Below are 138,460 nucleotides of genomic sequence, written 5' to 3'. Positions count from 1 at the left end.
AAAGCACAGTTCTTGTGGTTGCTGCACGAACATACAAAAGCAAAAAAGTTTGCTTCAAAAGTATTTTGAAGATTTTGTATCTTTATTTTAATTTAAACCATACATGTTTGTATTAAATATCAAAGTGGTAGTTTGGATGTTTTTTATCAAAAATGGGTACAAAAGTTATCCTAGATTCATGTAGGTTCACTCGTACGTCTTTTGAAGATAAATGCTAATGTGTAAACTTTTAAACAACCTAGCACAACAGAAGCCATCAGCAGTTTTTTTTAGCCATTGATGTATGTTGACAGTAATCAGTGTACTCTGGTATAGGGGAATCGTACTGTATTATCATACAGGCTATTCCATTGTTTGAGTCTCATAAAAGATAAAAGAAACATCAGTAATAGAATATAGAAAGAAAAATTTGGAAACAAAACAATTCAGCTGGTATCACATTTTTGTAGTCGGATCATCTAAGAAAATATTACTTGTTTATGAGGAGAGAGAGCTCAAAATAGTATATTTAAAATGGTCTTGCTCAAAACTAAGAACAATGTAATTTGACCTTAGATATTAACAATGAGACCTAGAGCCTTTGATCATTTGGCTCCCGTTCTGTAGAACAAAATTGTCAAATTTCCTTTTTTTGTGCTATTCACCAACAGAAATTATACTGTAAGTAACACATCTATATATGACTCTCAAAACCTGCCTGAACCACAATAAACTTATACCCATTTGTTGTAAGCAAATAATGTACATCAGTTATATGCCTGTATGTTTTATAGTGCCAATTAAACGTGAGCATCAGTTTACTTTTCTCTCTTTTTCTGTTCATTTTCCTGGTACTAGCATATTACAGAAAAATCATTCTAAAACATTTATGGATCTGTTTCAATAAATTTTCTCTCTCTGCTCCCCCTTCTCTCTCTCTCATATATATAAAATATAGAACCCAAACAACTACTGTGCAAGTTGTCAAAATCATTTGCATTTAACATTAGACATTTTTATGTACATTACAACTATGGCAACAGCTTAAGCATTTTAGTTAGCCTCATTCTTCACACCAAGTCCAAAAGATGTTCCTGCTAATTTTACTTTATCAATCCTTGATATGTCAACATCATAGGCAGTGTTTAGAATTAAAATATTAAAAATGGACTGGTTATAAATCTACATGTACACAAAATGAAGTCTTGAAAAGTTTGTAAGTGGTAAGAAAAGTAATATACCAACATTATAACATCATAGAGGAAAACTAAAGAAATCTTATGACAGTGTGCACAAAATCATGGTCTCATGCTTGGAAGTCAAATGTGTGTGTGTACAAGTCTTTCCATTTATCTATTCAGCCACAGTAACTGCAGAAACAGAAACATGCCAAATACTATTAAAAGAAATTATGGTTTATTTTTTTCTGATTCACATTTCAGTGTAATTTGTTGTTTTCTATTTGGTTTTGTTTTTAAACATAAGCAGTTGTCATTTGTAATTTAATTGTCCATATACGAGAAATACTTTTGTAACAGTAGGATAAATTTTATGCTGTTTAACATAAGCTAAGGAGGTGTACCTCTCATCCATTCGGTGCATAAGTTCAGATTTATTTGAATATAGTTAAAGCGTAAAATTATTGCAAATGTCTATCAACCTTTTTTTAAATAAACATGTACTGAGTAGACAAGACTTCTGAAGTAAATCTTTATTGTCCAAATAGGATTAAAAGAAAGATTATGTAGCAATATAAGTATCTGATTGTCAATCACTCTTGACATCCATCATTCTGTTGGCTGTTCTAATGTAAATCTATTGGCTGTTCTAATGTCAATCCGTCATTCTATTGGCTGTTCTAATATCAATCAGTATTGTCAACCAGCCCCTCCACAGTGGAGTTACCAGCATGCCTGACAAGGTGCAGTGGTGATTTGTAGGTATTTATCCCCTCCACTGCAGAGCACATATCTGAACAAACATTGGAGGGGATTAAGTCCCCCACCTTGAAGCATGGGTAGTAGGAAATTGCCTGAGCTATACTGTATATGCCAGACATGCCCAGTAGTAAAAACAGGCTAAAAACTATTCTAGTTTTCTGGTATTTAACTTTACATCTGTAAAATCAAACTACTTCAAACCCCTTATCTGACTAAATGGGTATTGGATGAGAAATATTTATGATCGGTGTCCAACTGCCTTGACCATTGGTCATAACTGCTCTCTAATCAGGGTTCGAACATTGATCAGCAAAGCAGATTAAGGTATGCACTGCAATGCCCCCAGATGCCCTCTATGCTGCACTGCCATGCCCTCTGATCCCCTCCATACTGCACTGACACACCCAGTGATCCCATCAGTACCGCACTGCCATGCCCACTGATACCCTCTATACTGCACTGCCATGCCCATTGATCTCCTGTATATGCACTGTCATAACCACTAATCCCCTGTGTATGCACTGCCATGTCCACTGATTCCTTCTATACTGCACTGCCATACCCACTGATCCCATCTTTACTGTGTTGCCATGCTTTTACTGATCCTTTCTATACTGTACTGCCAAGCCCACTGATCCCCTGTGTGTGTGTGTGTGTATATATATATATATATATATATATATATATATACACATATATGTATATATACATATATATGTATGTATATGCACTGCCATGCACACTGATCCCATCTATACTGTGTTGCCATGCTTACTGATCCCCTCTATACTGTACTGCCATGCCCACTGATCCCCTGTATATGCACTGCCATGCCCACTGATCTTCTGTATATGTACTGCCATGTCCACTGATCTCCTGTATATGCACTGCCATGCCCCCTGATCTCCTGTATATGCATTGCCATGCCCACTGATCCCACCTATACTGTGTTGCCATGTTTACTGATCCCATCTATATTGTACTGCCATGCCCACTGATCTCCTGTATATGCACTGCCATGCCATTTGATCCCATGTATACTGCTATGTACAAGTCAATCATTTAATAGAATATCCACTTTATTGTACTGCCATGCCCACTGATATCCTGTATATGCACTGCCATGCCCACTGATCCCCTGTATATGCACTGCCATGCCCACTGACCCCATATATATGCACTGCCATGCCCACTGATCCCCTGTATATGCACTGCCATGCCCATTGATCCCCTGTATCTATATGCACTGTCATGCCCATTGATCCCATGTATATGCACTGACATGCCCATTGATCCCCAGTATCTATATGCACTGACATGCCCATTGATCCCATGTATATGCACTGACATGCCCATTGATCCCATGTATATGAACTGCCATGCCCACTGATCCCATGTATATGCACTGCCATGCCCATTGATCTCCTGTATATGCACTGCCATGCCCACTGATCTCCTGTATATGCACTGCCATGCCCACTGATCTCCTGTATATGCACTGGCATGCCCACTGATCCCTTGTATATGCACTGCCATGCCCACTGATCTCCTGTATATGCACTGCCATACCCACTGATCCCCTGTATATGCACTGCCATGCCCACTGATTCCTTGTATATGCACTGCCATGCCCATTGATCCCCTGTATCTATATTTCACTGACATGCCCATTGATCCCATGTATATGCACTGCCATGCCATTTGATCCCATGTATACTGCTATGTACAAGTCAATCATTTAATAGAATATCCACTTTAAATTGTCAAAATTGTTATAACAATGAAGTTGTTGCTTTGTTTCTAATAAAAATAATAACACAGGGAACAATAGTATTGTCAAGATCAATCAAGCACAGTTTTGTTAATTGGTTGTTCAGCAATAAAGATAACCTGTCAGATTAAGTTTGAAATTACTTTGATAAGAATTTAACAATAAGCATAGGAAAGACACAGTACTCTTATTTTTCTGAGTTATCATAGATCTTAAAAAGACAGAACTAAGCATTATTCATAATGAATAGTTACAAGAAAGAGACATGAGTGGGATGAAAATCCAAAGTCCAAAAGTTTCAACAGCAAATGCTCGAACCATTTCCCTTTTCTGAGATGCAATAAAACATTGAATGCAAAGTTAAGCAAGTTCTGTGAAAAGTTCCAGCAGAGGCCGACTTTTATCAATTCATGTGTTTCAAATTTTCTGAAGGCAAACTTTGTTGACCATATAGGATTTTTAATAAACATATACATTCCATAAAACAGTGAAACTAGTGCAAAAAGCAAAACTCTTGTTTGTATGTTTGACACCATGTCTGACAAAATGTGAAGCTATATTTCAAAATGCCTACAAATTCATGTGTCTTCTTGGCATCATGCTAGCATCACGATCTCTTGAACATCTCACCTCTGTCCAAGAAGGTGCTCGCCTTGACAGATCACAATCTCTCACACATCTCACTTCTGTCCTTGCAAGTTTTGCCTCAGCATAACCAGCGTGTATATGAAACAGCTTGCCAGTAGCTTCCCTAAGGTCAGTTTTTCTTTCTGGGATCATCTCGGGTTCTTCCTTCACCAGATATGCTGGCCACCATGGATAACCAGATCATGTGCAGACACATAGTGTTAAAACCCACAAAGTAAAAAAAATGTGACGTGGCTAAACCATGAATGGCATACTGTCAGATTTGGCACTGATGTTAAAAGGGAAGGTAAAAGCACCTCTAGCAATGATGTGGTCAAAAATTCAAGGTCATGGAGGTTTTAAAACAGTAATGAAAGTGCTCTGACCTTTACACCACTCCAGTGCCATTAACTTTTTCATATCCCTTCCGTAAAGTTGACAATACCCTAAAGTTTCCAGAAATTGTTGAATTTATCTTAATCAAAATAATTAAAACCATGAAAACAGGAGCAAATCCTATCCATTTCGACCAAGTGGTGATTAAATAATTGAAAGTTTGGGACAAATAAAAAGTCATTCTAAGTCTGGTACAGCAAGAGGGGTTCCATTAAACACTTGTTTTTCATAGAGCAGAACTAGCCCAGTATGCATTTCTTTGCATTTTTGGAGCAAAAGATTCAAGCAAGCTTCATTTCATTGTTCCAAGGCTTTAACAGTCAAATATTTCAATTAGAATTGAGGTAGATTTTTCCAACTCGTGCCTCTCTACTAGACTACCAGATTTTGATGACATAGGTGAAGTCTAAGTTTCACATCTGCCTTTGGCATTTGGAGATTCAGTTTGTTGCACAAAATGTTGGGAGAATATGAGACTGTCAGGTCAGGGAAATTTGGAACAGGTGCTTGTAGTACTTGATTTGCAAGCAATGTTTGGTCATATCAAAAGCATAGATTGAGATCAGAATCTTTCTTGGGCACTTTTGTTTTATATTTTAACCAAAGGACTGGACCATACTGACACAATATTACGCTGCTAATCTTGTAGTATGGTCAGATATAGGAATACTGTTGAGTAAAAATGTCTTGTATGACATGTATCAGATGTCTGCTTCATACAACCTTCCATGTGCAGTGGAGTATAGTAATTAATGTTAATCGTCAAATGAGTTTACAAGGATACAATTTTGATGAATTGCTGCAATGAGCTGACAATTGGTAAGCTTAAATTTCTAATTTTATACTCCTGTGATAAGGTGGGCTATATCATATGTTGACCTTGTCCATCTGTCTGATTTGCATAGAAAAGGTCAAGGCTGATATTTATGTGGTTGTCCACCTACTTCAACCAAACACTGTGGATGTAGCCACAACTTTTCTATAGTTGACCTTTTAAACAGTCTAATGAAGCTATTAATTTTAAGGTGGAAAAGTTAAAGGTTAAGGTCACAGTACCTTAAAGAGGAAAGATGGCTTATGCATAATTAGTTCTAGGCCACAAGAAACAAAATTTACAGACAAAACAGAAACTGCTCTGGTGGCGTAGTGGTTAGAACATCTGTCTCAGATGTGGGAGGTTATGGGTTCGATCCCTGGCTGAGTCATACCAAAGACTTACAAAAATGATACTAACAGCTGCCTCACTTGGCGCTAACCATTAGAAGTTAGTGTTAGGACTGGTTGGCCTGGTGTCAGGATAATGTGACTGGGTGGGACATCATGCTACATGTCTGCGGCATGTTTGCCCCAGTGCTATAAACTGCCACACTGCAGACATCGTAGTGATATGACTGAAAAATTGTTAAAGCTACATTCAAAATCTAAGAAACACACACACACAACACAGATGCCAGTAAATTTTGAAGATTTGCACAAATTTTGCTTCAGGCACAAATATAAAAATGAATGACCTTAAAATATGTCAACAATGATATCCCATGATGTCAGCAAATATTGTGCATCATAAAAATATAACTGGATCAGAAAGAAATGGAGATCTTTACTGAAAACTGAACAAGAAACAAAGTGCTTATTGTTTAAAGAAATAAACTTGACCATCATAATGTTAGTTCTATACCATCTACTTTGTGTGTGTGTGTGATTTGGATTCTGAATGTAGTCTTTGGCATAACTCGGCTGGGGTTTGAACGTGCAACCTCCCACATCTAAGGTGGATGCTCTAACCACTTAATTAGGCTATCAGTGCAGTACACCATCTGTATTGACCCAAATGAGTGCAAAAACAAAATCTCGTAGGCTCAACAGAAGCTGGTAGTATAATGGTCAATGTTGGAGCAACCCAAAGAATGAGAAATAGTCATATGTGATATCTGATGCTGTTCACAATATCATTGTTGCAAACATCATAAATTAATTTCTCTTGAGGCAAGAAAATGGTTATATTTGTTGTGATTACAAGGTCAAGGTCAAATGACCAGTCAGTTGATGCTGTCTAGATGCAATTCAAAGTGCTGTTATTAATTTTATACCATTTTTTCATGCATATTTGTATTTTTGTAAATTCTTTATATTACCACCTATTCAAAAGACTTTGCCAATGTATGGTAATTGTTGGCTATGCTGATGTAGATGGCATCTAAACGAGGTAAAAACTCACAAATATTTATTACATGAGGTTAATTACTATATCATAATTGTAACATGTTTTGTATTGATGTTGATAAAATGGTTTAAAATGTATCAATTGCTTAGGGGTGAAAATTACCTACTGACCTTTAGTCAAAAGGTCCAAGAGCAAGGATACTCCTAGTCAAGGAAAAGATTTTTTTCGTAAGTGAACTATATTTCTAGATGACCTACCGGGACCAAACTGAAGTGAAGGCAAGAATACTCTTGATTTTTAGGATCACAAATAAATAACATGGGCCATTTCTTTATCAAGATTTCTGAAACTCTTTTTGTGAAGCTAAGGTTCGTTGCTGCTAACAGCTTTCGGGAAATCTTGTTTCAGATTATAATCTTAGGAACTTGAAGAGAATTTTGATGAATGCATATTATGTAAATATATTGACATAATGAACAAGATTTTGTATCTTGGCAGGCTTATTATGGTATTTCCATGCATTTTGTGTAGAGTCTTACATGTGTTGTCTTTGCACATTGCTCTTTTGGAATTCTCCTCATAAACCACTAGGCCAGTTCTAATTATACCTAGTTGAAATGAGAGATTATTTTACCCCCGTTTTCATTAGAATAGTTCCCCTAGCATTGAGCAACCAAATTTAAAAGCCTATTTTTGATTTCTTGTCCAGATGGCTCATCCAGTTTTGATCAAACTTGGTAGAGTGAAGAGTCTATAAAAATTATATCCAGGATGGCTTCTTTTGCAATAAATGTCATTTCCTTAGCAACTAGTTTGAAAACTTAGGTTTGCACTTCTTTTCTAGAATGGTTGATTGAGTTTTGATCAAACCTGATTGGAATGTTTTAGGATATGATTTATTAACATTTTCTCAGGGGTGGCTCCCCCAGCATTAATATGGATTTCACAGTAACCATATGGAAAAACTAATTTCAACTTCTCTATAAGAATAGCTGAGTTGGGTTTGATCAGAATTGGCAGAAATTTTCGTTTGAACATGCTTGTTCAAAATTGAGTCTGGGATGGCTGCCCTAGCAACCAGGTCACTTGCTTGGCAGCAAGGTGCAAAACTTATTTTAGAGTTCTCTTGAACAGCTGAACCAGGTTTATGGAAAAACTCTATTTTCATCTTCTTCTCCACAACACCACACTTATGGAAAACTCTATTTTCAACTTCTTCTCCACAATACTTGAGCCACACTTAAGGAAAACTCTATTTTCATATTCATCTCCACAACACATGAGCCACACTTATGGAAAACTCTATTTTCAACTTCTCCACAACACCTGAGCCACACTTATCGAAAACTCTGTTTTTTAACTTCTTCTCCAGAACAGCGGAGCCAGGCTTATGGAAACTTCTATTTTCAACTTCTCCTCCACAACACCTGAGCCAGGCTTATGGAAACCTCTATTTTCAACTTCTCCTCCACAACACCTGAGCCAGGCTTATGTAAACCTCTATTTTCAACTTCTCCAGGACAGCTGAGCTAGTTTTGATCAAACTTGTTTAATTGTTCATTATTTCATGCTTTGCCAAAACTATATTTGCAATTAATCCCCAAGCAACAGTGTGACTTGACAACCATATGGAAAACCTATTTTTTATGACTGAACTAACTGCAATCCAACATGGATGGAATGTTTATTTATGACATAATGATTCAGATTTATATTGAGATGTCTCCCCTGGTAATCTTATGGTTTCAATAGCAACTAAACAAGAAACATTTCTTGAGCTTCTCCACAAATGCTGAGCCATTCGCAATCAAAATTGATAAGAGTTATTTTAGGAAATACTGTCAAACATGTTTGGGGTAACTATTAGCAATGATGCATGCTTCCTAAGCAAATTTGTGGAAAACTTATTTCAGTCTCTTCTTTCGAGTATCTGAACTAATTCTGAACAGTCTTGGCAGGGTACGCACAACAACTTGGGCCCTAAGTGGCCGAGTGATCCAAAGCACTCACCGTTACGGATCATTCTGTCTGCGTAGGTTCGAGTCTCAGGTTCGGCCAATGTGGGTATGTGAGAAAGCTTGCCAGTAGCTTCTTGTGGGTGGGTGGTTCTTTTAGAGGTTTCTCCAGGTTCTTCCTCCACCATTGATACTGGCTGCATTGTATAGCCTATCTTCTGCTGAAAAATGGTGTTAAACCCTACAACAACAAAAACATCAGTCTTGGCAGGAATTTTTGCTATGGTATGCTCTGTCAAAATTCAATCCTTGGCGACTCCCCTTGGTGAGTGGTTTCCATATGAGCTACAAAGAAAACTTTTACGTCTTCAGAATAACTGTGCCATTTTGTTTTTCAGGCTTGGTTGAAATGTGTCTTGGGACATGCTCTATCAAAATTATACTGGGGTGACTGCCCTAGCAAGAGTAAATGATTATTTATTTATCAGGCTAGATGTAATAAGTAGAATACTAACATGAATACCTTTCACAAGCTGACAGTGCATTGTCTAGTCCAGCTGACATTATTCAAACTAGAAGAATGACTGAATAGGTCAAATACCATCAATTTCTATCTAATAACTTTAAATGATGTTGGCATGAGTGTCTTTTAACCCAATGAACCTGCCTTGCTACCTCGTTTGAATTTTAGAGCAATGTTTGCTACACAAGTTGTACCATGAGCTTGTTATGGAATAAGAATATTTTCATTACTGTTTTTTATAAATGATGTAAAATTGGTTTAAATCCTATTTCAAAGAAAGAAAAAGTTGCTTTGAACAGTGTCCTCTCTAGAAATTGTATTATGGAATACCTCAAGGTGTTGTATTAGGGCCATTGTTGTTTCTTATGTTTATAAATGATCTAAACAGCGTTTAAATCCTATTTGAAGAAAGAAAAAGTTGCCCTGAACAGTGTCCTATTTGTAAAAAATTGTGATGTGGAATACCTCAAGGAGCTGTATTAGGGCCATTGCTGTTTCTTATATTTATAAATGATGTACATTAGTGTAAAGAAAATATTGATTCTGATCTCCATGCTGATGACACTTATAAGGTTGTTGTTGTTGTTGTTGTTGTGGGGTTTAACGCCATTTTTCAGCACGATAGGCTATACATGGCGGCCAGTATTAATGGTGGAGGAAGAACCCGGAAAACTCCGGAAAGAACCACCGACCCACGAGAAGCTACTGGCAGGCTTTCTCACATGCCCACATTGGCTGAATCTTAGACTCGAACCGCCGCAGACAGAGGTGCACTTATAAGGTAATAACTCTTCTAATAATACCATTGCAAGGAATTGACATAATGCACTAGCTGAGCTCACCAAACGGTGTGAACATAATGGAATGGTCATTAATTGAAATGATGCTGATATCTATACTTCTGAGACATAATAAATTTAATATTGTACTCATAAATACTAATGATGTAAAACTAAAATATATCATAAAAGATAAACTTTTAGGAGTTAATGTTGATAACAATATCTGATCATATCAGTAATGTTAAGAATATCTGCATTTAACTGTTAAGTACAGGATAATGTTTTATTAGTGTTGTATTCAGCCTCATCTGGACTACTTCAAAATCACATGGAGTAATGTAGAAGCATTACCTCAAATAAATGTGTTAAAAGTGGAAAGAGCCATCAATACAACACTTAAGGTGTCTACCAGATTATGAATGAATTGAAGTTCGTACCTGTTTATAACAGGATATGTTTAAGACAAGCTAAACTTGTGTTTAAAGTTTCTAAGGATTTTATGTTTAACTATATAAATGATACACAGTGACAGAACATATAATACTAATGCAAGTACTAGTAGCACACCAATACACATAGTGATCGGACATATAATACTAATGCAAGTACTAGTAGCACACCAATACACATAGTGATAGGACATATAATACTAATGTAAGTACTAGTAGCACACCAATACACATAGTGATAGGACACATAATACTAATGTAAGTACTAGTAGTACACCAATACACATAGTGATAGGACATGTAATACTAATTCAAGTACTAGTAGCACACCAATACACATAGTGATAGGACATATATTACTAATTCAAGTACTAGTAGCACACCAATACACATAGTGATAGGACATATAATACTAATGCAAGTACTAGTAGCACACCAATACACATAGTGATAGGACATATAATACTAATGCAAGTACTAGTAGCACACCAATACACATAGTGATAAGACATATATTACTAATTCAAGTACTAGTAGCACACCAATACACATAGTGATAGGACATATAATACTAATGCAAGTACTAGTAGCACACCAATACACATAGTGATAGGACATATATTACTAATTCAAGTACTAGTAGCACACCAATACACATAGTGATAGGACATATAATACTAATGCAAGTACTAGTAGCACACCAATACACATAGTGATAGGACATATATTACTAATTCAAGTACTAGTAGCACACCAATACACATAGTGATAGGACATATAATACTAATGCAAGTACTAGTAGTACACCAATACACATAGTGATAGGACATATAATACTAATTCAAGTACTAGTAGCACACCAATACTGGGACCCATCATCTAATACCATACATATTTCATTATAAATTAAGTCAAACTGCAAAAGTGTGCACTGATGATTTTAATTTAGTAAGATCAGCCAATTTGCCAGTAGACATATGAAAATTAACTACTGGTTTTGGTTGCATCTACAGTGATGTTGGCAGCAGATTTGAATAATAGATGGAAGGTATCAGCCATCAGTTAAGTTCAAAATTTGTCAATTTTAATTGTGTGCTTGTCTATTTTTTGCAGAGCCCACATTAGTCAGAAGTAAGACATGGCAGTCACTTTTCTGTCAGTGGCAGCAGCAAAGTGAACAGTTTGAGGTTTTGCTTAAACCTTTTGATTTGTATTTATTTCTTAAACCACATGATACTATCATCATAATTGGCATGAGTCATTATTAAGCTAAGGCAGTTCATTCGACAACGTGATAACTCGCCCCTTTTACCTTTTATCTTGAGGTCAAGGTCCCTGTCAGAGAAGATTTGTGGTAAGATTTTGCTTACATTTTTTTCTTTTTTTGTGCTTATATTTTCTTCATATTTGGGATAAGACAATTCATTTTGTGATATGCTTTCACAACCTTTTGACCTTGGAGTCAAGGTCACACATTTTACAGCAATATTTGAACATGGACTCGACATGCAGGCCTTTACTGTGTTAAATTCTTTTTGTATGTTTTGTTTGTACAGAGTTCTCGCTCTTATAGGGGCATTAGATTATTATGCTGTGCTGTTAAAAACAACATTACATTATTATGCTGTGCTCTAATCAGAGCATTAGATTACTGTACTTTGCTCTGATAGGAACATTGATTAGATTATTATGCAGTGCTTTGAATGGGAACATTACATTATTATGCTATGCTCTGAATGGGAGCATAGATTATTATGCTATGCTCTGAATGGAAGCATTATATTGTTATGCTATGCTCTGAATGGGAGCATTAAATTATTATACTATGCTCTGAATGGTTGCATTAGATTATTATACTATGCTCTCAATGGGAGCATTAGATTATTATACTATGCTCTAAATGGAAGCATTAGATTATTATACTATGCTCTCAATGGGAGCATTAGAATATTATGCTATGCTCTGAATGGGATCATTAGATTATTATACTATGCTCTGAATGGGAGCATTATAATATTATGCTATGCTCTGAATGGGATCATTAGAATATTATGCTATGCTCTGAATGGGATCATTAGATTATTATACTATGCTCTGAATGGGAGCATTAGAATATTATGCTATGCTCTGAATGGGAGCATTAGATTATTATACTATGCTCTGAATGGGAGTATTAGATTATACTATGCTCTGAATGGGAGCATTAGATTATTATACTATGCTCTCAATGGGATCATTAGAATATTATGCTATGCTCTGAATGGGAGCATTATTTTATTATACTATGCTCTTGCTATGGAACTGATAGAGCTCACTTCAGTGCCAGCAAGATTAATCTCTAGTAAAATTTATCAGGCCATTGCAAAAGTCTATTTACAAAGTGTATCACCATAATTGTGTACATTTCTTTTATCTCACCAAGTTGTATTACTTTTCACTGGATTGTTTGCATATTGTATGCAGTTGTTCGATGTAGCAACCTTTGCTTCAATAAAATATTTGTAACTGGGTGCCAAAATGATTTTCTTTTGAAAGTGTGAGGTTGTGAAATAAATACTGGATGCCATTTCTTTGGTGACATAATAAAAGATAAGCAGAATACTCACTCTAAAGTCAAGTCTAACTGCAAACAACAAAGACCCTGATTTGCATTATGTAATGTACCAATAGATTAGGGTCTATTTTGTTTTTTAAACTGATTATCCTAACACAATGCATAAACCCAGATCTGCCAGGGCATTATATGTTGATGGTTCTAGGTCACTATAGTTTGCAGTTGGATCTGACATACCTGTGAGTATACATGATAGTTTTATTAATGTGCTCTGTCCTTTATTGGAATCCCATAATACAAACCAAAAGGTTAATCTGCTTTTCATTTTTATCACCTGCAACACCTTAAACAAAGATTATCTCACATGACTTGTGAATTTACTATTATTAAACCCATTTCAAAGACACTTATTTCACAGGTATGAATTATGGAAACATATCCTTTGTTAGACTGTTTTGTCAGCTCACTTAGCCATAAATTCAAGTTGAGCATGAGGTATGGTGATATATATGTTGCACATCTTGTGTCAACACTTTGCTCCTTGCAACTACTGTATTATGAAAAAACAATGGGCCAATTTTTCAACCCCTCCAAGAAGCTGGTCTGATTTCAACCAAAATTTGGCAGAGAGCATCAGGACATAAAGACCTTTCAAATTACTTACAAATGATGTCGGTCAATGCCATCAGATAAGGTCACCATTACTAAACATGTAAAAATCTTCAAGCCAATTTTCAAAAAATGGCTCAACAGAAATTTACCAAGTTTTGAGAAAAAGCATCCTGGCATCGTTGCCTTTCAGTTTTATGTAAATGTTGCTCTTAAAAAAATTTGAACAGAAAAAGCATCTTAAGTAGAATTAAACAGAACAGGACCAAATTTGACTGACAATGCCAAAAGTATCAAGGCTTTCAAGTTGTTCCTACAAATTATGCTAATCCAGTGCTGCACACAGGTCCCAAAAAAGAAACTATAGTTGACCAAATGATGGCAAATCTGACTGGAAAAAGCAGGCATGTAATCTCTGAAATCTGTAACAATGATGCACACACACATATTATTTTTAGAGAATAAGATGAGAACAATAAATCATATGTGGATCAGAGGTTAAATGTTGATTTTTGGTGGTGGGTGTACAGTAGCTACAGTAGAGTAACCATATGAAAGTTTCCAGCAACTGTCCAGTTGTATATTCTTGCAAAATCATTTTAATCCACAACGAAACTAACTTTTACTAAAATAAACCTGTAAACAACTATGTGTTATATATTTTAACTGGAAAAGCTTTAAGCTGAGATTACTGCATACACAGGAGATGGGCACTGCAAAATATTTTGTCATAACTTCATATGCCATGTCTAACATTTTGCATAACATTTGTATAACATAGTAAGAAGACTGTTGCTTTATGCCACAGTATAACTTTTTGAAGAATTTATATATTTATTACATCCCACATTCTTGACAAGTCTTATTTTCACAAGTTTGAAGTACCTGGAATGACAGAATTGTTTTTCTTCTTGCGCTTTTGACATAGCACAAAAATTCACATTCAATAATAACATGTTCAGATTATTTGTTGTTGAAACTTTTTCAGTTCACATTTTCATCTTTCTCTTATTCATGATCGGTAATGCATGGTACATGTGTACTTAAGTTCTATGATAACTGCAGCAAAAATAACAGCTCTGTGTTTTTCGTCTGATCATATTAATTATTAAAAAGTTGATCAGTGATGATTTGTGCTAATGGCAAACATACAGAAAGGTGTACAGGGAATAGGTTTCACAAATACATAAGAGACAAAAAGACTACAATGTCCAGACATTATTATGGCAATATATGGAAAATGTTTTGATTGGAACAAAGGAAGGGGTATATCTCTTTTGCCCTAAAGGTAAAGAACAGCTACTAGAGAATGGACCAATTACAGTGTGACCCTGCTATAGCATACTCTGTTATAACAAATTTGGATATACCAACTGCTGATTGTTTTGCGACAACATAGTTGGCTGCTTAAACCTAGTATATACAGTCTTGGGTATGGAGTGGAGAAATTCAAAGGCACATGAAAGGAAGTCACAAACATTGATATAAAATACACTGGAACCTATCTATTGTTACATAAACAAATCCATTGTTCGTATTGACAAACCATCTTAATAGTGCATTGTTACATCATTATCCTCTTGACATCTGTTGAGAACTTTATGCTGTAATGCACTTAAAAAGTACAGTAAAAAAAAATTAAATTGCCCACTGTGAGTGAAGTTTTTGATGATGTTAATGATGATGTTCAAGAACAGGCTAATTAAACAAATTCATTTGGGTATTAATGTAAGAATGATATCTGAATTGAACACCAATCAACAATATTTGTTTTACAAGCAATATAACATGATGCAAAAGTGAGGCAGTGCAAATACGAGAAAATTAGTAAATGTTAATCATTGAATATTGGCCACCCAAAAGTACTAGAGACATTTACATTTGACATTACAACAGTCTTACAAAATTCATGTTAGTGTACTCAATGATGGGCCATTTGAGATTATTGATGCAGTCTTTTTTCTGAAAGATGTTTTCTCTAAGTGCTGCAATGGAATTTTGCAATGTGCATCCTGAAATAGGCATACTTAATTATTTGACAAGGGCTGATTTACAGCTCTGTGTTAACGGGTTTTTATTAAAAAAATACCAATCGAGGCTTATAAAAATAAAACAAGGACTGTTTCCACCATGCATATAATTCTTGACACTGGGAGGTAATAAATCTGCCTTGGAAAATATGAACTCTGTGGCAAAACATGTCCTTAACAATACTGTAAAACACATTATGGTATTAACACCATGTTCCAGGTGCTCAGCCTACATCTTAAATGTGGCATCGGAATCAGTCACATAATCAACTTTGTTGACCCTGTTGATCTGCTCATGAGTACTATTAGGTACCAAAAACATTAAACTGACAGCACAAACACCTGTGGCCACACAAATACCTGTGGCCACACAGACACATGTGGCCACACAGACACATGTGGCTGCCCAGACAAATACAATGAAAAACAATAAAACATAATGGAATGAAATAATAATTAGGACTGAAGTGATTGCGTTTTCTGATCCTGATAAAACACAAAAATTAAAGCAAGTCATTGATGCAATTCTTAATTAGAGATAACTCCCCCCCCCTTGTATCAGCATGGCTACTGTATCTCAGCTCAAACTCAGTTTTTATAACCTAATTCATCTACTTGTATTAACCTAACCTGTTTATAAACATGAAAATAGGTTTTACAAAATGAAAATAGATTACTCACGAGTCTGGAGAGTGATGAATCTGCCGAAATCACTTTCAATCAGTTCATAACAGAATCAGATCTAAGAGTGATATTAGAGCTTTAGATCTTTACTTTGAATACTGAATACTGAACTTCGATTCTGAATACATATGTCCATTTAGATGATATATAAGACCGCTCCGATGGCCTAGTGGTTATAGCGTCTACCTCAGATGTAGGGGGTCGTGTGTTTGGTCCCCGGCCAAATCATACCAAAGATTTACAAAAATGGTACTAACAGTTGCCTCACTTGGCGCTCAGCATTAAGAGGTTAGTTATAGGACTGGTTGGCCTTGTGTCAAGATAATGTGACTTGGTGGGACATCAGGCAATAAACATGTAATCATATATTTTTTTTTTACAAATCTATTATAAGTAAACAAGAATCAACAAAATACATCAAACAAGTGAACCAAAATGTTATTGCAAATTTATTTTGAAATGGACAATTTCATAAAATTTACAATAATAACTGCTTTTCAGAGCATTAGCTTTATTAAAAGATTTAAATATCTCCTCTTCAGACTGAACTAGTCCTGCAATGGCTGCGGTATGAAGATAATTAGAAAACAAAATCAAAGATGCATTTTAATCTCATTATATTTTGCATATCTCCAAACTACTGTGAAATCTCCTAATAAAGTCTCTAAGGACATTTCAGCTGAGCTGGAAGAATTTAGTCTGAGACTGGAACATGGTTTCATGTAACCCCCTTGACTAAATGTTTCTTCATAGACCAATTTGTATAGCTGGCATGTGATAAAAACCTTTGCAAACAGGGTCAAACATTAACTGCAGGAACCACAATGAACATTTCTTGTTACTTGCCATTTCTATTATCTCATCCAGATTCTGGAAAGTTCTAAACCTATTCAGGTGTTTCAGTTAAAATGGAAGTAATCTGTGCCCTCTAACAGCTTGAGGGATTCAATGTTCTTTTCAAAGTTTCCAGAGGTAAGGTCCTGAAAGATAACCAGATGTTTTAATGAGCAAATCCATGAAGAACAGACACACAAACTCAACTCAACTGTCATTGTTATATATATATATATATATATATATATATATATATATATATATATATATATATATATATATATATATATATATGAACCTTATTAATACGGACATTCATTTATCCAGAAACCTTGCATCTGGTCATAGTCTAACCCTTTACATCATGGAAACGCTTTTTGACGCCTCTAATCCATTTGCATGGAAGCGCTTTTTGACACCTGTTGTAAACTTCAGCCATTTTAAGTGGGTTTTCGTAGCGCCACCTTCGAGGAAAACTCCCTATTAAATACTACATTCATTTCTGCAAATGACCATTACATCAGATCACATGGTCACTGTTTATGCTCTGGTCAAAATCTGCTATTTAAAGTAACTGGGTCGTATTCTCCACTCTCCAAAATGGAGGTCGCGGATTTCATTCAGTACTTACGAAGTTTTCACGATAAGAATCACAACTATGAAAGATTCAATAACTTAGGTAAAGGCTCTGATATTGATGTAGGCAGCAATTAGTTTTTATAAATTATCAAATTCAGATGACTCAGTGATGTAGACGCAGACGAAAAACTTGTAAATTTCGAGTCTGAGAAATGGCAGCTACAGTTGGTCACGTGGCTTCACTGACTTGATGGTGAATGCATTCCTCAAGATTTTAAAGCACATACAAAATTATTCCGTGAAAAATAATTACACAGCTATAACGATCGGACTTTACTCTTATATATTTCCATACATAATAGATGTGTACCAAAAATGTAAAATGGTTAAAATTGCTGTTAAACGTAACATACACTACATTGCTTAACAGTTAACAGGCAGGCCTAAGTGTATGGAGTCGAATAGGTAACAGGTGTTCTATTTATAACACACTGCACTGAGTAATTTTGCTCTATGAGGTAAAGGGTTAATGGGAAAAAAATTCCTTAATGTTAATTTGCTGTGATAATCCAGAAATCTGCATTCCACTTCTGGAGATCAAAATTGGGGACCAAAGTTAATATTCTTTTAAAACTTGCCTTGTTAATCCAGAAATAATTTGTCCACAAGTAAGAAAATTCAAAGACTCACATATGAAAATACAGTCAGTCGGACAATACAGACTTAGCTATATAAATTTGGAGGTGTGTCAATTATCAGTCTCTTACTGGTAAAAATCTAGTGGCAAGTTAAAATTATAAATTGATCATATAACCATGTATGTGGAAAAACTTAAAGTAGTGTAACCATATTGTAACCAGCGATTGTATAAACAATATCTGTTTTTGCTACTAGTCGACAGGGGTGTTAATAATTCAATAAACACTAGGGTGAAATCATCCACACTTATTATATAACACATGGTTAATAAATTAAGTGTGTCATCAAGTCTCTTTGCAGTTTACCGACTGTATGTAACAATCACAGTTTGTTGATGGCTGATAACCATGACATGAAATGTTGCATTTTTCTTTAGCAATTTCTGAGAAGTTGTTTGCAGTATTGTTTAGGTAACAGCAGCTATATTTTATTACCGGTATGCATCATTAGTATAAAAAAAATTAAAGTTTAATACCAATATGCTTCCTAATTTGCTCAAATGCTGTATTTAAAAGGAAATTTCTTTAAGGGATTCTTACTTTTGAAAATGGGCTAATAGTAGCCATATTGAATGGTGGATAAGCCTTTTCTTGTATGACTTTTAAAGATCTCGATAACAAAAACTCTCTGCAAAATTGGTCAAAAATAGTTCTTGAAAGAAGTTAAAAACAGCAAATGTTAACAAACAACACAAGTTGCACAAAATATGACAGATTTAGGTACAGCATAAGCCCATCTGTGCTAAACACTCATTCAAGTTCTGGTTTAATGCTTAATATTTTAAGTTTACGTTGTTAACAAATGTATCAAACACTTTCTGAAAGACAGCAATTAGAGATGAATATGAAATCAAACATAAAGTTAGAAAACTACTCGAGAGTTTAACATTATTTAAGCGCTTGTCTAGTGTTCCTCAACCTTACCAATTTGACGCATAAGATAAAAGGTGGTGCTGCTTCTCTGAAGTCTATTACAGGGATCTTGGGTTTGGACCTCTCCTGTAACATTAAGAGAAAAAAATCTACATGCCAATAAACAGATCAATGACAACTCCAGGGGCACTTTGTTCAGAATCCTCATCCTTTCAGCACAATACATTTTCTAAGTGCAGAAATACCACAAGTAAAATTTGCATCCTGATGATGTCATGACACTCCTTGTGACATGTTCACCCATGACATATACCTGTATCAGGCAAGTACTTTATTTTGCATGATATGGGGTAGTATCAGTCACATGACTTTTGTCGACTGATAGGAAGTCTGTATTTTGGGGGGCCTGAGGCCAAATGTTAAATGTTATTTTATTTCAGTATTGATGCAAATGTTAAAATACTGAACAAAGATTATACAGTACAACAATTCCTATCCTAGTAGCCCAAAATGCACAGTAAATTTTGAATACATCTTAGTACAATAAAAAGACAACAAGGAAGGAAAGGGCAAAAAGCTCATCCTATCAAGCTATCATCAACATTATCATTAATAATCCCTTATCAAACATTTACTACCATTAAGCCTTACTCTGAGATTTCAAGGTATGCAAACATCATATTCTTCTGCTTTCAAAAAAGTACCAATATTACACCTTTAAAAAACTCTTCTTTCAGTAATACTTAAACTGTACCCAAGCACCTAAAACGAATACCATTAGTGTAAATTGTAAGCTTCAGACAACAGAAACATATAACTCAATAATGCATGTACCTATTTGCAAATGTATTTTTATTTTTTATTTACCTCTGACAAACCTCTAGTGTACCTCAAAACAACCTTCTTAAAAAGAAATTTAAAATAAACATTAATATTCCTCTTTGTGGATTTCTGTTTACTTAAAATTTTACCTTTTGTGTACCATAGTTGTATACTTTAGCACATTGCTAAAATTAAAAGTACTTAAATTATGCCTTTATCATATAACTTTATCACAGCATTTGTGTCCATAATAATGTTTAATATGCAAAGTTTAAGATGATAAATTTAAGAAATGAATGCCTTTACTTTTTTTAAATAACTGAGATGTATTATATTTCCAATGATTCCTCTTAATTTGTTATTCATACATGCAGCTACATCTTCACAATCTTAATTGTGTTCGGACCACTCCAGTGGCCCAGTGGTTAGAGTGTCTGCCTCAGATTCGGGAAAGTCTGATACCAGTTAATCTTGTGTACCTTAGACTCCTCATAAATATAGAACTTCTTTGCTATCTTCTTTTTATCAACATCACAAAAGGCAGAAACCTGAAAAATGGACAAAAGAAACCAAATTTCACAATTATCCTAACTTATACTATTTTAATTCTATCAATGTTTTAAAAATTATTTATAACCATAACTGTGCATTAGATATTGTGAAATTTGCACTGCTTCATACTCTTTTTGAGTACTCCCTTCCTTGCCATACTAGTATTGTATTGTTAGTACTCCCTTCCTTGCCATACCAGTGTTGTATTGTGAGTACTCCCTTTCTTGCCATATGAGTGTTTCATACCAGTGTTGTGTTGTGAGTACTTCTTCCCTGCCATATGAATGTTGTATTGCAAGTATTCCCTTTCTTGCCATATGAGTGTTTCATACCAGTTTTGTGTTGTGAGTACTCCTTCCCTGCCATATGAATGTTGTATTGCAAGTACTCCCTTTCTTGCCAGATGAGTGTTTCATTGCAAGTACTCTCTTCCTTGCCATACCAGTTATATTGTGAGTACTCCCTTTCTTGCCATACAAGTGTTGTTTTGTGAGTATGCTCTTTCTTGTCATACCAGAGTTGTATTCTGAGTACTCCCTTCCTTGCCATATCAGTGTTGTATTGTGAGTACTCCCTTCCCTGCCATACTAGTGTTGTATTGTGAGTACTCCCTTTCTTGCCATACCAGTGTTGTATTGTGGGTACTATCTTCCTTGCCATATGAGTGTTGTATTGTGAGTACTCCCTTCCTTGTCATACCAGTGTTGTATTGTGAGCACTCCCTTCCTTGCCATACCAGTGTTGTAGTGTGAGTACTCCCTTCCTAACTCAAGGCAAAGAAACACATAAAACATTTCATGAAAGAAAAATCAAAATAACGACCTAGCGTGATTTAAACCTGTTACTCCTGTGTGACAGTTGGTCTTGCTTACCACTATACTAAGCAAGTGACAAAAGGGGTCAATGTACAAGAAGGTGACATTGTACAACTGAGAATAAGTTATCTACTCATATGTGCCAAATTCTGGAAATCCAAATGTAAACAAACAAAACAACATATCTGTTTCCTTTAAAACATTTGATACACTTAAGAATTAAAAAAAATACTTGGTAGACCTAGCATTGTAAATACCATCACCAAACATGCCCATACTCCAATCACCACAACCACACAGACAATAACTAAAAAATAAAATAACATGACATCACTCCTGCTATTGTCAGTAAATTTAGTAATCTGTGAAATGGTTGTTGTTTACCTCTGACCATCTTACTTTAAATTGCCTTTTTAACAATCAGCTGTATAAACTAATCAGAGAATAGATTTACTGACAATCATGTTTCTCAGTAAAACTTCATGTTGTGGGGTTTTTATTTTAAAAAATCAAGTTTTCAGCATGACACATCATGTTATGGCAGGTATGGTAATAACCTTCATAGAGGAAAATGCATGTTACTTTGCAACGAACTATGAATTTCTTCAAACTGTTTGCTTTGACTCTTTATTTACCTAAAAGTTAATTTCTCTGACACAAAGCAATAATTCTTAAAAGTGGAGTTCACCGTACTTCACTAGCAGCAGTGTTTGATGTTGACAGCTTGAGTGGTCAATATACCTATTAGCAGAATGAACAAATGCATGACTAAGGAACATGAGTATCAAAGATAATTAAATACATGTTCACACCACTACTGTGAAGATAGGATTTTAAATAAACAGAATGTCACAAACACTTGCTGTTGTTACCTTTTTTTGGTTTTGAGGTGTCAGATATCTAAATAGTTTGCGTCCCTGTTTCCCGGCATTCCAAATGGTGAAAGTCTCCCATTTGTCAAGAACACGTCTCTGTATAAAATCCACACGCAATCTCCAGATGGTTTCTCTGTAATACAGCCCAATCACCCACTTAATGTCTTGCAGGTATGAAAATATTCTCTGATATACAGTTCTCCCCCATTTTAACATAGAAGGGGCACACAACCACCAACTGCATTATGTAATGAACTACAGAATATTGAGAACCGTGATCAATGGCATACTAAGGGTAAATAGCATGAAGTGTGATGATGATAGCCCTGCCAATGATTTTTTGCAATTTAATTTTTATCACTCCAAGACCTCTGGCACCCAGGATAAATGCCTCCCACATTAGTACACAACAGATCATGATGTATTATGGAACCATGATATACTGAGTACAGCATGATACGCCAAACTGTTCTCTAGCAGGCACTATTAAAGCTTTTAAAAAAATGGTGTTTAGAAAAGGAAATGAAGATATAAGACTAAGTTTCACCTTATTTTCATCTGTGGCATGATGCCCCAGTGCCAGACACCACTATAAGCTGCCACACTGCAGACATCCTAGCAATATGACTCGAAACGTTTTAAAGCTTCATTCAAACTCCAAATCTCTCTCACACGCAAAAACACACACACACACACACACACACAAAAACAAACACACACACACACACACACACACACACACACTTTTTCTCAGAACCTGTATTGTTATTGTTATGTATATTTAATTTGTACTGTTTGTTGGGTTTTTTCAATGATTATATGTATATCTGTATTTTGTACTTGACCTTCTCCAAAATCATGTTAATGGTGTACCTGACAAGTGACATTTATTTTGTAAACAACATAATACATAGCGAATATTTTTCTAAGATTATATATTAAATATTCAGATCATTAATAATGGAGGTAAACAAGTTTATTTGAATCTGAGTCTAGGACATCAGTGTTTTCCACTTGAAAATCACTAAACTTGATGACAACTTTAAATCTGAGACTTACCTACATCCTGGCTCTATTACTGTGTCATATATTTTCATATAAACACTCTTTTACTTGAAAAATTACTCAATCCTACCTAAACATCTGAAATGGAATTAGTCTTATAGTTGTGTTCAGTTTCTAATTTAGGCTGAATTATTTATTAAAATTTATTAAAATTATTATTCACTGGAATTACAAATGGCTAAATAATATTCTTGGACTATGACATCAATTTGGAATTATAGTGAATTCACAAGGACATTTTAGATTATGTTATTATCATATATCAAAAGAACTGTCAACACATCACCACATTCTAGACCATCGGCACATTAGCACATTCAATATTTGAGGCACATCAACACATTCAATATCAGAATTTATTTGGAATACCACTGAAATTCAACTGGAACTTCATACATTTCAATTTCTGAAAGAACTTTTAGGACTATTTGGGATTCACTTTATATTAGTTACTTAGTTTAAGACCATAGGGTCATAACAGTTATAACTTGGTATGATTTTGGTCATGATGTCCACAGCAGTACTGGCATTATATTCAGAACTGTGTTATGAGAATGTATTATAATGGGGGAGTGCTGTAGATTGGCATGAATATTTCCTTTTTTTTTTCTTTCCTTAAAATTGGTTAAATAATGGTATTTTAAAAAGGAACTGAAAATATAAGACTAAATTTCACCTTCTTTTTCTCAACCCTTATTGTTATACATTGGTATACTTTTGTTCATGGGGTCCACAGGAGTACAGAGTTATATCAGGAATTACATTATGACATGATGTTTTATAATGAGGGGAAGCTGTAGATTTGTGTGAATATTTCCTTTTTTCTTGATAAGTATTATGCAGGTGAAGTTCCTGTTACAAACTCGGACTAATCACCTTAAGAAATATGACAGAAAAAATGAACAGTAATTTTCCATACATAATAATTATAAATCTTTACATACATTGTTGCAATTTGGACATTAACAAATTGATCTTTACTACAAGGACTCTGGAGATGAATTATCAAGGCTGTAGCAAACTGCATGCCAAATCTTTGTTCTCATTTACACATCTGTCTACCTGCATTAGGCCCCAAAAGCTGGTATAACAATCCTATATATTAAAGTACTAGCCAAGCATGGAAATCATGCATTTTGGACCTCAAAAGGTGCAGGCATTGGGATAAAATAATAAACCCTGATGAAAATAACTTACCAGTATTATAACTTTTTAGCGATATATGCTTAAATTATTTGGCACTTAAATGTTACTAATACTTTGCATACATACCTTCATCAGTTGAGCATACATGTACAGAAAGTTCATGGCCATTTTCTGCTAAAGTCTTGTTCACGGTTTACTACAATTTATAACAAGTCCAACCAAGGTGGTACTACATATTTTTTTTTTAAATTCACAATTCCCAATCAATTATCAAATTGAATGAGAGCCATATGGCAGTGTTTCATGTATTGTTCTTCCCAGCATTATGTGATATACATAAATATCATAGGATTCACACACTGACAATTGATACTTGAGTCAGCCTAAGTAGAATGGCCAGTGAATTCCAAAAGAAAACTACACTGCCAACGGCAAGTTAAACCTTCTTGCAGATTCTGTTATATGGGCGTACATGAAAATTGATTTTACATAAGACATATATTTGAAAGAAATTTTTTATTTATAACATAGGGAATAAATTATCTTTATGTTTTTTTACATTTCGTTTTATTTCAGCTAAAGATTTTATAGTGAGAAAGCCATTTCAAATGTGTCTAATATGTTAAAATCATTTCATTAATTGTCATTTAAATGAAAGCATTTATAGCATTCTGTCAAACTTATAACTTGTATTTCAGTTTGTAGACATGATTTCCTGTTAAGGTGAGAAGGAAGAGGTTTTCTTAAAAAATAAATTCATGAAATTTAGGGGGGATTCACTCACATCATGTACAGGCATAACAAGGTAATGACTTAAACATTACTTAAAAGTAAAGTATGCTCCATTTATAAGTGACAATGCCTAATTTGTATCTATAATCCTAACCATTACCTATATATGACAATTATAAACCCTTTATAAGTGATGAACATAAGTGTCATATATAAGATTTTTTCTAAAGGCAGTCATCTAATTCCATTGAAAATGACCTATCTTTAACCCTACCAATATGAATGCTATAATTCTAATAGATCTGCCATATACCAGACTCCTCTTGATAACTTACTAAATTATTTCTCCCATCTATACGTGAGGATTGTTTTACTTAAAATAAAAATTCTGTATGGACCTAACATTGTTATGCTGACATTGTGTATGTCTAGGGATTAATCTTTCTATCATTCAGTACAAATTGACCTGATGAACTGTTCACTCAGTGTTGGGTAAAAAGAAAATGTCCTGAGTTGGATACTCATGTGAGCAGGATGCCCTAGCCAGACTTACTCTGTGATGGAGCAGGTGGCAGACCCTGGATGGTGTCTGTACATAAGAAGATCCTGTTCAACGCGGTACAATTTTCCACACAGCTCCAGGTGTTTGTAGAAGAAGATCAAATCCTCTGGCACTCCCTGAAAATTAAATGAAAAATAAATTCTGTACTATAATATTCCACAGTAACACATGCCACTTTCAGAGAAAACAATTATGTCCCATTTGTCGACTAGTCTACTAGCTTAAAGAATTTCTAAATATTCTTCTTTATGTATAAATAGTAACAGAGATCATGCAATATTTGCTATGTTAAAACAATGCCTGACTTTAAACCCAAAAGTTAATTCTGGGATTCAAATTCTGTACAAATTATTTATCTTTTGTTTGTCTGTATGTCTGTCTGCATGTCTGTATCTATGATATGTAATGATTTTTGTTGCATTATAGAAATTACTTTCAGTTAAGTTTCACAACTCATTCTAGTCCATCTTTATCTACTTGTCAGAAAGTGATTGAAATTGTTCTTTATTTGTGAGTCAATACGATAACAGGGTTTCTCTCCAATTATTTTCTGCCATTAGTTTGGCTTCAACCAATCAAAAGCTAACCTTCATTCCCATACAGAAATTTCTTGTAGATTCTGTATGGAATACTTCAGGAATCCGTATGGAAGAGATATGAACTGGAAAGCTTTTGGAATCAGACAATTTATTCCATATCAATTCCATAAGTACTTCACAGCATGTGAAAATTCCATATGGAATAAAGTTGCAACTTTAATCCATAAGCACTTTTTTCCATATGGAAAGCAGGCTCATGTATTATAGCATCCTGGAAAATGCTCTCTGATGAATTAATAACCTAAACTATCTGATTCAAATAGAAATATTGGTGGGAATTAGAGTACATGTATATGTCAGTGTAGCTGATGTGGAAGGATGAATATAAATTTGAAGAAACAAATGCATGTCAGTTTTTGTAAATTTATTTCCACAGATGTTTAAAAACAAAGCCATGACCAAAAAAGTAGAGAAAATGTAACATGATCAGAAAATTAATATCTGGTAGTACAAGCATAGATGTATCTTTGGACTTAGAAAATTTGGTGCAAGGTGGATTTTGGGCTTGATCTGATGTTTACTCTGAAAAATATGTTTTTTGGCTTCCTATTAAAAAATATGTTCTACAAAAATCATACCCTAGTGAAAATGTGACTGAAATTTCAGCAAAATCACAGTGAACATTTTTTGTCATTCACTCAAATGTCCTTTTTCACTAAAATTATGGTATTTTAGGAGATTTTACCAAAATTTCTGAAAATATCAGTGAAAGTTTGTCATTGAAATTTCACTGACACTGCCAACATTTCTAAAAATATCAGTGGGAATTTGTGATTAAAATTTCACAGAGAGTTTGTCAAAAATTCTGAAAATATAGTGATATTTTGTGATTGCAATATCAAACATTTCAATAAAAAATATCAATAAGATATAATAAAATTTATTTTGTTTCTTGTACAATTTGAATGATTTTCAGCAGCATTTATATTTCCTGTTTCTGATGGCTGTAATTTTATTGTTTATTTTGGGCACAATAACCTCTTTCCATATCTTTCCTTGTTACATTTCTTTTTGAAATTTTGTTGTTGTTATATTCTTGTTTAACTTAAACTGGATTAACTGCCCTCAAACAAGTTTTCTTGTTTTCCATTTTAAATCAGAATTTCACTTTTTTCTGTCCTGAATCTGATTTTCCTTGATACGGACCCTTTTTAAATATTGTCTCTGAAACTTTTTTTAAAATAATGATTTATCTGATCCCATTCTGCAATGAGCTTTCTAATAAGTAATTGTTCCATTTATTATTTTAAAGATGATCGCTGTAAAGAGCTTTGTGATTGGTCAAAATTTTGTACTTGCCTAATGAATTGTTGCATAACAGAAACTGATGGGAATGAGCATGCTTGCTAAACATGGCGATTCAAAGTTTTGAGTGGGATACGAGATTGAATAACCATTTGAAAAATGTGTGGCAATGAGAATAGCTTGAATGCAAAGTCGATGGGAATGTAATTGGTCAATCTGTACGAAAACTGAATGCCAGGACTAGTATTTTGCTTTTTGTGCCATAAAGAGCTTTACAGTAGCAGCTAACATGCTAAATAGGACAAGGAATTGAACCAGGATGATTTCGAAGTTATATAACTCCAAACTGATTAACATTCAGACTGAATTTAAGGAGGGACAATGTATAGATCACTGGTGGGAATTGTTGCCAAATACCCATGTTTATCAAAGATAGTCATATCTTTGTGGAATTTTCTTGGCCACACATAGAATCATCTTTCAATACTGTAAGGCATTATTGTGTATATTATCAAAATATTCTAGGTGTGTTAGAATTTAATGTAAAATATGAGTAATTATATCATGATAAACGTTTGTCACGGCTGCTTATGGAACAAGAACTAATTCAAGAGACCACAACAGCATCATAGTTTGTACATGATCAAAAATCAAGTCTGCAGTACAAGTGACATAAGGCAGGCTAATAGCTTTTCTTCTTTTCATAATCAATGTCTCAAATGGATGCTTTTCTGTAATTTTGCATTATTTTCACAGTTGAATTTTTCAATGCAGATTAACATTTTATATATGTTTATGTGTTCACAGATGCCTGTGCTATGTTCCAGGCTTGATACTTTGATTTTTAAAATCAACTATTTAGTGTCAAGTCAGATTCTTAATATCATGTTGTATATACTGTAAATATTGTACATAACAGATAGAATGCCTCAAGGTAGATTAGTTCTGTAACTAAATGAATTACCTTCTCTAAATAAAGTCATTATTATTATTATTTTTATTTTTATTAACTCCCATATCTCTTGCCTTGGATGTCATATAATTACATCTGTTTAGTTGTTTTCATACACACTTAATATCACCTTGGTTGATAAAGTCCTAGTTAATTCATGTCCATTATTAATTTGAAACCTTCTAAAATGTCTGAAAAACTACTGAAACTTCAGTAAAATACTATATAATGATCAAAATTTTAGTGAAATCTCACAAAGGTTTTAGTCAAAATTTTTGCGAAACCTCACAAATATTTCAGTGAAATTTTAGTGACATTTCACCACAATTTCAATGAAAGTTTTCGTTGAAATATTTGTGAAATCTCACCAAACTTTTCAGTGAAATGAAAAAGACTTATGTGATGCCATCATGGATTAGGTTTTTGCATGCAAGAAAGAAAATAAGGACAAAAAAAACCTAAATCTCTCAAAACAATCCATTTTAAAAATTATTGTGAATATTTATCATTGATTCCCAATAATGTCTAAGAATCATTAGGCAGTTTAATAGAAATCTGAAGCAGATTTGTTATGGTTTAGGCAGAAAGCATTTAAAAAACCTGTCTAAAATACGCCTGGAAAATTTCGTACAGGATGGACTGTCACCAAATTTCAGATGAGCTATTTACAAATTCTATATGGACCATTTACAAATTCCATATGGTATATTTCCCAATTCCATATGTACTATTCACAAATTCCATATGGACTATTGCCAAATTCCATATGGAATTTTAATTTTATTCCATATGGACAACCTACAGATTTCATGGACTAATTTGCATATTCCATGGGATTTTCCGTATGGAGTACGTAAGGAATCCATAACATTTCCATATGGATAAGCTGAAATCTGTAAGAGTGGTTCAGCTATAGAATAAAAATGTCCATATGGATATTTCTGTAAAAGTATGTATGAATTCCATATCAAACTATGTGGAAAATATCGTACAGGTTAGCAAAACGAATTTGTGCTGTTAGATATGTAAGAGTGTGATTTGGGCATTTTTGTTCTTTGAAACTTAGCTATAAAGATGCAGTGAACAGAGAGAGAGACACAGAGACAGATTAGTTTGGAATCATGACCATTTTCCCACATTATTATTCATTTCAGCAATAAACTGAATTAAGTTCAATTATGGATAATCATCAAACTTTTGCTGTTAAATACTGAGCTATAACTGGAGCTGTTAAATGTGACATACAAAGTCTGATGGCTTCACGTCATACAAATGACACCATTCTCTAGAAACTGACAGCCTCTTTGAAGCTAATTTTTGTCAACATTTTATAAGCGTGGTGACAATGACTACTGCCTTGATTTCTGTAGAACATCAACATTACTGGTAGTCAGGGTTCTGACTCAAAATAAACAGCCTAATAAACATGTGTAGTACCGTATATACCTGCTATAAGTCAAACTGCAAACAACATAAATCCTGATCTACTGTTGTTTGTTCTACTGATTACTCCTAACAAACTGGTACAGAGCTATTTCTGCTGGCGCATTATGCAACGATAGATGTGTGTCTGTGCAGTTTGCAGCTGTACTTGTCTAATAAGCAAGGATATGTGGAAGTTGTTGGAGACAATATGTACAGCCATTACTGCTAAATGACAAAGCATGTGGTTCACATTTCAGCCATTGACACATTCCCTGTTCGTGAATATTTTCACCTTGGGATTACAATTTTTGGAAAGAAAACATACAAGCTGACGTGGCATCTTATATGTGTATGAAGCTCTTATGAAAATTGTCCATTTCCATGTGACTTTACTGATATAAAATATACACTGGAGTAGGTTGTAATTCAATACTGAATAAACCCCATGTAACACACACAGACACTCTGTCCAGATTAACTTGAAAGTCAAATTTTCTATTAACAAAAGTACATGCCACAGTAATACACCAACCCATAATGCAACAGTATCATTTTGGTATTTTGATTGTACCAACTGATGATACCAATATCATTAGATGTTATTAAGTATACAGTCCTAATTAAATTGCAAGAAGAATTCTGTACAGACCTTTCCTCCTTCATCCAATCCTCCGACTTTGTCGAACACCTGTCTCTCAAAAAACCAGGTGGGCATGATTAGGGTGGGACCATGGGAAGTGTATACCTATGAAGCAATAAGAAACTAATAATGGACCTTTGGTTATGTATGTTTAAAAAGCAGAAATAAAACAAAACAGAATCTGATATTTTGTTTAGCAAGAACGAGAATTTTAAATTAGCTGCTGTGGTGGCCATATGGGGATGAAAGATTGACACCACATTCATTGAGGACCAAACAGACATCATTATAAATCCTTTGATGAAAATTCTAAGTGAATATGACCATCAATTCAGGAGTAGTAATAATAAGAATTTCAAGATGGCCAATGTTGTAGCCCTACTGAATTTCAGATTTGCATCATTTTCATTCTGGATGAACTAAACACCGTAAGAAGTCTCTTGTTCAAAACCCCATGCTGATAAGTCTTTCCATCTAGATTATAATGATAACTAGATTTTCAAGATGGCTGATATGGTGGCCATACTAGATGTCAGATTAGCACCATTCATAAAGAACATCATATGAAGTCTTCTCATGGAAATCCCATGTTGATATGACTTTAATGATAACAAGATTTTCATGATAGCAGCCACAGCGGTCACTGGAGCAACATTATAATTTAGGACCAACCTGATATCACAATAAGTCTTTTGGTGAAACACCAATATCAATATGACTATCATATCAATATGACTATCAACCATGTAGGAGAAGCAGCCATAATATGATTTTCAAGATGGCCATTGTGGTGGCCATGTTGAAGGTCAGATGGCACCATTTTCATTTATTACCAAAAACTAGGTAGGTATACTCTAGTGGCATTGCTTGGAAGCATGTTCATTCTACACAAAGTGACAAGGTAGGTATACTCTAGTGGCACTGCTTGGAAGCATGTTCATTCCACAAAAAGTGACAAGGTAGGTATACTCTAGTGGCATTGCTTGGAAGCATGTTCATTCCACACAAAGTGACAAGGTAGGTATACTCTAGTGGCATTGCTTGGAAGCATGTTCATTCCACAAAAAGTGACAAGGTAGGTATACTCTAGTGGCATTGCTTGGAAGCATGTTCCTTCTACACACACTGACAAGGTAAGTATAACCTGGTGGCATTGATTGGAAGCATGTTCCTTCTACACACACTGACAAGGTAAGTATAACCTGGTGGCATTGATTGGAAGCATGTTCCTTCTACACACACTGACAAGGTAAGTATAACCTGGTGGCATTGCTTGGAAGCATGTTCCTTCTACACACACTGACAAGGTAAGTATAACCTGGTGGCATTGATTGGAAGCATGTTCCTTCTACACACACTGACAAGGTAAGTATACCCTAGTGGGATTACTTGGAAGCATGTTCATTAAACACACAGTGACAAGGTAAGTATACCCTAGTGGGATTACTTGGAAGCATGTTCATTAAACACACAGTGACAAGGTAAGTATACCCTAGTGGGATTACTTGGAAGCATGTTCATTAAACACACAGTGACAAGGTAAGTATACCCTAGTGGGATTACTTGGAAGCATGTTCATTAAACACACAGTGACAAGGTAAGTATACACTAATGGTATTACTTGGAAGCATGTTCATTAAACACACAGTGACAAGGTAAGTATACACTAATGGTATTACTTGGGAGCATGTTCATTCTACACACAGTGACAAGGTAGGTATACCCTAGTGGTATTACTTTGAAGTGTGTTCATATTGCACATAGTGGCAAGGAGGTATACCCTAGCGGTATTACTTGGATGCTTGAGAATATGCAATGGTGTGCTACTGACCCAATCCTTGTGAAAACGGTGTGGTGGCAAATGTTGATGATGTTTCATCTTTTAACTGGCACAAAAAAGTACCAATTATCACTACATTAAGAATGCATCAATGCCAATAAAATACTTCAAAACTCGGTAAAGTACAATAATAACTGCTCTTTACAAATTAGTACCTGAAGGTAAGTTTCATGGTGTGATGAAAAATATGGATAAATGGATGGACATCAACTGTGAGTGACAACAGATTATTTTAACATTTTGTTGATTGGTATCTGACTCACCACTTGATGTCCCCTCAGATATTTTATGGTGTCTGTTTCACCCACAGGGTGGGTATGTATGTATGTATGTGTATGTGTGTGTGTGTGTGTGTGTATGTATGTATGTATGTATGTATGTATGTATGTATGTATGTATGTATGTATATTTATACACACACACACCACTCCCTTGATAACTCATGCCCTGATAACTTGCAAACCTACTGGCCTCCTTTGTATTATCAAGTTAATTATATCTTTTGAATCAAATAAAGGAGGTGGAATAAAAGAAAAGTTAAAAGGCATACAAATCCTACAAACTTAAAATCTAGCGGCCCTGGTCATATGTCGGGTGAACTCACTTCATGGATCAATCAAACACCGTTAAAAATGTTACTGTGTATGTAAGATAAACTACCTTAAATTAAATGACTCTTTCATAACTGTGATTAAAGATAGCTAGGTAACCAAGCTAAAAGAATGAATACTTCATAAAATAAAGAGCTTGGTTTCACAGATACAGACCATTGTGGGCAAGTGAGTTTCAGAGAATTCCTGAACTGGCACTATGAGATATCCTCAAGGATGATAAGAAGTTTCACTGTTACTTCCAATGAAATCACGACATCAATAATGTACTCACTGAACCAATCAAAAATTGAGTTTTGACGTAGATGATTGTCTCACGAAATAAACATTGCTTGTTTTTGAAAAAGAAGTAATCTTGTTTGGTGTTGTCTCAACAGTCAGTCTTGTTCCCTGCTAACAGACTCCCGATTTGGCAGGATACTATTAAATACCACCCCAGGAACCAGACTTATCAACAAAACAAAAAGCAGTGATGTAATACACAGATCTTTCCATGTACACGTGATGGTTGTTTAAACCAGTTGGAATGATCTTTCATGTGTTGGACATTTTGAAAATAAATGTTATTTATACAGAATAATGAACAACTTCATTAGAAAAAGCATGTTATTAACAATTATTATCGACATGATTGTAAAACAAGGATTCAGTTATTAAACACCCCAGTCCCCTAACTCCCCCCCTTGCGGTTATCTCGATGTTTAAGATGATTTTTTCAATTTTTGGAGGTACCTCAGTATCTCATGCCATTGCTTATAGTGCAGTGAATGTTTGTGGATGCTGTTGTGCGTGAGTTATTGAGGGAGAGGTGTATTTTGTAAAAATTTAAGCACATTACTAACATCAAATATTGCAATATTTATGAATTACATTTACTTGTGTTTATGTCCTTTACCAGCTGTATTGTCACCAGTACCATAAAATTTACTTCTGACTCAGCATGCCATGTCACAATTAAATGTTACCTGCAAAATTTACAGGTCTTTGTGGCATTTACAGACTCCAAGTAGTAAGGTTACTCCAGCTTGATTCCCAAATGAAGGCTATGTTGCCAGTATTACTTTTAGTATTTATCTGCATTAGTGTACAAATAAGCCAAGTGTTCAACTATATTTAATAAAAACAATGTTTATTTAGTTATTATGGAGTGACTGGACAACCTGTGTATACAGCTGGTCATGTGACAATGTGTTGGCCCATTTGGTGTATCTCTCTGTTGAACCTTCAGGCATCCGGTGGAACCTACAGCCAATTATCTGAAAAGAACACGAGTTCTGTTTTTTATCCGAGTGGCCATGCAATCAAATGTAGTAGTTATTACAGTTTATTATAGTTTACTGGACATCATTTTACTATAAAAGTCTGACAGTACCTTACAGAAATGACCTAAAAATAGATTTAGAGAGAACTTGTTAAATATGAACATAATTTTCTTTGTGAAAACAACAGTACCTATTGGACAATTATATCTGTTCCAAGAAAAAACAGCTGAAAAGAGGTGTAACTTTTATATGCTATAGAAACCAAATAACTGCTAAGGCAGACAGTTAAAGTAAACCAGTTGAGAATATTCCAGATCCTTACAAAGGTTGCAGACAAATGGTCCATAAAGCCTGAAGCAGAAATTAGTTTATATGCCAGGTAGTTAAAGAATGAAGCATACAGTTTACAAAGGTTATTATAAGCATACAGTTTAAAATGATTATTATAGGCAATTCATCAGAAAATTATTATGAATACATAAAATATGATTCACATCTTTATACCATAGATGCAAAAAAAATGATTCTTCTAACTCTGATCAAAGATGTGCTTTCAGCTTTAAAAAAATATTTTAAGAAGTATTTGGGTGGGGGGTTAAAACTAATTTGAAGATTGTAAATGAACAAAAATATCCAAAAAGATGTCCCCTGTTTTTTGTTAGTATCAATGCATAGTTTTGTAAAGAAAAAGGGTAGGTGATGATGGGACACTAATGATGACGGAGAAAGCAGACAACCAAACTCTAGTCAGGAATCCAAAATAAAGCTGCATGCAAATTTGCTTGAAATAAAAACAAGATCAAGAGAGCTCTCCACTGAAGCAAAAGCAGATGGGTCTAACAATCCAAGGAAATAACTCATGATGTGGCAAACCGATAGCCAAATTGCAATGATAATTTAGAGATGTGTATTCAACTTTCTTGAAATCCCATAATAATTAAGAGAATTATATTGTCAAAATAAAAGTGAGTGAGTCCAAGAATCAGAAGCATCAACCTTTAACTATTCCAAATGTGATGCAGAACAAATGCTGAAAAAACTAACTCAGCTATGGTATCACGAAGATAATGTTGATAAGAGTGGATGAATCTGGCAATCACAGGCCATATCTCGGTCTGAAGACACGTTGTATGATGGACATGTAACTCAGCAACACTAACAATCAATCTTAGCCAAGGTCTCATTAATATCTAGTGCATACTAAATTTGTTTGAAATGCAATAATGAGGTTATCATCCAGAAACAAAAGTTGGTGGGTGTGATAATCAGGGGAAGTAACTCTGCTGTGATGTAGAATGCTGACAATTGACCTTACGCAAGGCCTCATCAATATCAACTGCCATACCAAATATGATTTGAAATTTGTTGATAATTAATCGTCATTATGCATAAATGAAAACAGAGGCACACTGCCTCAGTAGCAGGTATAAAAGGTCCAGGTCTGAATCCTACCATTGGATCAGCTTGGACTGGCTACTCTGGTGTGTCCTAGGGCAAGATGAAAGTGAATGTATCTGACAACCAGGGGTTTTAACTTTGACAAGAATCCCCTGAAGGGACTGACACTCTTCTGGGCAAATAGAATTTCCAGCAATCTAGATAAGACCATTCTTCTTTTTAACTGGTGAGTCATGAAACCAGCTGTGGTATTAATGAGTAATAACTAGAATTTGAAGAAAGTCACCATTATGGCCATACTACATGTCAGATTGGCACCATTTTCATTTAGGACCAACATGACATCATAAGAAGTCTTTTATTGAAATCCACATTTTGATATGACCATCTCTTCAGGAGGAGTAGATATAACAAGATGTCAGTTCAATTCTATTTTATTTAAGACCAATTTGACCCTGCTAGAAATTCAAAAATAATATAGGAAGTTGTTTTTCAGAAACAAATGTGAGCAATTCTGAAAATCAGGGGCTATAAATCCACTAGGCCACAGCTGATAATCAACTTCCCCTGATCTCATCAGTATCAAGTTGCATCCCATATTAGGTTGAAACACAAAAATAATTTCAAGGAACTAATCTGCTGAAATAAAAGTTGGTGTGTTTGACCAAACAGGCCTTAACTCAAATAAACAATGATGCAAAATGCTGACTATAACGTCACTGTAAATCAAACTCAGTCAAGATCTCACCACTATCAAGCTAAATACCAAACTGGTTGCAATGCAAGAATAATGAAGGAAGTTATCATGTAGGATATAAAGTGGATGGGTCTAAAAATCATATTGTTGATGGCATCCGTTAGTCTTGAGAGATGATGGAAGTGCGCCCATAAGAGATGTCCTGGTTGGTGGTTGTGCAGCATCTGCTGTGGCTATGTAGTCCAACACGGCAGTGGCAGTCCTTGCTGCACTTGAAGGTTGCATCTGGTGTTGGTTGCTTCTTCCTTATAACCAGTAGACTGCTGCTTCCCGTGTTGTGTCGACGCTGCGGAGCGAAGCTGGAGTGTCCTCTCCACAGCTCAAGCCTGGGCAGGGTGATATGGAGAATCAATTGTTGCCCATGCAGTTGATCCCCCTCTCCACACAGCTGGTGGATTCAAGGGAAAGGACAAGCCTATATGTCATGGTACCAGCTGCATCACAGGAGTTGCCGAGATGACACTGAAAGCAATGCCAAGTTGCCTTAGGAACTCCGTCTCCAGATTTTCTGTTGGGGTTTACTCCCTTAGCCTTTCCCATGAGAGGGTATAGTTGCAAGGCAGCGAAGGTTTGAAATCGGAGTTTACCTTCTCCTAGATGGGCGACCACGCAAGGTTAACGAGCCCCATCTGCCCGAAGCATCTAGTTTTGAGGCGCCAGAAATTCGCCTGTCATCCCTTCTCCAGTCAGTTTAAACATGTTCCGCCACTTGTGAAGGCCTGAAGCTGGATTTGGTTGTCAGAGGCTCTATCAGACACAAGCCATTGGGAGATTTCCAAGGAAAGTGGGTGCTTATCTCCCACATCCACCCCTGGCGATGACATATTATAACTTCACTAAATGATAATGTAGAACAATGGCAATCAAACTAGGTCAATATCAAGCTGTACACCAAATCTGGTTGAAAAGAAAAATAATTAAGAAATAATTAAGAGAGTTACTGTACAGAAATGATGGTGGCATGGGCAGATGGCTGGACAGACAGACAGATAGAAAGACATAAATAGACAAACAGACCCAATTTAACATCCAGTTTTCTGTTTTGTCTCCAAGTGAATGGAGATTATTCAGTGTTGTTTGTGATAATTTTACATGATTACACATTCAATTAACATAATGTTTGTTTTAAATGAATGTGCTCTATTAACAACCTGCCTTACAATGTAAAATGCTGGTTAGAATATCTCCCAACTGAAAAGAAAGTATTATACTCTTGTGTCGGAATTCTCGGGTTTACAAAATTGCATTGTTGGCAAGACATTTTATATACTGTATTAATCATATCTGCCATATTCCCAGACAGTGTTAGGGGTTTTGGAGACTTCAAAAGTATGTTTTGAGGTAGGTCCCAAAACGAATCAATGCACATTACCTACAAAAGTAATGTTGTCCAATTGAGAACAAGCTATAGTTTCATGATGATTCATGTAAAGTATGAACACAATCCATCAGCAGTTTTGGAAATATAACCCTTTACCTAACAGAGTGTATGGCTTTTTAGCCCTTCGATATACATATAGCAAAGTTACCCAGTGCAGTGCACTATAAATAAAACACCTGTTACCTATTCAACTCCATACACATAGGCCTGCCTGTTAACTGTTAATCAGCGTAGTATATGTTACGTTTAACAGCAATTTTAACCATTTTACATTTTCGTACACATATGTATCGAAAGATTTAAGAGTAAAATCCAATCATTATAGCTGTTTAATTATTTTTAACAGAAGAATTTTTTATGTGCTTTAAAATCTCGAGAGAACTCATTCACCATCAAGTCAGTGAAGCCGCGTGACTACATCACTAAATCAGCTGAATTTGATATTTTATAAAACTAATTGCTGCCTACATCAATATCAGAGCCTTTACCTAAATTATTGAAGCTTTCATAGTTGTGATTCTAATCATAAAAATTCAAGTAAATACTGAACGAAATCTGCAAACTCCTATTTGGAGAGTGGATAATATGACCCAGTTACTTTAAATAGCAGATTTCACCCAGAGCATAAACAGTGACCATGTGATATGACATAATGGTCATTCACACCAATGAATGTAGTATCTAATAGAGGGTTTCACCGAAGGTGGCACTACGAAAACCCACTCAAAATGGCTGCTGTTTACATTGGGCATCCATGAGAATGGTGTAGAGGCATCAAAAGGCGCTTTTATGTGAATCGGGTATAGGTGCCCAAAGGTGCTTCCATGCGAATGGAGTAGAGGCTTGCATGAGATAAAGTGATAAACAAAAGAAATGAATTCAACCCAAAAATTAATACAAATATGTTATGACTGACGTAGACCCAGGGTATATGGGGTGACCGATTGTTTTGCAGAATGAATGACCTCAGTGTCCTAATAATTCATCCCAAGTATGAAAACAAACTATCAAAGGATTAAGGAAATATAAGCAAATCACCATATTTTAACCATTACTTTCATGCAAATCTTCTGAAAGTATGACCTTGTCTCCAAGATTAACAAAGCAAGTGAGCATGTCACAGAATGAAATGGCTTATCTTCATCATGATTCATGAACAGTATGAGAATCTATCATATGGCTTATGAAAAGGAAATGCAAAATTTAACCATGACCCTTATGAACTGTTGATTCTGCCAAAGTGATTGCTATGTCTAGTTGTCATAAATCATCAAATAAATAGCAAATTATTCCTCAAATGCCTCAAATTAAATTCTTACACAAGGATTTTTTTTCCAATTATTGTTCAGATTTTTTTTTTTACATTAAGACAATTTCATGTATATCAAACCTTTTGCCACAATTCTGATTTTCCCCCCATTGCTTCAACACTATCCATGTGATCATCAACTTGAATATATGACATGAATCAGAATGATATCTGAAATGCCAACTAAATAGCAAATGGCAACTATATAGCAAATGGCAACTAAATAGCAAATGGCACATATAAATTATCACTAACCAAAATTTATTTGTAAAAATTTAAACACAGATCTACAGTGGATGGCACTATTTCTTTCAGTCATCCACAAACATTATGGCAACCTTGACTGCACATAAACAAAGACTACCAACAGTGGGAATCAAAAACTGAGCTGCAAGTTCCTAGTAATTTGACTTACTAAAGGTTTTGACATTTAAAAGTATCTAGTCAGTATATTGGAAGTTTATTATACATGTTGTGCAATTAGCTTAAGAATTTATTTCATATAGAGGCTACAATGTTACATACAAAAATTTGGTAATGTGAATTATGCTTTAATAACCAACTTGAATTACTTTTGTATGAATTAGAGAACTACAAATAATCTAATATTGACATGTTTAACAAAGAAACTGCTGAGAAGAGCAGCTAAAATAATGTTGGCTATTAATAGAAAGTAAACAGTTAGAACTCTGTTAAATACAAAGGTTGACAAGGTTGATTAACCCTTACCAAATCAATATTAACATACAAAATTTAAAAAATTGCAGTATTTTTCAAGGTATATTTTCAAATCAAAATGATCACAAGAAGTTCAACTGCAATCAATTACAAATGCTGACTGGATAAAAACATGGTCTAACACACACAGAGAAAACATCAAACATCACTTACTTACTCTAATGGTGCTATTTTGTGTAATGAAGTCCCATAAATATAGGTGTAAGAGAAATGTATATATAATCTCAAAACTAAATTATTCAAACATTACAAGCAAATTCTGGCATCACTATAATTTGTGAACATTTTATAGATTGTGTAGATCTGTGTCTTCAATATTTTTCTAATTGTGTGTGTGTGTGCAGAATAAGATAATATTAATATATTAAAGTTGTTGAATTCAAGATTTTTGTTAAATTTTGCTTTATGTTGCCATTTCTGTCAAGTACATGTTCTATATATAATACATTTATGAAGCTTTTTCCAACCGATGTCCCCAAGGAATAAAACTGGGTGACATTCATAAAATAAAGTTTATTATTATTATTACCTACTTGTAATCACCAAAAGAATACATGGAAGTGATTGCATGTGAGTTAGAGTTAGAACTGGACTCATATTTAGTTTGAGAATATGTAATCAGGATGTGATTATGGTCTGAATGCCTACCCATTGTAGGGGCCCCAAGAAGCCGAGTGGTCTAAAGCGCTCTCCATTACAGATCACTGCCATCTCACCTCTGTCTGCGTGGGTTCGAGTCTCGGAATCAGCCAATGTGGGTATGTGAGAAAGCTTGCCAGTAGCTTCTCGTGGGTTGGTGGTTCTTTCTGGGGTTTTCCCGGGTTCTTCCTCCACCATTAATACTGGCTGCCATGTATAGCCTATCGTGTGCTGAAAAATGGCGTTAAACCCTACAACAACAACAACAACCTACCCATTGTATATGTATGTATCAAAGAGCTCATCTTACACTGTTTGCCTGGGACTTTGCTGAATGCCTACCCATTGTATATGTATGTATCAAAGAGCTCATCTTACACTGTTTGATTCTGACTTTGCTGAATGCCTACCCATTGTATATGTATGTACCAAAGAGCTCATCTTACACTGTTTGGTTGGGACTTTGCTGCTGCAAGCTGCTGAGCCACTCTGTTATTGCACATCACATCATCCTGTGGAGAAAACAGATCGTTACAGTCTGCAGAATGTAGGTCACAGTAATCTATCATACCAGTATAAGGTTATGATGAGAATAGGAACTCAGTTTTGACTTTTGTGACCCGTTAGTTAAAAGATGCTAGTATTCTGTTTGGATAAAAATTGTGTTTACAAAACATATATGCATAAACTGCAGCCTTGTTTGATGGTCAAGGTCACCATGACCGAATTTTGATCAGTCTGCTGTGGTGATGGACAATCTGATCTAAAAGCACTTTTTATTTTAAAAAATTACAAAACTTTTTTATGACAGCTGAGATGTAAAAGTGTTTATTGAAAATGAATTATTTCTTGACAATTTCTTCATAAAGAGATTTTGAATTTTTTTTTATCAGTGTCATGTGACTATTCCAATGACAGGATGCATGGGCACAGGTATCTCCGGTACCAATGTCACTGATAAACAAGTCATGCACTTTCAACTTTTATTATCGAATTCAAATGCAAACAAATAGCACATTAAAATACAAGGCTTAACAAATCTACAAGGCTATATTCCAGGATAAAATAACAGAAAAATTTTTATATTGCAGTGCAGTGCTCAGTGTTTAGGGATCTGCTTGATCATGAGTTGTGGGTCATGTCAGTTGTGGGTCATGTCAGCGGTTTTTATTGCTGTCTACTGACAACACCATCAGTTAATCCACATCATACTCAGGGTAATCAAAAGCAGTTTAATAGCTAAATGGCTGACTACTCAATCACTAGTTCTTGAGTACTGGTAAAACATTCCTAAGTCTACATTCCAGCTGTATAAAAAAAAACCTGCTTGGTGTATGGAAGTATTTGATCCTATTTAGAATTATTACAAATTCAAAAAATACAATGTCTGTAAAATTGGAGGGTCTAGTTATTTAGGTGACTTACAGTAATCTAAAAAACAAGTTGAATAATGATCTTAGTTGAGGTGTGAAAAGACATATGGACATACAGACCGATGTACTGAAATGCACATGAATGCCAAAGTGATCATCGTGTTGAGCTTCTAACAAGGAAGACTCAACAAAAAACTGCTCCACAAAATTTTATGACAGAAAGCATTCTTGAATAAAGATCTTTTAAATCAATACAAACAATGGTGATCCACCTTCAAATTTTGGAGTAATTACAAACAAGGGTCCCTCAAAAGTCCTGATGCTCTACTGCTCAAAAAGACTTTCCAAAAATTAAAGACCATTGCTTTGTTTTTTATTGTTCAGTGTTCGCAACCATCTCTGATACTGTCAAAGTGCCATGTTCTTGATGTAGTTTAATCAATTTATGACAGTTATGTGAGCATACTTAATATCTTTATAAATATTCATTAAACATGAGTCTTTTCATAAAGATTATATGACTTTGTAGGTTTGCTTATGTCACTGAAAAGCATAAATCTTGAGCACGTCAAGCAAAGTAAATAAACACCTGTGGATGTAAAATGTGATCTGGATGAATGAGATTCGGTAAAAACAATTAATAAGGGGTGGTCCATTTAGTATGTAAGCATGAAGGGGAGGGGAGGTAATCCAAATGCATCCGCTTGCGTATGGAGGGAAACCTTGATAATAATTTCTCTAATACATAACCTGTTTGACTGTTCAGTTGGCATTTGAATTTTAGTGGATGCTAGACAAACTGTTTAAAGTCACACAGCTTATTTCTCTGATGCAGCCAGACATTCAGTGTCGATGGACTATCTGTTTTATTAAACACTTTAATATTATTAATCCTTCATGGTTTCTGAGTGGATTAAATATAGGTCGTTCTATGGAATTTGGGTGGGGTGGGGTGCATCAAGCGTACATACACAGGTAGGGTGTGTGTAAAAAACTATGCATGTGTACGGGGGTGGGGGTCAAGGTTTGCCAGATTTTTGTATATGTACTAAATGGATGGCCCCATAAGCAAAATATGCATCTAAATTTTTTTAAATAAATAAAGATATAAGTGATACTAAGCCTGATATGCACTGTGTAAGTTGTTGTTGTTGTTGTTGTTATAGGGTTTAACGCCATTTTTCAGCACAAGATAGGCTATACATGGCGGCCAGTATTAATGGTGGAGGAAGAACCGGGAAAACCCCGGAAAGAACCACCGACCCACGAGAAGCTACCGGCAAGCTTTCTCACATATCCACATTTGCCGAGCCTTGGACTCGAACTCACGCAGACAGAGGTGAGATGGCAGTGATCCGTGACGGACAGCGCTTTAGACCACTCGGCCACTTTATTTTATTTCATGTTAGAGAAATCAGAAAATATGCACATGCAGAATAAATAACTAAAAAAAATCATAGGAGTTTATAAGAGTTTACTGATATGCTATTTGAACAAGATCTCATCACCGCTTTATGACAGATCACAATCTTGCCAATTTCCTCTTGGCAATTTTTGTTTAATAAATGTTATCATTTTATGTGCATTTATGTCTTTGGACACAAAAAATAATCCCAAGATTTACCATCATTAAAGTACTGAGAAAATGTCATATAAAGAGTTTTCTATTTTTGGTAACCATGGTCAAATCGAATGGCAAATTGGTATCATTTGTACAAAATTTAAAACCTTAATGCAAGAATACTTTGTGTCAAATTTGTTTAAATGGTTTTTCTACTTTTCATAATGGTGGCTATAGCTGATGGTGTATTGGCATCTTTTGTTGAACTTGAGAGACATACACACATATGAAATTTGGTTTAAGTCTGTTAAGCAGTGTTGGAAAAGATGAAAATGCTGAGAGAGAGGATACACAATGCATGCATAAATGACAGCAAATGAACCATGAGATCACTGATGGACCATGAGATCACAGATAGAATATGAGATAACAGATGGACCATGTGATCACAGATGGACCATGAGATCACAGATGGAACATGAGATCACAGATGGACCATGAGATCACAGATGGACCACGAGATCACAGATGGACCACGAGATCACAGATGGGCCATGAGATCACAGATGGACCACGAGATCACAGATGGACCATGAGATCACAGATGGACCACGAGATCACAGATGGACTATGATATCACAGATGGACCATGAGATCACATGGCCTAATGTTCTGCTGAGTTAGAAAAAAGTATTTAATAAAATTTGACCAGATTTGGCAGAAAGCCTCTGTGAATGAAGACCATTCCATCTGGCAAAAATCATGCTGATCTGTTATTTAAAATGACCATCATCAAGTATGGTGGACATTACTATAAAAAGAAATTAAACAACTTTAAAATTAAAATGCAAACAGAATTGGATAAAATCTAACAGAAAGTAACAGTAACAAATTCTCTTAAATTCTGTTCAGCAGTTCACGACAAGCATGATCTCTTTCCTAGAAAATTGAATAAATGACAGAGCCTTAAAAAAATGTTAATACATGAAACAAAATATGTCATTTTACAATCACGTCGATAATAAATTTGAATAACATGCCTTTTCTAATGAAGTTGTTCGTTATTCTGTTTAAATAACATTTATTTTCAAAATGTTCAACATGTGAAAGATCATTCCTGCTGGTTTCAACAACCATCATGTGTATGCAAAAATCTGTGTATTATGTCACTGCCTTTTGTTTTCTTGATGAGTCTGGTTCCTGTAGGTGTTTAATAGTTTTAATAGTATCCTACCAAATCAAGAGTCCATAGAGCAGGGAACTAGATTAACTGTTGATACACCACCAAACAAAATTCCTTTTTTTCAAAAACACGCAACATTTTTTTCGTGACACAATCGTCTACGTCAAAACTCAATTTTGTATTGTTTAATTAGTATAATAATGATGTTGTGATTTCATTGAAAAAAAAATGAAACTTCTTATCATCCTTGAGGATATCTCTAAGTGTCAGTTCAAGAATTCTCTGAAACTCGCTTGCCCACAATGGTCCGTATCTGTAAAATCAAGCTCTTTATTTTACGAAGTTTTCATTTCACTTGGCAGCCTTGCTATCTTTGCTCAGTTATGAAAGAGTCGGTTAATTTAAGGTAGTTTATGTTACATACATACTGACATTTATAACAGTATTTGACTGATCAAATGAAGTGAGTTCACCCGACATACGACTGGAGCTGCTAGATTTTAAGTTTGTATGATTTTTGTGCCTTTTAACTTTTCTTTTATTCCAACTCCTTTTTTTTTATTCAAAAGACTTAATTAACGTGATAATACAAAGAAGCCCAGCTTTTAATTCAGTGCAACAACACAACAAATACTTTGGCAAGTCAGTTATCAAAACACAGTTGGCACTTAATTAGGTTCTGAGAGAAATGCTTGCAGATATAGCTGTTACAGTAGATTGACACATTTTATGTTTAATTACAAGAGGACACATTGCATTTATGACGAATACACTTACAAGAAACTAAAATTTCAATTGGTAAAAAAGTTATTTAATTTTTATTATTTATTAAAGTACTGCCTCCACTTGGCGTAAGTGACATTTTCACTGATTGAAATTTCCTTACATCTCGTTAATTGTAGTGTACTAGGAATGTCATTTGGAAAGAAAATGTAAAAAATTGTATGACCTATTTTTAAATTTGATACTTCATAGTGTTAATTGAAATTTCCAGTCCTATCTACCATTTCTGATGATAAAACGAGCAATATATCAAAGTTTTCGTTACCAATTTTGATTGCGATTTTCTCCAAATTCAACAAATAGGGATAAATTTTGGGGGTATTTTCTGGTTTAAAAAATGAGATCCGTGCCTGACCCTGCGTTATAAGCAGGTTCGCGAGTTATCAGGGTACAAGTTACCAAGGGAGTGGTGTTGTGTGTTGGACTCATGGGTCAGATGCAACAAAAACAACAAGGGTTGCCGTAAAACCCACTTTAGCTGCAGTAAAATATTTGAAAGAGTTCCATTAGATTGAATGGATGTCAACTGGGTTTAGTGGATATCCTCCAGACATACTTTACATAAACCATTTGATGTGAACAACTAATTCCTTTCCCCCAAGGTATCTACATCAATAATATTTTGCGATCAATCTGAAATCTGAATACATGTACTCTGTATATTTGTGTAATTCTTTTCCATGTTATTCCTGTCTTGTCAAAATGAGAAGCTAAAGAAATCTGCAAGACAGCAGCTGATACACTGATATATTGTGCCCAGACCACTACAAGACTCATTATGCAGGCCCTCCTCATCCCACACTCTGGCCATTAAACAAAAAAATCCACAAATCTGACATTCTGTAAACAGAAACAGTCCAATTTTTAGTTTGAGGTTGATCTTCTTTTCATATTCAAAGAAGTTTTGGCGCCAAATATGTTGTCTCAGCTATGCTTACCGCATCCAGGAAGCACAAGTATTTCCCACTACTTTGCATCACAGCTCTGTTCCTGGAAAAACCAGCTGAAAAAGAATGGGCAATTCATAAGCAGTTGGATATACTATTTTATTGCAGGAAATACTGATTTACTAAGTTATGTAAATTATTTAAGAAATACTTGTCAGTGGATAACAGTGCAAGGATAGTTGTAATGTATTTCCTCTCCATGGAAATTTAGTGAGGAAAGTTGGCAACATACATCATTTCAAAGCCAAGACATGTAAAAGGTCAATGATCAATCTAAATTCGTATTGATTTCAATGCTATCTTAGTGGCATCTGCAGATGTGAACAAAATCAAACCATTCTGGACATTTGATTTTTCAAGAAAGTAATATCACTATCTAAGAAAAATATACTCAAAGTAAAACTTTAACATAAACATTTAGCTAAAAGTGCAATAATTCTAAAACAAGATTCCTTCAAATAGACAAAATTTCATAAATGCAAGAAAAGACGAATTTTTCTTCCTTTCAACTGCTGAGTGTTGAAACCATCTATAATATTCTTGAGCAATAATACAATTTTCAAATCTGCTGCTGTGATGGACAAATACGATGTCAGACTGGTACCATTTTCATTTACAACCTAGTCTATATCATTCAAAATATTTTGGTGAAAACTCCATGCCAATATCACCATCCGTTCAGGGGAGTAGTGACAACAAAATTTTCAATAAGGCCATTGTGGCAGTCCAAGATGGTCAGTTTTATTTAGGACCAACAAGACAAGAGGTCTTATGATGAAACCTTATGCTGGTAGTCTTTCCATTTTGGAGGAGTAATGATAACATTTTCAAGACAGCTGCCATGGTGGCCATATTGGATAAAAGATTGGCACCATTTACATTTAGGACATTTAGGACCAACAAGACATCATAATCAGTCTTTTGGCAAAAGTACAATGTTGATATGACCAGTCATCTAGGAGAAATAAACTATAAGGTTTTTACAATGGCAACTGTGGTAGCTAAATAGTAGGTCAGATTGGCACTATTTTCACTGATAAGAAGTAGCAATAACAAGATTTTCAAGATGGCCACTGTGGCAGCCATATTAGATGTCTGAACAGTACCTGTCTGATTTAGGACCATGTAGATATCATAAGAAGTCTATCAATAAAAACCATATGTTGATAAGACCATCCACTGAGGAGGAGAAGCAATAAGATTTTCAAGATGGCCAATAAGGCAGTCATATTGAATGTGCAAGTGGCATGATTTAGGATGAACTAGACATCATAAGAAGTCTTTTGGTGAAAACCCTATGTCAGTACAACCTTTTGTTTAGGAAAAGCAGCAATAAGTAAGATTTTCAACCTGGCTGCTGTAGGATCAACAAAAACCCCATGCTGACATGACCATCCATTCAGAAAGAGTAGTGACAAGATTTCAAGATGGCTTCTGTGGTGGCCATATTGGACATCAGATGCACCATGTACATTTAGCACCAACTAGACATACTACGAAGTCTTCTGGTGAAAAGCTCATGTCAATATGACTTTCTATTCAGGACGGCCGTTGTGGAAGCCATACTGGTAGTCCAATCAGTACCATTTGTGAGAAACCCAAGATTGATATGATTTCTACTCAGAAGGAATAGCAAAATTTTCAAGACTGCTACTTTGCTGATCATGCAGTGGCCAAACTGGATGTTCATGCAGCACCATTTTCATTTTGGAGCAACAAGACAAAGGAATGAATGTGTGTGTGTGTGTAAAGTTTCATAACAATACTGCATATAATTTAGGAGTAGCAATAACAAATATGTGTTAATGGATGGATGGATGATAGATGATAACTGAACATCCAATCCCATAAGCTCTAGAGTTAAAATGGGGAAAAATTCTAACCCTATGGGATAAACCATGAAACCAGGATGATACAAGATAAAAATAAGTGCATACTAAAGTTATTTTCCAAAATCTAGTGTTTTATTGCCAAGAATTTAAACCATTTCAGATATACTTTTAAAAAACACTCCATTTGATCAAATATGGTAAAAAAAGTAGTTTCTTATATGCTTTACTTAAAAGGATAGTGATGTTTAAAATTGAATATGTCAAAAATTAAAGAGAACAACTTGATAAAAATGACAATGATGGATTTGTCAAAATCAGTAAGGGACTTTCTCAGATATTTAAGTTTAAAAGTTTCAAGTGATGTAACTTCCCCCATTCATATTAATATTCAGTAGTTCTCATAATCTCATACTAATTAATATTCATAAGTTCACATGACGTCATACTAGATATTAAATATTTTTTAAAAGCTATAAATATTCAACAGCTCAAATTCAAATAAAAATGTATGTCAAATGGCAATACTCATATTAAAATAGTTTCAGCAACAAAAAAAAGAATTTGAATGATTAATTCTGAACCTTAAATCAAACAGATGATTTTCATATCTTTGAGTGTCATACTTAAACTAAATTTACTCAAAAAGATAAATTTAAACTTTAAATTCTCAATTTAAATCTTTTTTTTGTGTCTTTTAAATCTCAATGACATTGATTAACATGTAGATATTTACATAGAACTTGTATCAGAATCAAAATAAATAATTTCCTTTTATTTATTCTTAAAATATATTTTTAATCAAATTTGTTTTCCTCATAAAAATCAAGAGATTGTTACTCTGCCCTGAGTTACCTCCCCTTTAAAATACTCGAATGTTTCAAGTATTATAACAATTTGCCCTTTTTCGACCAAAACTTCTTTGTTTTGCAGATCTGTGCCTGTTATCAATAAGTCACATACAATTTTCAACTTCACTGTCACTTTCACATTTTGACAAAATAAGTTCAATAAAAATGTTTGTCATGGCCTTTGACCTTGAATATAATATCACTGAGAAAAGATCATTGACATTGTCTCTTATATTATCAAGATATATCCACATGTTAAATTTGGCAAAATCTATAAATTTGTTGGTAACACCAACTGATGAAGTAAATTTTGATTCTTTGATAATGCTCACCTGATAAAAATAAGAAACCCCTTGGACAGAGAGAGGCCCAATCTGCTCAGTTACTACAGTGTTGAGGACTTGTGAAGGAGTGCTTGCATTATGATCAAGAAAGTATTAGCTAAGAAAGATATTTTACTTCAAAAATTGGTTACTTCTTCAAAGATATAATCTGATCATAACATAGAAGGAGAATATGTGACAGGAGGAGGGAGTTACATCCCCTTACCCAAGAACTGACGCTGGTTGTCTCCTATGTATGAGAACCAGCTATGAGTCTCTGTATGCCATGGGCAAACCAACAAAAAATCTATCTTAAAGTTTTTAAAAAATCACTATCACAAGTCCAGTAGAAGTATAATAACCAACATCATTACATACAATTAGCATGGCTCTACAAAAGATGTAACTAGAAGAACTGAACTGGATAAATCTGTATGTAACTAGATGTATGTAACTAGATGTAACTAGAAGAGCTAGATGTAACTAGAAGAACTGAACTGGATAATTCTGCTTCATAAATGCACATGACTAATTCTCACGACCATTTTTCTTACAGATTGATATTCTTCTTCTAAACACTGGAAATCAGTAAGTTCAAGACGTGACAGAGACTGCATATAGACCTAGACTGATCAACTCTTCTGATGCCATGCGCATACTTAACAGGAAAACCAAAAATGCTTACAGGACATACTACATGATAGTCACTGGTGATTCTAATTCAAACGTTACATCCATTCCAGGCTGCTCCATGTCACTGGATACAAGATTTATCTTGGTCACCACACCATTTATTCTACAGTATGTGAATGCATGACAAATGATGTAGTGGTAACTAGGATTAATTAGTAACTATTAATTATATTGCAATTACATCTACAATTCAATGTTGTCCAAACATCGAACAAACTGGTAGCTGAATGATGTGATCACTCACTGGTGCAGTAAATAATTGAGTACCTGTATGCACAGCAGATGCCAGGTACAAGTCGATATGATGAATACAGATATTTGACTCTGACTTTGGTACCCTCACCAGAACATCAGTCAATCACATGGAGAAAAAAAATATTGCTTTTTTTAATAATAAAAACTTTAGAATTTTTTGTATTGAAAATCTATTGCCATTTTTATGTCTTTGATTAAGTTTGAAAGGCATTATATCATTGTCTTATTAAAAAAAACCAAGAAATAATGCAATTTCCTCATCAAAGGGAAGTCTTAGCTACAAGAGATCCATATGCAGAAAAAGGAGATGCCTAAAACTGAATTCTCCACAATGTACTTCCAGCAAATGCTAAATAAGTACTTACGGCTCACTCTGTTCAAATCTCAGTTTAAAGAATAAAGAGATCAGTGACTAGTAATTATTCATGGCCACTGAAGAATAAAGTAAGTTTCCTTTTGTACTGAATCTCTGCATTTTATGCAGATGTGTGTATCAAAACAGCTAAATGTTTCAATACATTATTGCATCAGAGGAAACAAGATCATATTATGTTCATGTAATGTATTTAAAGAAGTAGAACTTTACGGAATTTTTCAGGCTGAGTTTGATCAAAATCCATTCACACATTTTTTATTATTCTCATAACTCATTATAGACAAATTAAGAAGTCCCTCAAATGGACCAGGGTTCTCAATAGGTTTAAAAACTAAAATGTAATTTAACCCTTGATCCCATAATCTCTTGAGTCAAAATGAAAATCTCAAGAGTCAAACTGAAATCTTAATAGTTATTAGTTTTTGACAGAGCTCATAGCTGTGATTGTTGTTTTTTTATGGCAATAACTGATGTTTAAGATTTCTTGTCTCATAGATAGATACAGCATGGTGGACATTGTTTACAGTGGGTGTGTGTGTGTGATTTGGATTTTTAATGTAGCTTTAACAATTTTTCAGTCATATCGCTATGATGTCTGCATTGTGGCAGTTTATAGTGACGTCTAGCACTGGGGCATCATGCCGCAGAAACGTATCATGATGTCCCACCCAGTCACATTACCCTGACACCAGGTCGACCAGTCCTAACACTAACCTCTTAATGCTGAGCGCTAGGCGAGGCAGCTGTTAGCACCATTTTTTGTAAGTCTTTGGTATGACTTGGCCAGGGATCGAACCTACGACCTCCCGCATCCAAGGCAAACGCTCTAACCACTAGGTCGCCAGAGTGGTCATTTACAGTGGGAATTAAATTGATTTATTATTGGTGATATCATCATTAATTCAACATTTTTGTGACAGAAAATGCATGTGGGTAAATGTATATTTATATTAGATTCAATCCCTATCAGAAAATCTATTGTCCCTAATGATATTTATTATCTATTAACAAGCAAAGTGTACATCTATCAGCCACTAAATGCAACACTAAGCACACTCATTTAATCAAATGCTATGTACTGTTAATATATCTAAAGCATATGTAGTAAATACCATCCATCCCAATTTCAGGACAAGACAAATCTCAGACAAAGATTTGATGCAAAGAAATGTGGTTTCATTGCGCTATAAGATGATACTTAATCTACAAAATTCCAATTTTGCAATATATGCACATCTAAGTGTGACATCAGCAATCTGTTAGCTCTGCTCTTCTGTTGATCATTGGTACATACAGCAAATTTCTGATGGAGTGCATGTGTTCAGTTGGATATTATGCACCAGGCAAATCAAGGATAACTAAGACTGATGTTAAGGTTGAAATCAATGTGCATCAAAAAAATGCACAGGATGGAATTTCCAGGCATTAAGAATGGGTCACATTTAAATACCAAGCATCACAACCCACATGTGTGTGTGTCAAATGAGAACCCTATACTCTATTGTTGGTGAAAACACAATGCCAATATGACCATCCATAGAGTAGTGATAACAATGTCTGCCATATTTGATGTAAGATCAGCATCATTTTCATTCAGGACCAACTAGATATATTATCACAGTATTCTGGAAAAAAACAAGATTTTCAAGATGCCTGCTGTGGTGGCCATATTGGATGTGTAAGTGAAACATTTTCATTTAGTGCCCAACAAGACATGATAAATCTTATGGTGGAAACCCCATGATGGTATGATTTTCCATTTAGGAGCACTAACCATGGCATTTTCAAGATTACTGCCATGTTGGCCATATTGGACATCAGATTGGCACATTTTTCATTTAGGTCCAACTCTTCTAGTGAAAACTTAATGTCTATGTGACCATCCATTTAAGAGAAAGTAGCAATACTGTAGCAAGATTGTCAAGTTGGTTGCTGTGATTGCCCTTATTGGACAGCAAAGTGGCATCATTTTCACTAAGGACCAACTATACTAGACATCATAAGAAGTCATTTGCAGAAAATCCTATGTTGATACATGTATGACTTTCTGTTCAGGAGGAAAAGAGGCATTAAGTATAAAATGGTTGCCATTGTGGCCATATTGGAAATCATATCAGCACTATTTTCATCTGGGACCAACAAGACACCATAAAGCGTCTTCTGGTGAAAACTGCATGTTGAAAGGACCAGCCATTCAGAGGAGTGTAACAAGAAAGAAACAAGATTTTCAAAATGGCCACAGTGACTAGCCATATTTTATGTCCAAGTAAATTCAGAACCACCTTGACATTATAAAATGTTTTTGGTGAAAATTCCATGTCAATATGATCATCCAGTCAGAAGAAGCAGCATTTTGTTTTAAATGGCCACTGTGATTGCCATCTCAGATGTCCAAGCAGTACCAATTTCATTTAGGACTAACTAGACATCATAAGAATTCTGGTGAAAAATTGGATGTCAGTAGGACTTTCCATTCATGAGAAGTAGTGACAAGAAAATTTTCAAGATGATTGCCATAGAGGCCATATTGAACATCAGATCAGCATCATTTTCATTTAGGACCAACTTGACAATTTTACCATGAAATTGTGTTAAATAATTGCCAGAGCAGAGATAATCATGCATTTAATTTAGCATAAAACATCATACAAAATCAATTTTTTTTTAAATTTGAAAATTACATCAATATGAATCTGTATGGAAACTAAATAAATAAATAACATTTCAAAATTATTGGTTACAAAAACGATAAATTTATGTACATTTGAATTGATATGCCATGTAATGCCAGTCAGCAATGTGACAAACATTAGACCAGGATGTCTGTCAAGTTTACCATTGTGCCTGTTATAATGTCATGCATATTCTAGCTACAGTATTAGTCAAAGACTCATGAATATCTGCAGGTACTTGTTAATGACTGACATTTGGCAATAGGTTAATCTGGAAATACACTGAAGTATTTTACAGGAATGACAGATATTAGATTTTCAGGTACTAAAAATTCAAACATAACTTAAAAGAGAAACCTCTGTATTTGATTTTAAAATGCTTACTTATGCCCAGGAGAGATCTGGTCTATGTGGGCAAGTACAGCAGTTACCGAGGATTCACCTCAGCATAATTCATTAAGTTATACCCTCTATATTCTTTCACAATAGGGTACTCATATGTCAGTTTTTGATTTACTTTGTAAACTACACTATTAATTCCCTTGACTGCATGGAAATGAAATCTGACTCGCCCTGCCTAAGCTGACATTTATCCAGCATAACTCCAACTATTACAATATGCAACTGTGTAAGAAATTACCTCCCCTTGGACAACTGTCCTGATGACCACTAATTATAATTGTTATGTCCTTTTCTGCCAGCTTGTCTTTCCAACACTGAACGATACTCTCTGAGGAATCCTGAAAATGAGTAATACTATCTATGTTTACAGCATCAATGAATGTTAGTATCTAGGTTTACAGCATCAATGAATATTAGTACATAGGTTTACAGCATCAATGAATATTAGTATCTAGGTTCATATCATCAATGAATATTAGTATCTAGGTTTACAGCATCAATGAATATTAGTACATAGGTTTACAGCATCAATGAATATTAGTATCTAGGTTTACAGCATCAATGAATACTAGTATCTAGGTTTATAGCATCAATGAATATTAGTATCTAGGTTTATAGCATCAATGAATATTAGTATCTAGGTTTAAAGCATCAATGAATATTTGTATCTAGGTTTAAAGCATCAACGAATATTAGTATCTAGGTTTCTAGCATCAATGAATATTAGTATCTAGGTTTATAGCATCAATGAATACTACTAGTACATGTATCTAAGTTTACAGAATTAATGAATCCAAGTATCTAGGTTACTGAACATTGAAACCAAGTGATCTAAACCAAGAAGACTAGAAAAAGACAACCATGCACAAATAAAATTATCTTTTGCAGCCAACATATTTTATTTTAAATAATTCTCTAAATTTGCTTAATAGCCTATGGCTACTATAACAATGAAATATCCAGGATATAATCTGCGCTTACATAAATTTACATAAAATAATAGATGTCATTATGCCTCATCAATTTTTAGGTCATTACAAATATTTTCCAGTATCAGCAACAAGCTGAAATAAACTAGTTGACGCATAATAAAGTTAAAGGGTTGAATTCCTGTAGAAACAGCAATGTAAAGTTTCGCAAACATAACCATTTTTCTGTTTTATTTGTTTGTCTTGTCTATGCTTTGTATCTGCCTTTGAAAAAGACTCAATAAAGAGTCGAAAGCGCTCAGGCTAGCTAGAGACTAGTTTCGCACTGTTTGTTGTAAGTTTATTGCATTTATCACAATCAATCCCTGACACACATGATCCCTTGCTTGATCCAGTGCACTTGAAAGGATTGTTATTCGCCATATGATTTGTATTCTTTATACATGTGTGTGTGTATATATATATATATATATATATATATATATATATATATATATATTTTTATATATATATATACACATACAGTGGAGCCTCGTTAATCCGCACTCCATTTATCTGGAAACCTCGCTATCTGGACATAATTCAATGGGAACGGAATTCCTAAAGGTTAATTTGCTCCGTTAATCAAGAAATCCGTGTTCCGGATCCGGAAATCAAAATCGGGGACCAAAGTGTAAAATTACATTAAAACTTGTCTCAATAATCCGGAAATAATCTGTCCAAAAATAAGAAAATTCGAAAAATCATATGTGAAAATACAATCAGAAGAATAATACATAAAACACAGTAGTGAAGCCCTTGAGAATCTATGGCCACTATCAATAACTAAGTAGCGTGACCATATTGTAACCAGCGATTGTATAAACAATGTCTGTTTTAGCTAGTCGCCAACGGGAGTGTTAATAATTAAATAAACACACTGGGATCAAATCATCCACGCTTTTTGACATAACATATGGTAAATAAATTAAAAGTGTCATTAAGCCTCTTTGTTGTTTACCAACTGAATGTAACAATCACAGTTTATTGTTTGCTGTGCAAATACAGTTGACATTTTTAAGCTGTGGACAGTATAGGGCTTCATTTTCAAATAAAATGGGGACATCAATCATTAGCAACTGTAAAATACGACTTATAAAAATGACTGCATTTTATTAGTTTACCATTATGCATTTAACTGGGAGATAACAGTTTGTATTTGTTGTACTTTTTACATATATTATGGTGACACCATCAAGCAAGCGCAGACGAGTAGAGATACCGGCCAGCATAAAAAAGAAGATTTGTCAGCACAAAGAAGATCACCCAAAAGCTACAATTCAAGATATACGCCAGCATATTATAGCTTACTATTCCTTAGACACTGGCAAGTCGACAGTTGCAGACATTATAAAAAACAAGGACAAATGGTTGTCCGTACCTGCCGACTCAGCAGACCTAACCCGCGCTCGCCATGCCAAATATCAACAAGTCGATGATGCCTTATTCGTGTGGTTCTCAGACGTGTCGGCCCACCATGCTGCCATCAACGATGAAATGCTCATTGCCAAGGCAAAGATACTCGGAGACCAACTCGGCACCGCTGACTTTGCCTATTCTCGTGGATGGCTACAACGCTTCAAGAATCGGCGGGGCATCAAACGCAAATTGTATGAGGGAGAAGCAGGGAGTGCCGACATGAACAAAGTGCAGGCCGGCAGAGAAGAACTAAAGCGACTACTGCAAGACTACGACCCACAAGACATATTCAACCTGGACGAAACTGGATTGTTTTTCCGACTGGGGCCAAACTACAGTTTAGCAACCCACAACATTAAAGGCCAGAAAAAGTCAAAGGATAGGATCACCGTGACACTCACTGCGAACGCAACAGGGACCATAAAATTGAAACCATTTGTCATAACTAAAGTCAACAGACCTAGGTGTTTTGGCAAAATATATAATCCAGACACAAATGTGAGATAAAGACACAACCGCAAAGCTTGGATGACGGCAGAACTTTTCATCGACTGGTTGAATGAATTCAACAGACAGATGAGGGTAGCCAAACGCAACGTCATCTTACTTGTAGACAACGCTGCAAGCCACACACAAGGGGACGTTCGATTAAGCAACGTAAAACTACACTTCCTTCCGGCAAATACAACGGCACACATTCAGCCAATGGACGCTGACATAATACGTGCATTCAAGGCCCACTACAGGAAACAACTGGTCAGACATTACATTGACTGTGCTGACCAAGGCAAGGTTCAAACTGTGGACATTAGGCAGGCAGTACACATGGTAATGACAGCGTGGGGTTCAGTAACACCAACAACAATCTCAAACTGCTTTAGACATGTACAGATCATACCGACAATAACCACTAATGTCGAAGATAGTGATGACGGAGATGACATGCCATTAAGTGAGCTCAGAGATCTAATAAGAAGCCTTCCCACCCAGACTGAGATGTCTGCCGAGGAATTCGTACGGATAGACGAAAAGGAAGAGACAGGGCAACAACTCAACGATGATGACATTTTGACTCTGGTATCTAAAGATGAGGTTCCAGACAATGATAATGAAGAAGACGATGATGACACTATCGACCCCGAAGGAAAAAACATTACCATCAACCAAGCCAAGGACAGTATAGTAACATTAATTTCGTATTTTGAGCAGACGTCAGCAAATTTCACCAGTGATGACATAAAACAATAGCGAAGCCCTTGACAATCTATGGCCACTATCAGTAATCATTGCAGATAGATCCGCCAAAGAATCCAGGCAAACAAAGGTTACAGACTTCTTCAGGAAATTGACATAATAAATGTATGTACAGTACATACATGTACATGAACATAGTGTGATGTGTTTGATGTGTTAATTGTCTAAACTTCTATTTACTGTATATGTACGTACAAGCACATGTTATAATAATGTGAAATAAACACAAATTAATAGATGTATTCATTAATTTCAACTATTATTGAATATACAGTACATTACATTTAAAGCTAGCATATACATGTACATATATACGGTGTGATGATATCGTAAAATAAAAAATGTGCATGATTCAATTATCTGGAAAACTCGTTAATCCGGACATATTCGCTGGGAACGAATGTGTCCAGATTAATGAGGCTCCACTGTATATATATATACCACAAGCTAATGTTCATGTCTACATGCATTTACCATTGAGTCATATGCTACATTTTGCTTTGTATTATGAAATGTAGGACCAGCTGGTTATGGACAGGATGTAGGACCAGCTGGTCATGGACAGGACAGTACCATTTTCAGGCTAATGGTCCTGTGGGATTGCAGGATTTTTTAGCAAGTTTCACACACTGGGTAAAAGCCCTTTGTACCTACTTTACCAAAACAAATTTTGAAATGAACTTTGTCTACCTTTACTAGCAACCAGTCATTAAATCTCCACATAGGTATAATTGGCTTCAGACTGGGTTATAAATGCGTTTGACTTATCTCTTTATGCATGAATTTTTGGCAAGAATCTCAATGATTGAACCATAATTACAGACATATTAAAAATATATTAAACTGACAAAAAAGTTTCTCAGAAAGTATGAAAATACTAAATTTAAAATGTTTTAGTGTGTGATGAACAGAAAAAATGATTCCACAGTTTATATTGTACTTAAAGTGTTCAATAGCTAAAGAGGGTGGAGGCAGAAGTGTTGACTCAAACAAACCCTGTGTCAATACAATCAAGTCTTTTCCACATTTCAAATTTATTATGCACCGACCTTTATATCATTAAGTGGGATGATCGGAATGTTCTATGTTATGAATCAATTTACAGATCACACTCTATGCTAATGTAGTGTGAACTTGGTGAATGTTTTGAAATGTTTCAGTAATGAAAGAAAACATGCAGAAAAATACTGAAAACATTTGAAACACACTCTTTTGTCCAAAAGAGAATCTATATTAGGAAAGAAGTTTGAATAATAAGCAATAGGTATATGTGCAATTGTTATAACTTACTTCAATTATTTAAGTTTTAAAACTGCAATTTTATGCAAAAGACATTATAAAAAGGTAATTGTAATTCTAGTTTTTATATTTGCTGTATTTTATTATGAATAAGGTATTTTTATGTACATACTATTTATTTGGTATCTACCATATGTATTTGCTTGTAAGTTGAGTCATAATGTGCCTACAGATCAGGGTCTATGTTGTTTATTCTACTGATCAGTCCTAACAAACTGCACAGACCCAGACCTATCGACGTGTGAATAAAAAATAATTTGCAGGAATCCAAGATAAGACCAATTTTCATTGTAGCTGTTGAGTGTTGAAACCATATTTGACATTCTTCAGCAATATGATTGTCAAATCAGCTGCTGTTGTGGACATATTGGATGTCAGATTGGTACCATTTTTATTTAGACCCAACTAAAAATTATTATATATTTTTTGGTGAAAATCGAATGTCAATGTGACCTTCCATTCAGTGGGAGAAGTGACAATATGACCTCAAGACTGGCCAACAAGGCAGCCATACTGGATATATCATTGGCACCATTTTCATTTATGACCCACAAGGTTTCATAAGTCTTTCATTGAAGACCCAATCTTGATATGGCCATTCATCTGGGAGGAGTTAATATATTACTATTTTCAAGATGTCCAGCATGGTGGCCATATTGAGGGTCAGTTTGCATCAATCTCATTTAGGACCAACTAGATACCATAAGAACTCTTCTGGTGAAAACACCATATCAAAATGACTTTCAATTTAAGCAGAGTAGTAGTAAATATAGGTTACTGCATTTGTATTGGAAAATATGAACGAGTTTTTTCGGATGGATACTGCAGTATATCCATCTGTCAAAACGAGTTCACATTTTCCCATACAAATGCACTAACCTTTTTATTATATACTCATTTTCTTATTGTACCTAAGGCTTAATTATGTAAAGAAAAATACACTACAAGAAACAAAGTAATTGAATGTATGCTGTATTTCAAAATAAATACACAAGAGCACATTCATCAATACACAACAACAATGATAATGCACACATAACTCTGCCCATCGAAATTTGAACTAAGTTGCATGTTTGTCATCACTTTAAAAAAGAATTGCCACTTTTTGTCTATCCAACTTGAAATTTAGAGTCATATTTGTAATGAATGCGCATTGCAACATGTTTTTCTCACTAAAGACTTCTGTCAAAATTACTCCTAATAGCTTCTCATCATTTACATTTTCAACTGTCTTATTATTAATGGAGTGATATATCTTTCTTCATTAACTATGCATTAGTTTTACAGATGTTCCCATAAGCATGTATTTTGTCTTAGATTCACTTATTACCATATTATTTTGTTTTGACCACTCCTCAACTGATGTAAGGTCTGAACTTACTGTGCATTCTAGGGTACAGACATTGCTATTTGATATAGAAAGTGTTGAATCCTCTGCAAACAAGCAGCATTTGTATACTGAGTACAGATTGGAAGGTCATTAATAAATAAATAAAAGAGGAGGGGACCCAGTATAGAGCCTTGTGGAACATCATGCCTTATACAACAGCATATAGAGTGGACATTTCCAACAGAGACTTGTTTCCTATTACATCAATATGAATTAAACCAATTTTTTGTATGGTCATGAAATTAATAACTATATAACTTACTTAGAAGATTATCAAGCAAAACTAGATCAAAGGCTTGCTAAAAAACTAGAAATATTAAGCCAGTTAGGTTTCCATTATTCATTTCTTCCAGCTATCAATCAGTTGATTTTGTGAGTTGTTTGACATCAATACTCTTTATGAAAGCCTGATAGTTCCTTGAGGAAAAGGGAAAAGGTATTAACATAGCTAAAAACCTGTTCTGCTACATGTTTTTCCAAACATTTTATATTAAACTGGCTTCTACATCCTTAATTACAAATAGGACTAATTTCAGCACACTTTAGTTTACCTGGGAAGACACATGAAGTAATACTGAGGTTAATCAAGTAGATAACAGACTGTGCAATAACTGGTGATAAATTGGGACTTTTGGTCCCACCTCATCTGTACCACACCATGTTTCTGAGTTGATTTTGCTTTGAGCATAGAGAACGTCACTTTCTCTTGCAATATCTATGGCAAAATGTAGGTCATCAGGAACTCTAGCCTTTACAAAACTGATAATGGGGTTTAAGTCTGGGATACAACCATTTTGTTCACTGTCAGAACATATATGTTCCATATTGGTAATGAACTGGTTAAACAAGACAGCTGTATCCTGAACTGAAGAAGCAATGCTGTCATTATAACTCAACTGAGTTGAAACGGAAATGCTTTTTAGATGGATTGAGCTCATTCAGATACTACCACAAGAAGCCAAAATGTTTGTTTTCTTTGATACAAGTTGCATTCTAACTTTTCTTAAATTCATTTTATTTTAAAGTTTACTTTATTTTGCCATTTTCTATAGCTTTTCAAATCTTTATTTTTATGAAATTATCCCTTTTATGTCTAGATTCCTTTATTTCAGTTGTTATAAATATAGGTTGATATTGATGTTTTACACATTTTATTTTTGTTCATGCATGTTTGTTTAGAACGTTGTTAAAAAATCCATACCACATGTCTAGAGCAATGTTAATGTCAAAAATATTTTCAATCTCATAGAAAGGCATCTAAGTCAAGTCATAGCTCTCTACTTTATTCTGTGTGATGATCAACAGGGAAATGTGGAGAGTGTCTGGTTATACACACTGAATAGTAGTCACTTATGACTTAGTAGTCACTTATGACTTAGTAGTCACTTATAACATAAATAGACACTTTCACTACACCAATATTTTCTCATCTGTTAGGGTAGATATGGTCAATAAGTGAAGCACTATGGTGGCGCTATACAGTTTCGCATTTTGCATAGGGTTAGGAATTTAAAGAAAAAGAATGTCCCCGGCTTTCCTCACTGGTTATACTGGCTATTTAAAAAAGACTTTGTATATCTTAGGTATAATGCAAAGAACCTTTAATTCCCTTTAATTTGGTGTATGATTGATGGGTGTACTATGGGTTATAGAGTATACAGCTTGGCCTTACTTCAAATGTGCACCTTTCAAAAAAGTGCTAGCTCTACTTGGTCATTTTCACATCCTGAACTTCAGAGGTCAATTGTATAAAAAAGAGCCGATAACTTTTTTTACATTTTATATATTTGGTAATTCATTCATTGCACTTTCAGAAGCTGGTATTGTCTAGTCTGGCAAAATTCATTTTCCCTATTTTAATAGCTGCTATGTATAATGTACTTTAGACTAATTCAGACTGATTTTTTAACACAAGGGAGCAGTCATTTTAGTTAGCAGTGTGCTTAAATCATGTAAAATTTCCAAAAGTACAATATCCAAAAGAAATATCATCCACATTACATTAATGTAGCATAGAGATATGCAAACATTCTCTCCACTGTGCATGTTTTAAATGCGAACTACTTCACCTTACATACGTCACTCTCTCAAAAGTACATATTATCTGGTGAGCGCCACCATAAAGAAGATGTAGGTATTATTTTTGTATGATTTAATTATGTTTATATGGCTGAAACATTTAAGTCGCAAGCATCAAAACAATCCTTATGAATAATTCTCCTGCATTTTTCCCCACAGAACAGTATTTATGAGTGTCAGAGTCTCTAACAAGTCCAGCCTCCCCCCCCCCATGATAAAAGTGAGCTATTTTAAGAATGCACATTACATTTTGTAAACATAGCAACCAATGTTATGCTGAATGACAGGAACATGAAACTAGACAGAATTATTTTTGAGATATCAACAATGAATTTTACAATTAGAAAAGGGAGGTAACTCATCAGCTTCATAAAGGTCAAAGGTCAAAGTGTAAAATATTTGCCTATTGTTTAATATGGAAGAAGCAAATTCACTTTCTCTTCATTTATTTTTTTATTTCATTGCAAATAAATGAAAAGAAACATTTTCAACATATATTTCTGTCCCTTATTGCAACAGTTTTAAATTTAAGTTGACTCTATTCCTATATTCTAAGTATTCTAATTTCCCCATAATTAAGGTCACTACTCACACAAACATACCTCATGGCAAATTATGTAAGCAAGAGAAAAATGACCATAATTAGCTTATTTTCATGCTTAAATGCAATATGAATGTACCATTTTATTCAGAACATCATACATAATTATATGAAAATAAAAAAAAATAATTGCAAACATTTTTTTATTTTCTTTAAGGTGGCGCTATACAGTTTCGCATTTTGCATAGGGTTAGGAATTTAAAGAAAAAGAATGTCCCCGGCTTTCCTCACTGGTTATACTGGCTATTTAAAAAAGACTTTGTATATCTTAGGTATAATGCAAAGAACCTTTAATTCCCTTTAATTTGGTGTATGATTGATGGGTGTACTATGGGTTATAGAGTATACAGCTTGGCCTTACTTCAAATGTGCACCTTTCAAAAAAGTGCTAGCTCTACTTGGTCATTTTCACTTCCTGAACTTCAGAGGTCAATTGTATAAAAAAGAGCCGATAACTTTTTTTACATTTTATATATTTGGTAATTCATTCATTGCACTTTCAGAAGCTGGTATTGTCTAGTCTGGCAAAATTCATTTTCCCTATTTTAATAGCTGCTATGTATAATGTACTTTAGACTAATTCAGACTGATTTTTTAACACAAGGGAGCAGTCATTTTAGTTAGCAGTGTGCTTAAATCATGTAAAATTTCCAAAAGTACAATATCCAAAAGAAATATCATCCACATTACATTAATGTAGCATAGAGATATGCAAACATTCTCTCCACTGTGCATGTTTTAAATGCGAACTACTTCACCTTACATACGTCACTCTCTCAAAAGTACATATTATCTGGTGAGCGCCACCTATATATGTCTGGAAGACATTTAGCCATTTTTGTGCAGTATCTTTCAACAGATCAATATTAAAGCACCAAAATGACTGTCTCACACTTTTCATTTAGAAAGGACTTTTTCATTTCAGTTACTACGAATATGACTTTTCGTTCAGGAGAGAGTACCATTTCCATTCAAGACCAATCAGACATCATAAAATCTTCTGCTAAAAGAACACTGTTGATATGATCAGATATCATCAAGAAATAGATTTTCCAGATGACCACTGTGATGGCCATATTGGAGGTCACACTGACACCAGTTTCATTTGGACCAACTAGACATCATAAGAAGTCTTTGAGTGAAAACCCAGTATTGACATGACTATTTATTCAACATAAGTATCACTGTGACCCTGCTATAGGGCGCTCCATTGTAACACGAATTTGGATATAACGCAGTCGTGGCGTGGGTCCCAAAATGTTATATACATGTATTTTTCTTGTGCACAAAAAAATAATTTCTTAAAAAGTACGAAGAAAAAAAGTAAAAAGTTGCTTATCATTTTGGGGAAGAGATCGCGTATGAATAATACACGACCATCGTGGCTTGGCTCCTGAAATTTTATATGTATTTTTCTCGTACACGAAAAAGTATTTTTTTTCTTCTTAAAAGTAAGAAGAAGAAAAAACCGCATAAAAAGTTTATTCTGGGATTGCGTAGGTCTTCGCCAATGTCGCAAACTTGAATTGTTTTTTTTTATTGGCTGCAAAACATACCATGTGGCTTTTTTATTTGTTGGCGACATTGTTGGCTGTTGAAGCTTGTATATACAACCATTGGTTTGAAGTGCAGAAATTCAGAGGCCATGTGAAAGGAAGCCGCAAACTGGATATAAAATGCACTGAAATTTATCTATTGTTACATAAACAAATTCTTTGTCAATACTGACAAACCATCTAAACAGTGCATTGTTATATCATAATCTGCGTATCCTGACATCTAGCATGAGTTCTGTATGTTGTGAAATATCCGCTTTTTTGTTGTTGACATGGAGATCATGTGGACAAGGCATTGTCTCATAATCTATCTTTCATCGGATTTTCGGCCGCTCACTAGTAATTAATATATTTACAAAGACTGACATCTGTTTGTGGATGGTAAGTAAAATTCCTCTTCTTTTCACTCGGAATTAAATCCTTCAGAACACTCATGTTTTCTGTAATAATCCATGTCATCAGAACACCTGCATCTCTATCATCCGTTGACACTTTGCTAATTTTCAGACGCATGCATGGAAGGCAGCATCACGCTGCTACCACAAATGTAACAAAAAAAAAATACAAAAAATAAATAAATAAAATACATCTTACTTATTGGTTTATTCAGTAGGCATGGAGGGACAGCAACTAGAATAGTCTAAACGATGGCCAATTCCTTTTTAAAAATGTACCCAGATACAATAGTTTGTCTGAAATTTCAAAGGAAACATTACCTTTGAAGCACCGACTGTTATGAAAACGTACTCAGCAATTGGAAAAATATGTCTCAATCATGCAATACAATTATTTGATGTTGCCACCACAATAAGAAATGGGCATTTGTTTGGTTCTCCAAAGCTGTCCTTTAGCGGCGACTTCAATAGCGCATGCAGCCTTCATCAAAGAAAGCCGACTAAAATCTTTCAATAACAGCAAAGAACTTTTCAAAGGAAATCAGTACCAAACTTAAATAAAAGTGATGGAATCTAATGGATTTTTGCATTTTCCAGTGTGACTGGAACATGTTAACTGGGCTGTGAAAGTTTCCTTTTTGTAGGGAAAAAGTTTATGCTTACAGATGCTACCAAAGGCGGCTTAAAACGCAAACTAACTTTTACCAACTTGGAATGTACTTTAAAGTAAATGTGCTTCGTCATTCGTTACGTGATTGTGCTATGTTTTTCCACAGAACTCAGACCAATATGACCTGTTACAAAATTAATATTTCAAAGCTGTGTGTGTGCATATTTTCGATGGAATCACTTGTATTGTGGATTCAAAGTATATGATGAGGTTCGCAGGTGAGTACACGGTGTTGATACTCTATTCATGCTATACATTAAACATTTATATATAACAGGATTCACATATATGTACCAATTCATGGTTCTCTAAATAAAGTAAACTATTATATCATGTCTTCTCTGTTTTCACTACAGGTGTATTTCTCATTTAATATGCATCAATTTAAGTTGGTAACTGTGCCAACGAAGCACGTATTTTACCGCTTGCATTTATTACCCCTCCACACCCCCACAATTTTTGGGGGGGTACATTTTCTTCAGCTGACTGACTTGGTTGCATATAACACGGTTCGGTATATAACGCGGTCGGGTTTTATGGCTCCAACTACCGTGTTATAGTGGGGTCACACTGTATAAGTGAAAAAAAGAACCCCCCTTTTCAATATAACTTCTCATTTAGGAGTATTATTGACCAAATAGACATCAGAAGTCTAATGGTGAAAACCCCATGTAAATATGACTTTCTTTCCAGAAGGGACAGCGATAAAAAGATTTTCAAAATGGCTGCTGTCACTGGCAGTCCTAATGAATGTCCAAGTGATACCATGTTCATTTGGGACCCACCAGACACTGTGAGAAGTCTTTCAGTGAAAATCCCATAAAAATATGAATTTTCATTCAGAAGAAGCAATAAGATTTTCAAGATGTTGACTGTGGAACCATACTGGACATCATATCAGCAAAATTTTCATTTAGGATCAATTAGACATCATCAGAAGCTGTTTTGTGAAAACCTGGAGATGTGACCATCCATTCAAGTGGAGTAGCCATAACAAGATCTTCAAGATGGCCACTGTGGCAGTCATACTGGATGTCCAAGTGGAAATATTTTCATTCTGGACAATCTAGACCATGGGATGAAATAGTGCATAAAGTTTCATGGCAATTCTCCAAGTAGTCTAGGAGGAGTAGCAATAAGAAATGTGTGCTAATGGATGGATGGACACTGGATGTTAGACAATGGATGACAGACCAACCCAAAAGCTCTCCTGGTCTTTAATCAGGGGAGCAAAAAAATATCTCCAACATTTACTGAGCTAAGTATAATGAAAGTTAAAATATAAAAATACTTACAAACTATAATTCCAACATGCGACTTCAAATAGTTTTTATCCTTGCCTAGTCTAATAAGCTCAAAGGTATTTTGCATGTTATTAGTATTGTCCTATATGATACAAGGTACTCCCTTAATTAAAAATGCAGTTTTTTAATTTAGTTACAAGGTACAACTAGAGGCTAATAGTGAGACCACTACAAGATACATTCCTCGGTACCATCCTGGGTAACCAAGGGGAGATAACTATAGCTAGGTATTGGAAATGAGCACTACATGCACTTACGGTGCATGCATCTAGATAGATTGACAACTCCAACTTTCCAGAAAAATTCTGCTCCACAATAGATTCCAGACAGTCATCCAGCCATCTCTCTGCATTATGGACTGCCAATATGATGGACTGAAAGAAAAGGATTATAAATATAGTAGAACCGGTCTTAAAAGACCACCCCTTCTGCTGGTCTCTCAAAACAGGTGGTCTCTCATAACAGGTTACAACATATATAATCAATAAATCAGTGCATGGTGGATATTGGTCTCTCAAAACTGGTGGTCTCTCATAACAGTGGTCTCTCAAGACAGGTTCATCTGTACATATAAATAATATGCTATAAGATATATTTGATTTTTTATTCAAGCTGTTGATAGTCCCTCAGAAGGACTGATGCTCTTTTTGTTTTAAACTGCTTATTGTTGAAACCATCTCTAACATTCTAGAGTATCGGCTGCTTTAGTGGCCATATCAGATGTCCAAATTGGAACTATTTCCATTTAGGAACAGACATCATGAGAACCCCCAGTCTTTATGACCATACATTCAGGAATTGTGATTACAATATTTTCAAGATGGCCCTTGTGGCAGCCACACCAGCTGTAAGATTGGTCACATTGTCATTTGGAGTAACTAGATATTATAAAAAGTGTTTTGGTGAAAACTGTATGTCCATGTGACTTGTTTAGAAAAAGTAGTGATAATATTTTCAAGATGGCCTAATGATGGTCATTTTTTATCAGAACTGTTTTAACTAACTTAGGATCAAATTAAACATCATAAGATGTCTTCTAGTGAAAATCCCATGTGAATATGACTTTCTGTTTAAGAGCAGCTGTGATAAGATTTTCAAAATGACCACAATGGCAGCCATGGTGAAAACCATGTATCAAATACGAGTTTCCAATCAAGATCAGTAGTGATGACAAAATGTTCAAGATAACTGCTGTGGCAGTCATATTGGAGGTTCAATCAGCAAAATTTTCATTTAGGATCAACTAGACATCATAAGACACATAAGAAGTCCTTTGGTGAAAACCCTCAAGTTGATTTAACCATCCCTTCTGAAAGAGAAGCAATAATAAGATTTTCAATGTGTGTAAAATTTCTCCAAGGAGAATTAGTGATAAGAAACTTGTGCTAACAAACAGACAAAGGACAAACAACAAGCCATCCTGTAAGTTCTTGCAGCAAATAACCAGTACGCCTAAAAATAAGGAACAAATGCTACTATGACTTGCAGCTCATACATTTTCTCTCATGCAGAAGCTAAATAAACCCAGGATCATTTATATTTATCTTTGCCTTTTTTTTTACTTAATGTCAAAATGTAAACTTTTGATGTTATTCTTTTGTTGTTGTATCAAGTACTCAAGCAGCGCACAGTGTCATTCCATCACATCTCACTGCCAGCCATATAAAAATTTCCCTTCCAAGTGAAATGTGTAACATTTATACATTAGGACATTTTATTCCCCACAATGGTAGTAACTTATCCACATGTATAGGAGTAATATTTTTGATCCCCCTGAAAGTTCCAATATTACTTCATGGCCATTTCCAAAATTATATGACAAAATGAGCTTCAGTACCATTTACACTTCATGTTGTTCCATCTATCCAAAAAGCAATATGGTGGTGTGCTCAAATTGTTGTGGATAACTTACATTATTGCTATGTATTGAAAGAACAATTTCCTAATTTGCCCAATAAGAGGACTTGAGAAAATAAGACGCATTGTCTTAATCTGAGATACTGGGCGTTTTATTTACTGTGACACACCTGGTATTCTATTTTGTGTGCCACATCTGGCTAAAATTGGACCATTGTATATATACATCTGTACACACTGCAATTTATTACAATGAAATGACTTAATGAGTTTATTAATGGTATTAATTAATTATTAAGTTAGACAAACTGTTTCTTCCTGATCAAGCTCTCTGATTTCATATATATGTATATATATACATGTATATATATATGAATCAGAAGTTCTGAAAACTTTACATATGCTGGTGAACATTTTACTTTTGGCATCTTGGGCTTTTTAATTGAATGTTACAATCATTTCAGCTCAGGAAACAAAAAAATACTGAAATCAATGTACATGTATAAACAACTAAGAAGCCATATTGTATTTTGACTCAAAAAGCTGGATGTTCAGATCACTCCATCTGTGTAAAATGATTTCTCTCAAGTATGTCGAACTTCTGGTGCATGATACTAAAAGTGGTTTATAAATAGTGCAATTGATGTGGATAATGCACTTCTTGTTATGGATTTAACGCCATTTTTCAACACATGATAGGTTATGCATGGCAACCAGTATATCTAATGGAAGAAGATTTTGAAATATTTGAAAGACAGCCTTTGCGTAGCATTTTTCTTCTTTAATCACACCAAATGGTGAAAAAAGATCTACAAGACCAACAGATGACTTTTAATATCTAATAATGTCAAAGCATTTTCTGTAAATAAAGTGACGGATCTCTTCAGGGACTGACACTTGTTAATCAGAAGAATAAAGTGTATACATTTTAAAATGAAGCCGAGACGGATCTCTTCAGGGACTGACACTTGTTGATCAGAAGAATACAGTGTATACATTTTAAAATGAAGCCGAGACTGATCTCTTCAGGGACTGACACTTGTTGATCAGAAGAATACAGTGTATACATTTTAAAATGAAGCCGAGACGGATCTCTTCAGGGACTGATACTTGTTGATCAGAAAAATATGCATTTCAAAATAGAATATTCATAGCTCAAGCTCACAAGTCAGACACTGTTGAGCATTGTAATGCCATATTGCTCTGTGGCATGTTTTCAACTTTCAAGGAAAGTGCATATATTCATTACATCCTGCATAGTTTACATTGACATTGGAAAGCCTAAAATACATGGACTGAGAAAATCATTTTTCTGCTTGGACATGACTCACCAAACATCACATTAAATGTTTTATCATATACTAGCAACAAGAAATTGTTGTGCTGAAACATCTTGTCTTCTTCAAATTAAAATTTGTATCACTATCATCTCTTTTTTCTTATTCCTGATGGCTAGTGCTTGTCTAATATTTATGATAATCCCCCTGAAAACAAGTCCTATGTATCTCCTATTTTTTCAATAATTATTAATTATTATTAATTATTAAGTACTCAATCAGTGATGATTTACCCATACATATTTATGTGATTGGTTGTTGCTACTATAAACCAAGAAGCAAAACTATGATAGGTGCAAGTTTGCCCGATTCATTTACACTTTCATATTGTTGTCTGTATCAATGTTTTACTTTGAAACAAATCCTCAATGTTTTTTATTGTTATATCCTGTAGCAATGCCAAGAATGTAAAGTGGAAATTGTGCTTGAAACTTGAGAGAATGCATAGCAATAGATGGGATCATTCATATGCAGCAGTGTATAAACTCGTATGATTTGCTGGTGGAAGTGTGAAGCCTGGATTAGGGAGCAAATTATGATTGATGCTCTAGGCCTTACACCCTGGTTATGACCCAAATCTTGGTCACATGGATATTCTGGAGGGTCAAGGCTTGTCATCAGCATGTTTTTTTAAGCAGGCAAAACTTACCAAAAATGTGGAAATGGGGTTGTGAGGTGCAGAAAATATATATATTTGGGTCGAGGCTCAAAACAGTAGGGAACCACTGCTCTAGGCAGTTTGACACCCATATATGTGAACCTCCTCACTGGGAGAGATTTCTTCCCAAGATCAGGGGTGTCCCCCATCCCTCACTGAAATCTCCTGCAAAAGTTACACCACTATTTGAATTTTTTTTTATTTCTACCATTCTTTTCATACCTTGCTTCCAGTGTACCAGTATATTTATGGCAATACTGTCTATGGTCACATGACTATGAACTGACTTGTGCAGGGCAAGACAATTTAGTTGCTCATTTCAAGCAGCATAAAACAATTAACATCCCTTTGATTCTGTCCGCAGGGTCAGTTGGCTTCAGTGTTTTAAGTTTCTTGACATGGATTATGCTATGTGTGATCAGAATTAATTCTGAAAGGATTAAAGGCCTGGTTGGATTAATGAAGACTTCAATTAGCATAAAACAATTAAAAATACTTTGGATTCTCTCCACAGAATAGCTTATGCTCTGGTGCTTAAAGTTTGTTGAGATGGATTAGAGTTTATACGATGTGCATCAAACATAATTTGGACAAGATTAAACATGTTAATTGATTATGGTTGGATTACTAATTGATTATGGTTGGATTACTAATTGATTATGGTTGGATTATTAATTGATTATGGTTGGATTACTAATGAGCTCAAGTGGCATAAAACAGGGTTGGTTTGATTTCAGTGTTTAAAGCTTGTCAAGATGTCTAAACGTGCACCATCTCCCAATGCTAAAACAACCAAAATCTAAAACACTGGAAATATCACACATAGTTCAATGACGGATTGAAACATTACTTTTGGTGATTGTAATCAAGTTTAGGGTATAAGAATATGCATTCTGCCCACCCCATAAAGCTGATTTTAAAATCTACTACAGTGGCAAGAATGACGCATCCTGCTGAAACCCTACCTCATGAAAGCATATTAATGTGACAACTTTATTCCATGCTTGCAGAATCTGTATCAAATGTGGATAAAGATATGTTGTGGTTGTTGTTCTAGGGTTTAACGCCATTTTTCAGCACAAGATAGGCTATACATGGCGGCCAGTATAACTGGTGGAGGAAGAACCCTGGAAAACCCAGGGAAGAACCACCGACCCACGAGAAGCTACTGGCAGGCTTTCCCATGTACCCATGCTAGCCAAGCCTTGGACTCGAACCCACGCAGACAGAGGTGAGATGGCAGTGATCCGGAACGGTGAGCGCCTTAGACCACTTGGCCATTCTGGGCCCCAATAAAGATATGTGTGCTGAGACAATGTTTCCCAGCTTTATAGCAGAACATAATGCAAATCCTATGTATGCCAGAAATGTAAAATGTAATGATACTTTGACAGATTGCAAGATACTCGGTCACACATTTTGCAGTTATGAATGAAAATCTTATTATTCTTTAAAATTAACTCTATATCTGTAAAATCTAATAACTTCAAACTTCTTATCTGTGAAACAAGCAAATCTTCATAAGACAGGTAGAAAAAGGTTTTGGAAATTGCTAGATATTTTAGAGGGTGTGTGTGTGAGAGAGAGAGAGACAGACAGACAGACAGAGAGAGAAGGATGATGATGATAATGAGATTAAAGATCTTGAACTGAAAAAGAAAAAAAACCCAATAAGATAACTTTAATTTAATTTAGTCATCTTTTAATATATAACATTTTTCAATTTCAATTGATCTTGCATATTTAAGTAACCAACCAGTAAGAAAACAAGGCAAAGTCATGATCATCACCAAAATATTATTCCAATATCGATGAGTTCATATGCTGCTTTATCTGAGGTGTGTTATACCCACTCACATCTGTTTCCGCTTCCAAATGGAATACCATTTTTGATAGCAATTTCTGCATAAAAATGTCTTACAGGGGGACCATGAATGCACGATTAAGTTAACACATACCAATGTTGGCTTCTAATTCTCTCAAGAGCTTAAATTCTTGATTAATTTAACATGAAATTGGCTGGCTACAATCGATTCCATGATAAATTCGCTTTGCGTACCCTGCAAAAAGCTGCTTAATGTTCATGAACTGTTTTGATCTCCATATCAGACAGAAATCTGCTGTAAATTGTTCAATCTGCACTTCCATCTGCGAGTACTAAAAGAAAGTTACTCTTTGATAAATCCTGGACAGCAGCATCCTTAATAGTGACAGATATATATTTTACAAAGTTACTAACACAGTTATAATTTGTGCAGGTTTTTCACCAAGTCAACACCAATTTTTTTCTTCTGGATATATGAGATGGGTTTTCCATACTTTGCAGGGTGTAGGCAGTGTTAAAAAGAAACTTCAAGCACACAAGTTCACCCACTCGAAGCTCCCCAAATGCTCTTCCCAACTGAGTTATTGCATACCACTGGTTAGGTGACCAGAGTATTCTCATTCACATTTTCATGTATGCTCTTTGCAATACAATCCATACAAGCTAGGCTCAAATCGTGAGATTGGTCAGGGTCCTTCCTAAAATTGTCAGTCCTTAAAGAAAATTAATCTGCTATCCAATTTTTGCTTTGAAGAGTTTTGGGAATTTTTTGCAGTAGACACAGCACATTACCTCATTTTCTGAGTTGTACTCTAACCAGGAATACTCAAGAATCCATGATGACTGGGACTTTCTTGCATATTTCTTAGTCTTTTACTATTTTTCTTTCAAACAGGTTCGTTAGATTTGTTTGTGGAAACTTCATCAAGTTTCTTTTTTGTGCCTAGATAAGACAACAGTGTCATCTCTTCAACTATATAAACAACAATAAAAGCTAAATTTTTGGATTGATTTATTTATACTTAAAATTGAATGATCTGAGAACACTTGTTTTATCTATGTACTGAACAATTATCACCCAGTAATATTACAAATGGCAACATACATCAAATCTTTGAGAAGTCGACTTCTGAACAAGATCTGAAAGCACTTAATTATAATCAATGAATTATTTGCCAAACAGTAAGTGTATGTCAGTCTCCTTTATTTGTCACATAAAAAAACAGATCAAATACACTCCTTCTGAGTTCAGTTCACTAATCACAATTTTAATGAAATCCTGGTGTGAAAGAAATCTAACGAGATTTATTATTAACAACTACTATACAGTCACCTTGAAATCAGTGAGAAGCATCAAAACAAACTTGGCAAGCCAGTTTAGAGTCACCAAGCTCAAAAACTTCCTGAGCAATTAGGATAGAACTTGAAAGTCAGTGAATCCTGGATATGTACAGATATCGCAATTAAAATATGTGACAAGTCAAAATATAAATATTTATGCCTTATATGCCATAGCTTGCTATAAATAGTAAATATTAAATATTATCATGTCTACACAAGAAAATGTGAAACTGACCTTGACATCGACAAAAAATGAAGACAAGACTCTGACAAAATATTGTGTGAAATAAAGGATCAGTGGTGTTGTTGGTCTACATGACCAGTATGATTTTGGTCTTTACTTTAGGACAGATTTAAAATATTTGCACAATTTTGCGTTTCTTTGTACTGCCTACTAATTTTAAAAAAGAAAAGCATCCAGGATGTAAAAAATGCACATGACACTTTGATTCATTCATCAATTTATAATTTTTAACCCGTCACCAGTGGGTACCTAACCTATTAACTTATTGGCATTTCAAACAAAACTGAAACTCTCAATGTAAACATGCAGACAAGATTGCCCTCATCCTTTTCTGGTTTGCTGAACAGTCCATTTCAGTAAATACTGTCATCTGCATCCAACATTTGCAATGTCAAGTTGTAATATTTCTATAAATAAACATTTAACAAATGAAAAGGTAGAACTCTTGCATATATGTGTTCAAAGAGACGTTAACTATAAAATTTATAGAATTATTGAGGTTATCAATGATGGTTAACTGTATCACAACTGTTGATTGAAAACATAGACATGCCCATGCAAATATGGAGACCATGTTACTATAGAAACTCCTATCTGATTAGAAACACCAATAACCTGAGAGTGTTTGGAACCCCCTGGCGACAATTAGGTTAGAAAATTATAAATTGTTGATTGAAAATACTAAGTTTTGTGCATTCTTTTCACCCTTGATGCCTTTGGTTTATAAAATGCGGGAGGGGCTACAACAAAGGGGAGGATGTGCGAATACCATACCGTACCCAGGCGAGTTAGTCCTACATTGTAAGACGTTATCACGTGTTATTTATGTTTCGTGCTACCAAAACAAAAACATGTGATTCGTTTTAAGTAGTATGACTACCAGGCGAGTCTGAAAATGAAAACGCATGTTCAACACATATATAATATAGTCGACCTAGTACGTATATGCAGCCTATACAAATTTATTTAAATCTGCTTATTTTAACATTGTTAAACTCCAAGAATATCAAATGAAGACATACTACATCTGACATTTATAAAGTCAGTTATTGTGATTTCTGGATTGTTCAACTTTGTTTGACGATGGCTGACATATTTGTTGTTCCTCTCTCAAAGCTTCCAGCACTTATTGAAGGTGCTCAGATAGCAACGGTCTCCCTAAACACAGTAATGTACATGATAGTCCGAGTTTCCTCTGACCCTTATCCAGTGGCGTCGCTAGGGGGGTGCGGACCTCACCGGGTGACACCATCTCAGGGGGGTGACACCAAAATGAAAAATTGCAAATTTTACAGAGCACACACTGCTCGGTCTAGTCGAATTTCGTAAGCGGATAACCGATCATAGTTAAATACATGACTAGCAGGCAGAGCAGTGGCGTCGCTAGGTGGATGCGGGGGGTGCGGACTGCACCGGGTGACACCATCAGAGGGGGTGACACCAAAATGTCATTACTAAGGATTCTGTATGGTCTGTTACGGAAGGAGGACCATGGAGGTGACACCATGAGCTACCGCACTGGGTGACACCAACCCGAGTGACGCCACTGCCCTTGTCATCCCATTTTTTGTTGTTGGTGGGGGTGTACTCTCTTATCTGATCTTTTCAGACCATTGCAGGAGTCCCCCCTGCCCTAGATGTATTGTTGACGAGTTTAATTTTATCCGTTTGGTGTTTTTGTATGTGTTGCTATTATTGTATTTTTTTTAATCATTGATACAAGTATCATTTTTTTGTTTTTTTAAATTCTAGATATTCATCATTTTCAGGAAAATATTTCTGCATTGCTTCCTCGTCTTCCTATCTTTTCCTTTCTTTTTTGCTAAGTTTTTCTTTTCTCTTCTCTTCTTTTTCATAGGGTGTTGTGTACGTACTCTATTCCTCTCCTTTCTATTTGTGGTATCCTTGTTACTTGAGCGTTTTTCCCCCCAGCGGTTTTCTTTCTTCATTGTTGTTTTTGTTTTTCCTGGTTGTTCTTGGTTGTGGCCTTGGTTTCTCGATCATTTGCAAAACTGTTTTTGCGTAAGATTCTCTTCTTGTATGCGGTGGTGTCATTGTTATTGATGGTGATTCATTCAACTCTTGCTCCATTCCCTGTGTATTTGTTATCGTCATTATGGATTCTGTAGTTGTTTCTACTCTTGTTTGCGTTGATGTCACTGTTGATATTGTTGTTGGTGGTGATGGTGGTGGTACTCTGATTAACATTTCCTGTGCTTTGTTGTAAGTATGGCCTCTGTGGTCGTTCCTTGAACATTTTGTGTTCTCAATTTCAGCAAAGGCATTGTTATTGGTGTTGTCATTGGAGTTTCACTTAAATCTTGTTCTGGTTCTGGTACTTCTGTTGTAATTTCTCTGTAATTGATTTTTGTGTCTTTTGCGTTCTTATTTTCTCTTGTATAATAATTGGTCCACTTGTTGGATTTGTTGCATTCTTGTTGTTAGATTTAGTCTTCTCTGGTTGGACATTCTGTTGTACTTGTTGCTGTTTTACTGGTAATTTCTGTTTTTGCCGATATCTTTGTATTTGATTTGGGTGGTTTGTCTTTCCAGTGCCTTCATTTTTCTTCTCTTTGTTGGTTGGGCAGTTGTGTTGTGTGTGGCCTGTATTCCCGCATCTATTTCATTTCCTGTGGTATATGCAGCCTTTATACCACGACTTTGGTAAGGAATCCATGTAAAAAAAAATGCTGGTTTGATCTTCGTTATGTCCTTCTTTTCTATCTCTAAAACTCTTGTACCGTTTTTGATGGGAGTGAGGGGAATGATGTCCATTTTTGCGCTCATCACCATTACTTTCAGCTTATCTTCGAAGCGTTTGACCGTGGCCTCCAAGGGGATCTCCATAGGGATATCAGATAGGTGGAGTTCTGTTGTCTTCATTTTGATCTTCCTTAATACTGGTTAGGGTTCTTTTATCAGTACCTTTTGTCCTCCTATTTCTGTTTCGCCAAACGGTAGTATAGGCTTGTTTCCCTTGGGTCGTAGAAACCATCCTTTAACCCCTTGTCTATTCAGGGAGTCTGCTAATTCTGTGAAGTCTTTGTTTAACAGCTGAAGTGCTACCAAAATTCGTGACATGCAAGGTCTATTTTCAATGGAAATTTTAGGTACACCAATCTCCTGTGTTCCTTCTTTGTATTTACACTCTAAGGAATCTCCATTTTCTGTCTCTATCCGTGTTGTATTGAAATATTTTTCAAGCTCTGGAATTTCCTTGTTCGATGCCATTTTTCCTAGTGCGATGCGTGCTGCTCGTGCTGCTCGTGCAATTCACTAAGATGTTTTCCACAACCTGTTACAGAAATGTAGTTCTATTTGACTATTTGTAGTTGTCTTTTTAAGTTTTGTAGTTAGTCTTCAGTTTTCAAATATTCATTCTGGTACTGGTACGTATCTTCACTTCTTTGGTCCGGTGGACTTTTATTTTTTTTGGAGGGGAACTCTCCGTTTGATCTTTCCAGACCATTTAGAGAAACCGTCCTGCCCTAATATTAAATTGTGTGTGTGCTATAGTTGTGTGTATACTATACTTTTGTTTTCTAAAATATTTTGTAATTTTTTTATTTTATTTTTTTTTTATTTTATTTTTTTAAATTATTATTATTAAACGGAATCAATTATCTCCCCTAGACAATCGTCATCTTGCATAAAAAAGAAGTCGTCCGCCATTCGGGATTCTTCTTCCTCTCTTAGTTTCCTTTTTTTCCCTTCTTCTATTTCTATCTCTGTCTTTGCATTTATCCTTCATTGGTGATTGTACTGTTGTAGGAGTTTCCAATTTTGTTGTTATTGTTGCCTCCTCTTGTTTTTGTTCTTGCTTTTTTGTCCCTTGTTTCTCTTTTTCTTGCTAGTTTTTTTTTTTTTTACTCTTAGTTTTAGTTTTGGGCATTGTTCTTCCTGTTCTTGCATTTCTCGCTGCTTTCCCTGTTGTTGTTGTTGGTGTCTCGCATTTTTTATTTTGTGGATCAGCGTTTTATTTTCCCGTCATAATTGATTGTACTGTTATGGAACTTTACGAATTTGTTAATTTTATTGCCTGCTCTTGCCTTTCTTGGTGCTGTTGGGGTTCATTTGGTATTGTTTGTTGTTGTTGTTGTTGTCTCACTTCTTTTTGTTGTTGGTTAGTGTTTTGTTTAACTTCTGGTTGATGCTTTTCCTGACTTTGTTGCTGTTATTGTTGCTGCTGTTGTTGTTGCTGCTGCTGTTGTTGCTGTTGTCGCTTCATGGCTTGGGAGTCTCCAGTCTCTGCGTGTTTTTCCTGATTTGTTGGACATTTGAAGGGTATATGTCCTGTATTTCCACACCTGTTACAATTTCTGTCGTAGATACACCCTCTGTACCATGATTTAGCTAAAAATCCAAATATAAAGAATGCTCTCTTTGTGTCCTTCACTTTGTTTTTCTCAATTTCTAGTATTTGTATTCCATTGCAAATTGTTGTTAAGGGGATAGTTGCCAATCTGGATGAAGTCACTTGGATGTTGAATTTTTTTCAAATTGTGCTACTACTTCCTCCAGTGGAATTTCTACAGGAATGTCTGACAGATATAGTTCTCCAATTTGTTTCTTTACTTTCCTTAATATGGGTGGTTTTTTTTTTACTATAACTTTTTCTTTCCCTATACTTATCTCTCCATACGGTAGAATTGGTTGTTTCCCTCTGGATCTGATTATATATCCTTTATATCCTTTGGGGTTAACTGAATACAAGTTTTTAATGCAATCTGGGTTCTGTACTTTCAATGCAACCATCACTGCTGCTGTTCCCGGTATTCTATCTCGCGGTACATGGGAAATGTCAAGCTCTTGTGTTCCATCTTTGTAAGCACATTCAATAAAACTTCCCTCACTAGTTTCAATTCTCTTGATCTGGAAAAGTTTTCCTAGGTTCTTTAGTTCTCTCCTAGCTGCCGCCATTTTTTCTCGTGCTTCACGTGCTAAGTTTACCTTGTAAGATTTCTTTGTAGTTTTGTAATTCAGTGTTCTGTTTCAAGGTATTGCTTTCCGTTCAACTTACTCCAATGTTGTTAGTCTTTTTCCTGGCTACACGTATCTATGTTTGAAATCACAGTGTGATGGGAGATTCCTCGCTGCTATTCCATTGCTCATTACACGCAGGTGGACTTTCCGAGGCGGGGGCGGGGGTGGGGGGGGGGGTGGACCAGACAGATGCCCCTCCCCCCCATTTCCAAAAAAATGGAAAAGTGTTTTATGTGTATGTGTATTCCCCAGGTATGTTGTTTGTTTATTGTTATAAAAAGAACTTTCAATAAATTTTTTTATTTATTTTACAGTTTGATGGGGTATTATATTCCCTAGTGTTATCTATAGGGGTGTTCATCCGAGCCAAGTTTCATTCACCAAGCTTGAATTCGCTCCCCCAGTTCGTGTTTGTGACCTTTGCTAGAGGTCTCCTTAGGCTAGTGTTTGCTATATGTGTAATGCTATGTGTGTGAATGCTATAATAGTTTTCATGTTGAGACAGCATATCAGACAAGTTTCCCCAGTTTTCCTTAGTGCCAGTTTTTTATATTATCAATTAATATTTTTTTAGTAACAATTTTTGAAAGGGCGACTGAGCGGTGTACTATTTTCAATTGAAAAAAAGAAAAATGCCTAGTGTTTTATATGCGTGGTTATATGTGTCGCTCATCGCATTATTTTCTTCTTTGAAATGAGGTGGGCTGTACTCGAGCGAGGGTCCATACTTTATTTATTTGTTGTATTTCGTCCGACTCGAGTTTTGGCCCCCTCTGTTATTTATTATGGCCAAAATTCAACTATTGTTAGTTAACTATACAGCACGGGAGCTGTATAGTGTAAAGAGAGTTAGAAATAGAAGTGTTGTGTTTGTTCTTGAGTTTTGCATGTGCTATTGTTCCATATGGGCATTTTTATTAGGCTCTTTTATGGGCCTTTCTACTTCGCGTGGTGCCATGTGATATAGCTCCATAACGTCATTACCTCTTACTTTCCCCATACAGATTCCCTGTCCCATCCCCTTTTATAAAATTAAATGAAATAGTAAAACTTTTATACGGTTTGTGCGTAGGGATTTTATTTATTGATTCACACAATTAAAGGTTAAATGTATAACAACAATACATTAAGTTTGTGTTTTAGGGTTACCACCTTCCAGGGAAGCCGTGGTGGGGCCGAGGTCTCAGCCCGCGTTTGCGTTAACGCCCTTGGGCGTTATACCAAGGCCCCTTCCCCACCCTTGCTCCCCGGTTGGTAGTTTTTTCTTTTTATTATAAAAGGAAGAATATTTTATAGAATTTGTATGTTGAGATTTTCTATATTGATTTACACAATCAAAACTGTTACATTTATAACGATACATTAAGTTTGTGTTTCTAGGGTTACCCCTTTCAGGAAACATGGGTGGGACAGAGGTCTCGGCCCGCGTTTGCGTTAACGCCTTCTATGAGCTTTATACCAAGGCTCCTTCCCTACCCCTGCTCCCCGGCTGGTAGATTATTCCATTGTTTAACGGTACATTTTAAATTGTTTGTTTATTCATGTTGGGAAGGATCAAATGATTTTATACTGACTTTAAATGTCTTTAATTTTGGAATTTAAAATAAATTGTTTATCTCGATGGTTTATGATGGCCTGTGTTAGCTATTTCTTAATTGTTATAACTTCTCCACGGACCATCATTGTTTTTATCATATAATCTGTTATCTTAATTATTATATTTTTATCAAAGTTTCCTTCCAAATATAAGATGTGTTTACTTTGATGTTTCTCTTTTTTTTTTTTTTTTTTTTACAGATTTCCATAATCAGTTTAATTCTATCATCTTTTCTTATTTCACACTGCGTGGTTGCATGGTATTTTGTGAAGTTCGCTGTTTTGCACAGTGGGCATTTTGCTATCGTTCTTATCATTCTTCTTCTTACAGCGACTTCACCCGTCAACCACGCATTGTGAAGGTATTTAAATATCAAACTCTGGATTTTGGGGGATCCGATGTTGGCCCAATGCCTCCATACTCTGTCCAATTTAATATCAATATTTTCTTCTTCTACTTTATTTGTAATTTTCCTTGCTATTTCATCTCTAAGCCAATCATATGTTTGTTTTAACTCTATTTCCCATAACTTATTTTTGATCCCTATATTTTCCTATCAATTCTTTTATAAATCTAAATTTCCTAGGTACTTCAAGTCTTTTTAAAGTGTACTTGTTATTTTTATATATGACTTCTCTGTTTCTAATGGAGAAGCCAAACCAATATATATATATATATATATATATATATATATATATATATATATATATATATATATATATATATATATATATATATATATATATATATAAGACTTCCCATGGTGTTTTTGGTTGAACCTTTAAACGTTTGTTCCTGTTTATTATGTTCGCGTATTTTATTAAAATTGGGTTCGGCAGTGCTAACCCTCCTTTTGTTTTTGCTCTATATAGAGTTGATTTTTTGACATAATGTGTTTTATCATTCCATACATAATTAATGATATTGTTGTCAATTTTATTCTAAGATATTGTTTCGTATATCCATAGAGTTTAAAAGATAGTTCATATTTGAGTACATATATGTCCTTGCGACTTGTATTCGCTCCATAATGCATAGTGGCGTCAGTGCCCAGATTAGGGTGATTTCTTTGAATTTCGTTTTTAGAGTTTTACAGTTTTCAAATTCTTCGTTTTTTTTCCGAAAAAATATCCCCAATGCTTTGACCTTGTCTTTTATTAGATGGGGTGGTAATCCCGGGTGATTACCTCTCCAGTTCCCTATTTTCAAAATTTCAGTTTTATCATGATTGATTTTTGACTCTGAGGCTTTACCAAAGGATTCATATTTCTTTTCTAGGTGTTTAAAGGAATTTAGGTCTTTAATGAAGTTGGCATAATCATCCGCGTGTTGGAGCATTTTGAATTCGTCTTTTAGATTTGGAATTTTTATTCCTTCAATATGTTCGTTAGTCCTTATTTGTATACTTAGAGTTTCTATTGCTTCTACGTATAATAGCATTGACAGTGGGCATCCTTGCCTCACTGATCTTTTTATATTGAAATTGTCCGTAACAGCTCCATTTACATGTACTCTTGCAGTTATCTTGTTGTACAGTATTTTGGTCCAATTTTTTCGAAATTTGTTCCAAAACCAAATTTTTCCAATACTTTCTGTATGAAGTTGTGTTCCAATCTATCAAAGGCTTTTTCTTGGTCAAAAAGTACCATGGCACCTTTTTGACCTGTATCATTTAGAAAGTCTATTATGGATCTTATATTTAGAATATTATTTTGTACCTTTATGCCCTTTCCCCCGCATGTTTGATTGATATTAACGATTTCATATATATATTTTTTTTAAATATGTTTGCTAAGATTCTACTTAAAAGTTTGTAGTCGATATTTAGGATGGAGATGGGCCTCCAATTTTTTAATTCTTCTCTATTTCCCTTCCCGTTATAAATTATGGTCATCAATCCCTCCCTCATGGAGTTTGACATTGATTCATTTTTTAAAAGTATATTATTATATAAACCTTCAAGAATCGGCGCTAACTCACTTTGGAATTTTTTTGTAGAATTCCACAGTGAGTCCATCTCTACATGGTGATTTGCCTTTCGCTAGTTGTTTTATCGTGTTTTGTATCTCTTCACTAGAGATGAGATCATCACACATGCCCCTGTGTTCTGATGGTATCATCTCGCATTTTATTTCTTTTAAATATTCTGTGATGGTATTTTCTCCTATTTTTTGTGAGGTGTATAAACTTTCATAGAAATTCCTTATAATTCTCATAATTTCTTTTTTTGTCTGTTACTCTTTTCCTTCATCTCTTAGTTTTTCCAGTCGTTTCCCCCCCCCCCCTTTTAGTTCTTCTCTTTCATTTAAGCCCACTGCTTTTTCATATATATTCATTGTTGAATTTCCCTGCTCGTATCTCTCTTCCCTTATTTTCTTCCTCTGTAATTTTATTTCATTTTTCTTTTATATATTTTCTTAGTGTCTTCTGTTAGTTGTTTTTTTTTAATAATGTATTTAGTTCGTTTTTCTCCATTATTTGCAATTTTCTCCTTATTTTGTTAATGATACAGTGCCATTTCCTTTATTTTATTTTTTAGTTTGTCCCAGCCTATTGTTAGATTTGCAATTTCCCTTTCTCCTATATTTTTAATTTTTTTTAATTCTGTATTTCTATTTTAGGACTAATGGCTGAAACATTTTAATTGCATAACCACCTAAAACTAGTATAGTGTGCTTTCATTATATGCCACATTCACACCTGTCGCACGTGTCTTTGTTGTCTTTGAAGTCCACTTTAGCTGCACATAGAAGGCAGTAAGTACTGTGAGATGTAACGGTCAATGAACATTAATAGAATTGAACAGAGGTATCAACAATACTATTTGTTACAGACTTGAATAGATATATGAAAAATAGTGCTTGTTACCATCTTTTGATAATGTTTAAACAGTGATTTTTAATGTAAATAATTGTCTTCAAGATCAAAATAATGAGAAGGATATATATATATATATATATATATATATATATATATATATATATATATATATATATATAAGAAGGTTATAGTCAAACCAACAAACAATTTTCTATTCACAGTGTTAAAATTCTCAATTTTGTGGACGTTTGTGAAATCAGAATGGTAAAGGAAAGAGCAAGAAACAGTTTCCTTGCTGTGACTGTAAGAAAGCTTGTGAGTCTGGCTGTTTTTTTATGTAAGGCATGAGCAGCAGGGAGGGTGAACAGACTACTTTCTTGAAAGTCCATTTATGAAAAGTAAAACTTCATACGAAAACAATGTCAATAACATCAAAACCGAAGCCTCTAACCCAAACCAAGAGTTTCTCTAACTGGGTTAGCCCATTTTGTTACTTTATCTTTGTCGTTCGTGTTTTTCAAAATTTGTATATGTTTTGTTTACCTTTAGGACACTCATTTGTGGTCGCACCCTCCCTGCTGCTGTATTGTGTGAGCAATTAAATCATCATGATATCAGTTTCTCAACCATCATCTTCAGAGCTTTGCAACAACCATACAGGTATAGGATCACTTTTACTAATCTAATTAATAAAATCGAACATATTTCCTTGATAAAATTTAACTGTTCTATCTCGAGGAAATATTGTCACCACCCACGCATGCTCATTATGATCAATAATGTTTATCGGAGTTCCATCGATTCATATTTTGATTTGTACAAAATCTCTCCGGTTATTGTTTTTACCTTTATTATCAATTTTAGCTTCTTTCCCAGTTCAGCAACATGTTTGATAGACTCGCCGGTATCTTTGCCCGTTTCTGCCCAATCGTTTATTTTTTTAACGTCTTAGATCCATTAGTTTATTTCCATGTATCGCGTTTGTGAAGTATTCTGTAATTCACTCGGCTACACAATTTATTTTCGAAAATTTCATTGGCTTGAGATCATCAACGCTATGTTTTCATTTATTGGATATATTGCATAAATAACTGCAGTTACATGATACGCCGTTCATAATACGGTTTATCAATACCAATCAACATTCCTGGTTAGGTATTTTTATTATACGTAACAATATATTCAGTGTCATGTAATCGAACATGGTCACGTTTGTCACGGATAATCCAAGTATCGTCTTCTTCCGCAATAAATTTTATTCTTAGAAAGATATCTTTGATTGTCGAGATAATTAATAATCGTCGCCGCTCGTTGGTCATGTAAATGGACTTTCAAGCAAGTAGTCCATTCACCCTCCCTGCCGCTGTATGTCTTTTGGATTGCTTATATACTGTTAAGTTTCTATTTAACGATCTTCAATTTATATCATTATTATTATATTCTCCCTGCAAATTCTTTGAGCTGTCAGTACAAGCATTCGTTTGAATATGCAAACGTCCTGTTATCTGTGTTTAACATTAAACATTATCTACATAAAATTCATAATTGACAATAAAATTTATCAGTTGTTGCCATTTATAATAAACACAGTGCTTCAATAATATGCTAAAAAACGTGAAATGGAAAGATGAAAGAAGCGATTAGAATAATAAATAACATGTTCCCAAGCGTAGATATGCCCTGTTTGTGCAATGTTAACAACATCACATGTAAAAAATTAATTAATAACAGTACATTTCTTAAATTCAGTTAAACTTGGAAAAGTATATGTTTTTCAATGTTAATTGCATTTTATCATTAGCTTTATTATCGGATTGATTATTGTATGTCACTGATTGGAAAATGATGATTTTTAGTCTTTAAATTAGCATTCTATCTTTCCGTCTTATAACTGAGTCTTTGATAAGAAAATTTGACCAATTCGACGTTATTTGTTGCTGATTGCATACCGGTATGTATCTTGAAAATGGTCAATGAAATGTAGTAAAATCAATTTAAAGGAAGAAAATGTGCTAATGTCATAATAACATTTTGGGTGATGAATTCGATTTCCTCGATAATACATGTTCTCTCTTTCTCTCTCTCTCTCTCTCTCTCTCTCTCTCTCTCATAATGGTATTCATACATCTCAGCAACTTTATAGTCAAATGATACATGATAAGCATATTAGGTGTTTTACTGAATTAATGTATTATGCTGTGTGTGTATTTTACTGTATTAATGTAATATGCTGTGTGTGTATTTTACTGTATTAATGTATTATGCTGTGTGTGTATTTTACTGAATTAATGTATTATGCTGTGTCTGTATTTTACTGTATTAATGTATTATGCTGTGTCTGTATTTTACTGTAATAATGTATTATGCTGTGTCTGTATTTTACTGTATTAATATATTATGCCGTGTCTGTGTTTTACTGTATTAATGTATTATGCTGTGTGTGTATTTTACTGTATTAATGTATTATGCTGTGTCTGTATTTTACTGTATTAATGTATTATGCTGTGTCTGTATTTTACTGTAATAATGTAGTATGCTGTGTCTGTATTTTACTGTATTAATGTATTATGCTGTGTCTGTGTTTTACTGTATTAATGTATTAGGCTTTGTCTGTATTTTACTGTATGAATGTATTAGGCTGTGTCTGTATTTTACTGTATTAATGGATTATGCTGTGTCTGTAAAAAAATTTGTTTAGCGTATTTTGCTTCGTCTATATTTTACTGTATTAATGTATTAGGCTGTGTGTGTATTTTACTGAATTAATGTATTATGCTGTGTCTGTATTGTACTGTATTAGCGTATTTTGCTGTGTCTATATTTTACTGTATTAATGTATTATGCTGTGTCTGTATTTTACTGTACTAATGTATTATGCTGTGTCTGTATTTTACTGTATTAGCGTATTTTGCTGTGTCTATATTTTATTGTATTAATGTATTATGCTGTGTCTGTATTTTTGCAAATCATCCATGTTGTAATGACTTTTTACAATGTCGGTAATAAGCTCCCTAGATCTAATGTTGATTTGTTGTTTTTTCAATCAGGCCGTTAAATAAATCATAGTTATCTTTCTCTTAGAGTCTTATATTTAAACTCCCAAAATTATCCGCTGGAAATACTCATTTATTCTTTATGTATATCTAGATTATGTATATCATTTTCAACATACTCGATTCTTTTAAGAGCCCACTTCACAAATTACTTGTTCTGTTTATGTCAAATTTAAAACAATTTGATATACCTAAATTCGACACATCCACCACCTTCCTGGAACTAATTGTATTATCATCATAAAATATATTATTATTATTATTATTATTATTATTATTATTATTATTATTATTATTATTATATACATATAAATGTTACTAGTTTACCAATTTCGATTTCTGACTGTCGGCAGTTTGCATTTTATGAGAAATGTAGATTCTGTATGCATTTTAATTCAGGTATGTTATTATTGGTTCCACTCTACATGCGACCCCGAATACACTTTAATTCAGGTATGTGATTATTGGTTCCACTCGACATGTAAACTCTGAATACATTTTGATTCAGGTGTGTGATTATTGGTTCCACTCTACATGACAAGAGATAACAGGCAAAGACTTTAAGACCTGTTCCTTCATTGATGAGGGATACGTCTGTCGTCAGTGTCGTTCGCTAGGAGTCAAATGTGGTTACTTGATGGGTATCACATGACTTGTAAAGGTAATGCATTATTTTATAAGGATTCAATTGTTTCTTTTTTAAGCTTTTCAATTTCGATAAGTTTCTCCAAAAATATTTATAATGGTCATATTATTAGACTTGTAATTACATAACTTCGATTTCAATTTCTTGCAACTTTTTAGGAGACCAAATATATTTTTGATTGTAATGATCTGTAATTTTAGGAAACTGTAAAATTACTGAGACTTACCTAAATTCGATTTTAGTCTGTGTGTTTGTTTACTTAAATATAGTTATATGTGTACATATGTCATGCATTTATTATTGCGGAGTATATGTTGGATCGTTTCGTTTTAATCAATATATCTACTGTTTAAAAATGATAAAATTACCAGTATATTAGATATCTGGTTGACATGAACTTTTTCATATTTAATGGTACATTTATTAAATTTCATTTTCATTTTTAGATATGTATCCTCTCAAGAAATTCGTGGTAGAAGACCAATGTTTGAAATACATATTCTACAAAATTATAAATGTTTATAATGTTATATTCTTCTTTTTCTCATTACATCATGCTTCTAAGATTGGGCTTGAAAAACTCAAAGCTTCAGTTGAGCGGGAGGCTTTGTTGACTGATGAAAAGTACTGTTCTTGCGAGTATGCTGAACATTGCAAACAAACAGAAGATGCAATTGCTGCTGACATCTTGTTCCGGTACCATGCTGAGAAAGGAATACCATTAAAAATAAATGGGGACGAAGACTGTCTTTTCAACGCCGTCTCAATCCTTTTATGCGGTACTGAATCTAAGTCCGTTGAACTGCGCTACATGACAACATTAATGATGGTGCTTGAAGAGTCAGCGATACTAGGGCATCCAAATAGATCAAGTATTTAGTTTTTTTCGCCAGATTATTCCGCACTGGAATCAATAAAGACAAACAAGGTCATTTGGGAAAATGTTTCTGTATCAAATATATAATTAGCATCAATAGTTGAGAATTCTGATAAGGTCACTGTTGCTTGGCCTCACAGTGGGATTTTGAAGAATGGGAAATTTATGGACTTAAGAGATACATTGAGAATTTTAAAACTAAATGAATATCATAGTACACTACCACGTGTACTACCTGTCATAAAGGAAAACGTGTTATTTATAGTTGACAATACGCTAGATGAGGAAAGAACGAAAACTGGTTAGAGGAGAGAATTTTGGGTTGACTGTGGCACATAAGTAAAATGTACTTCTCCCACAAATTACTTGGTTACACTAAACGAGAAACTGGTCAGTGTTACAAAGAGAGACGGACAATATTGCACTGAAATATATATATATATATATATATATATATATATATATAGAGAGAGAGAGAGAGAGAGAGAGAGAGAGAGAGAGAGAGAAAGTTGTTCCATTTTTTGGGGGCATTATTTTAATTAAAGCGTGTTATGAGCACTAATAAAACAATGTAACAACCACATTTTTATTTATGATTTATGTATTTAAGTCCGTACGATAACAATTATAATATTTAATGTACATTACTATAATTTCTTTCGCAATATTGTATTTTTGTCCCCATTACTGCCCTTTACTGCGCATTACTGTCCATTACTGTCCATTACAGTACATTACTGTGTTTAGGGAGACCCGATAGCAATACCTTTGTACCAGCCGATGATGATGAAGATGATCTTAAATTTTAGTCGCGTGCGGCCATTCGACCGTGCACGTCCACTTTTGGGATGGCAAAGGAGCCACCATCAACAATATTTGACCCTTAATTTGAGTGCGAGAGCACTTATTTGGGGGATTTAAAAGTGCACATCGTACACTGCTTATTTACTCAAACTTCGGACTTCTGGGCCGGTGATCCGGAAAATTGTCCATGATGATTTCACATACATGGGTAAGTCCGTGCGGAACAGCATCAAAGATACGAGAGTATATGATTCTACGTTTGTCCTCATCTTGTGATGAGAACAGGTGAAGGGAATGAAGTGAACTATGTTATTTATAGTGGAAGAGCAAATCGAAACATATTGAGCTTTTTCACCAATCCTAACACGCTCTACAAAATTCAGTCACAGTACGGAGTCTGTCTTCCAAGCCGAGGAGAGTTTCCTGTGACGTCATATTCCCTATATAGATGCGCTAGCGTCTGTACACAGTGAATCCATGCAACAGAATTTTGAAACATGACGGAAACGAGAAGACGATGAATTGTGGTGCGCCGGATGTGGAGACGAAAAGCGATGGCATAGCAGCGGCTACCAAAGTCAACACGGTCTTACTTCCAAAACAGACTGATTTTTATTGGGATTTAGTCGATTTTCTTTCTTCTCCGCAATAATTTGTTCCAGTACCAGTACCTTCGCCACCTTCTCCTTCCTTACCGTACGTCGATGATTTTAAAAAGAGACAGAAAGAAGAACTGGAGAAATTTTACAGCAGCAGAAAGAAGCAAAACAAGTTTTTCTCCTTCAACAGCAGCAACTAAAAGAAGAGGCAAGAAGGACACGACAAGGAATAAGAGAGAAGGAGGACAGTGAAAGTCAAACGAAGACGATACTCTTAAATATTTTAGCAGAGTTAAAGAGTCTGAAACAAATGTATCAGACTTATTTAATACGACCCAAGAGAAAAAGACCTTCCCGAGCCCAAGTAGCCCAACTGTGTTACTACACCTGAGATACCCACCCTAGTAATTTCTTCACAATCATCGTCAGGAGCCAGTCCAGAAGTAGGCCTTAGCCGTGACGAAGGCTTAAAGGCAGTTAAAGAGGATTGGCCGTGGCAAAGGCTTTAGGCAGTTAAAGAGGATTATATATATATATATATATATATATATATATATATATATATATATATATATATATATATATATATATATATAACACTCAACGGTCCTTTTCAGGGCCACCAACTTCTCTCGAAAAGTGATACTATTCATTTTGCCAAAATCAGTTAAAACTCAAAATGTTGTTTTTTTGCCTATGATGTACGTGTGGGAATGAGTGAGTGTCGGTCCTTATTCTAAAATATAAAAACCAATATGTACTTATATTTTCTGTCTGGTCTATTCTGGTACAAATTTTGCAATCCAATTCACAACACAACACTTTAAAAAGTTCATAGACGTCTTCTGGGTATTTGTTCATATTTGGCCTCTCAACGCTATCTGGACGAAGGACAACTACGTGTGTATTGCTCTGCTTGTAAGCGTACTTTTGTCAGCCCTAACTGTTACCAAAAACATCTGAAGACGCAAGGTTCACAGAAGAAAAGTGCTTGTCAGTTCCTGAGATTGTGCCCTACATGTGGACAAGGCATACGTACCAACAATGCCAAGACACACGTATGTTCAGGAAAGAAACAATGTCACAATTGTCACCAAATCGTGGACGTGGACTTACGACTACGACCCCGACAACATGCGCGCAGAACAATGAGAAGCTTACTACCCTTGGTACCATACTCACGCCTCGGACCCCTTCGACTTTCAGGAAGAAATGTTAAAGCATTGTCGTTCCAACGTGGACATTTTATGGCGTTGCTGTGGACAATTTCGAGAATTATTCATGGAGCACGGAGTGATCGTTCCTTCGAAAGAATCATGGACCATTGCCAAAGCGTGTTCTTTAGTGTACCACCAACGATTCATGCCCAAAAATACCCTGGCTGTCATCAGCCTTCAAACGACAAACTTTGTCAAACGTCAGTACTCGGTCAAAGCCCTACGCTGGCTACATTACTTAAGCAACAAGGAAGACAAATGGATTCATCATGCCCGAAACAGAGGAGGCAACAAGACCATCGGAACGTATTCGGTGGATGGCTGCGACGTAGAAAACCCCAAAATCGTGTACGAGTTTAACGGATGCTTATTTCACGGATATCCCCTCTGCTACCCTCAACGTGACACCAAATGTTTTTTACAACGGACCATGGAAGACTTGTACGAGACCACTTGTCAGCGACGCTAGATGCTAGAACAGCAAGAATACCAAATGGTGGAAATGTGGGAACACGAGTACGATCACCGTTTGAAAACCGATCCTGAGTTTAAACGCATCGTGGAAAGTTACAAGCTGTTGAACCCACTGTACCAAAGAGAAAGTTTGTACGGAGGACGGACAAATGTCACCTCTTTGCTATACCACTCCGACGAGGAGAAAGGAGAAGAAATCAAATACTTGGACGTGTGTTCGCTGTATCCAAACGTGTGTAAATATTGTCGCTTTCCGTAGGGCACCCGCAATTGCTGACGTAACACATCAACCTGGACAACATTTGCAAAGTCTTGCCTCCCACGGACTTGTACCATTCTGAGTTTTCTTTTCTTCACCATTGCCAAGGAAAACTGATGTTTCCTTTGTGCCGTACTTTGTGCCGAAACGTGCAACCAAGACCGACCTTGTCAGCACACCCAGGAAGAACGCACCTTGATGGGAACCTGGGTCAGCGTGGAATTGTTTAAAGCTCTGGACATAGAATACCAACTGTTAGAAGTGTACGAAATTTACCACTTTCTCAAGACAGAAAAATACCACAAGGGTGACCGAAATCAAAAAGGAATTTTCGCATACTACGTGTATGCCTTTTTGAAACTGAAAGTAAAACCAAGAGGCTACATTTCCTGGTGCCACATTCCCGAAGACCAAAAGAAATTCAAAGAGAAATACTGAGAGCAAGAAGGCATCACTTTAGACCACGTGGAGAAAAACGAAGGAAGGCGATCGTTTACCAAAGTGATGTCAAATTGCTTGTGGGGCAAAATGGCACAACAACCGTGTTTACCCGAGAAGGAGTATTTGACTGAACCTTCCCGCTACTCCCAGATGATTCACGAAAAACCCAAGTACATGAAACAAGTTTGTCGTTCGTGAGGACTTGATCTTAGTCAATTACGAAGAAGAATTCGACTTTGTAAAAGCCGACAAATTTGGAAATGTCATCATTGCGGCTTACGTGACAGCCCATGCTCGCTTAAAATATTACCAAGTTTTAGAACTGAGAGGAGATAATGTCCTGTATTTTGACACGGACAGTTGCATCTACATCGATCGCCTGGGTCAACGTCACCCTGACATCGAAGGAGACCGTTTAAGAGCCTGGACGGACGAGCACCCCGACAGCAAGATTCTAAATTTTGCTAGTGGCGGTGCCAAAATGGCTACGAATACCAGGACCCACAAGGAGAGGTGCACAGGAGTGTAAAGTGAAAGGATTGACTCTCAATTATCGCAACATTCGAGTGGTGAACTTTGGTGTATTGAAAAAAGCCTTGTAGTGTGGACAAGATGAAAAATTCAAAGTGACCACATGCGAACCTCACAAGATTGTACGTTTACCCACACACCAAATCATCAGTCGGTCTTTGGAAATAGTCTATCAAATCGTGCACCAGAAGCGAGTGCGGCTTCCCAACCACTTCACTTTGCCGTACAGACACGTCGATGTTGGTCAGCATTTAAAAAGAGGCAACGTTCAAGACCGGTAGTTCATTCTAACTACCAACACCAAGCGAGAAAGATGAATACATTTTAAACAGACATCATTCAAGTTCGGTGATTCCCAAGTGGATTGTGATCCTGTGCCTTGTAATGAGACGATGCCGTACGCTGTGACCTCAGCGATTCCGTACCACATCATGGAAACTTTGCTATGACTACTTCTACTCCCACTACACATTCCATGGAACGTGATGGTTTTCATTGTCAATGTCAACCTCCATGTGAAACCATGCTGCTACCACCCTGCGGATGTCATCCAACCCTAAGTAAACTCCTGCGGCTTTCACTGTGCCCTCATCGAAATGAACCTGTGAAAGACGAATATTCGTTCCCTGTGCGTTTGCCTGAATACTGCGACTTGAAATTTGATTCCAAACGTTCCAAGGAAAATGGCTTAACTATCTGGGAGGACCAACCCCGAATAATTAGCCAGAGCGGAATTTATCTCCGGTACTTGGGCAAATGGCATACAGTCAAGTGCTTCAATTGCGGTGTGTCACTTCACAAGTGGAAGCAGAAAGATTCTGCTTGCCTAGAACATGTTCGATGGTCTCCGCATTGTCACTACCTACCTTTAGTGGGTCCCTAATCATTGACGTTGCATACCATGTCGTTTAAGAAACCAGCTTGTCCAGGAGTCAAACGTTAGACAACACCGAGACAAGTATTTAAACTCCATTTAAAAAATAGTATTCGAGGGTTACCAAACGAATTGCAAGAGAAGATCTACAAGGAAGCTTGGCAGGCACTTGCAAGAGCAAAATCTCAGTTGGTGACTGTATAACTTTTGTGCCGAGAAATCCACAAGAGAAAAGTGCCAAAAGTAAACAAACTCGTCAGATTTATTTGGATCCAGTCTGCGTTCATCCGATTATTTCGCTTTAGACCGTTTACATTAGAAGATTGTATTGACATTCTTGACCGTTACCCTGAATGGCAGTGGTCAGAAATTACTCTCTATGTCCGTTACTTTCGCTCTAAGAGAAGATTTTAAATAAAATAACGAAAATTAGAAGTGACCCCACGTGGATATAAGTACTGACTGACATGATCATGGATACTTCACAAGAGAACATTCGTGGTTTGCCTGTGGAGTTGATAGAACGCATGTACCGAGAACTGGTCAAAATACAGGTGAAACGCAAAGAACAATTGCGTCCGTTACTTCACCGATGTTTAACCGCTGGTACCTGAATGCTATAAAAGGACTGATTCAGATGAAAGTGTTCCAGTGGTCAGACATTGTTAAACTGATCGTGGACGAGGAGGACTGGTTTGTTGTGACTCGTACTTTGTACTACAAGGTAGACTTACTCCAACGAATTCCAGAGGAAGAGTTAGAGGGTTATCAAGATATTTTATACAACGTAAATTTAGTTCAAGATTAAACTTCTGAACGATGTGTTGTGATGTGCAAGTCAGTGACTAAACCATTTAGATTCGCCACTGAAGTACGATCATCCATGTGCATAAAATACACTTATTTCCGCAGACAAAAAGAGGTATAAAAACAGACTACCATGCCACAATCTTTATCAGTGGTGGTACAACAGATTCCATGGAAGGAAATCATTGAGAGTACTCAAACGGTGGAGGATTACCAACACTTATTACATTAATTGGAGTCGTCGTATGGTGTGTGTCTAAGTGACTTCCTTTCTGGGATTTCGTTTACCAGCCTATTCCTTGTGGACTCTTTACAAACAGTAATGCTACCAAATAGACCATAAAAGTTGTCCCTTTAAATGTCCGCGAGAAACTCATTATGTTAAAAGCATCGCGTTTTCATCTGGATACGTCTCGACGTTGACTGGAAAAAAAGATTCGTCAACTTTTAGGTATTGAAGATATGTACGACAATATGCGTGTAGCTTGTGACTTACACCCTCACTGGACAGATGTACGTAACCGGAAAAGATGGGGTTTCGAGGCATGGACCAAAGAAGTGGTCAATTATGCCCAAGAGTTGTGATCCTCTTTTCAAACATTTAGAGACAGTGCCAGAAGAAGAATCCGACACCGAGGAAAAACACTCCCTTCAGGATAGGAATGTCATAGACATTCCCGAAAGACCATTCCGGGAGGACACTGTTTGATTGTACCCAATGTAGAGACTGTAAGAACATTACACACTGTCCCCCTAGGACACTTTTGTTACCAAAAACATCTGGTACAGAAACTTGTTTATATTCCACTTTGATCGTTTTGATGTGTATTTTATCGTTGCACCCTTTGGCTTTTATGTAATTTTGTCTTTCGTGTTTAGAAAAGACAATAAACGTCCTTGTCTTGTCTGCCATCGTGTCAAAACTGACATTCCCTGCAATATGGCAACCTCTGCTGTCTCTGCTCCCTCTTCCTCTACTGTCAAAGTCATCGACGAACACTGAGATCGTGCCAGTTTGGAGGCCTTGTATCTTCGCCATCCCTTTAACATGTTAATTGCCAGACACAGCGGTTCAGGCAAAACCGAATTTGTTAAACGTTTGATTTGAAAATAAGCATCATTTGATCGATCGTCCACTTCAAAGGGTCGTATGGTGTTACAAAGAGTGGCAATCGGTGTTCGGCCTCCTGCGAGAAAGCCAAGGCGATTATGTTGTGTTTGTGGAAGGCATTCCTGGCGAAGACGACGGGATCTTGTCTGACCCCAGTCAAACCTTTCTGGTCATTTTCGACATGTTAAGAAAAGACGAAGAAAATAAACTGTTATTTACATTACTCAAAATTTATTTTAACAAAGTAAAGTCCGTCGTACCTCAGTCTCAACGGCTCATTACGTGGTCTTGTTTTAAAGCCTCAGAGATAAATCGCAAGTGCAAGTCTTATCCAAACAGTTAGGAACACCATGGCTGACTCATGCATACGACGATGCCACTCAAATCCCACACGCCTATTTACTCGTGGATTTAAAACCCACCCACCCCAATTATTTGCGATTTCATACCCATCTGTTTCACCACTGGTGCCAAGACGGAGGGCCTGTCGTGTATATGTCCCCGTCGTTGACTTAACAACAACAACAACAACAACAACAAATCTATTAAAACCTCGGACATTTTGGGTCTCTTTCATATATTGTCAACATGACGTCCCTTCAGTTTCATCTTCCCGTCAAACTGATTCGTGCCTTGTACGGCATCAGTCACGAAAAAAAATCTTCAAATATGTGCTGTTGTCTTAGAAGCCAGTCTCAAAGAAGTCTTACGATGGCTTACGGTGACAGCACGTCAATTACTGCAAGACATCATTCACATTCCTCATCAAACCAAACGCTTTTTTTGACAGAAACAAAGTAGCACCTGGCCGATTCCCGCATCGACATTTAAACTAAAAAGTAAATCCTTTTCAAACCTGGAGTTAGCGGTTCTCTTGGAGGTGTTTTCATTCTCTCCCTCTTAAAATGGAATCCCAGTGCCCCCAAAGTCCTCCCCAAGAATAAAGCCACTCCCAAAACGAACCCAAAAGAAGAAAAAGAGCAACGGTGTCAAGACCAGGTCACAGTACCAGAAAAAGAAAAGCCCACATAAAAAGAAATAGAAAAGTCCCCAGAAAACAGGTTCTAACCGCAAGAGAGACACTTCGGCCAGGACGCCACCTTACATTCGCAAACCACGACCTACAGAGACGGTGACCGCGTCTCCAGTAGCCTCAGGTTCTTCCACTTTTCCGTTGTTGGTGATGCCTTCCAAACTTAATTCGACACCAGTTAATCCTCATTTGATGAAACAATGGAAACCCACGTCTCCAAAATCTTCTCCTCCAGCGGTGACACCCTCCTCCTCCTCGTTAGCTGCCACAGTAGCTGCTCACAAAGTACCTGCCCCCAAAATCAAAGTCCAAGAGAGGTCGGGCATGTTACAGAGTCTACTGGATTTATCCAAGCAAGAACTGTCCTGATTTTGTCCGTTGCGAACCCCTCCACCACGTATGATCCCTGTCATCAAGTTGATACCAACGTAAAGATAATCAGCGGCAACGCATTCCAGTATAAAAAGACCTGCGGTAAATGATGGGTATTAGCGTTTTGGTGCTCCTGAACGCCGAAAAATATCCCCTAAAAGAAGTGGACACCACTCTCTGGCTAAAAAAAGGAAAGAAAATGAAAGGACTTCCTCCTCGTTTAGCCAAACATTGGGACATGTTGTCTGTCCTGTCCAAATCTCCTTCACCCATGGGAGAACAACTCATTCACACAGTCTCCAAAGACGTCGTCGATACCGTGTGTGAATGTTGCCTGAATGTCTTGAAAGGCACGATACCTTTGTCTAAACATCAGAAAGAATGCTTAGCCAAGCATCGACACGTTCTTCGCCAAATGGTCCAAAAGAAAATACCCATTCTTCAAAATAAAAGGATGTTAGTACAACGCGGAGGAATTTTGCCTATGTTGTTAGGACCTTTGCTGAAAGGAGTATTGGGAACAATTCTGAGAGGCTTCGTGGGAGCAAGATAAAAAGGACCAAGAAGGTAAAAAGGACCTATGGAGTTAAAAGATCTCAGACGAACCATTAAATGCAATGGAAGGACGAAAACTGATTTTAGTGCCTTACGAATGATGGATAGACTTCCATCGTTGGCAAGAACTACGAACCCCACATTCGCCTCTAAATCCTCATTTGACCGCGATATCCCAGTTACAACACGAATTGCAATAGTTGATGGATCGCAACGATTTATCCCAAACAGAAAAATCGCAAAGTTATGGTCAAATGTTGCAACGACTGCAACTCTTTCACCAAAAAGCTGTAGACGAAACAGCTAAGCAAACTATGAAAGATTTTAAGACCCTGATGGAAAGTCCACCACCACCACTACCCCCAACGACCAACACAAAAAAACGAGAAGAAGAAGAGATTCAAACTCCACCATAAAAAGTACGCAAGTTAACAACACCTCTAGAGAAATTACGAAAGTTAACAACACCACCTAAATCCAGAATTGGATGGAGTAAAAAGATGAATGGCCACCCCTTCTTCCATAGAAGAGCAAAGGAAGGTGAAGACAGAAGTAAAACAAGAACTGATTACCCTTGTTCAGACATCCTCCTCCTCGACACCTATCGCTTGCTGGACACGTAAAAGCATTACAAACCAAGAAAATATCACACGAGAAAAGAGTAGCATCAGTGAAGAGTGGGTGACCTATTAACAAAAAATGGAGAAGGTGTTAGCTAGCATTTACCACGATCCATGCCATCGTGCAGGTTATGGAGGAGTTCAGAAACTGTATCGTGCTGCCAAAACCTGTCTGAAAAGTCTCCGTTTATCTCAAGTGCAACGAAGGTTACAAGAACAAGCCACGTACATCTTATACAAACCCATTCGACGAAACGTTTCCAGACGTCGCACGCGAGCGGAGGGCATCGATCTGTATATATGTTTTGTATGCATAGAATGGTGCTCAACTTAAGAAGTGCACACGGCCGCAAAGAACTATGCTCATTAAAGAAAGACCGATGGTGACAATAACACTATTTTGAAGTATTTTCTGTTTATCTTCCATTTTTAATCATTTTTTTAAAACTTCTTTATAATAGAACTTCTACGTGTAAATTCACACTTAATGAGTTAATAAAGTACAAGTGTAAAAAGGTGAGGCCCAGTGCAAAATCTGCGCGCAAGATTTTTAAATGTAGAGGTAGGTCACTGTTGCTGAAGAGAGATGCTGTTATAATGTTCCATAAAATAAATAAAAATGTGTGCAAAACAAGTTAACAACAGCCTTATATAAACGTACCAAAAGTTATTCTCAAGGGGCTGAGAAGAAAATGTTTGTACTCTTTCATAGGCATACCTGTGGAATGTAAACCAACGTTGTAATAGTGCATGGAAATCGTTTAGCAATCACTGTGTACTGTTTTTAAAAAATATAACAAAGAAGTCTTAATCAAATGGCACCCAATAAAAATAGAGAACCCATAGCTGACACAAAAACCACAGAACACGAATGGCGACAGAACGATATGTACAGCGAACACATTTTCAAGAAAAACACTCGATTACATATTGGAACAAAATTGTCTTAGTAGCGATTTTAACTGCCATCACAATCATAATCATGTCTGAAGGAGAAACCAGGCATGATCTAGTGACGATTGCAAACCGAATTAAGTGAACCCCCGAAATTTTAGTGCAACATCTGATGTTGAAAGAGTCTGCAAGCTTGCCAACAACCAAAAGTTCTTTGAAATCAGAAAAACAAAAAACAAACTGACAGCAAATCCTTACAAATGAACTCACAATCATTAAAATCTGTTATTTAATGATGTTAGTCTCTGAAGTCCGTTGGATCTTACTGTCTGGTTTCTACAGTATCCTAGCAATATTCAATACATCAATCCGTAAAAGAAATACTTTAATGAAGACGAAAAAAATCTCTTATTTTCGTGTGAAAAAGCCAGTAATTTGACATATATCCTAAATTGGAGCATTATATATACAAGTTCAATTTGTAAAAAGTCACTCTATTAAAATTGTAACACTTTTGGACGTCTTTTAATCGATGTAGTAATGCAGCCGATAATAGCTTTGACACGGAACGGAGAAACAAATCCATACAAATCAAAGGATTTTGCCGTTTAAGAAATATATAATAAAAAGAAGAAAAAAATATACGTTTTTTTAAGTAGATATAACTCGCGAAGTGGAAACATTCTGTATTGTAACGAGTAAAAATTTAAAAAGAACTTAGAATGCTATGAATTAATCCCAAATAGTCCTAAAAGTCTATCACAAGTATATGACGTTCCAACTGAATTACAGTGGTATTCCAAACAAGTTCCAATACTGAATGTGTGTTGATGTGCCTGTAGTCTCGAACATGCTAATGTGCCAGTGGCCTAGATTATGGCGAAGCGCTAAGAGTTTTATTGATGTATAACAATAATATAATCCAAAATGTTCTTGTCTGAATTCAATATCATTCCAAACTAATGTTGCAGTCAAAGAATATTATTGAGCACTTTGTAGTTCCAGTTCCAGTGAATCATAATTTGAGTAAATAAATCGACCCAAATTAAAAACTGAACATAACAATAGGAATGATTCTGCTTCGGATTTTAAGGCAAGAATGAATAATGGTTTAAAGTTAACAAGATTATTTCACCTAGGTCGCAATTGCCATCTTCTGGCAATACTCCGTCACTTAATCGAATTTACCATTGTAGAAGATTCTAAGGTCAGAATTAAGACTGTATGATCTAACTCAGATTCAGGTAAACGTGTTTACATTAATAATGATCTGAATATTTAATCCACACTAGAGAAATATTAGCTATGCATCATGTTGTTTTAAAAAAATGTCCCTGGTCAGGTAGACAGTGAACTTGATTTTGGACAAGGTCAGGTACAAAATACATATGTACATAACATACGGTTATTCTGAAAAGCCAACAAATAATACAAATTAATATGCATAACACATAATAAAATCATTAACGTAAATATCACTCCGCCTCCTTCCCTCCCTTCCACATCTCTCTCTCTTTCTCTGTCTGTCTGTCTGTCTGTCTCTCTCTCTCTCTCTCTTTAACCGGGGTGTTGATATTTCAGTTATTTCAGTCTTTTTTCTGATGATTTTACAGGAGGAGAGGAGTGATATGATTGGTTGTCTGGAGCATTAGATTCACACAAATAATAATTTAGTCGGGGTTTATTTGTGAATGAATATTATAACAAGAAAGTAAATAATATAACTGATTTTACTGTTTGTTTGTTTATAATAATCCACCTCTTTTTATATATAAAAAATTATCCGTACTGAAAGAAGCATCAATTTACTTAATAAAGTTAACTTTTTTGTGAATAACACATCTGTGTTGATTATAAATGCATTCTTTAACTCATATGAAGGCTAGGTCAGAGGATGAGTTCGCATACCGTCTCAGACACTGTGTTGTTGCTGTTATTTTTGCTATTTCTGTAACGTATTTTCAATAATATTTTTTCAAGTATTATTAACCGCGATGGAAAGTTTTGTGTCTCATGCATTAATCTCTTTAAGCAAGGGACATTTAAGTCCCGAATCCTGATGTATGTAATTCAATTTGGTTCATCGTCTGTTGATAGTAAAGTTCTACGAATGTCCTGTTGTATGTATGCATCCATTATAGATACCTTCAATATCTACGAATATCTAATAAATTGCCATACATTTTCTTGCATACAACTAAATTTTCTAATTCTGGAACCCCATTGTCCCATTTTTTCCCCTGCTAACCAGCTCTCCTGCTGTACAACTCTCACTCCCCTTACTGTCTGTCAATCCATTCCCAAATAATAATAATAATAATAATAATAATAACAATAATAATAATTAGAGTTGGAGTCATCATCATCATCATCTGTTCGTTTTTGCATGCTTTCCTCTCTGATCTGGTGACCCAAATATATATTGTCCATACGTAAATATTTACGTCAACAAGACGTGGAACCTTGTACAAAAAAAAATGGTAGAAGTCTTTCCTGCACGTGCAACAAATGCTTATGCGTGCAAAAAATATTTTACCTCAAACAAAGTCGTGCTCATGTTGGAGATATGAGAGACGTTATTATCCCGCCCAGTATGTTAATATGGTTATATACCATAATTTAAATCTTGTTTACATACTGTTTTCATTCTAAGACCCTTGCTGATAAACTCATGTATCAGCCTTTTTCTAAACAATTGAAGGAACGAATTAAAGAAGTTCGATTTCTGCTTGGTTACTTGTGCTGAAAAATGATGTTAAACCCTACAACAACAACAACAACAACGTGATAACGTGATAGGAATGACGTTGATTGCCTACCCACCATATAGGACTTACGGTAATAATGATGCAAAAAGTGCACACAAATAAATCGAAGAAAAAAAAAAAAAAGAAAAGAAAACAGCAACAAAAACAGTGTAGAAGTTGGTGAACATATAATAAAGGTTATACCACCCCCTGGCATTGGTTGTTGATGTGAAGTCAAAAGAAAAGTAGTGTGGCAAAAGCAGGGCCGGCGCTACCATATAGGCAAACTAGGCAGCCGCCTAAGGCACTGATTTCAGGGGGCGCATTTTTTTAAAAAAATATTTTGTTTATAAATTTTGAAATTGATATTTTCGGGGGGGGGGGCGCCAGAATCTAACCTTGCCTAGGGCGCCAGATAGTCTGGCTGGGTCTGGCGCCGGCCCTGGGTGAAAGTGCAAATGCGAAGTGTGGTATATCGTATCGACAGGCCACAATTAACTCCCATCAAGTCTGACCAAAACCAGGAAGATATTCCTGGTGTCTTTCACGGCTGAGTTATTTTGAAACATTTCACGCTATGTTGATAATTAAAGGGTAAATATCAAAGTTTGCAAAATATGTGGGTTGTTGTAACTGCGTGCTGTGATACAAACACAAATACATGCAAAGTGTCACCTTAATTGCATGTCATTCAGGCTCATTTTTTAAAAAACTTTTCCCGCCAAGTGTGCTTACCGTAAAAATACTCAAATACAACCTTCCCAACCATTTATGACACTGTCAGGAATGTGTGTACTAAGATGAGTTAGTGTGGGTTTAAAGTTAGAAAAGTGTATCGGTTATAGTTGCAAAAATACATTAATGAATATACAAAAAATAATAGAATTGTTATCAGAAAAGAGGACTAACACGATCATTAAATCACTCATTTTAAGTTTACTACTGAGTCTACAGACCTGACAACTCTCACGCTTCTTGTTGATGTAATTAAAACGGTTTGACAAAATTGTATTGTTTAATATTTTGAAGAAAAAAAATGCAGATTGTTCAAGAGTGTATTGGGAAAAAATGTATGTTGATAAAATTTGAAATATCTACAGCACATCTTTGTTATGGAAGACCGTTTAGGACATTGAAATATTTTGATGTAATTTGAACGAGTTTACAGCTTATTGAAACATACTGTGCAGCTGCGTGAACGATCATAAATCTCGATTAATGGACTTTTTAAATCTCGTTTTGAACGAATTTAAAAGTCGCCGGACGAGTTTGGAACTCATTTAAGCGCGCGCGTGTGTGTGTGTGTGTGTGTGTGTGTGTGTGATTTGGATTTTTAACGTAGATCTAATAATGTCGCAGTCATATCGATACGACGTCTGCAGTGTGACAGTTTATAGTGATGTCTAGCACTGGGGGATCATGTCGCAGACATGTAGCATGATGTCCCACCCAGGCACATTATCCTGACACCAGGCCAACCAGTCCTAACACTAACCTCTTAATGTTGAGTGTTTTGAAGACATTTGGAAGACTTTAAATCTTATCTGAACGACTCTTGAAACTCGTCTCAATATGTTAAAAGCAGTTTTGGTGTTGTTTTGAAACTTGTTGGAACAAAATGTTTGAAGACTCTTTTGAAAGTGTATTATGGAGTGGGTCTATTCTACACAAAGCAGTATTTAAATCAATTTCAACTTGAATTAGAAAAATTAATAAAATATCTGTATAATCATTGCTTTGCAATACACAAACTATATCTAATGAAGATTGACAGACAGGCGTAAACAGTTATATAGGCGTAAACAGTTATATTGTGTGTATCACATCATTAAATGGGGCAGTGATAAAGGTCATACAACACAGACTATAAGCACCAATGTTTGAATTATTTTCAAATGTTCTTAAAATAATGAATTATTAATGTAATTTCAAATTTCGTTAGCTTTGACTCAAGATGATTATATTGCATACATATTTAATGTGGATTCAATTCTTATGAAATTATTACAATGCACGATAAAAGAAGACGGTCACTTTTGTCGCGTCTATGCACAACCAGCGTGGTAATAATTGGTACATCAAACCATTTATTTATTTCTCGAGTCAACATGTACATTGCAAACAACTGCTGATGAGGTGATTGCGTCCCGCACAATATATTCACCGAGCAGTGACACCATATCGTTTGGGCGGTAATTGGGATGGGCCTATGAAACGCCTCATCATTTGATTGGGTGTTTCCTGATAACAGTCGTTTTGGACTCCCGGTACGCATGTCGTGCATATGGGCTGAGGTATGTACATGCGTATAAAAATAACTTCTCTCGCCTAACTTGAAGTAGAAAACAACTGATCCTATGTGAATAATCTACACGTACAACAAGAATTCTTACACTGAGTATGGAGCCAGAAAGAATCATTCTGTTGACATTGGTTTCCCTGTGTTACGTCAGACAGGCAGGTAATTATCAACTTTTATCATGGAAAGATTCATGATTTTATATGCATTTTTCTTCGTTCAAACGGTGATACAGACGCTTTTTTTTTTTAAATCTTCCGAACCGTGGTTACAGAGCAAAACAATGTGCAAAATATATATTGGTTCAAAATTAAAACGTTGCATATTTCACAATGGAAAAAAGAGTCGTATGTGACAGCTCCACACTTGAAAATCGGTTGAGATTCACGAAAACAGTACATTAGTTACTTAATGTTGATAATAGTAAATCGTTTCAGCCCACATTTTCGATACTTCTAGCACCGCACTTTTTCAACTTTCAGCGGTTGTGACTACATTCGTTCAGCTTTACATTTTTAGTGTCTTTTACGCAGAACTATCGTACCCACACAAATCAGAAGTACTAGGTCGTTTCTAGTTTCCACCCTCCCCACCCCACCCCTTGTTTGGTAACGAGTCACAAAATGGAATGAATCACATGATCGAGCATAGTAAATTGAGCGTTAACTTAAACAGTGAACTCGCAAAGTTTTATCTACATGAATAATTTTTGTTACTCTCAGACAATGAAATTTGATTACTACAAATTTGCGTGATCTTACATTATATATGGATCTCACTAACTATAGGCTGTCAGAGAGCGACGATGCTTTTTGTACAGTGCATGTGGGTCACCGTAACTAGGTTGTCCTTGAGCGAAATAGCTTTTTGCTACTTACAAATTAATTTTCCGCCTTTATTTTTCCTTAACAAGGTCAAACTGGTGCAAAAGCTCTTCCGTAACCGAAGATTTGACAACGGAAGTGATCCAACATTGGAAATTTTATGTTTTACATATAATTACAATCAAGAACTATATTACATTGATCTTAGAAAGTCATCACCACAAAATAATGTAATGGGGCGAAATATTTTGGAACTATTTTATTGAGCTCTTAATACACATACGTATCCGCCATGCTGGTCGTTGTAGGGATAATATCCGATATTGGATAGCAAATCGCAAGTTAACAGGCTCGCAAACTTAAGCGGAGCTGATACAGAGTGGATACTATTGAAGCAATTTTTAAATATTAAAAATAGGTCTTTTTCGAGTACACTGTCATCTTCGTAACCTAAGTGCGAGCTAAACTTTCCTCCTGCTACAGTCGACCTTTCTCATCAATCATCTAATGCAGACATTCCAATATTATCGCGCACACTGTATTGATTACATTTTGCATGCTGGATACACAATTCTATTATTACAGTCAACTTTCAGAAGAAATAAGAAAAAAATGTCCAGTAAGGAATTACTCTCTTTTCAAGAAATTAATACAAATCCGTAAATCTCAAATGTAATAAAGATCGTTTTCTAATAAAATTAATTAAATAATGTTGGAAATGAAAATACCGGTCGAATTTGGACGACCTCTGTGGTAATTTAACGATGAGGTCTGAATATATGTTGTGCAAGAAAATAAAATAAAAATCCAAATCAAAAGATTCAATTTTACCACCCGCAGTTTATATACAGTTATTTCTAAGTTAAACAGCCAAACAGCCTTAACACTTTTGTTCTGGTTCATCCGTCTGTCTCTGTATGCGCTTTCAATGAGAATTCGGGTGAAACAAGAGTAAAAAAAAAAAAAGAAAAAAATATGCAAAAATTCCACATATATGCTCTCTCTCTCTCTCTCTCCGTTCGATTGTCGGGATACGTACAACATGCAATTTTGTCACGTGTTCGGTGTGAATAGAGGATGAGCTTTGAACAGATCACACGATTCCGGTTAATCGGTCAAAGTCCTTGAGGTTGTGCGAGGTCAGAGAGTTGAATTCCCTCTTTTAATTCGTTCCTGCTCTCGTTTAAATGTGGTTGGGTAAGAAGAGTTAGGTTTTATAAGTAATTCCACCGGTATGTTATGTTTTAGTAGCATTCTGTTCTAGATGAGTGAGCTTGAATGTAATTAATTACTTTCAGACTGCACACAGCATAACATATATGGTAGATATCAGAAATATGCGTGTGATAGCGACACGAGCACCTTTTGTATGTTTTGTACAGCTTTCTACGCAGCATACTGAACAGGATTTTGCCTCCCCCCTCCCGTGTTAGAAATGATTTTATTATTTGACTATTACTGTCCATTTCAAAAACAAAGCGTAAGAAGCAGAAATCGCCTACCGGGAAGAAAAAAACAATATTTTGCCAGCCTTTTTATGGCAGGTATTTTTTTTTTATTCGAGAGAAAGTGAGTTTTCTTCCGTTTATAAAGCAAGCTGTCAAATGCATAGGCAGTATGATCATCCATTTTCACTTTTCTGCTTTTATCTGTGCAATCCATCATGAATTTTTCGCCATTAATCCAGCTCAGGTCGTCTATCCATACCCTAGAGATTTACGCCAGATATGATACTTGAACAAGTCAGGGAGCCGCGGTGTCTCAATGGTTAGTCTGCCAGACAAGCGTCTGGAAAGGGTGCGGGTTCGAGCTCTACCATCATATCAGCCAAAGTCGGCTACAGTAGTTTGTCCTTGAGCAATGTACCTTACTTCATTTGCCTTTGCACTAAGTAACCTTCGTCTGTGTCGCAAAATACCAAACCAAAGTAAACAAGTTAGGTCTGACCTAAAACTGGCCAAACGACATATCTTAAGTTTGGATACTTCCATGCATGGGCGATCACACATAGACATGGGGTGGGGTGGGGGGCTATAAACATGTTTTGGCCTACATCCATAAAACTGAATAGCTTACCATCACATGCAGGCCCGGCCCTAGGGCAAGGTGAACGAGACAACAGCCTTGGGCCCCGCGCTTTCAGAAAATCAACTCTGCAATACAATTCTTTTGCTTGGGGGCCCCGCTCATCGCTTTTGCTGCCTTGGGCGCCACATGCTGCCTTGGACCTCGCACATCCTAGGGCCACGCCTGACTACATGTTTGCGCCCCTCCCTAAACAAAGCATAATTATGTGTCTCATTATTAGAATTTCCTGACAGGATTATCATTTTGAATGCAAGTGTTTGTCACTATTATTATTAAAGAATAAAACAAGCTAAACCAAATCTCGTTTATCTCTTAAAAGTACGGTGCATTGCCTTAAAGGTGTATGGTTAGCTTTTTTACAACTAATTGTATACGGCTGCTCAGACTCTCCAGCACTGCTAACAGGAGAGGCAAGGACGGGCGTCCATGAGGAGAGGCAAACAACTTTATCACGAAAATCATTAATATCAGCAAAATATAATCATAGGTTGCTAATATTGGTGCTTGTATAAATCGAAGGAAGGTCGATATGGTTAAACATCTCACGCTTTGGTTAATTTGCATTAAAGTTAGTTTCCCAGGCACAATTCACTTTTATGGTTTTGAAGGTATTGTGGGATGAATCTCCATTTAAACCAATTAGGTCATCCTGTTTGAGTTGGTTTCAAATGCACTAGGAACTGAAATTTATGAAGAGGTGCAGTTTTTTTTATAAAATTTATTATTACGCTAATGCACAAAGAGGAACAAATCGGTATTCTACATGTTGGTAACGCTGTTCTTGTTAATAGGTATAACACGTGACTCTACTTACTTGAACTTGCTAATCGTACTGAAAATTTAAGGTATGTATTGCAATGGCATTTTCCCACTACATGTTGATGTAGCCAGTTCATTTGTGCTAGAAATTATGCCACGTCTTTTCAAGATCACATCCAGCTCACTTCTCTATTCCTTAGAACGAATCGGAATAAGTATACTCGTCTACACTGATGTGGTTGTACAAATATCTAGACAACCACATCCATTTATGCGAGTATACTTACTCCGCATTCGTGCTAAGGAATAGAGAAGTGAGCTGGATCTGATCGTCAAAAGATACGGCATAATTTCCAGCACAAATGTGGTTGTCTAGATATTTGTAACCGCTCCGGTGGTTAGAGCGTCCGCCTCGAATGCGGGAGGTCGCGGGTTCGAACCCCGACCGAGTCATACCAAAGACATAAACATGGTACTTAATGCTGCCTCGCTTGGAGCTCGGCATTAAGAGGTTAATGTTAGGACTGGTCGGCCTGGTGTCTCTCAGGAGAATGTGATTGGGTGGGACATAATGCTATATGGCTGCGGCTTGATGCCCAAGTGCTAGACATTACTATAAACTGCCACACTACCACGCAATGGCTGAAAATTGTGTAAAGCTACGTTAAAAATCCAAACCACACACACGCGCGCGCGCGCACACACACACACACACACACACACACACACACACAGATAGTTGTAGAGAATCTATGTCGGTCGTAAATAACTAATCTTTAGTTTACGATAGCATATGTAGATGATGGGGACGATGATAATAATTCCACTAAGGGCCATCCATTTAGTACGTACGCAAAAATCTGGCAAATCTTGACCCCTCCCCCCTCCCTGTACACATGCGTACTTTGTACACCCCCACCTGCGTACGTACGCTTGACGCACTCACACCACCCCCACCCCCGAATCATATACAACGGCCTATATTTAATCCACGCAGAAACCATAAAGGATTAATAATAGTAACGTGTTTAATAAACAGATTGTCCACCGACGTTGAATGTCTGGATGCATCAAAGAAATAAGATGCGTAACTTTAAACAATTTGTCTAGTGGCGGCTAAAATTAAAAGATGCCGACTGAACCCGGTCGAACAGGTTACGTATTTGACAAATTATTATCACTGTTTCACCCCCACCCACCCTCGTTTCCTATGCGTAAGTACATTATCAGTAGACCCCCCCCCCACGCAAGCGTATGCATTTGGGTTATAAAAAAAACAACCTCCATGAGTACGTACTTAATGGACGGCCCCTAAGCTCCGAATATGTATCAACTTTATATGGGTGAGATTTACGCATTTGATGTTGTTGATTGGTTTTGACAGTACTGTCAACATATTATTTGCTCTAACATACCAAGGATATAGGAGGCAAGCGCCTTTTCCAAGGACACATTGAGGCTGGTGACCCTGATTCTCCTGGCCGGGTGATGAACTTGCGATCCTGGTATTACGAGCCTAATACTTTATTTGTTGTGTGAGTGTGTAGGAACAGACAAGATATGCTTTACACCACTTTTATTAAAGGTGCGCGTATTAACATTATACCGGTTTACCGAGGATTTTCTTTTCCGGTGGTACCTACTATGGTACTTTTTCACTGTATCGGTACGTCGGTAGTTTTCCTTCGTTAATGAATGTACGGAATTCCTGAGTTGTGGTTTTCTTGATATTAACAGCATGTTTTCATATTTCATGACAAATAAATCAATTTTTTTTTTTTACAAGCAATTGCATTTGTCACAAATTAATTTGGAATGTTACACCATAATTCCATGTATGATTCTTTAATCAAGTGTTTGACATGTGTCTTGTATGCCAACACGGTGACCAAATGTGATGTTGTGAACTATATTCGGACCAAATCCAACGTTTTCAAAAAAGAAATATTTTTTTTAAAACCCACGAAAATGTATTTTTTTAAAATAGTAATTTGCAAGCGCATGTTAATAGGTCAAGTAAAATGTAATTCGTTGTAAAACTCCGAATCATCCCAACGTTTTCACTAGAATATATTCCCAATTTGATGAGCAAGTGTGTTTTACTTTTACTGGATCTCTCTGATAAATATCTTGCCCGGATGTTGGCATCGTACTAAAAAATTGACTGTCTATTGTATAAATAGTGCAGCAAGAAAATGTAGTATCAACTCTTCCCTTTTTGTATCAACAAGCTCTCTAACGTCAGCGCAAGTCTTTCACAGGATGTCAGTTATTGTGTTAGGTTAGTCATCTCACTTTACTTATTGCTTTTTAGATTACAACTTGTACTACAATTAACATATACGTAACAAATTCATCTACTATAAAGTACTGACCATTTATTTCCTTCGGGTTTTTTGCGGGAGGGGGTCATGCGGTTTTATTCTAAGTTGATATATTTTGTTTGCTTTTATCTTAAGGTAATTATTTTTTTCTTCAAATAATACGAGACATATAATATGGTGTTATTTTGCTATAAATCAAAGCAAGATATTTGTTACAGCTACTGACAGATGGATTTTTTTTTATTTTTAAAAGGTCACGGGCTCTACCTCAGAAATTAAATTATTGGTCCCTAATATAACTGCGATATACAGTATTACGTATCACGGTATATTCAGAATGTACATAATTTTTAGTTGTGGTACACACTTTTATTATATACGTTCAAACGTATCAACTAAACGAAAGACTCACGGTACTAATTCAATTTCCAAAGTAAACCTATGCAAACGCCATCATATTAAAAATTCAATAACTTAAAATTCCTGAGTGCTCATAATCAAACCTATACCTATCAGTATAGATGAAATATCGATGACAACTTCTGTGCAGAGAAAAAGATACGAGCCGCGACATTTTCTGGACCTGCATATGTTTGAATCACGTACTTTCAGTTCCGCACCAAAGGGTCAGGTGCTACTTTCAGTAATGAGTGTTCCATGTTCTAGACTGTTAAAGGACTGAAATTAATTCCAACAAGAAAACATTGTCTCTATTTTTTTCAGTTACAACTAGGAAAAGCTCTCAAAAGATTCTTTTTCCTACAAAACAACTTACATTATCACCAATCCTGGTCACTCAAACCCATATATATTATGTTATGTTCACCCATCCAAGCTAGTTCCCATTTTTCCATACAATTAGTACCGTGTGTCCTGAAGGCACATCACCAAATGAACTTAAATGTGGAGAAGTATAAAATAAATTATGTACATCACAAACATTCTGTAACTAATTGGATTCTGATTAGACTGACATTGGACCTCACTGCCTTTAAGGCTGTCAACCTGTATCTGTCTCAAACGTCAGCGGCACATGGCTGTCTCTTATTAACTGATACTACATCTAACCCTTTGAGACAATAATTATGTGACGTAAAGAAATCTGAATGTACTATATGTATGCATGTATGTGTTGTCCGTGTTATTGTTGATATGAAATCGTTTTTCAGCATTAAAGAAATCTAATAAAACATCTAAGCTTTATCTTACGAGATTACCATTTACAAGTCAAGACTTTTTGGTATGATAACAAGCCAATTTCATCTTGTCCTATAACCACGATTAGTACATGTTTTTGGTGTCTCTGAAAACAATTAATTGCATTTTGACAGACTGCTTTTCATGTGTACTTACTGAAGATTCATCACTGTTCTGTGTTGTCGTCTAACTATTCGTGGCTTCATCATATGTCGGATGCAAGGTTTTATTTTCCTGCACTCTTGAGACCTACTTGAAAGTAACTGAACAAAAAGTGGCCTGCTTCTGCGCAGATCTCGCTGAGAGGTATTCATAAAGTATGATCGTGGAGACGATGCCTTTGACATAACCACACATGTCTTTTGCATATCCCTAACAAAAATGTTATAACCACGATCTAATTTGGCATTTCGTGAGCGCGGAAACGACTATAAACACGTCTCTGTTTACTCTGCACGATTCTCAAAATTTGGAACCCTTTCTGAGTAAGACCAACCTGGAGTTAAATTTAATCTTGGGCTCAGTACGGTAGTCCTAATTTACAACCCATTATGAGTTATGTTGAGCTGTAGCCAGTATTTAACTATGCTGCACAAAAGTGTAACAGAGCCAGATTGTTACTTAAGGGGGGGGGGGTATTGTACTACTGGTTTTGTACTCAAACCCGTAAGTTTCCGCAAAGTTTGCAAACGCAGTAGAAGTAAACAGGTAATTCTCAGATATAGGAATTTCAGGAATCCCATGTCTAGCAAAATTAGATTCGAAGTAATTGATTACAGCTGCAGCGCTTGTGGCAGAGAGCTATTGTAGCTCAATAAACATTGACAATTAATCCACAACAAGCAAACGCTTCTTACCTTTTACCTCAAATAAACATGTACAGAATTATTGCCATGGTCTATACGGAATATTAGAATGTATTAATGACTCAGCACGAGCAAGAATGTACACTGCGCATGTTTCACAGCCTTTGACCTCAGCTTCAAGCTGTTTTGACGGCCCCATTCATCAAACCGTCAACTTGGCAAATTCTCAAGACTTTGAAATCCCTTTGTGATCTACATGTAGTCGATCAAGTATTTCAGACTGCATCATTGATGCAGTAACCAATAGACAACACTTCATCAACTATCAGTCTTCAGCTGCGAAATCACTACATAGTGACCGTTATGGTTGCAGATTCTTTTTCAGCTGAAACTTGTGAGGCCAACCTGGGTTTTCATACACCGCAATCTAAGCATCTCTAATCTGCGCATGCCTAATCTTATGTAACCTTTAACTAGAGGCAGGTATATCGGACAGAACCTGATCGACAAATGCCCTAGCTTCATTTTCAAGTTCAGTGTCAACGTGTACAACATGAGAGGTTGGAGCATATGAAAGTCCATCAGCAGTTTTAAGATTTTTTTTCCCCCCAGGATAATGGTGTATTGTAAAGAGAAAAGCGTTAACCTCGTTCGAAATCTTTTGGATTCTGAGAGATAAATCCTCTAGATTCTTTGAACTCAACAAAGGAACGATGGGTTTATAGTCAGTTTCTATGCGAAGCTTAAAATCCATTAAAATACAGATATTTCCGGCTATTCATCTTGAACTACCACTAGAATATCACCCATTTGACATACTACCTCCGACAAAATTCAGGATTAGACGAAATTTCAAATGATAGTCTATTAAACAAAAACGACCAAAGCGCGTAATGAAAGTGGATAAATCGCCAAAGACAGATGAAAGCACAATTTTCCACAACCCGGCGTTATCATTTAGCTTTGGAAACCTTCGCACCAGTTAAGTGAGCTAAGGTCTGATCTTCACTAGGTATCGGGTGATTTTCGTGCATTACCGATTCATTTGGCTTGGTGAGATCTATGCAGATAGGAACATTGCCATTGCCTTTTGGCACAACACCTATATCTGCAAACCATTCCTTTGGGTGATCCAGACGAAAATGACGACTAATGTCTTTTTTGTTATTTCGATTACTTTACTCATTAATGAAATAGGCACCTTCCTAGATACGCTGACTGCAAATGGAACTGCACCAGTTTTAAATTTTATCTTGTATTCCCAGCCAGTTTTCTCCAATCCACTGAATATTTTGAAGTACATTTTTCTATATTTATTGCCTGTATTTGGTGAACTCATCAACCCTAATGACGATTATCAGCTCCTCTGATGCGCATTTTCGCCAAAACGATTGCTATATAGCTTTAATTACATATGCTTCCTATAGTACACCTTCCCGTTTGTTTGTGCCCCTCACCCACCCTTTTTAAAAATGAAAAGCGTCAAGGATATAAAAATACACAAATCTTACTAATTTCATTCGTTGATTTATAATATCTAACCTGATTTGTTACAAAGTGGTCCCTAACCCTGTCGACTTATTGACACTTCAGAATAAAGGGAAGCACCCGATGTAAACAACCAGACAGACTGCTTACTGTCCTTTTCCGTTTTCTAGAATAGTCTACTTCGTCTGTGTCCAGTATTTGCAACCATACATTTTAATATTTCTAATGTAAATTGAACAAATATGGAGGAAATCATGTATACATGTTTTCAAAGAGATGTAACTCCAAAATTTACGGAATTATTGAGCTTGTCAAAGACGACAGACCAACAAATAGGTCTCCGTTTTTTTTCTGTCAGAAAAAAAAAACGGAGGCCTACTTGTTGGTCGAAAAAGACGGTGAACACCACCACCTTTGTTGCTTGAAAACAGAGACTCGTCCATGCAAATATAGTGGACCGTGTTGCTAAAGAAACTCCCACTTGAGTCGAAACGACAAGTCGACACTGTATGAGACTGACCTGGCGACAGTCAGGTTAGAAATAATTAATCAATAAATTAAATGACTACGTTTTGTGATTTTTTATAATATCTATGGAGCCTTTCGTTTTTAAACTCTTTAGTGGGTTACAAACAAACGGTATAGTCTGTGAATCTATATGCGTGCTTCTCTTGTTCACTTTCAAGTGACAATTACCTAGGACATTGGTCCTTTTGTTCTTGTACAAACAAAATTTTGTCTGCTGCCATAAGTTTAACTATCTAAAGTATTCTGAGTAAGTCCTCTGAAATGACAGTAACATCTACACTGGTGTCAATTTTCCTAGCATATTCCTGTCCCTGAACTGTCATTGGATATCCAGGGTCTCGCTTTAGGATCAATCCAGCCGGGAAATCCATAAGGTACAGGATTATTGGGATCCTCTACCTCCGAAACATATTTTTTAGTTGTGCACATCAGTATGAAGTGCTCCATCTTTGAACATTTATTGCATGTTGTCTTTCTTGTGGGACATTTTTCTCTGCTGTGAGGATTGTTTTCCATAAATGTTTCACATCTACGTGCGCATGTTATCAAAACTGTACTTCAATTTGCCTCTTCTCCATAGTTGACTGGAACTGGTTTATTCTAAGCAAAACTACCTTTCTGTGGAGGGGCCCCGAGTGGCCGAGTGGTCTAAAGCGCTCTTCCTTACGGATCACTGCCATCTCACCTCTGTCTGCGGCGGTTCGAGTCTAAGATTCAGCCAATGTGGGTATGTGAGAAAGCTTGCCAGCAGCTTCTCGTGGGTCGGTGGTTCTTACTGGCCGCCATATATAGCCTATCATGTGCTGCAAAATGGCGTTAAACCCCACAACAACAACAACAACCTTTCTGTGGATGTTAAATATATTAGTATGGTACCTTCTTTTTGATTTGATTATATCATCATTCAAATTTGAATTCACGTGCATCTCTCAATGGACGAGATGATGATTTTTATTCTCGGCCTCACTTTGTCTAGATAAGCTGATTGTCTTTTCTAAGCTAAGTTTGGTGTCAAGTTGGAGCTTTTTCTGCCCAGTGCATTTCTTTCAGTCTAACAACAATTCTATCTCAAAGCAAGGGCCCCGTGTGGCAGAGTTTTATCGATCGCGGTCATCCGTCCTCTGTCCGCGTGGGTTAAAGTCTCGGGCTCTTTGCCAATGTGGGTATGTGAAAAAAGCTTGCCATTAACTTCGCTTGGGTTAGTGGTTCTTACGGGTGCTTGCCCGAGATCTTTTTCCACCAGTAATGTATAGCCGCCTATCATTCGCTGAAAAATGGTGTTAAACCCAAAAGAACAATAGCTCGAATCAAATTATCTTTAAGAATTCTAAAGTTGCAGTATTATGCTTGACAGTGTAACGACGTAACAAATGCATCATGGATTCAGATTCCTCTTTCCACTGCTGGTTAAATTTGACTTTATTTCGAAAATAATATTTCTTTTCGTGAATAAATATCCTTCGAATTTCTCTCTAAACAACGTTTTGTTTCCTTTTGCCGTCATCCCTTAAGCCGAACGAAGAAAATATGTCTGAGGCCCCACAGTATAGATCACATTGTTCCTTTGTGAGAATGATTTTCAGTTCCAGTATATCTAATTAGTGCTGATGATTCACTGTCTTAGGTATATCCCACTTCTGACACCATATTGACTACGTAGTGTTGGAACTAAAACAGGATCTTCCCAACACTATTTGTTTTCAAGATTCAAGAGTTTTAATTTGTAATCTAGGCCACTGACCCATAATACAATAATATAAACAAAGACAAAATGCATCACCTGATGAGCACATATATATATATTGTATTGATATTAATTATTGTTTGTATTTTCTTGTCGACGCAGCATATGGTATAAAAAAAATAATGCATCTAGGTGATTAACATAAGGATTTTGTGTTGTCGTAAAACTATACAATTGTTTTAGAGACCGAGATTTATCAAAATACTTTCCACTTAGACCTTGATAATGTTTACAAATGAAAAATGCATGATATTCATCTTCTACGAACGCCATATTAGTGCGATAACAAATATTACACACACGATATGAAGTAGTAACACCAGCATGTATACCAATCTTTATACAAAGTATATTACTAGAACATCTGAATCTATAAAGAACTTTACGGACATAAATAGATAATCCTTTTGATAGATACTTCTCAACATTTAATAATGTGTTATAATTATGATAATGCCAAAATTTACTTTTTGACGATGAAGTGATTTTATCATGCCAGTTTTGACTAGTACAATCCTTTACTGTGTGAGAGAATGCTGTTACCAATACTCATTCCCAACATTTTGCAATATCCATACAAAGTCTAAACCATAGCTAAACAATACATATCTCACTTGTGATGCCCATGTAACACGTTCGTTGATAATTTAAGTATTTTTGCAGCATTCTGCAGGGTATCTGCTCTTATTCATATGTGACAATTTACACCAATGTTTTTTCGAAAATATTAAATGAATCCTTGTTGTAAAAGAACTAAAGCACACATAATTCTCAAAATATTTATTCTGAGAATAACGACTAGATACCTGTCGCTGTCTATGAGGCGCCATAGCAGACAAAAGCTGGCCCAAAGAGAACGTTGCAGTTGAAATTTCGATGTCGTATCTCGAGACATCCAGTATCACGTGTGGGATCAAATTGCATGTCCTTAAAGTTCCATTGTATAGATCGAGATTTTAGATTGTATTTGTTGAAATTATACAGTGGTGGTTTAAAGTTCTATTTCCTATGTCGACGTTTTGCAGTGCATATTACAAAGCGGTGGTTGAAATTTCAATATAATATGTCGAGAATCCCTAATTCACACGTTGAATGTAAATGTTTGTGATGAAAGTTCCATTTCAGATGGCGAGTGTTTAGATTTCATCACTTCACAGCAACGAGAAGCAGCCTCCTGGATTAAAAATGACGCGGTCAGTTTACGAGAGCGACCTCTAGCGAAAAAATTCATAGTAATTCTCGACCTGCTAATGGTAACTTTCAAACTGTAAATGCATAAAATGTAATGGCGCCTCATAATTGAATACACGAATGATGTATCCTAATACTCGATATTATTTTTAATTGTTAAAGTGGACATTGTGTAATGTTACTTTTAACACCAACACAACATTTTACGATATAAAAATAGTAATTCTGACAAGCACAATAAAATGTCCAACCACCGCTTTGTAATTCAACAGATACGATATAAAAACTCAGTATACCAAATGGAACTTTCATCACAATCAAGATGATTCAACATGTTAAATTGAAACTCTCGACATATGACATTGAAATTTCAACAACCGCCGTGTAATTCAGGACATACAATCTAAACACTCGACACTGGACATCGAATTTTCAACCAGCGGTTTGTAATTCGACAGATGAAATCTAAATACTCAACATATGAAATGGAACATTCAACATACACTCTTCGAACCAATACGTAAATAAGAAATTCTCGAAGTATGACATTGAAATTTCAACCCCGGCCGGGACATTCAAACGACGCAATCTAAAGCCTCGACATAGAAAAAATAACTTTCAACCACTACTGTTTAATTCAACAGATACAATCTAAAATCTCGATCTAGAAAATGGAACTTTAAGGACAAGCATTTTTTATACAACATGTGAAATTGGAATTATGGACATATGACCTTAAAATTTCAACACAATGTTCTGATCGGACCAGCTTTTGTCCGCTAAGGCGCCTCATAGCTGTCTTAGCTACTTTGAGAAAGTCAGATTTATCAAGAATATAGCACGTGTTAACGACATTTTTTTTTTTTTGATTACGTGACTAACGCAGTGACGTGCTATTTGCTTGATGAACCTTTCTTTGTCCAGGTTGCTGCGACAGCGACATGTTTCTGGTCGTTGTTTTTGGAATAAATATGTTGAGAACCATGGTCCTTCGTTCCTTTACAGCAGTATGTAACTTTCATTTAATATTTTAGAATGTTTGTACAACAAGATGGGAATGGGGTTTATTGATGATATCACGTGAATATAGAACCTTGATGTTTTAGACATGTTGTTGCGAGATTTGTTTAGTCATTATATTAACAATGCAAATGGCGAGTACCAAGTCAAATTTCATCAACACCTTAATTTTGTCACGCGTGTCAGCGCATTAAGACATAACAATTATAGTAGACGCAATTTCTCAGAAATTAAATCATAGGCAATCGTCTCTGACCCCACACTAACATATATGCCCAAATATCAAAAATGGGGTGGGAAGAGTTAGAAGAAACTTTGCTGTGTTTTTTTTTTTCATCACACAATGTTTAACGTTTTCTTGAAATATCTTAATAAACAAATGTATATCCCAACACCCTGTGTGTGTGTGTGTGTGTGTGTGTGTGTGTGTGATTTGGATTTTTAACGTAGCTTTAACAATTTTTCCGTCATATCGCTACGATGTCTGCAGTGTGACAGTTTATAGTGATGTCTAGCACTGGGGCATCATGCCGCAGACATGTAGCATGATGTCCCACCCAGTCACATTATCCTGGCACCAGGCCGACCAGTCCTAACACTAGCCTCTTAATGCTGAGCGCCAAGCGAGGCAGCTGATTGTACCATTTTTGTTAGTCTTTGGTATGACTCGGCCGGGGATTGAACCTACGACCTCCCGCTTCCGAGGCGGACGCTCTAACCACTAGGCCACCGGAGCGGTCCCAACACTTTGTGCTCAATCAATACAAACCAAACCCGGATGACTATAGGTTTTGTATTTTTGTTACGTGTGTTATCTGTGTATAACACTTATTTTTATCAAGATATTGGCGGATCCAGAAATATCCACATTCCTCCAACTGCGTGTACATTATTCGTCGAGGATGTATGCCGTGTTTTATCAATTCTGACTAAAACATAATTGACTGAGATGTAACCGACTTGGTGATTTCAAAATTTGTTCCGACTGCTTACATTTGACTTTCCAAATGTTTAATTGAATCTTATAAATATCCATATACTAATCTATATTTGCACCCTCGCAATGGTGATCTAACACTGAAACTTGTATCGAAGCATCTAAGTCTGTCTGAGAAACAATTTTGATTGCCATTTCACTAAATACCCAGCAGTTGTGAAGGTTAACCCAGACCTCAAAGGTTTGTCATATTCTTTATATGCCTTTTTATATTTGTTAAAAGCGTAAAATCCGTAACTGAATCCAACTCAGCATCATATGCACGCTTTTATACTCTCCCAAACGAAGTTTGGAGCGAATATAGCGCGTTGCTGTTTAGTTCGTGCGTTCATACGTTCGTTATACCCTCAATATTGTGAAACATATTTCACCCACACTTATGAAATTTGGTATATAGATGCATGTTGGCAACATTAGCACTGTTACATCAAAATTACATCACCATACGGTAATTTGTCTCGCTAAAGTGACGTTTGTATTTTCAGATATTGTTTCTTTACAAACTCAAAATCTTAGTTCCAGTTTCACCTTGTCTCATAAAAATTGCATTGTGGATGCATACCAAGATTAGCAGTCGTTCTATTTAAAAGTAGTTCGTTGTGACCTAATTGTCATGTTTGAATTATGTTTATATTCGTTTCTTACACCCATAATATATCGGACCCTGTTTCACCTACACTCGTGAAAAATGGCGCATATGTGCATTTCAAATAGTGTAACTCATTCATACCAAATCAAGGTTAATATGATCTAATTTTCACGCTTGACTGACCTTCCTATTTTCATTGTGCAGTTTACTACACCAAAAATATATTTGATTCTCTTTGACCTAAATTCAGGAAATGTAGTATGTGGTTACGCCTCAACGAGTGTGACTCAGCCATACCAAACAATACTCAGTGTGACCCAATGTTCACGTCTGAGTAACTTTTGTATTTTTAGTTATTCGTTCCTTACACCCTCAATATATTGGACCATATTTTACCTATACTCGTCAACATTAGTATGTCATTGCACCTCAAGGATATCAACTACACCGTATAAAACTAGATCAGTGTGATCCATTTTTCATACTTGAGGTATTGTATTATCTTCAGCTATCTTGATGATACACCCTAAATATATTGAACTATATTTCACCGAAACTCATAAAGACTGGTGTGTGGATGTATCTCTAGAAAGTAACTAGTAGAGCGATCAATTTTGCACGATTCAGAGTCATTTTACACGAGCAATACATTTGACCCTTTTCTACCAATACTTATTAAATTTAGTATATAGATACATTTAAAGAAAAGTAAATAAATCACATGGAAAACACATTAAAGTGACCCTGGAATGACTTGTGTATTATCAACTATCCATTCATTAAACCCCACTATCTTAGTCTCTATTTCACATAGCCTCATTACTAATTGCTTCATATCTGTATTAGTAATCCTTCTAATTTAAATATAGGTCACTGTGCCCTAATCTCGCGCTTCAATGGCTCTTATATTTTCGGCTATCAATTCACTTCACCAATAATCACACCTGTTTTCACCAACACTCAATAAAATTGGCACGTGGATGCAACTTATATAGAGTGACTCAGCCATACTAAGACACTAGATCAATGTGACCTAATCTTCAGGAGTAAGTGACTCATATTTTAATTCATATCAACATGTATATTGTCGGATCCTATAAATGTGCACTGTTGACAAGGGGATTCGTACTTACAAAGAAAGACTCTGTTTTTTTTTCTTTTTCTTTCGTTATCTCTGTCATTTTGTAAAGGGAACCGCGTGTACTCCTCTATCCAAGGTGGAGAGACTTGGTACAGCTTTTATACGTTGCTGAACTGTTAGCACTGATTGTAATAAAGGCGAAAAAATTCCGAGCCTTGAAGTAAACAAGGTATCATTTTACTTTTTATCGGCTTATTTTTCACAATTCTGGCCCATAAACTCTGTACTTTGAATATTGTTTGGTGGGTTTTGGGTAAATGCGGACGATGAATGTATACATTTCCGTATAATGAGGTTAGAAAAACAGCACTAAAACAGAATGATCCCGGATAAGTAGCTAATTTGCAAAAAGCATGCAAAAAAATATGAACACCTGTCTTATAAACGCTTTCAGTTTCATAGGCCAACGTATCGGTGAATCGTACAAAGAATGGAGATTCACCGTGGAAGACTGTTCAGTCTTTTTGTGTAATTAAACGCGTTGTTTGTCCATACCACGTAACAAAATTTATAGGTTTCAAGGCACCCATTTGTTTCTCCACGCACTGCCATAACGAGGTAAGCTTGGTTGTTAATTTGACCAGGACAGCACCAAGAGAGCAACCGATGCTGAAACTTGATTGGGAAAAGAGTTATCCAGTCACAACTTATATAGTTTCTATATATTTATCTCGTTTTTAAAAATTCACAAAAATATAAAATATGATCTAGGCGTTAATTAATATAATCTCACATGTAACCAGAGAGTCTATTTTGTTTGAAGCCTGACATAAACTATTACTCTTACATAATGCACCAGTCACAGCTTTTGTATTGTTTATTTATGAAGAGAACACCCATACGCCATTAACTCTGTCACCCTGCTCCCAACATGGACTTGAGCAACTGATTCCATTATACCGCGAGTATCAATCTTACTTTATATCCTGGTTATGCAAGCGTCTACAAGTAAGGAATATCACACACTAAGTGCGTCTCGTATATATAGATCATACACGTGTTTTACATGTAGCGAGTGCATCCGAAACACTAATGGATTAAACCATAGTTGTGGGTTCGTATTGTTGATAACAATTTGCCTCCTCCCTTTACAGGTTCCTTGTTATTTAGGTGGTGGGAATGATTTTCTGAGAGCCAGCGATATGGGGTTCAGGGTCTGTCATTTTACGTGAAAATGACAAGCAACGATACGAGTCTCTGTGGATTAGGCTAGTCTTACAATGTAAGACGCCTCCATTTATATGTGTTTTTGGGGTCTCAGTCTTATTTAATAAATAACGTGTTCCGAGGTCAACTAACATCGGAGCGAGAAGTCACATTTTCAAAAATATCTCAAGCACATGGCGGCCAATATCAAGGCTTTTCTACAAATTAAAGTCATGTTTCTTTAGTCTGACATTATCTCCTCTGATGTCCTTTTTCTGATATATTCAGATTTTCACACAAGCAAATGGACGTGTTTTCTAACATGTCATTTGGCTGGAATGCGATTGAAGCTGGGAGTACCGAAGGATGATTATTAGTTTGAGAAAAAAAAACATGAACCATTTAAACACTTTTATCAGTATTAGAATAGTTTTATTCCTTTCGTTAAAGAAACATACTTCATCCTAATCCGATGTCGTCCTGTCCACATAACATTGTTTTCCATAATGAAACGATAGTTTCCTAGATTTACACATCATTAAATGGAGTTGTGGCCCCTGATTACCAGTCCTTGTAGCTTCGGTTTCCCTAACACAATGTTAATCTGAATAGTTGAATTTCTTCCAAAATTGAAATGCAGCTTATATTGATAAGACCTTTAACGAGGTTGATTACCAGCGTTCAATGACATGATTCATTGGAGTTATTGCACCTGCCCATTCTCCTAAAAAAAACATCTTAGTATAAATTTGTAACGCTTTCACGTTTGTGTAAATGACTTCACTCCACCATCAAATATGGCTGCCGCTGCTAAACGTATACAACAGACTTTAATTGACTTTTTGTCAGAAACTACTAAGCTGAAATCTATCAATTTGAATTTATGCAAATAATGCTGATACGAACTCAATTATGGATGAAGCGATCTTAATCGCTTCAAAGTTCTCGGGCTGGTGTCCTTTTTTTATTGCGCTAAAATTATTCAAATACTTATCCTTGTGCAAGGAACGCTATACACAAAAGCATTGGAAAGAGTGCCCTAGCAACAACTGTACATACTAGCTGAATACGTATTAAAAAATAGTTCAGCTAATTTGCAGAGGCCGAAGATGACACGGTACAGCAAGAACATGCATGCTGGTGATTTAGTTTCTTATCACTGTGACACTACTTATCAATAGAATGAGGATGTCATACATTTATCAACTATCGCATACCAGACATTCCAAGGGATTGCTAATCGACTCGATATGAATCATGGCTTGAAACTTTGCATAATCGGGTGGCGGGAGCAAAGTTTTCTAAACCTAGTATGGTGTCCTTTTCTCTCTTAGCACTATTATCGCGATTAATACAAATATAATTCATTTTTACCTATTTTTGTCATCCGCTGAGAGATAGAAGTCTTAACGAAATCATCGTACGTCCAGTCTCTTCCTGAAATAAGAAATTAGACGATACGTTCCTCTCTTTTCCTGCACAGGGAACATGAATATTACATCACTTCTCCGCTATGGAAAACGATTGTGAAAGAACATTATAAATAAGGAAAGTATTCCGTCTCTTCTACCTACACAACAGAGATGTTCACCCCTTATCGCCACATTTCAAGACGACTTTTTTTTCCCCCATAAACTCGAACGTTTACCTGAACCGAATTCGAACCCAAACATGGACCCTCACTCGAATCCCAACCCCTGCCTAAACCTGAACTCAAACCTGAACCTGATCCCGGAGCAAACATCCATCCAGGCCCCAAGGCAGATATTAAATTTCAAGACTTAGGGAGGTCTTCCACAGCTTAAAAGGTGAAAGTACAACCCATGTTGTGAAAAACGTTGATAGGCTGCAAGAAGATCTTTAAAGTCCTAGGCAGACGCATGTATAAGGCCTTCCTGGATTAGTTTCCCACACGTGACCCGCAACAGGTTTATGAAATCATGGATAGGTTGGAAACACTTGTGGGGTCGGTTCATGAGGTCACATCTATCAGTGGTTGCTCACTGACAATAGTATGGGACCTGAAACAGTTCATTAATACACGAACTCATTTAAAACAAAGATAATGTATATGGCATCGATGATGAATTATGAGGCTTTTTCCATTCTTTATGAAATCAGTGTCGTGAAACAGTTTGTCGTTGCAGATCTCATCAATAAAGCCAGAATTCTACGTGGATTTCACTGATAATCATCGCTCGGAAATCACACACACTCGAGATCGCGCTGGCGTTGCTGCGTGTTTATTATAATTGACATAATATCCGATCGCGGTCGTTTGGGAGCTTTGAGAGAAAATAACTCGTTTGTCTTTTGAGATCGACATGCTATTTAATAACATGACAATCATAGGCAAACGTGTGAGACTCGTGCGTATTGCGGAACTGCCATCGGGATTATTTTCCAGGGATTGTGCACGGGAGCTCTTGCTGTATGGGCTATTCGCGCTGCATCCATTGCTAAACTATTTACAATGTGAGTTGTTGACCGCATCAACAGCACCTCTGCGGATCACTTCGCAACGTGTTTCAATCGATTGGAGATGATTGCGACGATTAGTTGGTTTGGTTTGTTGGTTTAACGCCATTTTCAGCACATGATAAGCTGTACATGGCGGCCAATATACATTTAGTAGAGGAAGAACCCGGGATGAACCAACGACTCACAGGAAGCTACTGGCAAGATATTTCAAGTACCCATATTGTTAGAATCGAAACTCGATCTCACGCAATGACATTGATCTGATCGCCTTAGACCACTCGACTACCAGGGGCCTCCTGCGACGATTAGTGACTCGACAACCAAAAGTTCCAGTTTTGATTCTGTCGCGGCAACAAAGCCTGAAATCGTCATTAAAATATTAAATTAAGATGTTCAACGTCAATGACTGCAGAAACGCGTTAGATATTCTTCATAAACTCTGGTTGCTTGTCAACGGTATTGTTTCTTGCGCTCACCACAGACTCGTAAGAAGGTGATTTTGAGCAGTTATCGTGAAATAACGGCCCAGCAAAGTATTAGTATTCCTATATACATGTTTATGGAATGTCGGACATTTTACTAATATGATGATAATTGACAAGTTAAGAGAGTATGGAGTTTATCTACGGTTAAATGGTTATCAGATCCTTTCGGAAGAAATTTTTGTTTGACTTAACAAAACACTACCGTAGCACAAGCTGTTGTCGTACATGGTTCCGGACCAAAACATTCACACGTGTCTACAGATTTCACAGAAAGACTTCGCGACGTTGTAGCCGATTTATTACTTTTCGTTGAAACAAACGGAACAATTTAATCAGTGACTGACATGTACCTTGATGCAAGTTCTTTTTATTACTACTGATGTCGCTGCAAGTTACAGATGCATTGCATTCTCTCAGACAATACTCTGTTGTTGGAGGGCGCAGTGGCCGAGTGAGGGTCATCAGTTCGCCCATAATAAACTCATAGCTGTTTTCTCAAATTCCTAATTGAACGCCATAATTTAAAATAATGCCATATCACAAAGTTACGGTTGGTATTATCGACAACCAGCATGAACAAATAATGAGCGCAATAAGAAATGGGCGTGGGTTCACGGTGAGGTCTTCACAAATAAACCTGACCGGAAACATTCCGGTGTGGCTAACTCAAACGAAACTCATCTCTATGCGGCCAAAAAAAGAATACCTAAGTAGCATACATGTTGTCCAACTCAGATAGATGGCCCAATATACATGCATCTTGTTGTTACAGCACTGCGTGTATTCGCTGTATGGCCGACGTCGCAAAGAACTTCTTTTGTCATTTAGAAACTACAATTGATATTATACGAAATGGCTGTTAACATTTACAATCGTGCGAGCGCATCGACCTGACGCGGCGTTGACAGTTATGCAAGGTTTGCAAACAAAGATGAGCTGAGTGAGTTAGTTAGCTTGGTTGTTGTAGGCATCAAGCCAAACGAGTTTGTGATTTTTCAAGACAAATCTGGAATACTACAAACGTCCTACGTCGATATCAATGATACTGTTTTGAAGCCGCAACACGCCATCGCGACAAACCGGGCTGAAATTAATGAAATCGGGAAAATCCGAGACGCCAGGTTGTAGGTGGAATTCATTAAACATTACATCGATGTTTATGAGGCTGCGACGAAACAATATTTGGATGTAAAGATAGCAGAGGTACCTTCATGATAATGCGTGATGACACTGATGCGGATTTTATAGATCGTTATGCTGGATCATCTGACCGTGGATGTTAACACTGATGTTGAGTTTGTTCCACTTGTTGACGAATATCTGCTTCAGAGCGGAGCTAACCAACCTGAAAACGCTACAATATAACCTTGGTGGCCATCTTGAAAACATTGTTATAGCGAATTTTGCAGAATTGATAGTGTTGTTGACATGAGGTTATCGCCAAAAGGTTTCTTATGGAATCTTGTTGATCTTAAGTGAAAATGGTGCTTATCAAACCTAAAATGAGGTCATTAGGGTATCCATCTTTAAAAGCTTGATATGGCTACTTGCCCTGATCCGATGGTCCTGTGGACATGAAGTTGTCACTAAGACGTTCTATGATATCTAATTTGTCCTAAATAAAAATAGTGTTGATCGAAAGTGGTCGTCTTTAAAATCCTGTTATCAATACCCTTCATGAATGAATGATGATATAAAAATGGGGTTTTTACTTAAGATTTCACGGTGTATGTATAAAAGAGAATTATGTTAATATGAACTTCGAAAATCTCACGCATCTCATCAGACTCACTTTTAAACAAATGACATTACTAACAGTTAAGACGATTTATTTCTTGCAGTATATTTCTTGCAATGTTAAAATGATGCAGGTATATACACCAAAATGGCTACCTTTGTGGCCATTTTGAAAAATCCTTTTACTTGTCCTTACTTGATGGTCGTATCGACGTGAGGTTTTCAGTAAAGCACAAGTGCAGCAATACGTAGCTCGATCGAAAGAAAAATTGTGCTCATCTGACATCTAACATTTCAGCATTTTTAAATAAGTTTTGAAAACTTGATATGTTGGTAGGTATTAGTTATGGCTTTAGGAAACAAGTTATTAGCTCCGCATCGTCGGGTCATATACTTGTACTGAGCTGTGAAATTTTACACCCATTATCAAAAACATATATTGCTGACCGCATTATATTTTCAGGCATAGAAGGCTATTAGTTTACCAAGTTATGGCCCTTTGCTACTTATACTTTACAGGTAGGACTTGAATTAGTTTCAGCATGACTGCATACCAATTACTCCACTTACAGCTACGAGCATTTTGACACTCATTGATGGTTATACGCAGATGGTTCGTTTACATGTTCACAACAATTGTTCATTTTTAACGAAATTTGTACCCTTGTGACTTAAAACTTAGGGGTGGCTGATTTACAGGATTTGTATACCCAGTATATTTTCCATGTATGGATTGTTTATCATTACTGATTGGATCCCGTGGTTACTCAGCCATGTCTCTGGTAGTGCTTTGGTCTTAAATTTTCTTCTTCAAAAAACCATATCGGTGCTTCTGTATACAATTGCAGTATTAAGCGACCGATAAGACCAAGGGGCCGTCAACATTAATTTGTTGAAAACTAGAGGAGAGAGTAGGGTTACCTTTTTCACGTGAATGCTCATAAACAAGCTTTTTTAAAGTTTTTTTTAGAACAAGGTACGTTTCAGTTGCAAATACATTTTATGCTTTTATATTTTACTCAACCGATTTATACTTTTCTTTGTTTCGGTTTGTTTCAGTGGACGCTGTTGTGCCTTACTACTACCACAAAGCTAAAATTGAACCTGCCAGTCCCCAGAAAGAGGAGGAGAGGGTTCAAGAGGAGTCATTCGATCCAACACACACAGGATGTTGCAAGATTGGAGAAAAAGCTGCACGCAAACGCTTGTCTTGTACAGCGGATACGCAGTTCCTCGCCAGAAAAATGAACCACATTCACAAAGTCAAGGTGGATTTTACGGAGAAACAAGATGGTTTGGACAATAACGCCAACACATTATTTTACAAAATCAGTAAATGTGCAGTGTCGTACAGTAAATATTTCATAAAGTGTTGTAACTACAAAGCCGACTTTTACAAAGAAAGGCGCACGTGCAGAACAATGGAGACTCGCCTTGAAAGACAAAAATGCCGAGAAGACATTAAGAGGAAATACTCTTAGCCGGAATTTGTTAAATCAAAAGAGAGAGGGGGGACATGGCGAAGTAGGGTGGATTTATTCCTATCCAGTTCCCCAGCCCAGGGAACTGTTACAGATAGTTATGACTTTTATGTGTCTCGCTGGCTCTGCAATGTAGAATATTCAGAAATCTGTGAAAAAACTCATTTATAAATACTCATTATTATGCTGTTAAAGTGGAGTTTCGTTTGTGCACCCACTGCCCCAGGAAACCATTCGATAGTAAGTGTATGTCTTGATAATAAACTCCATATAGCAGTTAAGTCCTATGCCGTTTGGGGTACAATCTAACATGGACATCCTAATAAATTGGAAGCGTTTTCCGACAATCTAACAGTGATTTCTGTACCGGTTACAAGCATTTTCTGATTCCGTATCATCCTCATTCGGAAACCTGGTACTACTGTTTGGCGTTACATGAATACGAATAATTTTTTAAAAAATTCCATGGCTTTATAATTCATACAGTAACAAATCTAGAACATTCCGACAATGCTCAAACACATCCCAGACTACCTACCAGTTGGAACTTTCAGACTGTCTTTGGATTCCATATCCTACGATGTCACATGCAAATTGTTGATTCTGATTAACAGACTCCCTATAATACGTATATGTATATTGCTTTACCTAATATTAACTCTTTTACGCAATATAAAGTAGTCCCAGTATTAAGTTAAACAAATGTTTATTCTTTAAGGATATATTATACAAGCATAGTAAGTACAGTGCGTTGATCAGGAAAGAGCTGTTGTCTTGTGGATATATAATACCAACAAAGTACTATACACTCAACGCTACCGTTCTTGTTAGATTTGCTGACATCTTGTACCGCAAGAGATGATACAACTTTTCCAATCAATGTAATATAATAACGATGCATTTGTTTTGTGCTCTGTTAAACTGGATTTTATATGATCGTTTGTTTAATGCAGTCTTTAAGCACATCCTAAATTTTTGTCCTGCAGAGTTAATGCTCAAGTCAATGATATTTTAGGTCAGCGCTTGACCAGCCATTCAAATGAAGACAACGTAATATTTAATGTAGCTGGGATCACCTGACCCATATCGGATTTCATTGCATATCAATCTGAAACCTGTGCCAAGGACAGCGGAAAAGGTCTTGTTCAACGAAACTCTCGGGTGACTTTGTGCAATCCATGCCAGGCGAGTGACTAGTAAGAACGTTGAAGCTCGGCCCCTTTGTATCTCTCGAAACGTTGTTGTCATTGAAGATATTTTTGTTTGAATCTTTTACAATTGTGTACTTTATAATTTCTCGAGACGATTTTAAATTGTTTTCAATAAATGCCTTTTTCTTAATTTATCTGTATCTTTTTCATATATTTCAATCTCGTAGATGTTAATTTCATCAGTATTTAGTCGATTTTATGTGAAGTAATCAAAATCTAATTGCAAACTTTTCTGCCGGTTCGAAAATATACATCGAGAGTTATAATGTTGTAACAGGAAAACATTGGTATTTCAAGCAGCTGTAAAATATTTAAAGCAATTGTACAATCGATGAAGACCTCATTATAATTTTTAAAAAGTAAGTCGGAATATTTGAGGCTGTTGTTTTGGGTCTTCTTCATATAACAAACGCTGTCGAAATTAAAATTGTTCTGATTAGCTTATTTGTGCTGATTTCTGCTATGCTAGTAACCTATACACAAACTGAAAGAGTAGGGCCAGTGAATCAGACTTTCTGTACAGCCATAGGGAAAGAGTAGGGCCCGTGAATCAGACTTTCTGTACAGCCATAGGGAAAGAGTAAGGCAAGTGAATCAGACTTTCTGTACAGCCATAGGGAAAGAGTAGGGCCCGTGAATCAGACTTTCTGTACAGCCATAGGGAAAGAGTAGGGCCCGTGAATCAGACTTTCTGTACAGCCATAGGGAAAGAGTAGGGCCCGTGAATCAGACTTTCTGTACAGCCATAGGGAAAGAGTAAGGCCCGTGAATCAGACTTTCTGTACAGCCATAGGGAAAGAGTAGGGCCCGTGAATCAGACTTTCTGTACAGCCATAGGGAAAGAGTAGGGCCCGTGAATCGGGAAAGTGTGTGGGTCAATATTATGAACTAATTGTGATGAGAAAACAAGGCATTTGCATCCAATTGGAAAACGGGTTTCGTTGGCTGATTACACACACACACACACACACACACACACACACACACATATATATATATATATATATATATATATATATATATATATATATATATATATATATATATATATATATATATATATATATATACATACATACATACATACATACATACATATCGCACCTCCTGCATTGTCTTTTTTCTTTACACAGTGATGTTGAATGCGATCCTGGTAAGTTTTAGTTTAATTTAATATTTCATTTTCATTTTAAAGATAACATAATGCATGTTGTTGTTTTTGTGTCTGCACAGTGCTGCTTAGACCCAATTTTAAGGAAGCGCCGTCTGTTGGAAACACTGCTTGCGTAATCATTTTACCCAAATTTCATTCTCTCGATTAGAGTATATCATGAAACTGGTTGAATGCAATTGATGGGAGTGTGAGAGGATAAAAGAAAGGAAAAACAGAACTCTTAAACTCGTCCTTTGTGTTGTCGAAGATTCTCCAGAAAGTAATGAAACAAAAATTGCCGTATCAGACATTCGACAAATTGCTCCTAAAAATTGCTAATGAAATTATAAACAAGAATGTAATACGATTTGCTCTAGTTCTTTTTTAGTCTAACTTGTTTTTGGTCTAGTTATTATGTTGACAATGAAAAATCAAGCATTATTTGCCTTTGATGTTAACACTTCGCAGCTTTCTGACTTGCGACGTTGGCCGATAACTATGTTCGGCATATTCTTGACTCGGAAATACTCCGTTCTTAATCAAAGTAATCTCTACGTTGAAAGCGAACGTGTGGACACACTGCTATGAATTAGCTGAGATAGCGGTGCATTTCGCATGAAAATATCAACAACCATACAAATGTGTTTCTTTTGTTACAATTAATCGACCATTTTCGTGCTCATTTACTTTTCTACCAATTACTAGGCAGTTGTGTTGTCCAGCACAAGACCCATCCCGCTTTAGTTGTGTATTGAAATCGATCGACAGTTTAGTAAAAGAAAGGAGGGAATAGAAAGGCAATTAAGTAATGTAAAGAAGACCGATTTTCACTTAAGAATGATTTAATTTAAAACGACAGATTTGTCATTAAGTATAACATTTATGCTCACAAAAAAATCAAAATATAGTTATTTCTATCACTTATTTCGGTATATTTTTTTTATCTTACTATACCTATCCGATCTTATAGTCTTTCAATACCCTCCTACGTGATTAATGGACAGCAAGTAGATGGCCCTATACCAGAGTTATAAAGTTGATTCGAGTCACATATGTTTTCATCAATCATTAATTTCGGTACTTCTATTTTATGCCTCTGTTTGTGACTTGATTTTCGGCCTCCCAGTTATTGCCAATTTTATTTCTTTCTTCAGTCATAGTCTATCACCTACGTAAAGCCACCCCCCCCCCCTCGTGGGGCGCATCATGAGTAGCAATAACTGCATTCTGGATTAAACACCCACATGCTATTGAATCATCCTGTTTGTTTGTTTTTTATTTCACGGTGGAACGTTTCTCAGCAATAAAGTTTTATTTCGACACAAGCACTATTTTAAAGGCTGTATTTTGAGAAAAACTGAGTAAATATTTGTTCCTAGGATACGAAAGTGCCACTCGTAAAGTAGATCCAAGTTAGATATGTCTGCGACCATTCTTATATTTTGTGATATAGGGAGTAATTCCAAAATGTGTACCCATGCGAGTCCTTCATTTATGTATTAAATTTGCTTTTTTCTACTTCTCTAAGCATTGTTTCTTTCATAGTAAAATGTAAGTAATATAGTATTGCGATGAAAAAAGTTCAGAGATGTTTTGATGGATATCGAAATATTCACCATGTGATTGGACTGATTTCTTACAATTTATATTCTCGTTATTAAGGTTTGAATCGATAAATGTCGACAGCCAGTTTACATTCGGTCTGTAACTGAAAAAGCACGTTCTATAAAAATAATTTAAGATCACATTTAAGCAATAAAATCCTTCAAGAAATCTGTTACAAATATAAAAATGTGTGTGATTCACACGGTAAACTACTGCCAAAGCAATTTGTAACCGCCACCAAATGGGAATCTCCGTATGTTTACAGCAGACAGTCTGAAGTTTCCAAGATGTCACAGCACGTGGCTAGTGTATTTTACGTTGAACCTTGAATAGAGCTAATCAAAGAAAAGGTGGCATTAGGATCTCAGCAAGATGTCGGCTTTCACCCACAAAAGCATAGTCGATCCAAAATTTTCCATTAGATTTTCATCATCCTATGTTTCGCTCTGTATTGTAGCGAACGAAAATAGTTTGAAAATCCTACGGAAAATTATGTGACAAGACTATCTAACGTCAAGTCGTTATTGGCTGGGAACGAGGGGTGTCGTGCAGAAAGAGTAAGAACGTACCGTCAGGTGTGTGTGTGTGTGTGTGTGTGTGTGTGTGATCTTTTTAACTTAGATTTTTTAAAAATTCAATCATATCACTACGATATCTGCAGTGTGACAGTTTATAGTGACATCTACTACTGGGGCATCATGCCGCAGACATGTAGCATCATCTCCCACCCAGTCACATTTTTAAGACACCAGGACTACTAGTCATAACACTAACCTTTTAATGCTGAGCGCCAAGCCAGCCATCTGTTAGTACCATTTATATAAATCTTTGGTGTGACTCGTCCGGGCTCGAACCCGCGACCTCCCGCATCCAAGGCGGACGCTTAAACCACAAGGACACCGGAGCAACGCTCCCTCCACCCCCTCCCCGCGTTAGCAGGGTATTTCACTAAATTCTTAATGAAAATTGCGCCAGTCGCACGTCCAATATTGCTGCGAAGACTGTATTAAAAAAAATTTTGTTACTAATCCCCCTGAATGTATCTACAGGGTGACATGTTTTTTTTTTAAACCAAAAAAGACTTCTATTATTATCTACTTTGTCCTAAATGAAATGGTGTCGACTTGACATCCAGTATTTGTAATACAGCAGCTAATTTTGAAAGGCTTATTATCGCCGAAAAATATCAGAGAAATGGTCTTATCTTGAATTCATCGAAATTCATTTTCTCAGTAGAGTGTCAGTCCCTTCAAAGGACTTTTGATGCAAGCCACGTTGAACAGAACGATTGGATATCAACAAACATTGCCTCACAATAACGAATAACTCCACGGACGATCATGTTATAAATTTTCTTGTGGGTACATTTAATGTCTCAAAAATAATTTTGTTTTTGCTAATTGTATTGAATCTTTAAATCTGTATCAGACATGAAATAAATATACATCGTGTAAGTATCTGTATATACTTTTCTGTTGAAGGTGCATACAATGTTGAACGATAACTCACTATGGCCACTATCATGGAATATGCTAGCGTGCGTACTCCTTAAATCAAACCAGTTACAATAGACTTTACTGTGCACAATTTCAAGTCAACTTTCCAGCGTATTCATGGAGAATCCTCCAGCATCATTGTTATTAAATCTGTACTGGACTGTATTACTATGAATCTCTTTATTAATGTAGTCGTAAAAGAAAGCAATTCTAATCCTGTCATACTGATGGTACAACAAATTCCAAAATAAATATATTATATTCCAGACTAATGTTTTTAATTACGAAGTCTTCTTTACCACTTTATACAATGTCAAGGTCTTGTGTTAGTTATGCTTTTAAAACCGAAAGTCCAATTTTTATTATATATCTCTTACCATACGTCGCAAACAGTGTACATTCTCTTTCATTGTGTAATTCACTGCCTGCCCCCTGATCGTGAATTTCAAAAGTTGTCACTTGTCATATCTTATTCCGCTTCCTCTTGATGAATCAGAGAAGCAAAATTATTTTGTCACAAAAATGTTGCTGACATTCAACTTGGAAATACCACCGCTTCAGCAGGATATGGTGATGTCTTTCACACGGATGTCTTACTGAATTGTTTACCACAGCGTTATCTTACCGTCGTATCAAAGCACACGCAGAAACTACACTGTATAATTATGATATTCGGACTTGGCTTTAGTAGCCAAACTTGTATGCCAGTGTATAAAGTCCGTTATGGGCTAATGTTTTATTTTACCATGTTGTGTTGGACTGAAGTATTCAACTCCTCGTGGTTTCTTTTTATTGTCATTTTAGTAGGTATGTATATGACATTCTTTGACATTTATTGTACTAAACACTATCGGGTACAGACGTCAAAATTCTTGTTTGTATTTTTTAGGGGTTGGGGGTTGGGGGAGGTTACAACATCTTTCAAGCAAATAAAAATATTTAGAACCATCGTACATTTAATGAATATGTGCATGTATTATACCTGTTCATCAAAAGTTTATTAGAAATCATTCAGTTTTGAATGTCGTGATTTTCCAATGTTTGCTTAATTTTCCTGATAAACTGACATGTCCAGATAATTAGATGCACGAGGAAGTGTAGGTGCATATAAAGGGAAAGCAGCATCCAAATTATTTGAATACAGTTTCCGAAAACATTCTTCTCCAAATCTTTCATTCAAGTGAGAGAATGTATTGGCTCTGATTTCATTGAATTATGCAGGTTTTTGTCTCCAATTATTTATAGTTTAATCATAATTATGTCTATCATTTTCATACATATCGGGAACAAGTAAATAAAACGGTTGCTTCCCTGCCAATGCTAGGCTGTTAGCTATTGCTCCTCAAATAGAGCTTCCAGCTTTTATATCGTTTTATAATCTAGCATATGGATACATTCTTTTTATTCTCAATAATTACAATAAAATATTGCCCTCTCCCAGAATATATATATATATATATATATATATATATATATATATATATATATATATATATATATATATATATATCCTCTTGCTCGATTCCGGGGACAAACTCAAAATCGGCTCGGGCAAGCTCAAGATTCCAAGTCACTTGCCCACGTCCAAGTCCAGAAAATTGAGATAGTGGGAAGGGCTAGTGCTCCGTTTGTAATGCCTCGATACATATTTCCATCTTCCAGACAATGTGAAAGTCACTCGATCGATAATGTGGTTATTTACTAACTGAAGCAAGTTTTAACAAAAAAGGAATAAATATTTATATTTTAACTGATAATTTACATCTAAATCGTAATATCTGTATATGTCCGGGATTCGCCGACCTTTAGGTCCCTAACCTGGCATGGGTCAGTTTCTTAGCTTGTATAATCTAGAGATTATTTTGATGCTTGTCGCCGATTTTAAGGAGAGTAAGATGTTAAATGCTAATTATATAATTCTTTGACAGGTTTGTTTATAAAAGGCAATAACGATTAACTGCAAGCATTTCATTCAAAGCAGGATCCATGATCTGAACGTCTAACAAAGCGCAAACAATTTTTATGTGGTATTTAACAGGAGACCGATTTTAAAGGTGATCTAATTGTTAAGTAAATGGTGATACCATTGTGACTAGATGATCACTGTTAAGTAAATAAGTGTTCACAAATCCTTTAATTGGAGTATAAATTAGTCATTACAAAAGAGTCCGGCTTGCTTCATTTGAGAATAAATTAGTCATCACAAAAGAGTCCAGCCTTCATTATAAAGGATGTAGATGATAAAATGGTACTGCTATCTTATCGAGGCAAGAAAAGGAAGCTTGAAGTGTCTAGCTGTAACCGGTTTTATATACAAATAAGAAGTATGATGCTGCTAAACGTGCAAGAAAGTTTCAGTCATCGTGGATTAATGAGTCTCTATGGCTACAACACTACTTGGCAAATGATTCAATGCACTGCAGCCCCTGCATAAAAAAGTCCCAAAACTGATATGGCAATCTAACAACCCGTTGATATACATCAAAACATTTGACAAGCCCACTTTTGCGAATGAGAATGAGAACACTTATTTGTTTCCATTTAAGTGTTTGCCAGGATATTTTTACGTATCACTCTCCTGCTAGTTACCACATAAACAGATCATAAACACCTGTTGCGGGTGTTACATGCTTTGAATGCAATTGTAGTTGTTAATCGTTAGTAACGAGTGCCTTTTATTTCCAAACACACGTGTCAAAGAAATCTCATGAGTTCTATTATTAACAGTTAACGCCTTACTCACGTTAAAATCGGCGACATCCATCAAAACAATCTTTAGGTATGGCAAACTAACAAATTGTCCGAGGCTAGGTTAGGGATCTGAAAGTCAGAGAATCCCGGATAGTACAAATAGTATGATTAAAAAGTAACGGATCAGTTGAAATATAGTTATTCCTTATTTACCAAAGCTTGCTTGAAATAGCAAATATCCACATAAACACGCATGTGCGAGGAACTGCGAGAGTGACATTGACATTGACTAGAAGATGGAAATGTGTATTGAAGCTTTACGTACTGAACTCGACCCCTTCGCATCCCCGTCTCAGATTTGTGGACTTAGCCGTGGTCAAATAACCGGGATACCTGAGCTTGCCCGAGCCAAGTCTGAGCTTGTCCCGTGAGTCAGGCAAGTGGATTTATAAATTTCTGGGACGTTATCTTTCAAAAGTCAATATCCCAATCTTTCTTCCTTCCGAAATCAAGATCCCATCCTCTCCAGCATTCTCACACATTCCATTATTTTACTTTGAAGCAAGACCTGACTTGTACATTAAAAATAAATTTGAACGTTAAATAACTAACTCTAATGCTATGAAGTCTGAAGTTTTTAGTTAAATAGAAGTTAGTAACCTAGTCAGCAAAAGGATTAAACACAAAGCATTAAATACTTGATTTTTAATAGAAAATATGAAGAAAAAAGAATGAACCGTTAAAAACTATAGCACCAACCAAAAACTCTAAACTGTATACATAAAATAAAGAACAATATGCTTAAAAAATTCGAAGAAGTAATAAAGTTAGGTTACATATTCCTTGCTAACTGAGCGAAGCGAAGAAAGCAGCAATTAATCATTGTATCCACTATTTTATATTTCAAAGTTTAAACCTTATAATCTGTAAAAAGAAGTGAAAAGTCAAACTAAAATATAACATACATAAACGATATGGTTAGACAATATATTTTCTTGTCTAGTCAGTGAGAATAACTGCAATCAAAAAAATTAAACTTTGGTTTTGTACACTTAAGTTTCAAAAAATAACAATCAGTTCATCAAGATTGTGGGCACTTACAAAAGTCATCATTGAAAACTGGAACAAACATACACTGATTAAGAGAAGCAACAACATCAAAACTAAATTAAAGTGTCAGGTAATTTTTTTTCGGTGCTTAAGTACAAAAGTTTAAGGTGCTTATATATATTACTCAAGTTGTTTCAACTGTTTAAGACACAGTAAAAAATATTGCTTGAAAATTAATTTTAGTATGATTCAGATGAAGAAAATACAATACGATTTCAACAATATATTTGTGAATAAAAACTCTTCTAAACTATACTTTAGGTGGTGATGCATATTATTGTAACCCAGTCACATAGTGATGAACGGGGTAGCATGAATTCAGAAGCAACAATTTGTGAAAAAAATTATAAGATACATTCAGTGGTGAAATAAACATTGCTCTAAAGAGCGACTTAACAAAGACAATACATGAATATAACAAACAGTGATTTGACTGAGAACTGACGAAAGAGCGACTTAACAAAGACAATACCGGAACATAACAAATAGTGATTTGACTGAGAACTGAATAAAAGAATGAAATGTAATCAATGCAATGTTTCCTTTGTGTGTTCTTGTGGCAATAACCTGATAGTATATTTCTATTCCATAGTTTAATCTTGCAGACATCCTAAAACAAAATGAATCATTAATGAAAGAACGTCATCGGAACAAAGCAAAAAACGAGAGAAGTGAAGAGGAGCAATGGCTGGATATTCGTGATTCAAAATATAAGTACTTTTAAAAGTTGCAGCTTTAGAATCATGTGCATTGTTTTTTATTCTTTTTCTCTGTCTGATTGTATTTTATCATTTGCATACATTACTTTACTCAATTTCAATTGTCTTGTGTTTTACCATTGCAACATTACCTTTTGTTGTTTGGGGTCAGAAATATCAACAGAGGTAAAAGGCGTAGCATGGTCTATATCGGGATCTTTCTTATAAGCAAATTCACGCTTTGGACAATGTAAACAATTTTGGTGAAATCCAATTGATGGATCACTAAGTATTTTTAACGTAATTTCAGACTTTGTATTTTATTTTATCGCATGTACAATCGAATTCTTTTCCAGTCATTTTGGATTTGTGTAATTTTATTTTGTGGTATTTATATAAGTTATTTATATAAGTGTCTTCTTATATTTTATCTTGAATATTTAAAATTTTCGTTATGTTGTTTTTACTTACATATGCTTTATATCAAAGCTTTGAAAACATTTGTGTTAATCTCAGTAACGACTATTTTTGTACTTAATTTTGGGCATCGTTGGTCTTCATTTCTTAGTGACTATTCTTCCAATTATATTGTACTGCTAC

The 138,460-nt window shown here is 35.8% G+C and overlaps 2 protein-coding genes across 5 annotated transcripts; one reads left to right on the top strand and one right to left on the bottom strand.

Moving 5' to 3' along the window:
* Positions 1-16,899: 16,899 nt before the first annotated feature.
* LOC149803583 (queuosine-tRNA galactosyltransferase-like) lies at positions 16,900-75,434 on the bottom strand. 3 transcript variants are annotated; one of them, XM_089953328.1, is made up of 12 exons: positions 75,280-75,434; positions 67,253-67,369; positions 54,299-54,398; positions 46,651-46,715; positions 41,259-41,324; positions 34,489-34,584; positions 30,887-30,982; positions 26,008-26,132; positions 22,509-22,644; positions 20,749-20,817; positions 19,499-19,573; positions 16,900-17,443 (listed from the first exon to the last, which is right to left on the bottom strand). In XM_089953328.1, the coding sequence occupies exons 1-12, from the start codon at positions 75,289-75,291 to the stop codon at positions 17,363-17,365; spliced, it is 1,038 nt and encodes a 345-aa protein (XP_089809454.1). In that variant the 5' UTR covers positions 75,292-75,434; the 3' UTR covers positions 16,900-17,362. The 3 variants fall into 3 exon arrangements, with proteins under 3 accessions (XP_089809454.1, XP_089809456.1, XP_089809457.1); XM_089953330.1 differs by lacking the exon at positions 30,887-30,982; XM_089953331.1 differs by lacking the exons at positions 34,489-34,584; positions 41,259-41,324.
* A 28,432-nt stretch (positions 75,435-103,866) lies between these two features.
* Positions 103,867-129,237, top strand: LOC149803582 (uncharacterized). 2 transcript variants are annotated; one of them, XM_089953326.1, is made up of 2 exons: positions 103,867-104,032; positions 127,475-129,237. In XM_089953326.1, the coding sequence occupies exons 1-2, from the start codon at positions 103,972-103,974 to the stop codon at positions 127,894-127,896; spliced, it is 483 nt and encodes a 160-aa protein (XP_089809452.1). In that variant the 5' UTR covers positions 103,867-103,971; the 3' UTR covers positions 127,897-129,237. The 2 variants fall into 2 exon arrangements, with proteins under 2 accessions (XP_089809452.1, XP_089809453.1); XM_089953327.1 differs by lacking the exon at positions 103,867-104,032 and adding an exon at positions 105,867-105,891.
* Positions 129,238-138,460: the final 9,223 nt, after the last annotated feature.

The sequence above is a fragment of the Sinohyriopsis cumingii genome, chromosome 3 (assembly GCF_028554795.1).
Source record: "Sinohyriopsis cumingii isolate HCF-2022 chromosome 3, ASM2855479v2, whole genome shotgun sequence".
Lineage (NCBI taxonomy): Eukaryota > Metazoa > Mollusca > Bivalvia > Unionida > Unionidae > Sinohyriopsis > Sinohyriopsis cumingii.
The sequence above is the reverse complement of the archived record's forward strand: the minus strand, read 5'-3'. Positions and strand labels throughout refer to the sequence as shown.

Coding starts and splice junctions, on each gene's coding strand:
- LOC149803582 (XM_089953326.1), top strand. CDS start 103,972: ATGGAGCCAGAAAGAATCATTCTGTTGACATTGGTTTCCCTGTGTTAC. Junction 104,033..127,474: donor GTGTTACGTCAGACAGGCAG/GTAATTATCAAC, acceptor GGTTTGTTTCAG/TGGACGCTGTTGTGCCTTAC.
- LOC149803583 (XM_089953328.1), bottom strand. Junction 41,325..46,650: donor ACTTGTGCTTCCTGGATGCG/GTAAGCATAGCT, acceptor TTTTCTCCACAG/GATGATGTGATGTGCAATAA. Junction 17,444..19,498: donor TTATCTTATGCGTCAAATTG/GTAAGGTTGAGG, acceptor GTTATCTTTCAG/GACCTTACCTCTGGAAACTT.